This window comes from Centroberyx affinis, unplaced genomic scaffold (assembly GCF_046629955.1).
Source record: "Centroberyx affinis isolate AG114_WGS23_722 - 3 ecotype Tasmania unplaced genomic scaffold, CSIRO-AGI_Caff_v1 ptg005877l_1, whole genome shotgun sequence".
Lineage (NCBI taxonomy): Eukaryota > Metazoa > Chordata > Actinopteri > Beryciformes > Berycidae > Centroberyx > Centroberyx affinis.
In genome coordinates this window covers 1,002-130,000 of record NW_027282983.1, presented here as the reverse complement: position 1 = coordinate 130,000, position 128,999 = coordinate 1,002, and the positions used below count along the sequence as shown (strand labels likewise).

General features: G+C 40.9%; 1 protein-coding gene across 1 annotated transcript; it reads left to right on the top strand.

Annotated features, from left to right (window-relative positions):
* Positions 1–7,621: 7,621 nt before the first annotated feature.
* LOC139667904 (metabotropic glutamate receptor 7-like) lies at positions 7,622–120,467 on the top strand (the record flags this gene model as incomplete). Its single annotated transcript, XM_071547391.1, has 7 exons — positions 7,622–7,844; positions 53,110–53,245; positions 54,245–54,399; positions 77,399–77,536; positions 89,340–89,540; positions 98,496–98,635; positions 119,532–120,467. Coding segments are annotated over exons 1-7 (1,818 nt in total), but the record flags the coding sequence as incomplete, so codon positions are not given.
* Between the last annotated feature and the right edge of the window lie 8,532 nt (positions 120,468–128,999).

Here is a 128,999-nt window from a genome sequence, read left to right as displayed (position 1 = left end):
GGAAGTTATTTTGCCTTTCCAGCCTTGAAAGTACCTCTGAGAAAGGTCTACAGACCCAACAGTTAATGTTATATTCATATTTATGTTTTCCCTATGTTTTAGGTTCATATTTAACTTTTACCTCATATTCTGGAATATTAGGATGTGGGGTGGGTCAAAGTTAAAGCTCCGATGGCTCCAAACGGCAGTGAGAGGTAAATGTTTGAAAACCGTTTGAACTTCAGAATCTAGAAATCAGTCTGTAACATGACCTCAGTAAATTGCACATAGCACGCTCATGTTTCATGGTCTGTGATCACTTAATGCCAAAGGATACCAAAGGGATGAGAGAGGAAAAAGATCAAACTTGGGGCGTCCAGTTTTTTCTGGACAGAGCGCTCACTTGCTGCTGTTTCGATCCGTCACTCCCTGTTGGTGAAGACGATTTCTACCTGATGAAGGTCTGAGGACTGAGACATTGTAGTGTTTAAATTAAAAAAGACTGCAAGTGAGTGAACAGTGCGCCTGTTGTACCTGACATCAGGATTTCATTTGGGCAAACAGAACAAATCTCCGGTGTCTCAATTGGATGGCACGGTGCATTTTTATAGTTGTCCCGCACCAACCACACACCCACACACACACAAATACACATACGCACAAACACGCACACACACACACACACACACTCAGTCACCAAACCACATCATTCCGGGATAATGTGCTGCTTTCCTACGATACGATCTGTCTGTCACAGCTGGGGCGTTCAGATGCGCAGGGAGAAAAGTGACAAAAGGAGTGAGAATGTGAGAATGGAAAGGAAGAGAATAAGAGAAAGCCAAAGGTAGCATCACCTCATCTTCCCTGACAACAGAGATGGGACCATGTCGGGGTGAAGTCCTCTCGCTATGCGGTTCCTGTAATGGCTGGCAGTTTTTTATTTTCTTTCTTTCCTGTCGGTCTTGTCATTAGTCCGTGCCTTCACTTCTCCAAGGTTCATTTGGAGGATTTCATCGTACGTAGGTGGCAGATTTCCTTTCTGTCACTGTGTGGGACAGCGTAATGGACGGAGATAATGGGGATTCTTTCTTTTCTTCATTGATTCTTTCCTCCTTCCATCACTGCGTCTGTCTTTTCGTTTCTTTATCCCTGTGTAACACCCGCTGGTTGTCATCCTTCCTTCCTTCCTTTGTCCCTTCATACCTCTCTTCTTCCCCTCTTTCTTTTTCCTTTCTTCCTTCCTTCCTTTGTCCCTTCATACCTCTCTTCTTCCCCTCTTTCTTTTTTCCTTTCTTCCTTCCTTCCTTTGGTCCTTCATACCTCTCTTCTTCCCCTCTTTCTTTTTTCCTTTCTTCCTTTTTCCCCTGCCTTCTTTCTTTCTTTCTTTCTCGTGTTCGGTGTCGATGTTAGCTGTCCTCTCTCTGTCAGCGTGAGAGACAGGATAATGGACAGAGATTATGGCGATGCTTCCAGTAACTGTGATCAACCTGTACGCAATGTCCATCACTGCCCTACTGTGTGTGTGTGTGTGGAGGGGGGGGGGGGGGGGGGGGGGGGTGTTAAAATGTCACCACAATAATACAACACCCAGAAAACTGGTCATCGGTGTGGCAGTTGTGTGTGTGTGCTTGTCAGTGATTGGAGGAAAGACTGAGCTGGCTGGACGCTTCTCGTCTGCTGGCAGCCTCGGCTCTGACAAGCAGCTGTTTCTGCCGCAGCCTGAGGAGGTGGACATGACTGGCCGGACGCCATTTTATACATTGGTCTTGAAAGCATGGCAAGTCTTTAAAGCGCATGGCAAGTCTTTAAAGCAATATTCCACTTAGTTTTACTGTAACATGGGGGTTATGTGGCACTTGACGGCCATGAAAACCAGAACTAGTCGCAAAGATCAGACGCAGCTGGACGAGATTGTAGCGTTCTGATTTTTACTTCCCATTCCCATATTCAGCAACAGATCCCGCCTTTACGACAACAAAGCAGCCATTGGTCTATTGTCTAATCTGAATGCTACAAACTCGTCCAGCTGCATCTGATCTTGATGAATAGTTTATATTCCGGTTTTCATGGCAGTCAAGTGCTGAATAACCCCCATGTGTTAAAACTAAGTAGGATATTGCTTTAAGGCCACCCGGGTACTTGATGTTTCATTGGGGAAGCGGCTGTTTGAGAAGCCGCTGCTCTTCAATACCTTTATCAGGATGAGGACTCTGACACTTGCCAGCCTACGGTCCAGTCTGCGGGAGGCAGGCAACGTGAAGCCGGGCCACCTGATGAAGGCAGCATCAAGCTCTTTAGGAGCGCTTGGAGAAAAGATCAGGTCCTCGAGGTCTGTGCCTCCCTGCCAGCGCCTCTTTACTGAGAACTGTACTCTCTCTGACCAATGGGATGATGAATGTGATTTAGATTTTCCCGTCCCTGAATGTTGCTCCTGCTGTGGGGGAGTGGCTGGAGGGAATGGGGCAGATCCTGTCTTTTAGGACCCGACAGCTGGGGGAGTTGAGACTGTAGGGAAGGAAGCGGCATACATCTTTGTTAAGGTGTAACACTTACACTGGCTGGCAAGGATGAAGGTGTCGACGGGCACTGCAAAAAATTATGAGTCACTGTCAAGTGATTTTATCTTGTTTCCAGACCTATCAAGCTTATTCCATGATATCTTTAGTCAAATTATCTTACTGCACTGGCAGATAATCTTGCTGGTTTCAATTAATTTTACATTATAACATGCCAATATGAATTATTTCAAGAAAACAATGAAGACACTTCTCCACGACAATTTCACTTTTATCAAGCAAAAGTCCTGAAACAAGATGATTTCACAAAAAAAAAAAAAATCAACCCTAACCCTAAAATAAGCTTGATAAGTCTGGATACAAGATAAAATAACTTAACAAGTCTGTCAGTTTTTTCAGTGTGGACTGAATATCTTGGTGTTGGTGAAGTTTCCCCCAAAAGGCTGCTGGCGGTACAAGCCACTCACTGAGAAATGGATGGCTGACTTCAGGCTCGCCTGGATCCTCACACTGGGGAGGAATGCCCTTTCTGTTTAACGACGGAAACAGCGGCATATCTGTTCATTCAGTGTTCTCAGTTAGGGGGTGTATTTAGGCTTCTTGAGGGATGGTTTCAGGGACTTGGGTAAGGTTTTTCTTTTGAGTTGTTCACTTTCGGGTGGAGATACAGCCAGAGGAAGAAGTCAATGCAGCTCCTGGTAAACCTCCCGTCAGGAGTGGCCAAGCTGGCCATCTGGATGAGGATCAGGAAGAACCAGATCCAGGATGTGGGCTCTCAGTGTCTCCACTCCAGTGCGCTGAGGAATATGAGTTGTGCATAAAGCATGCTTACGCCTGCACTGCACCCTCCTCAAAAATTGCTGCCTGTTGCGAGTTCTACTGCTAAAAATGTAAAAAATAAAAAACAAGAACAAAAGAAGAGCTTGTTTTGCAAACAGCATCTTGATTATAAGCTAATACTGCACTGGAAAAACAAATCCAATCTCATATCTGACCACAGAGCTTGCATGCAAGTGTCATGTGTCGACATGCGACCTGATCTGAGATCTGATCTGACAGTTCTGATTGCTGAAGTCACATTGAGAAGACAGGTGTAACCATGGACTATGACCACTGGTCTGCTGGCAGCTTGCCTCAGGTGGAGCATGCCAACAATAGACCAGTGGGCAACTCAGATCACATCACAGGCACATCAGAGGCATTGGGGAGTCACTATGTATAGTAATGGGATGATTACTTTTTTAAATGTAGTCTTTTTTGTCTTGACTGTCTTTGTTTTTTCTATGTTTTGTTTGTTTTTTGTTTTCTGTTCATGGGTGGAGGACTTGCGTGCACTTGTTTTTGAATCAGTTTTTAAGTTGAAATGGTTAATAAAGATGTTTTTCAAATCTAATTCTTGCATACATAGACCAAGGTTGCCATGCTCCAACCTCATGCTATGTCACTGCTGTCAATATCTTGGTGTGTGTGTGTGTGTGTGTGTGTGTGTGTGTGCGAGATGTGAAGTTGTTTGCTTGTTTGCGCAAGTGTGTGTTCTTACCTGTGTATGTCATTTAACTGAAGGTTTGTGAGGCAGAGTGACCAGGAAATGGAGAACATTTCCAAAAGGCTGGGAGGAGATTAGGATTGAAAGTGTTTGTTTCGGTGTGTATGTGTGTGTGTGTGTGTGTGTGTGTGTGTGTGTGTGTGTGTGTGTGTGAGCGTGTGTGTGTGTGTGCGTCGGGAGGCCACAGCAAATGTGAGGAGAGGAGAATGGTGCGGAATAGAAGAGGAACAGCACTCTGAAGGTGTTTGCTGGTTCCCTGCGGTTTTACTGTGTTTTCAATGCCTTAGGCCTCTACCTCAGATTCAGCAGAAAACTACCTTACACTGCGGGTTTGTGTGTGTTTGTGTGTGTTTGTTTGTGTGCATGTGTTTGTGTGCTTTTCTCTGTGCTTTAGTTTGTGTATGTGTGGGACAGTGATTTTGTCCTTTGTGTGTGTGTGTGTGTGTATGTATGCTTTTCACTTTCACTTTTGTGTGTATATGTGGGACGGTGCTTTTATGTGTATTTGTTTGTGTGTGATGAGAGAGTGTGTGTCTGTCTATGGCTGTGTGTGTGTCTGTGTGTGTGTGTGTGTGTGTGTGTGTGTGTGTGTGTGGGCGTGCTGCAGCATCTATCCCTCCAGGCCAGATGAGGTGGCCTTTGTGACATCTTGAGTCAGAAGCCATAAAACTTTAAACACATTTCCGCTACATTTCAAGGACACGGCGATTAAACCACCACACTTTGGTAAAGACCTCCGGCTCTGGAACTGCACTCTCATTTCATGTGGGTAATACTACAGCTATCCTACAGCCATCGTGCACCAAACCCCGGCTCAAATGCCCCTGAGCAAGGCAGTGGACCGTGAGACGCTGCAGGGGTGCGGCAACGTATTCAGCCCAAGTTCGACCTCCCATTGTCAGTAGCGCCGGTGTTTTGCAGAAAAACTTTTTTTACTTTCGCTTTCGACTGTAACTGATAGCTGACATAGCTCTCTTTTCCCTTTTACAGCTCTGGGACTAAGCTGAACCACTGATTTATGCATTATAACATGTCAGATGTGCATGGGTGTCAGTTGGCACCTTACAATAAGTGTTTTGCTCAACTCAAATGTTTTTTTCTCCAAATTGAAGTTTCTGCAGAACATACAAGTTATGACTAAGGGAGACGTTTCCTTGCAAATGGACAGTTAAGTATCTCCCTGTCCACATTGTTCTTAATGAAGTCAGTTAAATAATTTACATCCCCCAGACATCTAAAAACAAAACAAGAAATTGATTTCCCCAATCCATCTTCATAGCAACATACAGTAACAGCGCTACAAGTTTTCTGGAGTTTGAAGGAGCATTCGGAGTGAAGGCATTTTGCCAAGTCAAGTATATTTATAGAGCCATTTTAACAAACAGTCTTATCATAAAATGTTTTATAGAAAACAGAGGACATAAAACAGATAATAAACAACGATAATAAAAGAAAGAAATAGAGAAACCTTATCACAAACTCAAAGAAATAGGGTCAGAGCGCGTGTGTGTGTGTGTGTGTGTGTGTGTGTGTGTGTGTGTGTGTGTGTGTGGACATGGCAGTACAAGGCAATACCAAGGCGGCCTGCAGGAGAAGTGAATGACAGACTGCAGCTGAGAGTTAAAAGGGGTTGTAGGCTGTGCTGAATAAATAAATTGGAGTCTGGATTTAAATACTGAGGCAGCGTCTGATTCCCTGACAAGGGCAGGACGCTCGCTGCAGCGGGACGGGGCGCTGAAAGAGAAGGCTCTGCCCCCAGCTTCTTTTGAACGCACGGACTGACAGGGAATCCTGGGAGTGGATGAGATTAAAGGAAGTAAGCAAGTCACTGATATTTTAAAGTTCAAGGCCGTTTTGCCGCCCAGACAGAGCGCACTCCTTTTCAGCACAGTCCATGCTTTCATCAAAATTTTGACCCAGATGTAAAAACCCACGTGTGCGTGAGTCTCTCGTCCCAAGAGATCAAAAGGCTAATTGGAAAAAAAATATCTTGTGGGGAGTTTACAACTTTGGGGATTTCTCTGAGTTCTTCCAGCGGGATAGAATTTAACTTTTACTCGCCATGAGAAAAGACCTTGATGGACAGAGATCAAATAATCCCTGACCTCGCACAGATTTTGTGTAATTACCGCCAGCACCTTTACTGTTTGCTGTGTCAAACTAATTTTCCAGCAAACAGACAGAATTTGCTAGCATCTCCGCAGAGATAACTCTCGTGTCTCTGAACTTCTTCAATTATGGTGAAAGTATGCTTAAAGATTAGCATCGGCTCTGAGGTAAAGTCACAATTTGCCTTAACCAAACTCATTTTCCAGTTAAATAATTTATGCCACAGTTCCGTATACTGAAGGAGCATCTGTTCATCAGCTATCTTGAAACAAAGTTCTTCTCCCCTGCAGTTTTCCCTTTCTTTACCTTTGTTTTTTCTTCTTAATTTGATCTAAACCTTGAATTGTATTTTTTGCCATCTGGAGACAATTAAAATTAACCAGGCTATTTGTATACAATACAAATGTTTTTTACAGCACATAACTTCAGAAGATCAGTAGATTTCACTTAGTTTTATTTGAACTCATTTTAAATTGATTATATTATATTGCAGTTCAGCTTATCATTTTTATATCTCCGTGAGATCTTTTTTTCAACCTTTATTCATCCAGGTCTGCTGAGCATCTCTGCTCTTTTTCACCAACACATCGCTTCACATTCATACAGTTACATACATCGACACCTTCTTCCGTTGGCCACTGAGCAGCTCTAGTGGAGATTAGGGTTTAGGGGGTTCACCTTGCTCAAGGGCTTGTTGTTGAGGGAGGAGAGAGTATTGAAGGTGGAAGTGGTTCTTCACTGTGATGCCATTGAATAACCTTTTTAAGTTCTTTACTCCCAGAAAAACGTGTTTTTGATATGGTTCTTTTCTTGCTGTTTAAGGTTGTTTGGGATACTGAATGCAGACAAATATTCTTAAAGTCAAGCAATGTGACTTTAAGAACTTTGATAAAAGCTTAACCAACAGTTTAAACACTGCAGGCTTACCTGGTGAACCTGAGCTAAAAGTAGGTATCCTTGGCTGCATACAGGTTTATTCTATGCCTAGCCTGCTGACTTGTAACTGTGTGTAACAGTGTGTCTTATAGTGTCTCTTGTATTTATAAAGGGTGATATTCTGCGTTGTGTCTGCTGCTTCTGGTTGGACTGTCCGAGAGGCCTAGCTGTAGGTTATGAACAGGTCTACTGAGGTCTACTTTTTATTTTATTTAGTTGTTTGAAGAAGCAATAGATAAATGGTTCCCTGTAGAACTTAAAAAGGTTATCCTATGGCATCACTGTGAATAACCCCTTTTGGTTCTAATCTTTATTTTTTTATACTCACTTTCCCCATGCAGACTTTCCTTTCTGGGAAAGGACCTTTCACCCCTATGGCAAGATAACTTCTATAACCTCTCTCTCTCCCTCTTACTCACTCACACACACACACACACACACACACACACTTTCCAAATCTCCCAGAAGAGCTGAGTGACCATCCTTCCCTCCATCCTAACTCATCCCTCTCTCTCTCTCTGCTCCCCCTCTCTCCCTCCAGATTCCCCAGATCAGCTATGCGTCCACGGCCCCGGAGCTGAGCGACGACCGGCGGTACGACTTCTTCTCCCGGGTCGTCCCGCCGGACAGCTTCCAGGCCCAGGCCATGGTGGACATCGTCAAGGCCATGGGCTGGAACTACGTCTCCACCGTGGCCTCGGAGGGCAGCTACGGAGAGAAGGGGGTGGATGCCTTCATGCAGCTCTCCAGAGAAGCAGGTGAGTCTTGGCGGTAGGGCTGAAAGATATCGACCAAAAAATCAAAATGCGATTATTTTACAGAATATTGCAATTGTGGTTTAAACTGTGATTCATATCATATTTTTCTTGTCATCATTTCTTGCCATAATGATGGCGATGATGATCATGGTGGTGTTGGTGATGATGGTACATGCAATGACCTGCAGTTGAACGTTCAGACCTTGACTTAAAAGACCACCTCTGCTGATTCTGTGCAGGGATAAGTGGCCTTTTGCAAAATGCGCACTTGAGATGTTCATATTATGATACGGAAATTCCCACTCTAATTTACATTCATTCATATGCACCTTTAAGCACCAAAAACCCTGCAAAATGTCTAGCAATCCCTTTTATTTCCTCATGTAAAACAAGACATCTGCATACTAATAAACACCAAATAGAACATGTGAATTACTGAATTATCACAAAAACCTGAAGTAAATTAACTAGGTTATGCAGTGCTGTTGATTGGTCTCTGAATAATTTAAATGGCATTTAAAGCAATCTGACTCTCCACAACTCAGGCAATCAGGATGTGTCCTGACATTTATGTGCTTGAGTTTTTTAAGGGATCATCAAAGGGCACGGCGCTACCAGGGTGCACAGAGGGTGCCGAGAAATTGTTTAAACGCGCTAATAACAGATGCCCGGTGTGTCCAATATTTGCTTATGAACAGGGGCCTTGATCAATGTGTTGCGGTGTCTTTTGAACAATGATTTGACAAACTAAATCGCACAGCAGACGTTCCTCTCGATGTTACTCGCAGCAGCATGAGCGCTTTCCATCCTCGCGACAGGTTCCTTTCAAAGGGTGTGTGGGGAATATTTCAGGCCTCTGTCTCCAGCTGTTTGCCCATGATGCAGTGCAAATGGAGATTGGCTTGTCGGTGAGTTGAGTGGAAAGCAATTAAGAAAATCATCTTTTGATATAGAAAATCTTTCTGCGATTTCTTAAGAGAGCAAAAATGCGGAATAGCCTAAATCATTTCATATTTTGTCAAGTGTATTATAGTATGCTTTTATCCAATTAAGATCCGAAGGTCAAGTTGCCAATTCAATCTTTGTGCATAGCTGTTCCATATTAAATTGATGTAAAGGCGGGCAATGTTTAAAGGCAATGCTTCAGCAGAAGGAGAAGGCGGCAAGGTGATAAGTTCATGGCCTGACTTTTCACCAGGCTGATGGGAAGGAGAAAGAAGCCAAGGTTTTCATCAAACCCATTCAAAGGCATGTGCAAAATCTTCAGGACATACATTCAGTAGGCCTGAACAGCAACAGCTCAAACTTGGGTATATAACTTGGGTAAAACCTGTATAACTTTACACAGTGATACAGTACATACTAACACATGGTACGACAATAACAGTACTGCACACACAGTGAAAAAGGACAGTGTAAGGCATGCTGTAGACCAATGGTTCTCAACGTGGGGTCCGGGGGCCACCAGGGGTCCTTGAGAGGGTTCTAGAGGGTCCCCAGCAAACTGATGAATTGTTAAACTTCACCATTATTTCAATTTATTTGCAAGAAGAAGAACACAATTAGAGAATGTGGAAGAATTACTATTTTGGCCATAGTTTCATGTGGTATCTCTATACCTATAATACACATAGTCATGTCATTTTGGACAAAATCATATCTAACAATAAAAATGTTCTCAGATGTGGGTCCGAGAGACAACATCTCATCAAAAAGGGGCCCATGGCTCTAATGTGGACTAAATTAGGGGTACTTGATATGAAAAAAGGTTGAGAATCACTGCTGTAGACAGTAGACGAGATTTCATTATATATACGCTGATATATACGCTAAACATTCAGTCACTGTATGCATTCAGGCAGTGTAGCATATACTATGGTACAGGAGGTGTAGGGAGTGTCCAATACTGCATTGAACACTATGCAAACACTATGCAACTATGCAATGTCCAATAGTGCAGGGAACCATGAGGCAGCAAAGAATAAATTGATAAAGTAAATTATGAACCCAGGGGGAGTGTATTACGATAAGAGAGTCTGTTCATTGTGCAGACGTTGTAATTTCCCCTAAATCCTCTTATTTCTGATGCTATCAATCAAAGGATATGTATTACACCTTGTTAGTTGGCTATTCAGCCGATAACTATCTGACAAAAGAGCCTTTCCTAATACATTAGCTGTGTGTGTCCGTGTGTGTGTGTGTGTGTGTGTGTGTGTGTGTGTGTGAGTGTAAGTGAATGTGAACGAGTGCATAGGTCTTTCTGGGTTATCTCCTGATTTGTGGGTAATCCACCCTGTATTGATTCTGGGAGGTTCTCCCTATCAGTTGATAGACACACATACACACTCTCTCACACACACACACACACCCACACACAGTGCCGGTAATATAATTAGACAGCGTTCGTTTCCAGCCTGGAACACACACACACACACACACATACACACACACACACACACACACACACAACAGGCAGTATTGCAGGGAGGAAACATCCAGAGTGATTAGTCAGGCGGTAGTGCTTTGATTAGCAGGGGAAGAGTTTCTCTCTTATCTAAAGTTTTTCCAGGCTTCTCTCACAACTTCTGTCTCTCTAGCCATTCGATGGAGAGTCTGTTTAACTGAGTGGAACATTAGCAGAGCAGGTCCTGCGCCTGCAACATTAGCCATGTCATGACTGTAGTAAAAACAAGTACAGATTCCCTGCAGTCCCACGGCACATTCATGGTGATGAGAAATAGGGCTCTAATTTCATGCCGGCGCCGATCAAGCGCAATGACCTTTCACCGGCAAACTGGCAATTCCTTTGGACGCAAGCAGATTTTTTTCACGCCTGCACCCATTAGGTAATTTTGTGGATCGGCGTGACATTGCTTGCCCCGAAATGGCCGGGGAGCGCACTAGAGCCAGAACAATTCAGGTGGCGCATTGCAGTTTTGGTATCGAAAATTGCGCTTGTGTTTCTGCCTACTCAGACTTTGTCTTATAGCACAAAGACACACGTGCACATAGACCTCTCCAAAATCACGTGAACCCTTTTTTTGTATGTCATTTTATGTTATGCCTATTTCACTGCCACATTTACATGCACATCAAAAATGCAATTATAATGCAATTAGGGGAATAATGCGAGTTAACACCATACTCATATTTATATTAATGCAATTATGCTCTTAAGTGAAGCATAATTGCAGTAACCTATGCGGGATACTACGATTGTAATCACACTAATAGACACCAGGTAGGACATGTATACAGCTTAGTCATATTTCATGAACTGTGGTTAAGTTGCACATTTGCCCAACTCATCGTTATATGTGAAGGGAACTGTAACCTGTACTGAGCTAGATTTAGGAGTGATTCTTAATCTCGCCCAGATATCAGTCATCCACTGTTTGTCAGATGTATGAGGGCTTTCCCTTTCGATTGACAAAATCCCTACAGCCATCTGAAGGCAGCAGGACCGGTACAGTATGTACATCCCATCTGCAGCCTGTGATTTGAGGGATGTGATGCATATTTTCAAAGCGCTGCGCGATTGTGCGCGCGCCTCATCCGATGCGGGTTTCTTGATAAAATCTTGCGGACGGAGGTGGCATATTATTTCAGTCATATTTATATGAACGGTGACATATTTGCGTTTTGTGATTCTGTATTGTCTGTATGTATGTGTTGTCTTTCCATCATAAAAACATTTTTTTTCCCAATATTGTACAATACAACTTTAACATTTTTAGATACTGCTCTAATAAAGAACAGGACTTGTTGAAATGTATTTTTACCACACCATGACCAAGTTTCATAATGCACAGATAGAGAGGAGTGAAGTGTCTCACTTCTGGTTTTGCTCTTGAAGCCCACGGTGCTGTGGTGACTGTACAATAGTAAAAACATACATTTTGATAGTGAAGGCAATGTTACAGTAATATTTGTCCTGTGTCTATTTATGTATCTATCTAGCTATGTATTACTGTTGTTTTTTTCATTCAATTTTGTTCATAATTCATTGATCCAACACATCTCTGTCTGTTGTAAACACTGACAGAATGAAATTTTCCAGTGGATGGATGGTGAGTCTCCTCTTATTTCCTACAATGTCTCTGTGTTGTCAGAGCCACTTCTTATTGGTAATACATTGCGTTCCCAATGGAATGTGTAGAAAGAAATGAGGTGTATAAAAGTGAAAAGGGCAACAGAGGGAAGTAATATGGATCCACTCTACTTTCAGTGGCAGTGACAGTTATCATAAGCTTTATAGTTCTATTGTTTTTTTGGTATATTTCTTATTTGATTTTTTACAATACCTACTTTTTTATCTCATTTGTTTTGAAGTTTTTGACATCCATAGCAGATTATATATTTTCTATCTCCCTGTTTTGTGAAGGCTCCTATTTTTTCCCGCAATATAATGATACAGTGATGAAAAATATTGACAGATTGACACAGAAATGCCATGTTCACCCTATCATTTTCTCTCCCTCATTCAGTCTATTGTTTTATGTGAAGGCTAAAGCACAGCAAATCTCATCTTCACATTGTGATGGATCTGGTTGGAGACAAAAACAAGCACATATGCTCCACACCCATTACTTTGCTGCCATCAATTCCTCTGTATTTCTCTCCCTCTTTCCCTGTCAGGTTAGAAAAGCTTACAAAGGCCCTAAATTTTAAGCCCATTCAAACATGAGCCAAATGAATACCTTTTTGAGGCCAAAGGGGAAAAAAATAATAATTACCACATTAGGAAAATTTCATAGAGCTGCGACCCATTTCATGCCCTTTAACTCAACCTGTTTGCACAATCAGATCTTGGCTAAATCCAGGTCTACTTGTGTTTGGAGATAGAATCAAACCTCAACTGCACATGTGAAGAGGAAATTTGGAGTCTCAAGGATGCTTTTTGATCAAGGTTTACTCTTCTTATTCCGTTGCTTCTTGAATCCAGAAAAAAAAACACAGAAACCCTCAGAAACCTGCCCTGATTGGCTCTGAATCAGCAGGATTGCTAAGAAAAATGCTGTGAGATATTTGCTCTCCGTTCCCTCAGAGGTTGAGAATGCTGAGTGGGTTGCTGGCTTCTCATACCATTTGAACTTAGTATTGGCAGCACTTAGCAAGTGGGAATAATGGCCCAGAGTTGTTTGCTATGAAGAACGTTATGAAGCCTTGTGTGCTGGTAAAGATCACACAAGGCTTAAGAACTACTTGACTGTCCTCAATGAAGTGCAGAAATTGTATGCCCATTGAAAATATGGGCTGTTTTTTCTAGTTTTCATGTTTCTTCCTTGCCTGAATGTCAGCATTATTCATAATGTCACACATCACCTGCGGTACTAATGTTCCTAACTCTCCAACTCTTACTCGTGTGGCAAAATGGCATCCGCTGCAGTTAGTTGCTATAATGGCCATAATCACATCTACTTTCTGTTAACCTGCCAACCAGAGCATCTACAAATTTTGTAAGCTCTGTTTTTTTTCTGAGGAGAGACAGAAAATGGAGAGGACAGACGATAGCATGTGCTGAGATTTAAAAAAAAGAGTGATAGATTGACTTGATAGATTGATTCTGACTTGTGATTCTATATATATATATATATATATTTTTTTTATAAGATCCCCATTTGCTGCTACGCAAATAGCCATTACTCTTCCTGGGGTCCACACATAAATATATCTAAATAAATAAATAAATAAATAAAATAATAATAATAACAATACTTTACTTCCAATGTTTAATTTCATTTCACGATACATTCCATATACCCATATTCCACTACAGATTTTCCCACAATAGCTTGACATCAAATAATTTTAAATTTAAAACAAGGTTATAGAGTGCAAGGAATTTTACCAAGATGTATTATGGAGGCGCTGTATGTAGCCAGCATATCTAGAGTAGGGTCAACATGGTGTGCATGGTTACTTTTTGCATCAACGGCTTCACAGTAAACACAGGCGTGCCACAATCTTTCCAGACCACACATCCGTTTATATGCTGTTTTCCTGGTGCCTGTATAGCTTGGCTCTGCGTCTTCCTTCTCCTCACCCTCCTTCTCCTTCATATACAGCCACCCCCCTTGTGTGTTTATTTATAAATTCATCAGGCTGGAGAGATATTAGAGGTGACACATCAGTTAACACAGCCCCTCATTTGCCTATTTGATTACCTGGGAATCCCGGATGGCATCCATCAGCTCTTTATTAGTGTCTTTTGCTCCCATAAGCAGAGATTAGTGACACCGTACTTATCACCGTGGTGGGAACTGGCAGCAGGGCGGGGGTGGGGGAGGTGATAGGACGGGGGTGCGGGGTTGTGAAAATGAAAAGAGAGGTGGTTCCACTTTACTTTATCAGGCCATGGTGTGTTACTCCGGGAATGATAGCCAGTCTGGAACGATTGAGGGATAGATCAGTCAACTAGAGGAAACATATAGCATACGCTTTCAGTTATACAGTTCAATGCTGCACAGGCTATACTAATGTTTTCTCAGCCCAGCTCAGCATAGCAATACTACCATTAATCAAAATAACTTGTCTACTCACCCCCAAACACTCTGTTTTGTAGTTCAAATCCATTGTTTCTTTTTTGTTCCACATAGCTCAATCATAATCATCAAATAGTTAAACTCCTCTCCTTCGGATTGGCACTGATCCCTTTTCATGCTTCTCTTCTCTCCTTTGTTACACTGCATGAGCAAATTCCAAATTCGACGTGCAGAAATTTGAAAACAAGCACTTTAAGAGAAAGTTAATGACATCCTGCGGGCTGCAATGTTGACTTAGGCCAGCATTAATATTTCAAGGTGGTGTCTTCATGTGAAGTGTAATCTTTCATTAAAATTTGAGAGGGCCCTGTTGTGGTCCAGAGCCTTTGATGGGCATCGGCTCAACATCACGCCAAGATCAAGGACTGCTGAGTTAAGTCAGTAAGTAAGTAAGTAGGAGTTATGATGATGTCCAGCGGTTAGGTTAGTATCTGACAAACAAAAATTACAAATATTATTCACAAATATTGGGTCTGTTTTGTATGATTTTGCCTCTTATTCTTGCTAAAAATGTGTCTTTTGTGCCATGGTTACTCTGTGTTGTGAGAGGGGTTTTGCTTTTGCTGAAGCCAGTTGCGGTCCTATGCCGAATAAAGCATGCTTATCTGCAATTTATTTATTTTTTTTCTATTTTAAGTTGTTGTAGAGTCTATTTATTAAAATGAGGCACACCACAAATAATACAGGTGTGAGACATTGTTTTAAGACTATGAGGGTTAGGGTTTTGATTCTCACCGTTGTGATTGTTAGTCACAGTATAATTTAGAATTTGTTAATTTACATGACACACACACACACACACACACACACACACACACACACGTCATCAGAAGGTTGCAGGAAGGAATTTAGTTTCTTTCTCGTGGGCAGTCTATAGGAACTAGCTATGCATTTGAGTTCTGGTTATGAAACAGTCTTGTCAATCATCAGACCAGCCTGCTACTCCCTCATTCGTTGACGTAGCATCACTGAAGGCTGCCTACAGATCAGTCATCCTAGTAACAGGTCATTAAGAGACAGGTGTAGCAGATGCGCAGTATGACTCACAGGATGACTCATCAACAGCTACTGCTATTCGTGACTCTTCTCCTGACCTTTCTCTGCAAACCAACAAGCTGACCAGAGAATGTTCCTCTGTGTCTCATTAGCACTTCACCATTGAGAGTTTTAAGAGTTTTAAAGAGTAACTCCACACAAAAACGTTTTTTTGACTTGTAAACTGGTTATGAAATTTAGTTATGAAATACGACAACGGCGGTCAAATCGTCGACATTTGAGCCTTTGAGAACTGTGCCGATGCCGTTTTTATCTCACTAAACCCGGCTCAGTTTGCCCTCCAGTGGTTAAAACTAGCAGCTGATGTTCAGTTAGACATGCAGCCGTGTTCGTTATTGTCCTACAATATGTCATTTGGTAAAATAATCTCACCACCCCAGCCTATCAGAACACTCCTCCCCGTTTCTCTTCTCACCAACACGGCCCAACCCCAAACCCCCCTCCTCTCCCCCTGCTCTTCACGGCCATTGTCTTATTTTTTTTTTTTTAAAACACGCAGTAGGCGGAGAGAAGTACAAACTGAGTGCAGATTTACTGTTTAATTCCAATCCTAAATTAATAAATAATTCTAATAAGAAGTCTTTTTTTTTTTGGTCTGGATGTGTCCCAAACCTCTTATGGTGATGAGTTCTAGTGCTTAAAGGTGCTGTGTGTAGCATTTAGTTTCTCAAAATTAAGACCATATATCCCATAAACCCGCTGCTTCCTGTCACAAAGAGGATGTTGCTACTCTTCCCTCTCCTCCTCTCTGGTGTTGCTGCACGAGCATTTGTTTTGAAGAGCAAGAAGGATAAGAGCCGATAACAGCCCTCGATAACAGCAGTGGAAGTGGTAGTGGAACTGGGATAAAGTCTTATACTTGCAAAGTAAAAACAGTTCCTGTTCTGTGCCGTAAAACAATCCAGAAGATTTACCAGTCCAGGTAAATCTACCAGAGATCTACCAGTCTTCTCAGCAATTGTCTCATTTGTTTACAGTAATTATACTAATGTCTCAAAATGAATATATTTAACCCCATCTGTGTGCATCACACCTAACTGAATCTAAAAAGACCCAGAGCTATCTACTAGCTGAATATAACCTCATTTATCAGTTCATATCCCTCACTGACAATGCATTCATAACATCATATATTAGCCTATCCATCATTCTGACAAATACAGTATACTGTTTTCTTTCTATACTGCATACTTAATACAAAATGCATCTCTGCTCTAATCTCGCAAATGTTTGAGCTGGTGCGATCTGAGTGAGCTTCATAAATAGTTACAAAGCAGCATACTGTGAATTAGAAAGCAACGGAAGACAGAATCATTCAACTGAAAAATGATGACTGTTATTAATAAAAATAAATACACTATAAAATAACTAATACATATGGGAAATTTGGCTAAAATTAACTAATGGTCAGGGGAACAGCAAAGGCCAAATTGCAAATTGTAAAGGCAACGAAATGAACAACTATCTGGAAGTGGAAGTTGTGTGGAAGTGCTGAAGTACAACCTGACCACTGATGTGAGTGCTATACTGCCAACTTATGCTCTTTTGAAAGGTACTTGCAGCAGCTCCAACATCACCTTCTGTTGCTCCACTCCAAGAGGAATCATGCTGTAGTAATGCAAGATACAGGCAACTCTATGGGAATAAAAATCATATTGTTCTGTATGCCGGTGATTATGGGTAATAGAGCAAAATAATGAAGAAGCTTATGCATAAATTCCCTTTTTGCCAGCTTACTTCCCGGAACAGCTGAAAGTCTAAAGGATGAAAAAGGTAACAGGCAATAATGATAAAGTGTTTTGTTTTGTTTTTTCAAACTTTTTTCAAACTTTCATGTGTTGTCCTGCAGGTACAGATATGCATGTGTACAGACATTTTAACTTTATTTTTCAAAGTAAATCAAAGAAAATATTTTCTCTGGCAGCAGTGTGCGAGCTCGACAACCTCGGGACCGTTGCTGGGAGCAGAATTATATTTGCTGGGACCAGCCGAACTGTTTTTAGTCCAACTTCAAAGCATTAGAACAGAAACAAAGAGTGGCATATGTAAATCGACCTACATTTCTACAGTGCTGGTCCCTTGTCAGACCATTAAGTTGTTTACTTTCACTAAACCTGACTTCACCCTCTGACAGTCGGCCTAGGGATTATTGCAACATGATAGTAAGTAATGAACCTTTTTAACATAGACTGGGTTTAGGACCATCTGCTCCTTCCATGAAATAGATTGAGCAGGTGAATCCAGGTAAAAACTATCATCCCTTATTATTTCAGGAATTAAAAGTTGCTTATAAGTTGCAGAGTTGTGGGAAGACGTAGATGGGGTTGGGAGACAAGTTACAGATGGAATTTTAAGCCTTGAGACATTTTGAGATTTTGCAGAAGACTAATGGTCGTACAACTGGTTTTGTGACTGGAAGGTTGCTAGTTTGAATCCTTGGATGGGCTGGGAAAATGGAGGTGGGAAAAGTCAGCAAACCTTTCCGGGATCCTTTTACACTCTGTGCAAGACACTGGGTTTATCTAGGACTGCCACTAAATAGCTTAAGATGTGTGCTATGATGGCAAGTGATAGCAATGGATAGTCTTCATCTATATTGTGGTTACATAAATGATTTTGTGTGACATCGCATATTGCAGATTAATGTGTTTGCTTGGTAATTTTTCACTATATGCACAGCTGTTATACACAATGGGCCTCATTCATCATGCCATTATTGAAACCACCACAAATTCAAATGTTCATGAGGAACTTGTCTCATCTGATTTATGAAACTTTCCCAGTTTGTACAGTCTGGTGATGAATGAGAGCCAGTATGTTATACAGCAATATTTCTAAGGTTGAAATCCTCATTGATTCAGTCATACTGCATCTGTTGCCATCCAATCATGACAGGAAAATCTAGCGTTCAGCTCAAATGTTTTTAGACAACCGTAGCTGGCAAATGATATGCTTTGAACACGTTCGGAGCACATCGTTCCATTATCAGATCATGGAATTACTGTCTTTGTAATGATTTGTATGGTTTACATCTCACGCATTACATAGGTACCTCCAGTCGTGACTGGGAATGTACACGGGTGATTTTGCCTTCCAGCCCGTAAGCTAATGCCTGCTGCAAGCATGCAATAATGTAAATCCAAATGAACAAACAAATCAACAGTGCTTTACGGGTGAATTGCATTTTCAATTTCTTCACCATTATCCTCAAGCAATAATGGAGCACATGCTCTTGAGATCATCACAACGAACCTGCAATTATTCATCCGGCTTAGTCGCTCTGAGAATTCCTTAACAGATCTAGTCAAACAGAAAATGCATTTTGTGACGTGGCTCAGCATATTTCTGGACTGGCTGCACTTTTCTCTATGGTGGTTCTTGAGGTACACGGACTCCCTATACACCTAACATTAATATGCATCCAGGGTAATCAGATTGTATTTTGGTAGAGCAAAACCGCATACAATCCAGGTGTAGATAAGACAAATTGAAGATCCGATCACCCAAACCACCAGAGGTGATCAGAGATGCATTTGTCCAATCCACATATAGCAACTACACTGCAAAAACTGACAGACTTGTTAAATAATTTTATCTTGTATCCAGACTTCTCAAGCTTATTTTATGTTTTTTTTTTTTTTTGTTAAATCATCTTACTGCACTGGCAGATCATGATGATTTCTTGAAAGAAGTCATATTGGCATGTATCAAGTGAAATTTGTTGACACCTGTCTGCCAGTGCAGTGAGATAATTTGAGTATAAAATATCAGGAAATACGCTTGATAGGTCTGGAAACAACTTAAAATTACACAACTTGTTATGAAAATTGACTGGCTAATATCAGTCCAATATTGGCCTTTTAATTAAATTCTCTAGTCAGTGTTGTCCACGGCTGATATGATGGAGGTGGTGATATGATTTTACTCAACAGTTTAAACCTGCCTCAAGGAACCACTAACCCACCTAAAATAATTGTATTAGTTTGGAGATTTTCAGTGTCACATGGTCTACATGCTGTTTCAGATGTTTTTCAACCCTGCCAAGAATACAATTCTGGGGGAAGCATTGAATGTGTGTATTTATTGGATGTTTTGGGATATTGGATGTTGAACCCTGGCACAAAATATTGGCTATCAGCAGCTTCAATCCAAAAAATATCAGTAGTATTGGCCTTCAAAAATCTGCACCGCTCCAACACTAGTCGGTACACATTTGTGCTTAATCAAAATGTCTGTGTATCATTGTCTTTCGTTCTGAGCAGCTTGCTTATATATCACTGCACACCCAGGGAGCTTTTGCATAGTGACTGCTTCTCCACAGCTCAGATGCATCCACAGCCTTTGGTCTGAGGCCTTTGGTCTGTAGGTGATGAATGTGAGATCCCCATTATCCCTTTTCCCTGCGGCAGAAGACCTTGTAATGGCCCCAGCTTTGCCATATGCTTTGCACTCAATCAAATGAAACCACTGCTCTCCATCTCTCTGTCTTTGTGTCTGACTTTCTCTTTTTCTGAATGGTGTTTCTGCTCCTGTCTGTCTCTCACCCACCTTGTCTAAAATCCCTGCATGGCTATCTCTCTTTGTGTATCTCTCTCATTTCATTACAACCTCTAATTTTCACTCTCTCTCTCTCTCTCCCTCTCTCTCTCTCTCTCTCTCTCTCTCTCTCTATCTATCTCTCTCAGCCTCTGCTTGGCTATCTGTTTACTCTTACTAAATGCCCCTGTCTCTCTCTTCCTGTCGCTCTTTCTCCATACCTCTCTTTCTCTGCCCTTGCTAGTGGAAAACACTGCTCTCTCTTTCTGCTTCTCTTCTACATTTATCCATGCTAAATGGAAAAATAACACTGTGATTTCTCTTCCCTCGCTATTCTCTGTTGGTACTTTTTCTCTCGTCCATTCTCTTTCGTTAACTGTTTGGCTAATGTGTTTGTAGAAATTACACATTTGACTTAATGATCACTCATTACTGCTGCATCGTCACTCAACCTGTTGCCAAATTCACATTTTTGCCATGTTCAACCATCAGAATCTGCAAAGAAGGGTCTGGCATAAAGAAGTCTGAAAGATTGCTGCTTTGTGTTACAATATGGCTATTCAGTTCTATCTCCATTCAAGAAAGAATAGGCTGCAGTGGCTGTTGCCGTACTAGCAGCAAGTGACTTATGATGGCTCCCATTGTTTGTTTGTCTTCACAAAATGGCCATCTCTCTCTATCCCTCTCTCTTCCCCTTCCCTGGAGAAAATGGAAAAGCACTGGTTGCTGTCTCCCTGGGCTATCCCACCTCATCAAATGTTCATTTCTCTGGTCAATAATTGACTCTGGCCCCTTTATTAGCCTTCTGTTAGCAGAAAGATTAGAGTGGGGATCTACTGCTGAGCATCTCCTCCTTCATTAGGAGAGATGAGGAACAGCACTGGATTGATTACAAAAAAAGGGGGGGTGAGGGGGGTTGTGTGTGTGTGAGGGCAGGGGCGATAATTGTGTGTGCCTGTGTGTGTGTGTGTGTGTGTGTGTGTGTGTGTGTGTGTGTGTGTGTGTGTGTGTGTGTGTGAGGGTGCACACGGATGTTTGTGCATGTGTTTGTCCTTATCTGTGTCTGTGTATTTGTGAAGCAGAAGTAATAACGCCTTTGAAATTACCATGATTGAATTTGTCATTTAATCATAATTCTCTGGATTTACTATAGGATTTTCCATAGGATAAATGTGAGTGGTAGTATGCACTATTGGAAAATCCCCATCCAATCTCCCATCCCCATCCAATCTCCCCTAAGGCTGAGTTCGCACATAGCGGCCGCCTTTTGTGCGCCTTGCGGCCGCTTCCCTTTGCTTTTAATGAGAAAAGGGCGGCGGCGGTTGGGGAAAAAACGCTACGTGTGAACGCAGCCTAAGAGGCCTTTTTTTAATCACTTGGTTAAAAAAGGTCAAAGAAACTATAAAGAGCCATCATATTTCAATAATGCATTCACTGCTGAACCACTGTATTGTGCATCTTATCTTGTGACATTGTGCGGAATATTTGGATAAACCAATTATAGCTTATGCCACCTGCACAACTTCCATCACGTCAACAATTTCTGCATTCAATTATTACTGACTGTGAGTGTCTCTGAGGCTACTAGTCAGAGTAAATTGTCCAGTCCATTCTTCCAAATTGAAAAAAAAGAGGTTGTATCTTGATAGGTAAAATACAGTTGTTGGACAGGCATAAGTACAGTGCTGCAATCAGTCCTTTTCTCCCATGATAGCTCCAGATAGGAGTTAGCAGAATACATAGGGTGCTGTCATTACGAAGTCAGTCACACTCATGTTCCCTTGATGTTGATGGCCAGGTAACAATCTGATACCCCCGGAGCCTAATAGCAGATCTAGCAGTCTGCTATTAAGTTGTCCTACAGTCGCTCTTTAGTTTGAAAAGGAGATTCGAGGGAAGTAGCTGACTGTGTTTTCGGCGTGGCAGACAGGGACTAGCTGCCTCTCTTCTATTATTTCGCCTTCTTCTCAGAAACTTTATTCCCCACCAGCTCTGCCTGTGGCAAGCGACAGACAGAAATGCTAGGTTGAAATACAATTTCTTGAGATGGTTTCGAAATTTGGTGGAAGATTTTTGTCTGATATTTCACTAGACATGAAGTGAATGCAATGAAAGAAACTGAAACACCCACTGCAAACAGCATCAACACACTTCTAGAAAAATATCTATGTTCCAATAATAAAAAAAAAAAAAAAAAGGCCTACAGTGCCTCTCACTCATTTTGATTGCTGATTTTTAAATCTCTCCTTCGCCAGCCTAGCGTGTAGCATCACTGAGGGACACCATTTCCCGGACAGCTTCATCACGATTGATTATTGATCAGTTAGATAGGTAGGCTCATTCTCTGTAAAGTCCTTTGAGACATGCTGTGATGAAGGGCTGTATAAATAAATGAACTTGAACTTATTAGAGGGTCTGTTTGATTTGCCTTTTACCTTCGCTTGTAATGCTCTACTGGTTTTATATCACCTGTTTTATACATGACCTAATATGATAAGGTTTTGAATTGATTGATTCACTAATTCATTCATATGCTGTCAGGATCATGCATTCATATGATCATTTTGAAAACATTACATATTAAGCATAGGAATGCATTTTATTTATAACATTTAATTTAAAGCAGATTTCAAAGTGCTATAGGAAAAAAAATAAAAGCAGGTAAAACACAGCAGGAAAGAAAAAGAAATGCAACATCATGGGGCAAAAAGAAGTGTTAGGGTGAGTATTATAATTTTGTCAACCAAGGACCCAAGGTATCCTCTATCATTTAAAAAGTCCATTAATTTGTTTTTTTTGTGCTGTCAATCATCTTGCATGAGTAGGAGTCACTTTATTCAAAGGGTGGACATCTCAATTCACCAAACTCCTCATACTGTCAAGTGAGTCTATTTCCAGAAATAGGACTGACAAGCTGACACTAATCTGATGCTGCTCAAGGTGAGAGTTAAGGTGTTTCACAGGATTCACAGCCATCACCAGAGTATGTTACACACTGCTGTTCTCACACAGTTTATTTAAAGGCTCCTTGGCCTGTGTGTCTCTATTTGATATCATTTTTCAGCCCAGCTCTCAAACTCAGTAAATGTTATGTCACCCTTGGGGCCCGGACCCACTAAAACATACATGCACTCCTGTCAGGGGACCATGTGGGGAAACAGGCGCATGACCCGAATTAAGTCCCGAGCCATAGGTTAGGAAACACACGTACACACCCCAAAGACAGGCGTTGAGAGACTGACAGGCTGTTACATTCAAAGTGGCTTCTAGTCTCATTGCTGTGGCTTCTGTCCTATGAAAAACCCCGCAGGCTTATTCAAAGGCTTCAATAATTTAGCAATTCTTGTGTAATCTAAGGCCCGGCAGTTTGCTCTTTATCTTCTAATGCTGCTTCCACCACACCTGCCCTTTCAGTGGTATTCAGCACTCTTCTGCATGGCCACCGGTATAATTGTAGTGTTATATGTGTGGTCTAATGTCTATTGTATACAGTCTCCCCTTGAGCTGTGTGTGAGGTTCTGTTGTTCCTGTACCATGTGTGTCAACTGTGTGTCGGTCGTTATTGTGTGTGTTGTCGCAGCCCCAGTGCCACCATGACGATTCATTGTGCATTTATTGTACTTGGTGAGTAAAGTGATTTTGACCAGCTATACATTGTACATTTATACCATACACTCATTAGCTCCCTGTAGCTATGACTACACAGCACAATCTGAAGCCTCCAGCTATACAGTTGCAGCCAGAGGGTAATTTGAGCGTGAATGGAAGAGCATGTGATTCTCTTTCTGAATAGGCTACACAATATTGAATTGATCCCTGAGAAAAATGTCAGAACAATTTATCTGCTTTCCTTCCCACTTGTTAAATTTGAGCCAAACACCCACTATTTTCAGCCAAGGAAATTTCACAACAAAGTGTTGTAGGTAGTGGCACAGTTCAGCATGAAGCAGAACTGGTGAGACAGGTTTCTCAGCTGTTCCTACTACTACACTACTCCACTCCTCTCCTACCAAGACGTTACTTGGAGGAGACAAAGGGAGGAATGGAGTGGAGGAGAGGAGGGAGTGAGGGAAAGCGGAGGCCATTTGGGACAGTTTATTTGCTACTCCCTATCATAACTGACGTAGCCAAGCGCCTCATACCCATTCAAAGTTTTTATGCACTGCTCATACTTTAACCTGAAGCTGCTGACGTTAACTAGTAACATTACAAGTAGGATCTGAGTATTCATTCGTTTTCAGCACTTCTGGAGTGTGGGGCTGCTGTATAGCCAACAGCAAACTCTCTGTAGCTATATGTGCAAGCCACAATGCCACAAGCTCTTAAATGTAAATGTAAATGGATATAACAGAAGCACACCAAGTAATGAAGTCCATTGACTGCCCAACAGAGGAGCTTGTAGTTGTATAGCCACCAGCTAGCTACCCCTAGCCTACCCTAAAGCCTTGAACTCAATTTAAATTCACAATCTATCATCTTACTTATCATACAAGCTCCACAGAAACATCCCCTGACACCAGAGCGACCAGCTAGCTACCCAAAGCTCACCCCAAAGCTCTGAATGAGTTAAAATCACCATTTAGCCTCTAGCTTATCATGCTAGCTTCACAGCACTCGCCCCATGCACCAGAGGAGCTGGCAGCTAAAGTGGAAGTTCAGGCAGGACATGTAAGCCACGTACATGGCTGTGAGCCGCTGTATGTTGCATGTTGCAAACCAGCGGCATGAGCTGATTCACTGGTGCTCACCAATCACTCTAACATGGCAGTCCGTTTAACATGACCTGCCTCTGCACTCATTCATGCTACTAAACATGCAAGTGTTAACCTAAACTCCAGCTGCTTTGGTTTTGCCTTTGTTGTGTATACCCATGGGGGTTACTTTTTTTTTTTTTTCTCGCTATAACTGCTAATCTTGAACATGCTTTATTCTAATAAGCGGCACTCCCTAAAGAGCAGGGTAATTAATGCCAAATAGCTTATAACTGTATTACCCTATAACTGCAATAAATGGTTAAATTAATGGTGAGAGTATACTGGGCTGGACTGGACTGGAAATCACTAACTGAAGTAGAAGTAGACGAGACAGGCTGAGGGAAAGTAGGTACACAAAGAAAAATAAAACAAATACAACACTTGATCACAAAATAGCTCTTGGAATGCTTAAAATTGCAAAGTGATGATATCTAACATTGTAAGGTGGATTTTTCCTGTAAGTAAATTTAGTTTCACCTTCGGACCCACACCTTGAAACATTCCAGTGCTCCTGTCATGAGGGAACCCGAAAAAAAACAGACCTGCTACCAAATAGGAAACCATGACTCTATACCATAGCACCGTAGCTCACCTAGCTTTTCCTTCCAGCCAGCTTGATATATCGTCTCCAAAAATGCTTTTGAAGTATCAAAAGCAAAATCGGTTATTTTGGCTCGAATGTGTGTATTCTATTAGCTGTAGTGGTTTAAGATTGAGTCACATTCTTTGTTTGGGATTGAAAAAAACAAAATGGAAGAGTTGGGAAAAGTATTGCATTTTATATCACCATGAAACCCTTGCTGTTTGTCACAAAATTTACCAATGATCCAAATCATATTTGCGACTGAGAAAGGGAAGCAAATATGACACCAAGAGCTATATAATATAACACCTACAGAGTGTTCCAAATGTTTTTCTGATGGCAGCAATTGGTTTACCATTGACTCATATTTTTATTTGGCCCCCTATGCTGTTCCCACAAGAGCAGCTGAAAGTGGAACTGATGTAATATTGTAGCACTTCTCCTCCACAATGCCTCTCGCAGCCTAAAGCCCAGTCTATACCAGAATAGACCAGAATTTACCAGAAGCGACTCAGCTGCGTTTTTTTATGCCTACCATACACTAGAAGACTTTGAAAAGACTTTTTAAACACTTTTAAAAGACTAAAGTCTGACACCCTCTCACATCCAGCTCACATCTAAAGACAGTTTTTAGTCACAGTTCACTCCACAACCCACCAGTTTCTCCTCCTTTTCCACAGTCCTAGAGAACCGAGACTTCATGTTCTTGCGCCTCCCCGGAGTCCCCGCCATGTTTACTATCTACCCGGTTTGCTGCTTCCTGTTTTGGTGCTGGAGAGAGCGCAACTATTGGTTGTTGACAATGTTCACGTCATTGAACTTCACTATTTGCATGAGCCAAGACTAAAGACTTCCGATAATATTAAACATGTTTTATTTTATCGGAACGTCAAGATGAGAAAAAGACTGACTTAAGACAGCTCGGACTGGGTTTTCTGACCACCTTACACCAAACGATCGAGGGGAGCGCGCCACAACTCTAGCAAAACTCTCATGATTTTATTCTGACATTGGAAATTTGTCTGCAACAGTGAAATCGCTTGAAAAGTCGTTTGGTGTAAGGTCGCCATTAGTCGTCCGTCTCTCTGAACAGAAACACTCTCATTTTAGTCAGTGCTGCTGTCTACAGACACACAGTTCAGCTCCGTCACACGTGTGTCACTGCAACCTGGTGCGTTTTGTTAAGCTTCAAGTCATATTTTTCTACCTGCATGCATACATGTGGTATTTAAAACCTATCACATGGCCTTTTGAACCTTTTTAATACCAGTATGTTCGGTGCATTTTTTTAATTAAAAACTATTAATACTAGAAATTATTGAAGAAATCTTTGTTGCTGTTTATTATTTAACTGCCCTTTTTGTCTTTTTGTGTGTCTTTGCCTTTGGGGAAGTGCCTGTAATATAATCAAATAATGGCTACACCTCCATTTTCCCCCTGTTTAGAAACAAAAACACAGACACTGATTTCGTTGTGTTGTTAGGTTATTAGATTTGCTGGGGACCTTTTGGTTTCAATTATAAATATTCATCATGGACTGATGAATGATGATATTTGTCTGTCCATTTTAACTTTTAATTAGGCTACAAGAGCTAACTATAAAAAAAAAAAAAGTACTTCTATGAACTGTAGGCTTTGCAACGCTGTGTGAGAGCGCTGCTGTTGTTGCAAGCTGGGGAAAGCTTGCCAAGTTTAATTCAGGTTTATTTAAAATATTCAATTACTGTAGATAATATATACATACATCAACATTTGATATGAAAAATGTATAAACTAGGTATAATTACCGATATAAATTATGCATTTCAATTTCCGCTTGTGCATTACAAGGCTTTGTGCTTGATTTAAGGTTTTTGCACGCACAGCTAAAATGTGACTAAAATGAAACCAACGTGGCGGACTCGCGTGCTGCTGACGTCTCCAGTGTAGACTTTGTGTGGGGAAAGGACTCTAAACTGGGAGATGCACCAAAGAGCTGAGACTGAACAAGTAGACATTCAAAGGAAGATGCCCCAGCAGTAGCACTAGATGTTAGAGGCTCTGCAGAAACACAAATCCAGCTTGGATGCTCACCTGAGAGCCGCCTGGCTGCCTGATCGGCTGCTGCCACGGTTCAAAAAGTTGATGTACAATAGATAAATCCTCAGGGGATTGTGAAGCGGCAGCACAGGCCTGCTGCCACGTTCTTTCCATCTTTCTTTTCCTCTCTTTTTATCCTTTTTTCTGTTCCCCACTCATCCATTGTTTCATTACTTGTCAAGTGATCCTATTATAAGCTGAAGTTGGGGTGAGAGCGAGAAAGAGAATTGAGATCTTCATTCTTTCTGATTTTTTCATCCAAGGCCATTTCCGTTACATGAGGCCTACTGAGAAACAGACTTTTATTTTTAATCTCTACTTCAAATATAATATAGGAAACGTTGCTGTATGTACTGTATATTGGAATCAATGAGAACTTTTATCCGTGAATATGACACTTGTTGAACTTGAACTCTCCCAGTGCTAGCAACAAGACTCTACAAAAGACAAAACTCCCTTAATGATATCCTCAGGAGACAGATCTTGAAGCTTCTCAATTCTTCAATTCTGCTTCTTCAATTTTCTCTTCTTGAAGCTACACTGTGCTACTCAGATGGATGAAACAGCTAAATCAAACTTTTTGAGTCCATGTCAGTCTGTATTTCATTACTCCCTTGATTCCTGTTTTTCTTTTTTAGCTCTACGATAACTTGAGAGTTGTTCATTCTAACCAACGTTGACTGAACTAGCAAAGCTCATAAGAATGACATATGGGAATTCTGCTAAAGGGTCAATGTCACTTCTGCTGTTAAAGAGAGATGCTTCATTATTTCTCACCCTTTAACTTTGGTCAGTCAAAGTAACTGACCCTCTGTGGGACTAATTGATCTTGGATTAAACAGAGTTTACACTGTATGATGGCGTCACTTGTCAGTGTCACATAAAGGTCAAAATCCACAGTAGCAGGCTCTATTCAGAGGAAGAATTCAGCATGCAAATGACTGCTGCTAAAGATGAAAGATACCCATGACTCAAGCAGGAGGAGAGATGGTTAAGAATATCCAAAGCTCTTTTGTTATCAGCAAATCATCGTTATTTCTCCTGGGTCACAGTCCTCGGTTCTCTGTTTACGTTTTATGTTTATGTCCTTGTTGTTGCCTGCTATGTTCTCTCGCTCCTCCCATTACAGGGTGACAGATGACCATGTACTTACTTACACACATGCAATCACACACAGACACACATGAACACAAGCACCATTAAAGGCAGACACACACACATAGCAGTCGTGTTTACAAGCATTACCACCCACAGATCTTCCTTAAAGACCCATACGTGCACACACACACACACACACACACACCCACACACGTGCATACACAAATACACACTGCGTGAACCTCTCAGAGTCTGTAAACTTTCACTTCATCAAACGTCTCCGGCTCATTACCAGGATCAGGAAGACAGCCAGGAGGCTCCTTTAAAGATGGATCTATAGGGCGGTAATGTCTTTGAACGTAATGGCAGTGTGTCATGACTGCTGTGTGAGTGTGTGTGTGTGTGGGTGTGTGTGTGTGTGTGTGCGCACACATGCTTTTATCTTTAAGACAGCTCTATGAGTGATCATTTTACTAAACGGCAACATGCGAGTCACGACTGTCGTATGTGTGTGCACGTCTATGTGGGTATGTGTGTGAAATGTATTTACCAACAAGGGTGGATGTCACAACTGCAGTGTGTGTTTACATGTGTGTGTTTGTGTGCATGCATGTCTGTGCACACCTTCATGTATACGTGTGTGTCTGTGTGTGTGTGTGTGTGTGTGTGTGTGTGTGTGTGTGTGCATCTTTAAGACAGATATGTCATAACTGCTGTGTCACAACTGCTGTTTGTGTGTGTGTGTGTGTGTGTCTGTCTGTGTGTTTGTGACTCTAAACCGTTGGACTCATTATTCTCTTTGGCAGTTATTGTAGCAATTCAGTGTCAATTGATGAGCTCCCTGGAGTGAATGGATCTACAAGGGGGGGGCCTGGCTGGGCTTGTGGCCCCCAGAGCTGTTTATTTCTCCCCACTCATCACCAGGAGCACTGAGAGAGAGAGTAATAAAGGAGGTGGAGGAGGATGGAGGAGGACGTAAGTGGAGATATAGGAGGAGGAGGAGGAGGAGGAGGAAGAAAGTAAGGAAAATAGTAAACAATATGAGGAGGAAGAGGAGGAGAAGGAAGTGGTGAGGAGAAGAGAAGAGATTTGAGGAGGAAAAAAGTGGAGATTTAGGCTCAGTTCACACTGCAGATCAGAATCAGAATCAGCTTTATTGGCCAAGTATGTACACATACAAGGAATTTGACTCCACCTTTTCCGTTGCTCACAATGTACTTACACAGAATAAATATACAGCTAAAAACAAGGACAACACAATGGACAGAGGTAAACCTAAACATCTAACTACTATGTACAAATATGCATATATATATATAAAAAAAAGTATGAATGTGTCCCAATTCTGATCTTTTTATCTCTCACGTGACACAGAGATCTGTCACATTTTTTTCAATTCTGATCTGATTTTGTGATACAAAATCAAATCCCAAGGCTTGCGACCTGCCTGTACTTGAACGCTCAAATCGGAATTTGTCAGCATTGCCATGATAATGAATAACTCTGACATTATTCACCTGAGACGAGTGTCATCATTTTAGTGCCCAGGGCAGATTTCGGCTGAGTTGCGGACTCGACTGGTATTTGGGGAGACACTTCGATTCAGTCGAAACTCAAAGGCACACACTGTGACCGAAATGTGTTCGAAACAAGCTGGAGAAGCTATAGGTACAAAAATGGATGTGGCATTTTTTGTTATTATTACTCTGCACACGTGTGTCTTTTCACCATTGCTGTCAGGTTGTATAGGTGTTGGATAGGGGTTACATCATGGAATTGATATGAATTGTCATCAAAAAAGTTAAATGTGAGTCACGATTTTGAATTGACCGTGAAGGCTTGCAGTGTGAACATCGCCGCAAATGGATAGGGATGTGGCAGAAAAGTCAGGAAAATAGTGGAAATATGAAGAATTTGGCAAGAAGAGTAAAGAGATGGGGAGAATGAGGAGGAGTGTGTGTGTGTGTGAGTGTGTGTGTGTGTGGGACTGGGGGGATATTAGGAGTGCTTTGACTGGGCCTCTACCTCCCAGCGCTCGGTGCTTCTCTCCATTCATCATCTCTAATGAGGCAAAGCCCTTCCTGAGACCTGGCAAGTAGAAATATCTCCCTCAGCTATAGGGAGAGGTTACGCTTAGACTGACCAGTCCTCCAACCACCATCTATCTGCTGCATCTATCCTCCATACTCTCTATATATCTTCAAATAAGCGGATTTCCTTCTTTCTCTTGTTTTTTCTCTTTTATACGGAATACTTTCTTAATAATAGTGTCGTCAGCAGTGTAATAAAAAGATAGAGCAGTAAAGAAATGGATGGTAACAGCAGATTTTGACAAAGAACGGCTCCTTTAATAACTACTCCATTGTCTCTTGTGACAGTACAAAAAAGAACAATATCTGAATTTTCATTTTGAACAATTCCTCTTGGGGAAGGAGTAACAGTGCAGCAGCGATAAGTGGGATTTGTAGGATGGCTACATCTGAACATGTTTGTGGTCCCATGTGGCAGAGCCAGGTTTGAATCTCTTTGATCACACTGAAAATAGTGTATTGAGTGCTCACTGGTAACATGAAACTCTCTGAAAGACTTCTGTAATAAATTAGGATGATATGGTGGATTGTAGATCATTAATCAAGCTTTATACACCAAAAAACAAATGCAACATAACACATACATACATTTTGTAAACCCATTAATCCAAAGAATTGTGATTGAGGTGATGATGATACAGATGAGAAAGAAAGGAGGAAAAAGGAGGTAGAGGTAAGTGGGGAAGGACAAGGCAGAGGGTTAGAAAGATGAGAAGAGGAGGTGAAAGAAGATGAGGGGGAGCAGCATTGTAAGAAAAGGGGGGAAGAAAAGGAAGAGAAGAAGGTGAAAGAAGACCAGGAGGAAAAGATAATGTCGTTGCAAAAGCTAAGCAAGTATGATAGGAAGGTTGGTGGAGGTGAAAGTAACTTCTGCCCCGCATGGCTGATGTCTCTTCAGGAAGAGAGGGAGAGGAAATCCACAGAGGGAGAGGAGGATAGTAATACCATGGAGGGAGAGGAGGAACAGAAGGAGAGGGAGAGCGATGCCGTGGAGAGAAAGAAGGAGCAGAAGGACCCAGTAGAGCAGAGGAGGAATAGTATTATCAAGGGGGAGGAGGAGGAGAAAGATGAAATCATTGGAGGGGGAACCAAAAAGTAATGAGGAGAGTAAATTTATTATGGAAGGGGAGGCAGATTGGACTTTTAGTTATACAAATATTTCCTGGAGGCAGAGCTGCTCTGGAGGCAGAAATTACCTCATCGGTTGAGTTCAACCTCAATGGGCGGAGCCAAAGTTGCCAATTTTGCCAATTTAATTTTTGTATACTTTATTTTGTTGTTCAAAAGTCAGTTACATTATTAGGTTTCACAATTCTTAATGTTCAGACAAATTTATATTATATTAATATATATTAATTTTTATGCTATTAATATATATAGAGAGAATAAAGAAAGAAAAGAGAAGTGAAGTTTCAAAAGAAAAGAAAAAAAAAGGAGAAAAAAGAAAAAATGTAGTGTAGTGTAATGTATGTAAAAGTTAATAAAAAGGTGGTAGAGATTTACTCTCCCTTTTAGAGCGCAAGTTCAAAGGAACTCTGGTCAAAATATAAATAAAGAATACAAATATTAAAATGGCTGCTTTTGCAATCGTCCCCGAATTAGCAGGCTAGCTAACTAGTTTACTTAGATATCTAAACTAGTATGGTTCGCACTTGGAAGGTCAGTAGGCTAACTAGCTAATCTAGATAGCTTAGTATGGCTAAATTGCATTTTTTTGAATTACTAGCAGAGCACTAGGCGTCATAATATAAGCTTCCTCCTCTCTTACCTCCTGCTATTTTCACTGGGCTTCAGTCTAACGTTACTTTAGTCTGAAAAGAAAAGGAAAACTATGGTTCATCCGTTGATGTTTGACTCCAGAGCAGCTCTGCCTCTGAGAAATGTGTGTAAAACTAAAACTCCAATCTGCAGAGGTGAGGGGGGATAGGAGGAGGGGAGGAGAGACTGCATCAGACAGCTTGAGGGAGAGGAGGATAAGGAGTCGTAGCCTAATGGCATGACGGACGTAGAGGAGGGCAGATGATGAAAGTCACATTGACCTGCTCCCTCCCAGCCTTCTCTCTGTGGGAGTGGAGGAGAGGTCTTGATCTTCACCGCCAGCTGTCTGATAGGTTTCCAGCTGACCAGGGATGATTGGACACTCGCTCGGACACACACACACACACACACACACACACACGCACACACACACACACGCACACACACAAAACAGGCACAAATATACACACACTCACAGACATAACCACTCAGGCACATATGAGCCAAACTTTGCTGTTCACACATACACGTATGAAACACTCACATATCCATGCATACCACTAAATCACACCTAAATATGTTATGTATATAAAATACTATAGATATGTAAAATACTGTGAATGTCTCAGATATGTATGTGTTTTTAATCAGTTTATGCCAGTTTAAGTCTATAAACTGAAGGTAGAAAAAGAAGAGGGCAGGGCGATGTGTGCGGCCATTATGGTGAATAGAGATCGCATCACGGCTAACAGCTGAGTCAAATTAGCCAGATTAGATTATTATGCACATTGCAACGCATGTTCATTGACAAGAGTTTTATTTCGTAAATTAGATCTTGAAATCCTATGTTTTATTCTGGCTGGTTTGACACTGGTGCAACTGACGCTGTGAGCCATTTACATAACTCTAACCCTTTTATGTAACCATCATATATATATGCAAGCGTTTCACCTATGTATGTGTGAGTATATGATCGTATGGATGTATGTACTGTATGTTAGTGTTTCATATGTGTATGTGTGAATGTTTCATATACTGTATATGTGAGTGAAGTCTGAAGTGCGGCACATTTTTGCTCTTTTGATCGATCAACGACTGTGAAGAGAGGTGTGTTTTTGTGGTGAGCAAAAGGAAACCACTGCTGCACACACACATGGGCACAGCCAAACACACACACACACACACACACACACACACACACACACACACATACACACACACACACACACATAACACTTTGACCTCCGTTTCAACTTTCGTGATTCTGTCACTTTTCATTAATGATCGTGGAGGTGTGTTTGGCTGCGGTGATGTGTCATGACTGCCACAAGCTACTATTTCAAATTAGATGTTTGATACAAGGCAGTCTGATTGACAGCTACTTTCACCGGTCATTAGAAGACTCAGGAAACTGGGTGGACTATAGGGAAAATGTGAGGTGAGAAGAGGAAAGAAGAGAGTAGATAAGATGAAAGAAGAGAAGAGAAGAGAAGAGAAGAGAAGAGAAGAGAAGAGAAGAGAAGAATAAAAAAAGAGAGGGAGAGGCAGGAACAGAAGCAGCAGAAAAAAAGATTTGCACAATAGGGAAATGGATGGAGGAACAAAGGCATAGAGAGAGAGAGAGAGAGAGAGAGCATGCATGTTTTTATAATTTCAGTGTCTAAACCCCAGAAAGTTTCACACCCATGGGAAATGTTCTAATTCCATTTTTGGCACCTTACCATTAATATTTCACCGTTCAATCTCATGGATGCTTGTTGTGACATAGTAGAAAGGCCCCACACTGGCAAAGATTATTTGATGTGTCTGAGAGCGAAGCTCAAGTCCTCATTTGACACTATGAGGCCCACATATAAGGAAGTTGCATTCATACATATAGTATCTCTTTGTATTGCTCAAGGTATTTTGTAGGTGTTTTGAATCATATGAGATTTATAGCAGAATCTATTATTGAAGTCCGCTCAACCGTCATACTGCATTACTGCTGGATTTTAAGTAGGCTTTGCATATCATAGCTATACATTGAAACATCCTACTGTTAATCTTTACTGACATTCAGTGTCTGCTGGGATACAAATCATTAGATCCTTAATAGTCCCATGTTCCTTGCAACATGCTAGCAAAGAATAATGACTGGCTCAGTATATTCAATGGAGCATTCGCAGATAAGGTGTAAAGATTTATAGCAATCAACTTTTACTTCATTTTATTGATTATACGTATACTGCGCAACAGTGTTAATTTGATGATATGATCACACCAAGGCAAATACAGAATTCATATACTGTCCCAAAATCTGGACGCTCGGTTCTGATTTGGTAACATCGACAAATCTTCACGAGAGCTAGAAAGAAGAAAACACGAAACAAGACTCAAACAAGACTATCTTACAAAATTAAAAGCCACCACGGCCATCTGATGGTGCGTTCATGTGCACATTGGATGAACTTTTTCTTGGTCAACCAACTTGCCTGCGTTCAAATGCTTTTTGGTTGGAAATCAAAACAAACATGGAGCTGATTGAAGCATCTGATTTATATTCGGTTGCTGATTTCCAACAAAAAACACATCGCTATTAGAGTTCTTGCATGAGAAAGAGGATGAAGGTGATTTAGACATTTTTAAGTAAGCAGTTGGTCAGTTTTTAGACGCAGGCAGCATCTGATTTTTTGTTTGCAAGCTAACAAAGCTAACTCATTGTTGCAGTGCAATGTTTTTGGCAGCCATGTTGAAGAAGGAAGCATCGTCATCAGCATGTAACTCGGCCAATTCACGTTGCATCTAGAGTTCTGATTTACCCGACTTGATCGTCTGACATGGAGGGATGTTGCTTCCTGGGTGGGAAGGTCTTATAAACCCGACAGTGCTTGAATGCAAAATGAGGGCAGTATTTTGGCTTATTGTATCCAGGACAAGGTGATTTGTCATGTGGGTGTAGCTGCTACATGCTGACCACATTGCTATGGGAGGGAGAACAAAGCTCTTCCCTCCGGTGTTTCTGCTGAAACAAATTCCTCTACCACTGTTTCATTCTTTGAATTCGTCTGCCTCTTTTTCTCTCTTTTCTGCCTTTCAGCCCCTCTCTCTTTTTCTGTCTGCCTGTCTTTCTTATGCTGTCTCACTTTTTCTTTCCATTTTTCTGACCGCTTCCCTGTCTCTCTTTGCCTCTTTCATCACTCTTCCCTCACGTCTTTCCCATCACTCACTTCATCTCTGTCACGCTGTCGGTTTCAAAGCCCCTCCCCGTATCTCTTTCTTCCTCCCTCTTACCGTCTTATGGAGTTTCTGTTTACCCTCAGTTGTATTTAGATACTTTGACCCACTTAGGCCCGTCTCTGTGATTTACTGGCTATCCGGCTTGTAATTTATTTTCCAATTGCCCTGAACAGGTTCTCTCTTTTACTTTATTGCCTGTTGTTTCGTCTCCACGCCCGCTGTTCCCTCCCGGCAGATTTCTATCCCAACCCCCTTCACTAAGCCGGCTCAGCTCACAGTGCTGAAGTGAAAATTGTAATCAATAAAAGTGCTTATTTTTCAGTTCATTCCTGTCTGTCTCGTAGACACTGAGTACCTTTTACCTATGTTAACATGGTCGAATGAAGGGATTTCTGTCAGTAGAGATCGAAATTACAGTAAAGGGGAGGGAAAATGAGAATCACAAACACCTTTATTGACCAAGTAAATAACAAATATAACTGTGGGTTCCATATTGCTGGTGACCGACTTGAGCTTGCTGATTGCTAGCTGTAACACCAATGGTGTTTCAATGATAGGCAACATATGGCAACAGTAGTACTTGATGAGTTTTTGGTGGGGGATGGTGACTTGATGAGTGATGGTGGTCGGCCAACATTTCTCCGGTTATCGAAAATAAATATTTGGACCCATGCCAGCTGGTTTCTTCAGATTAGCAGAGGTGAGGGTGCTGAGATGGCAAACGATCAGCTCTGTAGAGGTCTAACTGCTAAACACTGAATGCACAAAATGTTAGGGACATCTTTCGGATATTGAGCTAAACAATCCACATCTCAATTCTCTCAAAGCTTAAAAAATCCTTCTCTAACTCGTCTCCTTCTCTCTATCTACATCTCCTCCTTTGGGATTGATGTAGATTTAATAAGGGAAATCAATATGGGATAATGGCTTTTACCTGGATTTTCCTCATCAGTGTACTTCATGAAAAGAGTAAGTGTGCCAAGTATTTTGTACATTCAGTGTATATGCAGCTGTAAAGTCGCTCATCTAACTTGTTTTAAAAAATGGAAATTTTACTGATAGACGGTACAAGAACCTCACATACATCATGCACATGCAGTCAGATAAAGAGCATATGGTGTGCACATATTGTGGCACAGATTAGCAGGCTTATAGATTGGTTTGACTGATTTCTATGTTTTTTCTTGAGGTATGATGTCAAAGTCAAAAGGCCTTGAGTGGTTTTAATGAATGTAACTGTAGTGTGAGAATCACTGCAAGATAATATACTGTGGGAAGACAGTTGGCAATACTTTACACATGAACATACTGTTTCATCTGCTTCAAAAGTTTTGAGTTATTGCATGTTGACGTTTTCACATTCCATAGAGCAAAACTAACATTTGAAATAGCAGTTTTTCACCCACTGAAGATATATTTTAACTACTGTGTATTGGAGAGCTACATTAATGAGCAACTCTTTTTTGCCCAAAATGTCAGATGGAAACTTATATTTCCAATGTCTGTCTCCTGTCTTAGCACATTTCTACAGTGATATGCTGTATGATGTGAAGGAAGGAGTGAGGGAGGAGGGGAGATCAAATTACAGTAGAAGAAAAGCATAATTGTGTTAACAGTTGAGGATAGTCAATGCCTTGTTTGATGGTAAATTTAACATTTTAACGGAAATTGGCCACAGCTATCATGCTTTAGTACTTCAAGAATGCTTTGTTTTAGAAGTCTAAAAAGTTAATGTTTTGACATTTTGTAATTGGTTGAATACCAAATGCTGTGAAGTGCAGAATGCAAATAGCCTTGACCTGAAGTTGACCGTTGCTATCGCCTTTGTATCGCTAACAAGCACAGTCAGCCCGTTATGTATTCTCTCCAAGTGTGAATACAAATGCAGCGCTTTGATACTCTGCAGATGGCCTGAGTGTAATGGCTGTGATGATGAAAGTGTCTCTCCCTCTCTTTCTGATTCATCCACTCTTGAAGCAAACCATTTATAACTTATTTGATCAAACACTGTAAAATATGTATGATATTTCTACATTTTAAAGAGAGAACATGACAGACTGGTTTTGAACCACAGGGCTGGCGTCAGGGATAAAGCCCAGGCTGGACTAAGTCAAATCCACTTCCTCAAATGCTACTTAAAACACAACCTCAATGCAAAGTTTCATGTGTGGACAATGACTTTTTTTTTTAATCTAATCTAATCTAATCTAATCACCCAAGGCTGTCCTCAACTAAACTTAATCTGGATTAAAGGAATCCACTTTGTTAAAGGAGAATGTCAGCTACTTAACCCCTTGCACCATTACATCAAATGGAAAAAAAAAAAAACGAGCTGTTTTGTGCATCAATTTAATACACATTTCCCTGTAATTCAGCATGACATATTTGGTATCTTTGGAAACTTTGGGATCTTGGCTAGAAGTTAACATAAAGTTATGTGAGTTTTAACAAGGCTTGGCCATGTAAAATGCGTTTGTAATGATGGAGACGAGGTTCTGGACTAAATGAAACCCCCAAATCGGGCCACTGTGGAACAAAACATGGATATTATCACCTCAGTTTATGGCTTATGGGAAAAATATCATCTACTCAGAGCCTAGTACAGCTGAATTTGTTGTTGCTGTTTTCCCAGTTAGAAGTAAACGTGGTAGAAAAACAGTAGAGGACCATCAAGCAAATCAAATTTAAAAAAGAGAAAGTGGATCTGTCACTTCACTCCGCGCCTCTTTCATTCCTTGTCTCTTCCTCTATCTCTCTTTTCTGTCTCAGTGAGTCGCAGTCGACAAACTTGCCACTTCAAAGTCACAACCCACTAAACCTCATCTGTGCATGTGTGAGTGTCTATGTGGATGTATTTGAACAATTTCCCTCCTTTTACATCATAAGACATTCTCATACTGTACCCCCGAAAAAAATAAAGTCAAACTCAAAGTAAAAGCTCTTTTTCTCATAGGATTTTTTATTTTATTTTTTTTATTTTTTTCTTTGTATGATTTGAAATGCCTGCCAGAGGAAAACTTTGCCAGGTACATCCTTTGGAACACAGAAAGCACATCAGAGGAAAAGTTTTAAGTGCTTTCTGAGTCACAAACAAAGGGTGTGTCATAGATTAGTATCTGTCTGTACTCACTAAGCTGTGTGTGTGTGTGTGTGTGTGTGTGTGTGTGTGCGTGTGTGTGTGTGTGTGTGTGTGTGTTAAAGCGAGTTGTGGCACAGTTCCCAAGGTACAGGAGAGACGGAGATAGGCAGAGACACAGAGAGAGAGATAGAGGGAATGACAGAGACGCAGAGTGACAGATTCACTTTTGCTGCTTTGGATTTGCTTGATGTCTTCTGTTGTTTTCCATTGCACCAATCGGACCCGAAGAAAAAGACAAAAAAAGAGGAAGAGAAAGGGGATAAAAAGGTAGGACTTGGGGTCAAAGGATCATCCTCTGAAATGGATTCCCTCAGGCCTGGAAGAGCCATAAGTGTGAGAGCCACGTCACTTTAAGAAATAGATGTTTCTGTCTGCCACTGAAGTTCAGGTTGGCATTTAAAATACCCCCCCTGACCTGCACTATAAAGACTTAAATGGCCTGGCTGCATCCTACCGGAGTTTTTGAAGTCATTATGTCCTGTCCTGTAGCTAATTGATGCTGTAGGAAAAGCCAGGGCTTTGTTTGTTTGTTTGTTTTTTATTCCAGAAATTTAGAATAACAACATCATTTTCAGACTGACGATCATGCATTTTTGAAATTTTACTTGAATGGGTTTCACACATTTGTTGGTTTTGAATGATTGGTTTCAAAATTTTCTTTGGTCCTTGAAGGGACGATGTAAACTTTCAGTAAAAAAAATTGAAATGTAGCTACAGCCACGAGTTTGGAAAGTTTGGAAAAGTTCATATTTTCTTTCTTTTTTTCAGCCAAGTGAAGAGACAAGGAATGGTCTCTCAACCAGTCATTTGAGAGACACGGGTTTTGTGTTATTTCCGTGCCACAGTGAAACCCAGGCTCCATAAAGCATTCTTTTGTCTTATGGGGACCAAGCAGAAACAGTCCCACGGCCCATTTCAAGTCCCAATAACCTATAGTTTTAGAGACACCGCTGTACTGTACGGTATAATATATGTGAGCTCATGATAACCTCTTTTGGATCAGGACAGTGTGTTCGCTTCCAACAGTCATTCTGACCATTCAACCTTGACAGCACCCTGGCAGTGCCTCACACTTCGACCTTGCAAGTTTTGATGCTCACCGACCATAATTCCAACACTCGGTGGTTGGAGTGGAATGAGGCCATAATTCAGCCCATTGCGTGCGCTTACCACACACACACACACACAGACATACACGCACGCAGATATAGACATAGATTAAGCTAAGAATGATTACCGGGATCAATATTTAGTCATGGGTAATACAGATAAATTCTGAGGTTGGCTCCGGGCGAAGGTGTCGTTAGTGGGCAAGCTGCCGAGAAGGCAATAAGTCCTTGGTCTTTATAGGTGCTACTTGGCTGGCTATCCGGATTGCAGAGTAGAGTATCTTATGAAAGATGTGGATCTCCAAACTCTAAAAAGCATTGTTTTCAGATTTGCACCCATGCTTTTTTTTTTTTTTTTACAAAATATACACTTAATGTTGAAAGGATTTCTTTGGCTCAAGAGTCGTGGCAGTTGCTCAAATCCATAAAGGACTCTGTGAAACTCGAATTCTAGTAAAAATATGACAATCAAATCTAGGAGGTTGGAGGTTATTTCTCAACATCAGCTCTGCTGCTGCTTGTACAGGCTGCATTGTGTATCCTTCGGGCTTCCGGCAGGAAGGATGGTCTGTGATTTTACCGAGCTCCCTAGAGTTTTACCCTCTACATCACTGCTGCGGCGTAATGGAGGATGGAGTTTAGGAAACGCACACAGTAAAACCTGAGCTCTGCTTCTTTCAATAGTGGGAATTAGATTTAGGGTATATGGTGACATGGCTATATTTCGTAGTTGGCATAAGATTTTATACAACCTGTTGGATGTTGAATCTAATTCTATTGTTGTCGCTCTATTTTCTGGGAAGTGTAGTAGGCTATTATCCATTCTACCTCCTATAGCCGCCATTAAAAGTCTTGCTTTTTGCTCTGGCCTGGTCTAAAAGTACTGTGGTCTAGCCGTCTTCCCCAGTATATGTTTGACCTTTTCCCTGCAACCACACTGAGTATCTGTCTATGTTCTCCCATACATACAGAGGTGTAGCACACCTGACGTTTGAGGAAGCATGAATTCACACATCACATCCACAGTGCAAATTAATGGAGAACAGAGTTTTATAACAAGCAAGAAGATGGTTGTGTTTGAAAATGCAGTATTTGAAAGTGCCACAAACTAAAACATTCTCCTGCTTCTCCTGGACTGCAGCCTTGACGTGGTAGAGAGGCTTGCGTACTCCAGTGACCCTGAGAGCAATGCCGGATTACCCCTGACAGGTTCAACCAAACCGGACAGGTCAAGGGTGTGGAGGCAGACGAAGCAGTCCCCGGTCTTCCAGGTTGGGGGTTGGCCGTGGGGTTAACTACCCCACCCTGGAAAAAAGTGTGAGTTACAGAAACTTTGACGAATGAAAACCAAATCACACACCTGGTTGAAGAAGGTGCCCCAGCGATGGGGACTATGACGCTTCCCAGCCAAACTCGCAAGGGCGCTGGGAAGCCGACACACCTTCTGAGGCCAAAGAAATAGCCAACAACCGAGTGAAGTGGAGGACATTTGCCAATGGCCTATGCTCCCTAGAGGAGCAAAGGGCTTAAGTCAAGTAAGTCAAGACAAACTAAACCATGAGGACAGGGGAGGGTATTTTTATGAGGTGTGATCGATCACACAATTAGAATAATCAAGACTAAATCTTACAAATGCAATCGATTTAATTTTATATCTGAGAAATAGACGTACAATGTCTGAGGAGGCGCGTGACCCACACTCAGTTTGAATGGACATGACACCAAAGCATACATGTCTCCTATACCCTCTATCACTCTGATGGATTCCTCATGCTTGAGAGAGGAGATTACCGACTGATCGATAGCTCTGTGTGAGAGCCTCTCACTTTGATGGCCTGGCCTTGTCTTGTACCTTGTCCACTGGTGTTGAACGAGACGATGCCGGCACTCCTGTAGCCATTATGAAAGTAATCTATCTAGACAAGTCAATCTTACTGGTGCTCAGTGATACAGCAGGATGCTGTTGCCAAGCAGTAGAAACATGATTCTTGTCTATTTCCAATCAGACCAAGCTCGACTGGCATTATCAGATACATATGTTAGTATATCGTTGGCCCCCAGGCAAGTCACACATCCGCAAGGAACTTTTATCCAGCGAGCTTCATTCCAGAATGAGATATCCACTATCTGAAAGAGACTCTTCTTCTTACAAACTTATTTATATAAAAAACAAAAAAAAACAAACAGAAAAATAAATTCAGGTTCACAAAAATGATTAACACATTTATAGACTGGATCATCGATACTGAAGAATACATTTCAGGTACTGTTTTTTTCTCAAAATGACAAAATAATGTTTTGGAATAAAAGTTAACTTGCACTCACACACACTCGGGAAAGCTTGAAATGTAGCCATTGTAAAAGCGTCACGTTTTACAACATTGTAGCACAGAAGCGGCAGTGTTTGACGAAATTGGAAGTAAATTATCTTTCACCCCCGATTTTCATCAAGCCACATGTCTACAGGGACTCTATTCAATAATGAAGCAATTGAATAAGCAATGCTTTTATAAACAATTATGGGGTGTGTGTGTGTGTGTGTGTGTGTGTGTGTGTGTATGTTTAGCATAATTCTGTGGCAGTGAGCCCAGTTATTTATCCTATCCAGGAAGCAATTTATCTTTAGCTGCATGTCACAATTCTAGTATAAATCCCAAGTGTTTATATGCTTACTACTGCTGCTGTCTTACTCCACTCCAAAAAGGGATTGTTTGGAAAGTCTTTACGGCAAGATTTCCTGAAAAGTGAGAGAAGTACGGTTCCTCACTACGAAAGGATTATGTGGAGGAGACATGAAACAGTTTGACATTGAAATAGTGCAGTGAAGAATATGAGTGTTGAGTGGCGTATGGGTGTATATATCTGCCTTCAGCTCTGGAGACCTGGGTTCAATTCCCTACTCATGCAAGAAGTCTCTACTGTTAAATGTTATCCTGACCGTAACCAAATTGTTTGTTGCCTATTCATAACCAAAGTTTTTGTTGCTTAAACCTAACCCTGACCTTATCCTTACCTAACCTTAAAAGAAGTGGTTTTACATGGCACGTCCTGATTTTGCCGAGTTAGAGCTGTCCCAGGGTCAACTGGGGCGGTGCTTGCCTTTGGGGCGGTGCTTGCCTTAAATCTGCTCAGCCAATCCTAAACTTCATCCTATGACATCACTACTTGTGCACAGTCTTGTTATGTTTTATTTGTGCCCTCTTTAGCATTTTTTCACATCTTTGACTTGTTCAACTCTGTGCCGGAGGTAAGGACCTTTCTTTTAGATATTACATAATGCATTGGTGGTTTTAATGACACATTAAAATAGCTACTTTTTAATTTAGCTTGGCTATAGCTATTGCTATGTTACTTCCTAATGTGTTTTCATACTGTTAGAATACTTGGAACCGGCTGGGAACAGTTGCCTCACAATATTTTTTAATGTTGCACAGTTGCAAAGTTATGGAACTGTTTAACTGGTTAACAGTTAACAGTTAGCGAACCTTTTCACATGTCAAACTTGTGAAAGTGTTTTGTCCAATTTGTGCTATTGCCACACAATCCTTCCATGGTGGAGGAGCATAATAATTATTTGTCCATAACACATAATCTGCATTTCAGAGATCATGCTCATTTCAAGAAATTTCATGACACAGTGTTGGCGCTACAATAATTTTTAATTCAGTAGCGTTTTTGTGATTTCATGTACCATAAAACCCTTTCATATTCCATGGAGATGCAATGGAAATTGAGCCTTGATGCAGAGAGATGTAAATTTATATAGATACAGTATAAATATGAGCTGTAGAGGGGTTGCCATGGTGTTGACCACCGCATACCCAATGCCGAATGTTTTATTAATTCGTTGAATAAAATGTGGGGCCCACAACAAATACCTTTTCTCAGTACATATATTTTATCTAGCATACTGCGGTTTTCCAATTGAATTTGAGATGAGGAGGCATGGCAATTTGTTGTGAAGGCTTGCATGGAGTTTTAACAGGTGGAATAAATATCCTATCTCCTTCGTCCTTAGCCGTCATGAGCCCAAATGAATGATTTAGAGCCACATATGCATAGCAGTATTAGCGGTGAGAATTGATGATTGGTTCAAGGTTGCCTCATACTGTGCTGTGTCTACATAAATGTCCAGATTTGACCTCCAATCTTATACCCCAGAACCCATTCATCTACCAGACAACAAAAGGGAGGATTAAAGTCGTACAGAAATTCAGGGGTGGCTGACATACTTACCTCCTTTTGATCTCCCCCCATGGAGAAACCTGTGCTGATTTTGCTGCCGCTGTAACAGATTGGATGCATACCTGGGACTCCCAAAGAGGAAACTAAAGCATCTACCAGTCAGCCAACAAATAGTCTTGCATTGACCTTTTTCTGTTCTCAGTTCTCTGTGCTAATACAAGAGAAATATTTGGTTGAAGGCGTTGCAGAGTTGGAATGGGGCGTTTATTTAACCAATCACAATCCATAACAGCGTTCAAAACTTTGGGGTTGATAGGAGTCATCTCTGTTGCACATGACATGAGACACAGCAACCGACTGACCAAGATGCAACGAGCAGGTTTTTGGGGGATGGTGAAGGGATGTGGAAACCTAATTGGCTGTTGTCCAGCAGCTGTGGAACAAAGTCACTATTCCCCTGTGAACATGCATCGATTTGGACTAGGGAAGGAGGAATCGTTCTTTTAGGCTTGCGAGGATTCAGACAGGGATGCTGTGCTGCACCTGAGAATCATAGCCAAGTACTTGGTGTCTTGCCTTTTCTTATTAATGCAGAGCAACAGATTCAACAGGAATACATAAAGAAAGATGTCACATAGAAGTGCAGTGGTTTACATGCCTGCGTCACTGCAGCAGCATAGTTGTGCAAATTCCAAGATTAGTTAGTTCTGAAAATACTGCAGTACTAATACAGGATACATGTATGTGCAGGGTGAGGGTTTTGACTTCAACTTGATGATTGTTGACTTGATTTTTACTTCTAAAGTTATTGTCTAAACAAGATTAACTATGGTAAATAAATTCAACTATATTCAGCGGTGATGCTCCTCTTCTTACTCGACCCGCTGTGTTTAGCGGCAGGTTTGTTTTGCTTGCTGCCGGCTGTTTATACACTCGATTACAGCAGTACAAGCTGCCCTTGCTGGTGTTCACCCATCACGTGACCTGTCTGTTTAAAGAGGTGATATATGCAAAATCCAGACGAAAAGTGCCACAGCTGCTTAGCTGAAATGGCAAAGTAATTCTTATTCCACTCAACTGGTGCCATGTGCAACAGCGATCTCCTGGCAGAGCTGACCAACTTCACCTTGAAGTCTACTGAAGCTTTAATTTAGATGCTCACTATATGATGCAGTGGTGGAGCTTCCTTGATGTTGCTCTGAATCCATGGACCATGGCTTTAAACATGTTTGCAGCTTCCAAGTTCCCACTACATTTGGGAGGGAAGCATAAATTGCAGTCGGTAATGATGAGAAGTGTCTTGAGTCCCTAACGTTTATTTTCACTGAACGCTCTGATCGCTCTTGAAGCACCATGATAAAAAAGTAATACATCAACAGGCACTGAAGAACCCAATTAAGGGAGGCTGTCTATCAACATAATGTTCGTCTCTCACTCCACTGCTAGCTACACGAGGGATATAAATTTCTCTCTCTCTGCCCCGTATTAACAGATGAGCTCTCTTCAGCACTGCAGCAGAAGGGGAAAAAGGGTGAGGGGTGGATCAATTTGGGAAATAAGACCCAAGATAGGTCCAAGGATCTCAGAGTGTAAACAGGCCCTCACCAGTGATTGTCATTCTCTAAATGTCACCAATCTCTCCTTGACATACGCTATTCACAATAAGATGGTGTCAAATATCACTACAGATTATCATCAGTTATTCAGTCTTGAAGCCACGATGATGAATTCAGTCAAAGAAATGCAGCCTCTCTTGCTCCTATCAACATACAGGTGGGGATTGGAGGGTTTTATTTCTGGTGTTCGTTCCATCGCTAGGGGCATCTAATTATAAAACTTGTCTACTGGCCCGTGTTTCTTTTAATGCATTCCTGCTTCCTCCACCCCCTGGCTGTGACGGGCTTCAGGATGCCTCTAATTGGCTAGCTAATTGTGGTTGACGGATCAAATGAATCACATTGGTTTCTACGTGAAGGGGAATGATTCTCACTGTGACTCCCAACACGTCCTGGGTTCACATCTCAGGCATTTTCTTGCATTTGACCGCTCCCTTATTTTTGATGGTGTCGTGGCCTACTTAGATAGTTAGAGTTCATCACATACTGTGACAAAAAGGTCACAGGTTTGATTCAACAGCCATGTGTCCTTCAGCAAAACACTGAAGCCCTACCTACTCACTAACTGTAAATTGCTCTGGAGAGAGTGTCGGCTAAATGACTAAAAAGTAAATGTAAATTAGATGAGATTAGACTAAATGAAGTTTTAATGATCCCCATGGGGAAACTGCCATTGCAGCAGCATGTAGTAACAGGATACATCAAAGCAGAATATATATAAATAAGAATAGAGCAAATGCGGTTATGTAAATGTACGAAGCCAACAATTACAACACTTATACAGATATTTAGAAGAAATGTGTGAATGCAAATGTGCAAAAATAAAAGGTGTTGGTGGATTAATTTTTGCTGCTCATTAATAGGATGTGGAAAATGTTAGCAGTAGCAATGTGAGACAAAGACAATGTGAGATTTGTGCATTATGAAAAAGGTGGATAATTCTGAAAATGATTAAAAAATATATATGCAAAATACATACCAGTGATGGGAATATGAGAGCACAAGAAAAGGCGATATGTGAAAGATTACAGAATATACAGGATGTGCAAAAATGTGCTTGTATTCACATTACTGGGTCTCCAGGGGGCCAGACGGATGTACAAAGGTATAGCTCAGGTTGGTGCCTTGGCTCTATGGTGTCTGCTTTCACTAGATGCCCTCTGAAAGTCCTGATTTTCTGTGATGGGTGCAACTCATCCATCAAACCATGACTTGGATCCAGCTGGGAGGAGTGCAGCCCGACACATTAGGGAGAGGAAATAGCCCATCCAAAGTCTGTTGTTGGAGAGAATTCTTTATTATGCAGTATTTCATGCACACAACTCCTGCATCTCTGTCAAACTACCAGAAATGTTTTCCGCCTGTGAGAAATGTGACTTGAATGATGTCTTTCTGTTATCCTCGACTAACAGATTTATCGATGCTGTATTTATTTATTTTTTTACATTCTTTGCATGCTTTCAAACAGATAGGAATATTTTGTTTTCTGAGTCTTTAATAGGCCATGCAGCTGAATCTAATGCCGTGTTTAATACTTTCAGTGCCTCTCTTTAAAACTGCTGGAAGTGTTCTGAGTGAGTCTGTCTGCCACTGTGCGTCTCCTTATGAGTGATATGGTAGCAGATGTTGTTAGTGTTGTTTACAACCCCAAGCAAGAGCTTCTGCCTTTATTTTGACTGATGGCTAGACAAACAATCAAACAAACAAACTGTATGCTCTAGGGCTCTTCAGCCACATTTTTTGAAGTCGCACATGCTCATAAGTGTAGAATAAGTACAGGGAAAACATACAATATCCACCTCTACATTTAGGTAGTAATGGTTCATTTATATTTCCTAGGTAGCATGAATTTAATTTTATTGAGCACATCACTGTTGTCATGTGAAAACCTCATAGCTTCAATTTTGGTGATTTTCATGTTTTCATTTCAATTAAAGGATTGCATTGTCCTGTATGGGTAGATGGAAATTCTGCCACCTCTAGGGCTTATGAAACCCTTTTAAAACCCATTGGATGACATCACAAATGCATTGTCATCAAGCTAAAAAAAAAAAGTTTTTCACCTAACCTGCAACAATATGCTACTAAAATAGTAGATTGTATAATATTAGAACGTTGTGCTTAGTATGAGCGTCCATAATCCAACTGATAAATTTAGTCTCTGGTCTGTGTATTTGAAAACATATCGCTGTACTTCACTTGTACTGTGTATTAATTATTTAATATTATTATATTATTTGATACGCAGTAATTTCCTGTGTTTTGATTTTTTTTGTCAAAGTATCCCTTTTTCTTCAAATTCCCTGATAATTCTTTATTTGCTTGCTTGCTTTCTTGGCTGGCAGGCTGGCAGGCTGGCTGTCTGGCGAGTTTGCTGGCCTATAAATGCACTTCATTTGATCTGTGCTGAGGTACTCTAGTCTGTCTCCAAGTGCCCATGTCCTCCATGCTGTTCAGCTTGTCCATGTCAGTCAGCAGTGATATAACTGGACATGGCTTTCAGCGTCGGCTCTCTATCCAATCAATCACAATGGCAATCGTATACTGTCATCACCAAGAAGGGAGATTATTGCACTGTGAAAGGAAAATGATATGTCAACTTTACACCATAAGTAATACAGCTATATTCACTATTTCCAACATGTATATTTAACTTAATAATGTATGTCATGTTTTATTTATGTCTCCTCTGTGGATCAGCAGACCATGTTCTTTACCTGTTTGGATAGAGTCTGACTCATGACCCATGTTGCATGTTATTTCAATTCTCTCATCTTTTCCCTGGGATCCCGGCGCGGTACAACCACAGTCAGTCTGGGGACATAGCCTGCTATCGGGTGCATCGGGCTGATTTACATCAGATTTGCCCATCTGGACGATCAGAGGGAAAATCCTGATCTGAGGCTTGGTCGGGACTGATGGTCAGCAAAGATTATTTGGTAGTGATGTGGTTTACAGATTCTATCTCAACCATTCCCATCATCTCACAGACTGATCTGAGCTGCCCGATCATATCAGACATGTTTGATATTTATGACCCGACATCTGAACCGCTCCTGACCTGTTTACAAGTTTAAAGTGAGAGATGGAGATGGAGATGGAGATGGAGTTCTATTAAAAAGTTATAGCCCATCTAACATTGTTGTTATTATGCCTTCTAACAACTTGCATAATAATGCATGTTGAATTGCGCCCATTCCTGTCAGATTAGAGGTCCTGACTTCACTGATGTACCAGTAGTCAGCAAGATAATTAAATTAGTTCTATCATATTATGTATCTCAAAAAATCTGTGAAATCCTTCATTATGTATATGATATTTTATTCCTTTTTTGCAAGGGATTTTCGCCATTTGTCAGTTGTCTATAAAAACAAAACAACCATTTTGTTTTTTCTCTGTTTTTCCCTGTATATTCCCAAAAGCTCCAATGCCCATTAAATTGCTGATCTCACATTATCTACAGTATATGATGCAATGCATTTTCAAAATTGGTTAGGATATTAAAAGTCTAGTAATCTAGAGTGCCTTACTCTGTTGGCCACTGAGCTGTTGGCCACTGAGCTCCAAAAATCTCCATTTTAATAAGCCATTTAATCTATTAATGAGTCCTAAAATCATAATCTTCTTAAGATAAGTGAAAAATCTGCAAATGGGGTTAGATAATTCCACTTGCTTCCAGTGCAAATCCAATGTGTTTCAATAATTTTGTAGAATCAAGACTGTCATTTTCTTGATAGTAGATCTGCCTTATTCTGACTTTTTTCAAGATATTGACACTCATTTCGAGAAACCTCCTGAAACAAGTGAAACTGCATTGGAAACAAGTGGAGTGATCTCACCACATTGGCAGAATTTTTCTCTTGTTTTAAGAAAAATAAGATTTGAAGGCTGAATATGAGACTAAATTACTTAAGATGGACATTTTTTGTAGTGCACAGGAGGAATTGGAGGTTAAGTGCATTGCTCTGCGACAATTTGACGATAGTTGTTGAGCAAGGGGAGAGGATTAGTTTCTTCACTTTCACTATTCCCAGATTTTCCAAACTGGTCTAGATACTAACTGGGGACCTTCTGATCATAAACCCACTTCTCAAACCTTTAAGTTACTGCTGTCTCCAGCAATGACTTTGCCCAACCCATGACATTGCCCAACACAACTAGACCACATTTGGTCTTTCGCGAAAAGTGTGTGGAAAAACGAGCATCGATTAGTTTATTTATTTAGGTTAGGCATTTAGGTGGACGGCTTGTTGTAATCCATGCCCTCCCTTTATCGATGGCCTGTCAGGTCCCTCACTCTGGGGACCATCAGCAACACTCTCTCCCGACAGGGCAGTAAAAATAACTCATTCAGGTTTTCCTGTACTGGAGCGGTATCTGTCTGGTTAGTTGGAGTGCAGCGTTTATTAAAGCATGGCCCTGGACCTACATTTTGATACTCCAGGAAACAACAGTAGCCCTAAACTCCCTGTCTTAGTCTGGCTCCCATGATGAGAGACAGTTTCCATTTGAATCCAATGTTGAAAAGGTCTATAGACGGCTGCTGTTGTGCACTACAAGACAAAGATACAACCTGCAAAGCTGCTAATCAAAGGATGGCTATAGCATTTAACTCAACACAGATAGAGGAGTAATGCCTGTGCCTGTGTGTGTGGGGAAAAATAAATAAATAAATAAATAAAAAATAACTCCAGAGGTGTTATTGTTTCATGCTGCTGGGTTGATTAAGTGTGATAGAAATTTCAGATCCCCATGAAGATTATATTGACCTTTGAACACTGAAATTGAGTTCTCAATGGGTGGTTCATTGGAATGTACTGAAGCATATTGATAGTATACTAGGGGTGTATGGAGATGCTACGATTTGTATTTGTGTCAGTATTTGTTCAACCAACCAAATTATTTGTACTCAGATAAATCCGGGAATGGGTGGAGCTTAAACTGGAAGTGGGTGTAGTTTAGACTGAAACATTGTTGAGATATTAAAGCATTAAACTTGTGGTTTTGCAATGATCCATCAACAATAATGAAGTATAAAAACAGACTGCAGATATTAGATATGATGTAACTGTGAACACAGGCTTTTATAAACACAACCAAGAACAACCATCGCCAGAAACAATTATAAACAGGAAAGAAATCCTCAACTCAGTGTATACTTGTATGAGCTGCGGAAAGACTGGAGGACACTAAACAGTCAATTAGGAACTGAAAAATGTCTTTATGATGAATGAATCAAAATATATTTCCTCATTCTCACTCTAAACTACTGGATGAACCCCACCATTTAACCCAACACTGCTAGAAGGGAGACAATAAACAGTGAATTATCTTCATTATGTACTACCTTGTTCTATGAACTGCACAACCTGCTTCCCTGGGAGGAATATCAGGGACTTTGGTGACTGTGCCCCTACTCAAATTTATCTTTAAAGCTCAAATAATTTTTCTGAAGAACAGTAGTGTGGAGCGATGGGGAGACACAACATCTCTGCTGTACTGAACAGACTCAAAGGACTGGGAGTCTTAATCCACTTCCAGTCAAACCGACTCCCCCTCATACAGTCTATCAGAGCAGAACAAGAAAAAGAGAAAAATTAGCCTCCCTAATGCTAAATTAGTAATAAAAATAATTATGACTATGAACTTTTCTGAGTTGATTGGTAATGTGGTCATCTATCAGGCTGAGGAATGCAGGCCTCAGACCAGGATAAGGCTCACCCTGAGTGGAAGCAATAGACCTTGCAAGAGTGAATGACGTCAGTTAAAAAAACCCAAAAAAACATTTTTGTCCAGATTCATTAAGATTGTGTTGCGAGGGCAAATTGCGCCTCAGTTGCTGGAGCTAAGAGCGAGTTTTCATCGTATTCACTGAGAAATGTATGCAAATCAAGTTGTGGCGCAAACAAGTCCTTGAAAAGAGCCCTGTGTAAGCAAATAGGCCCCTTCATCCCCAATTGCTAGCACAAATTGCATGCTTCAGCTTTAAGACTAATCCACCAAGGCTGGCAACGTTGCACACTAAAGTGCCCATTATAATTGGATTGTTCTCTGATCTGATCTGAGATTCTAGGATGGAAAGTTTCTCCCTTGCTCGTCTGGCTTGTTGGTGTGATGCCTTGCAGCAGTGATAGCAGCCACTCCAAATGGCCAAAGTCTTTGTACAAAGTCTTTACTCCACTTTGTTGCCAAGTGCTAGTCAATTGGCCACAATCATGATTTGCATGGCATTGCCTGCAAATCACTATTAAGTTGGCAAAATAATGAAATTTCCATATGATGATTTACACATGCATGACCATGACAAGTGTAAAGAGGCTTTATTTTTGACTGTTAGGCATGCTTTCCACTCATTGCACAAAGTTAGTGAATAGCGTGGCTTTCTGATTTGGGCATTTTGGTGATACAGCGCATGCTCTTCCCTGCACAAACCTGGGCCGTAGTTTGTTTTAATCTCTGTGGCAGTTGGCTCCCAATTCTATGTATAGATATTGCCATTGTAGAAGTCTCACTATTAACTACATGCCTGCTGAACTACTGCTCTCTCTTCAGCTAATGGTGTGGTAACCAGTTGGTTGTGAGATATTAGTGTTGCAATACACCAATTTTGTATGACATTCAATAATCGTCTAAAACACTATTAAAGGATAGATGCAGGGTAAATACAAGAAGGGGAATTTATTCCACTCCAATATCCTATCCTAGGACATGGAGGCATCCAAGTATCTCCTTACAGGCCACAATAATGTGTCTATGTAATCAAAGTTCCACCTACATTGTGTCTGCTTCATTGTAATATGATTATATTTTCACTTTTGTAGTCTACATCATATCGCTCTCATATTGGACTTGCATATTAAAATCTGCATAGTAATTAAAGTGCCTGTCAGTTCAAGCTCAGATGAAAAGAGATATCCAAAGCTAAAAAGAGCGAATCTTTTTGAGAGCTTTTGCATATGTGATACTCATCACTACTGCATGTGATGTCAGGAACAATCGCTTTTTGATCAAAAGGTTTTTTGATTCACTGCTTTATTAAGAGTTTGTCATTGTGCATCAATAGAATAGAAGTAAAAGAGTGTGCACCCAACCAAGTGCTGGCTGATGGGGCTTATTGAGTATAGAAAAGTGAAAAAAAGTCACACTTTTCGTTCAGTTGAGTGACATTTATTGAAACTAGCAGCGTCTCAGCCTAGAGCTTTCATGGCCTTTCTCCTCATACCCTGAAGAAAGCTGTGCACAGAAATGTGGGTGGTTTCAAGAAATGTCAAGCAGTTGAGAGAGAAGAGCACAGCTCTTTTTCTACTTTTTTCTGTTGCTGTGCACCATAAAGTGTGCTGCTTTTTTCCTTCTTTTTTAGTTCTTCAAATGTAGCAAGTTTTACTGCACAACCTTTCAGACAGAGTCTTGGGGAATCTTTAAGGATGTTCTCAAAGTTTAAAAGTCTCTTTCCACTGACATATAATTACTGTTGCCCTTTGCTTTTTTTCTCTCTCTCCAGGTGGAATCTGTATAGCCCAGTCGCTGAAGATCCCCCATGACCACAAACCCTCCGACTTTGACAAAATCATCCGTCTGCTTCTGGACACGCGCTACGCCAGGGCGGTCATCCTCTTCGCCTCTGATGAGGATATCAGGTAAGTAATTACTCTTTGTTTAAACACTGAACTACCGTGTGCCAATAATGACAAAAGGCTGTATGCAACTGTGGTGAGCAGCGGGGCCCAACAACTTCCCAAGAAACATTTGAATACAACTGTGACCATGTGTGTCACTTTGCTGTGTTTGCTGGGGGCTTTGTCCATCTTCATTGCCCCCAAAAGTGATTAATATATCAGCTCCATTACAGTCATTTCAGTCTGTGAAGATGACTGCCATGATGAGAACTGTAAACATGATTGAGAGTGACATTAGGCATGAAGTTCAGGCACTGTACAGTTTATAGTGTTTTGTGGTGTACTGGGCGATTCACTGGGGCAACAACCATATGTGTTTCAAATAACAAGTTATATCAGTCATTTAGGTTAAGTTTTAGAGGCTGCCAAGTCTGGAGGCTCAGTCTAATAATACATATCATATACAACTGCTATCATTCACAGAGGCAAATTCAGGCACAGAAGGACAGACACACACTCAAGCTTTGCATGCGAGCGTGTGCTTGCGTGTGTGTATGTATTAACATGCTATACATTACCAGTCAAAAGTTTTGACACACCACATTTTTCTTCATTTTTGCTATTTTCCACATTTTAGAATAATAGTAAAGGCATCAAAACTGTGAAATAACACAAATGGAATTATGCAGTGACCAAAAAAGTGTTAAACAAATCAAAACTATCTTATATATAGATTATTTAAAGTAGCCGCCCTTTGCCTTGATGGAAAGGCAAAGGCTTTGGAAAGAAATTCATACATAGGCATCAACTTCACTATTTATATTTGTCTAAGAAACAAATTTCAATTATTTTCATAAGCCTTTAGATCAAAATGGCTTTAAGATAATGAAAAACATAGAACATTAAATCAGGTGTGTCCAAACTTTTGACTGGTAGTGTATGTTTAATTCTTGGACTATCCTTAATTTTGTGTGTTTACATGAACATTTTGACTCACTGACGGTGCATGTTTGATTCCAGGGGGATCCTGAATGCCAGCAAGCGAGCGGACCAGGTGGGCCACTTTATGTGGATCGGCTCAGACAGCTGGGGAGCCAAGAACAGTCCCATCCACCAGCTAGAGGATGCTGCCATAGGGGCCGTCACTATACTGCCAAAGAGAGCCACCATCAGTGGTAGGTTCATTCACAAATATTTTTTCTTTTTTTTTTTTATTATTTCTGCAATGTCTTTGGTTTTCGGCGGAAACCTTGTATGAATATTGCCAATTTTGATTCTTTCTTTGCTTGGTTGCTCACTTACATATGTATGTCTTTGGAAGTGACAGCTGATGAAGCGAAACTATTGAAAATACATTGAAAATACATCACAAATGCAGGGGAGTCAACGGGAAAACCAATCCTGTTTAAAACACCAGGTTGCACAGGACTCTGATGATATATCAGGGTAACACCATCATTCTTCCAGAGAGCCGCCATCAGCAATATGTTCAATAATTCAATATCCTAGTTAATGTGGGGGGTTTTAAACTTTCACTCCACGACCGAGGAAACAGTAATTTAAAAAAAACATTGTACCCTTGCACTTCTTATAGCTCTTATTTATCTCATTTCTTCCCTAGCACTTCTCTCTTACATAATCGTTCTGGGGTCACAGGAATACTCTTGGCACTGTTGGCTCACCTCTCTATTGGTGGCTTGAATGTTGCAGATTTAAGAAGCTTTTTCTGCTGTTGCACTCATTTTAAGTTGCTCTGGAAGGAAAATAAGGTCAGCTAAATGCCTAAAATCTAAATGTAAAGTGTAAAACATACTAGTACTCTCGTCATAAGGCGATGCAATCATTCAGAAATGGGCCTGACCCATTTAGGGTCCAAGAGAATAGTCATGTTAGTGGAAAAATAACTTACACTGCCAAAGCAAGCCACCTGCAGTGGTACATGAGAAGAGTTTTATATAGAATACAGTCTTTCTTTTAGAAAAACTTGTGTAAGACAGGCCTCAGAGAGATGAAGGTGGTATTGTGTAAGCATAAACATCTGCACAATAATGAAATCCCAGGACAAAAAAAATAACCTATCACTTATGTTTGCTGATCGCAGCAAACGTAAGTGATGGTTAGGCTGACATGTGGGAAAAGAACAAGATGGTATTGACTGCTTTATTCATGATGCTGACAGCACAGTGAAAGAATTGGATGCATTGGTATCACAGCATTGCTTTGTAACTACGGGGAATTTGAGTGTGGCTGTTGTATCAAACAAAGTTGTTGACAAGGACATAGAACTGTTTTTGTTGAGTTTGACTCCTAATGAAATATGAATCATTTTTTTTCTTTATACACAAACAGTACACAGCAGTGCTTAAAGCGATTGTAGATAGGCAAAAAAAAAGGTGGGAGACAGGACTTTGACATAGCGCATTCTGCCAATGAGTCTCACTTTTTTCGCCTATTTACATTTATTGGTAAATGTATTTTTTCTTCGTTCCATCAGCATAAGTTTCTTCTGACTTGATTTCGGTGTTACACTTGTTCAAAATTAAAGGTTTAATAAACATAAAGAAAGCGATTCACTTAAAAACAATTCATCAGAATGACTACTTTTTTAATATATTGTCTGAATCTGCTTTGTTCACATTCGTTCATGTGCTAGAAGTGTGATTTTCAGACCTGTTCCGCCATACAATGGCAGTGAATGGCAACACAATTCACCAATCGTCTCTACCGGAGCAACAGATATGGAATTGCTGATTTTGGGGTTATATCATGTCCAGGAAGCTGCACAACCCAAGGTGCTACTAATGTTCATCATTGTAATGGGAACCAGACAAATTTGATGTTTTCTTATAAAGGTTTTTATCAAAATCCGCTATGAAAGCATTCCTAATAGCACTATCAATATTTTGTTGTAACATCAATGTCTGACCTTTCCTTCTCCTCAAAAACATATTTCACATTCCTGCTGTGTACATGCTAATATACAAGCATCGCCGTCAGCTACTGTAGATCCCCAAACTGGAGGAGGAGCTCAGTGTGTGTAACCTTGGACTTGCTCTAAAGTGGCCCTGGAGAGCCCATGGGTAGTGCACTTATAAACAGCCTCCCCTTTGATGTGCTCTGTGATAACTTTTGTCCCGCTTTTTGGGTAATGATTTATGGAAATGGATGCTTCCTGGGCATAAAGGTGGTGGGGGAGAATACTGGGCCGTGACGGGCAGTCTGACCGCCTGAGGTGAGGGCAAGAGATGCATCCAAGCAGACAGACTGAAAAAAAGAGAGAGGGAGAGAGGATGTATTTGGAGTTAAAGTTATTGAGAGAGAGAGAGAGAGAGAGAGAGAGAGAGAGAGAGAGAGAGAGAGAGAGAGAGAAATGGTACTTATACTATGTTCAGACAGCAGACAAATTTGTCTTTCAAATCTGATCTTAAACAATGACTGTCTGCACACTGACTAAAAGCACGTTTTCGGTCCAATAACTCTGGATGCCTGCAACAAGCTAGTAGCATGGAAGTTTTCCTGTTGCTTTGTTTGTTTGTATGTTTATTTGATAATCAAAAATAACACACATCCATCAGTCATGCATTAATTAAAATCATTGAGGATAACACATAAAGTTTCCAAAGCCTATTTCCAATGTGGTCCTCTTTTAAAAGACAAGAAGCTAAGACAAGAAGTAAACACAGATAACTCTTTTCTGTTTTTATGATGACGTTTTCTTTTGTCTTTCTTTATTTATTTGGGAATGTCAAGAATTTACATAATTTGACTTTCAGTCCTTGTTCTGAAATGAGGATTATAACATCGTAATCACAGCTGTATCCTGAATGCTTCCTCCCCCCTTTTGTTCAATATAGAAACATAGAGATACTCAGACACATTGAAGGGGTTTGCCCTCCCTACATCTTCCCCTTCCAATTCCTTTAATATAATTCTCCCTTTTCACCTTTTCCATGCACTCATCTTGTCCCTTTAAGTAACTTGGACCAAAATATTGCTGTTGATGCGGATAATGAGTGGATAAGAACAAAATTAAATAAACATAAATATGTACTATATTGAAATCAGCCAGTTAACTTAGTCTCATACAAAATCTGGTGCAGTTTGCCCAAAATTTTTATGATGACATTTTCACGCACCAGTATTCTGTCGCAGGCTCTTCTCCATGTTTGTCGTCCTTGGCTTTTCTTTCTCTTTCTGGAGTTTCAGAAAAAAAACACTTGACTCAATCTGAGTCGTCAGACTGAGTTGTATTTTCAGAGATATCATTTGAATTGCAGTTCAAATCAGCTGCAAATGGGGTATAAAATCTGATCTGAAAAGGTCAGATTCCATGTTTTTTTGTTGTTGTTCAGACTTCAGAAAACATATCCGACTCATGTTAGATATGTGAAAAAATGGGATTTGAGCTGCCCGTCTGAAGATAGTCTTACTACAGCAGTTGTTAATTGCTGAGACTGAAGCCTGGAGAGGGACAGAAAGAAAGTCAGGGACAGAGAGAAGGAACAAGAGAAACACAGAATGAGAGAGACAGATGGCGAGGCAACACAGGGAGAACAAAAGGGAGAGAAAGTCGGCGACAGAGAGAAAGAGAAAAGGGGAGAGAGAGGTAGAGACCGAACGGAGAATAAGCCAGAGTGATGGTTTCAGGCTGTAAGAAGTTTCCCCCAGTGGCAGAGGACGCCTGCTGTGTCTGTGGCCTCCAGCTGAGATAGATCCACTTCCCAGAGTCAATTACGCCCTCTAATCCACAAATCTCAGGCAATTATTGCCAGGCTGCCGAAAAAACTACTCAACCAATGGACTGTATACAGCCGAAAAATGGAGTCAACCCAACACATTACTATTATTAACTATACGACAGTTTAGGCTACATAAATGGACCAACTGGTTCCTGCCATGACTAAACTGTAATGACTTATATTGCTACTGGATAAACTGGTTAGAACTTCAAGAAATCATTCTGTTACATTCTCTAAGGGTAAAAAGAAAAGGAAAGAAAACCCGGATCCCATGGCAGCTGTTATCTGACAGAAAGCTTGTATTGATGGATAATAATAATAATCATAATAAACTTTATTTGTATAGCACCTTTCATACAAGAAATGCAGCTCAAAGTGCTTTACAACAAAGAAATTACCTGCATGAAAATAGACATAGAATGAGCATAACATGAGATGGAAAATAAAACCCACTGAATAATAATAAAAATAAAGTTAAGAAATAGAGTTCATAGAATAATTAAAATCAAGTAAAATACAACATTTTAAAAGAAGTGCAGCAGTGCATAAGTGCGAAGCAAGTGAATTCCTGTATCAGGAAAGTCATAGCTAGTTAAAGGCTAAAGTGAAGAGATAAGTTTTTAGATTTCTTTTAAAAATATTTAGCGAGCTGGCTTCCCTGATATCTATAGGCACTGTGTTCCATAGCTTTGGGGCATAATTGACAAAGGCTGCGTCCCCGATTTTCTTTGGGCTGTTTCTGGTAACCTCCAATAAACCAGCAGCAGACGATCGCAGTGTTCTTGAAGGCAAGTAGTGAACAAGGAAGTTAGCAATGTAGCTTGGTCCTAGCCCATTAAGGGCTTTGTATATAAGGAGGAGGACCTTAAAATCAACTATAAATGTTACAGGAAGCCAGTGTAGAGCAGCTAAAACTGGACTAATGTGCTCTCTCCTCTTGGTTCTGGTTAATAGCCGAGCTGCAGAGTTTTGAATAAGCTGAAGTCTCTCAGTGTTTTTTTTCGGGAGACCAGTAAAGAGTACGTTACAGTAATCGAGTCGGCTTGAAATAAAGGCATGAATCAGTTTTTCAGCATCTTTTTGATTTATAAATGGTCGTACTTTAGCTGTGTTTCTAAGGTGGAAAAATTATGTTTTCGTCACCTTGTTAATGTGGGACTTGAAGTTTAGATCTGAATCTAGGATAACACCAAGACTTGTAACCTCAGATTTAATCCAGGGAGTCAATGTTCCCAGATTATTAAACAGCATTTCCCTTTTTGTTTTAGGGCCGACTAGTAGGATTTCAGTTTTGTCCTCGTTTATTTTTACAAAATCTTTGCTCATCCGTTTATTTATTATGGATATGGAAAACACTTTTTTTTTCCTTTTAGATGAGAATGAAGATCATGGGCCATAAAGCAAGTATTGTACAAGTCTCACAACTCTAATTTTCTGAGTTTTAATGATCATTATTTTTCCACATATAACGGTTTTACCAAAGTCCCTTAGTCTAGAGGTAGTCAGCGAATCATACACAAAGACTTCACTTTTTGTTTTATTCCACAACAAAAGGATAAAAAAAAATATATAATAATCTGAAACATGGGATGATTTTTAAAGAGTTGAACTTGAATTTTTCAATAAATGAGAACAGTGAAAACAACAGTGGCAATTACCACAACAGCAACAACAACATAGAATAAATACATAAATCAATTAATAGAAATAAAAGAAACAATTAAACACACACCTAAACACACATGCATACATACATACACACATAGGCACATAGGCAGCGTTAGCACCAGACAAAATAATTAATGGAAGCCAAGGGAGAAAAAAAGAAGAAAAACACAAACAAATAGATAGGCAGAGCAAAAACAAAGAGAAACATAAAGCTGATCTTGCAATGCAGATATTCATAAACATCCAACCAATCTCTAATGAGGCAGCCACAGAAGGGTCAGTGTAGTTAGATATTGGTCTCGTGTTTGGTAGAAAATCTCCATAGAGGAGAGAACAACACATGCTAGATATTCACTGGGTATAAAGAGTTGAATTGTCACACATAGATATCAAGACACCCAATCCATACAGCTACAAAATCCCTCCCCGATTTGTCTTTGTTTGTTTGTTATTAGCATTAGCATTAGCACTTAGTTGGGTTTTCACTTAAAGTTTAATGTTAGGAGCTATATCAAAGAGAGAGACAGAGAGAGTGTCCACAACAAGCATGTTTGGAGCAGTTTATTACCTCCACCAAGGAGGTTATGTTTTCGGTGCCGTTTGTTTGTTTGTTTGTCTGATTGTTAGCAGGATTACGGAAAAACTAGTGGCCCGATTTTCATGAAACTTCGTGGAAGGGTGTAGCATGGGCCAAGGAAGAACCCATTAAATTTTGGAGCGGATCCGGATCCGACTCACGAACAAGCAATAATAGCACAAACCTTGGCGGAGGTCTGCGCTCTCCGAGTGCCCTTCTACTTTGAACTCTGCAATGTAGTTCAGTTTGTTTGGGCAGGTGAGACCGATGGCATTTGAACTCGGGTTCATCAAATAACGGCACCGAAACACCTGAAAATGTGACTCTTGGTCCTCTTCCAAGCGAACTGCAGTGCGGTTTGTTAGGAGTGAGAATCTAATCCAAAGCAACTACAGGAAACAACCCCAAAACATCTGATAGCCAGCAGTTCTTCATTCTTGGAAAGGTTAGTGTAACAAAAAAGAACCGAGGGTAAACCATATGAACGCCATCCCACTGACAAAATCTCTAACCTCATGGGATGATTTTTGTTTTCAAGCCCTGGTTTTGCTTGTGTGTGAGCCTGAAAACTAACTTTTCCACAATGGTTGACAAAAAAACACATGAACTGTAGGTGTGATTGCATCCAGAGACAGAAAGGAAATGAACAAGAGAGTTTTGTGAGGATAGATGCCTGCCTACGCATCAGCTCCCCCCCCCCCCCCCCCCCCCCCCCTCCCTTCCACCCACTCCTCTCCATCCTCTTTGTTTGAAACACAGAGCTTGTGGGTTCAGTGTACCCATGTGTATGAGGGAGATAGGAGGCTGTGGATTTTAATCTGGCTGTATGTTTAAAACATGATCTATATCCGCCAAGATGGATGTCCTCCTGCACACATTTGCCTGAGAAAACAGGAAATGAGAGGGAGCTCGCTGGAAAAAAAGTGTCCCCTTTAATCTCACAGTTAGCGCAGAGAAAAGACAAATTGAAAACACTTTAACTGTATTATGTATGAAAGGTAGGCAACGTTTCGTGGCTGAACACATGAGATGCACTTGTGAAAAGAAAGAAAAATGCATTTGACTCAGAATGGAGGGTTGTTATTATTCAGTTTATGACACTGTGTATTCCTCCCTTTAAGATTTAGACTTTGTATATTGTGTACTCACCAAGGTGTCTTGCTGACTCAATTTGCTTGGATTGCAAAGTATTTTTTGTTTGTTCAGGGAAGACAATAGATAGGTACAGAAGACTAAAAAAGACAAAGCCATAATCCACAAACCCATGATTTCCTCAGTGTGACAGGGCTATGCATGATAAAAACTGCCTTATAAAAAGCTATTGTTTATCAAGCACCAACGCACTGTGCAGCCAAATTCCCTTGTGTTTATTATTTCTCTGTTTAAACTGAATGTGGCCTAACACTGTCGCAACCATCTAGCAACAGAGCATTAGCAAGTATGATACCCAGGACAGTCATGGTCGAATTCACACTTGTTACTGCAACACTGACCTACTGCTGTATGACTGCACCACAAAATAGCCCCAAAAAACTAGACTAGACCCACTTCAAGGTTTTACCCCAATACACACAGGAAAATTAAGGTTTGAACTGGAACCGAAAATGGTTCTTCGGAGTGATGCCATAGAAGAACCATTTTTGGTTCCACAAAGACTCTTTCAAGAAGCTTTTAACATCCCAAATAATATTTTTCTGTGGGATATTAAAAGGTTCTTAGTTTTTGGATGGTGGGTGATGGCATATTATATATAGCAAAGGAGTGCAGACATGGTTCTTTAAAGAACCTTGGTCAAAGAAACAAGGTTCTTTGTGGAACCAGAAATGATTCTTCTATGGCATCACTCCGAACAGTTCGCACCTTTATTTTTCACATACTGTAAATTTCTATGTAACTACTTTACCAACCATCCACACATTTGCAAAGTCCCATCTCGTTCTTCCTCTCTCTCAATTGGTAGTTTTTCTGATCAAGAGAGAAACACTTGAGCTCTTCCCTGTCATGTAGTCCTGCGTGGCTCTGGTTCCGGGGATGCGGTGGGATGCCTCGCAGTGCCACGAATAGGCTATTTCCTGGAGTAGTTAGCTAATTCGGTGGGAAGGCTCACTGGCAGCCTGTCACAATGGATTCCTCCGGCGGTGGTGTGAGAGGGAGCACTAAGCTGACAAACGACGAAGAGATGGGAGGAGAAGACGCTTTGCCGCTGACACTGATCACGCTAAGCATCCCTACTCCCACTTCACACCAAAGTTTGTTTGTCTGTCTTTGTTTCTTTTTGTCTTTCTTTCTTTCTTTCTTATTCCTTCTTTACCTCCATTTCCCTTAAAACATGGTTAGTTTTTTTGTTTTTCTAATATACTGTACGTCTTCTATTTATTTTCTGGCATGGTCCTATAATTTGATTTAGCTTAATATTTTTGTCCAGGAAATGTTTTATTAGATGTCTTTGTGTTTCAACATGTCTGTGTCTTCTGTGCCATCCCTGTGTGAACCACTTTAACCTCACAAGACTCTGTTTTCTTTTCAAATTAAGGATTAGTCTTATCTTAAATAAGGGCACTAAACGACTTTTTCCAATTGTTTTCCCCACTCAAGGCCCAGCTAAATAAGGGGCAGTAATCGACTTTTTTTCAGTTGTTTACTGGCTCTGGCCCCTGCAGCTTATCTGGCTGTTATTTGAGCCCTTGGCAGTTAGTTTAATTTTGTCCATTAGAGCCACAGCTTGGCTCCAGTTTTAGCTGTGACCCCTGATGGCTTCTGTTTGTTTGGCTACTTGTTGTTTTGTAGTTGTTAGACTCTTCTGTCTGGCAGGGAAGGACAGTGTCCCACCAGGAAACATTTGAGCCTGCATCAGTTTGCAAAAGAAGGTCTATCACTACACAGGAATTCAAGTATGGGCACAAAAATGTATTTTGGAAAAGCAATCCATATAAACACGCTACAGGCGCCTTTTGCACATCAATCCCCCAAGTCTTAACAGCATGACAGATAATAATGAAGGCAGGGTGACCAGCTAGAGAGACCATCCTGTAACCAGAGGGTCACTCCGACCCGTAGTCTGTTTTCAAACAAAAACTCCCTCCCTCCATTTTAAAAGCTCAAATATGGAGGGTGGTGATACGAGTGAGCAACCAGCATTGCAACACATTTTGTTCTCAAGCCAAAAAAGCAAATGACAAAGCAGTATTATTTTGTTTCGAGATATAATGTATTACCTCTTCGCTAGTTCCAGAGACCTGTACATAGAGGTAATGCCGCTTTAAGTAATCTATGATGATGATTGCATGTTCTCCCCGTGTTTGTGTGGGTTTCCGCCGGGTGCTCCGGTTTCCTCCCACCATCAAAGACATGTATGTTAGGGTTAATACTCCTGTCAGTGCCTTGGCACTGGCAAAAGAACTGGAGTTGGTCCCCAGGCGCTGTACTGCGGCTGCCCACTGCAGTGTGTGTATAGGATGGGTCAAATGCAGAGGACAAATTTCCCCACGGGGATAATAAAGTATACAAATACAAGTAAGTAGATAATAAAGTATACAAATACAAGTAAGTAGGAAGGAAGTAAAACATATTGTTTATTGCCCCTTTAACAGATTTTGTCAACTCTTTAACACCTATCCCCTAAAGTCATTGCATGCATCATAACAGTGCTAGAGAGCTTGGCTCACCACATGGTTCATGGCACCATGGATGCTAGTAAGGAGTGGTGTGGTGCGCTGTCGGAGCCAGACAGAACGAGGCAGGAGTGATGAAAAAAAAAAGGCCTCTCCACAGCGGTGTTTATTTTAACAACCAAAAGCAGTTGAGCAAAAGGCTAGGAGACAACCATATGCAGCCAAAAAAAGAAAACACACAACTGTACAATAGGTTAGGCCGTAAGTCGGTGTCTGTTTGGGCAGGCTGGGGCTTCCTCCAGCTTGTAGGCAGGCCAAGGGCGAGAGAGAGAGAGAGAGAGAGAGAGAGAGAGAGAGAGAGAGAGAGAGAGAGAGAGAGACAGCCACGGCAGGGATGTCTTGCCTGGATGCTGCTCACCCACCACTGGCTCCTGTTCTTCTTTATATTGGGGTCTGCTGATGACCGGATTACTGCCAGGCAAAGTCGGCCATCAGCGGCCATTGATTGCAGCTGCAGGGGAGTGAGCAGCGGGCAGGTCAGTGCTGTCAGACAGTTCATGGTCCTGGTATCTCCAGTGTCTCTGGTCTTCCACCTTCCGTGCCCTGCAGGAATCGGAGGCGAGAGATTGGGTGTGACCCGGTCGTCACACCTGTTACATACCTGGAGTGTGACGTGATGCTCTCTCCCATACAAAGAGAAAAAGAGACAACATCAGAAATAGTCTTCTCCAAGTCCTGCAACCACAAGAGCTGATGCATAGACAGGCATCTATCCTCACAAAACTCTCTCTTGTTCATTTACTTTCTGTCTCTGGATGCAATCACACCTACAGTTCATGTTTTTTTTGTCAATCATTGTGGAGAAGTTAGTTTTCAGGCTCACACACAAGCAACCAGGGCTTGAAAACAAAAATCATCCCATGAGGTTAGAGATTTTGTCAGTGGGATGGCGTTCATACAGTTTACCCTTGGTTCTTTTTTGTTACACTATGCTTTCCAAGAATGAAGAACTGTTGGCTATCAGATGTTTTGGGGTTGTTTCCTGTAGTTGCTTTGGATTAGATTCTCACTCCTAACAAACCGCACTGCAGTTCGCTTGGAAGAGGACCAAGAGTCACATTTTCAGGTGTCTCGGTGCCGTTATTTGATGAACCCGAGTTCAAATGCCATCGGTCTCACCTGCCCAAACAAACTGAACTACATTGCAGAGTTCAAACTAGAAGGGCACTCGGAGAGCGCAGACCTCCGCCAAGGTTTGTGCTATTATTGCTTGTTCGTGAGTCGGATCCAGATCCGCTCCAAAATTTTATGGGTTCTTCCTTGGCCCATGCTACACCCTTCCACGAAGTTTCATGAAAATCGGGCCAGTATTTTTTTTTTGTTTTATTCATGGTTAAATAAGAAAAAAACTTTTACTGCAAATTTAAATTTAGCTCACAGTAGAATTGAACCCAAATGAATTGAACCCAGGTTGCCAGAGTTGAAGTTAAATGTGTACACCACCAGGCTGTGTCGATGTCAAACTGCAGCCTGTTTCTTGTCGTGTCTGCTTCACGTAATCCTTTCACTTTTCCTGCACTTCTCCCAAAGTCACGAACACACACAGAACAGCACATGCAAGACAACATGCACATGCTTGCAGCACACATCTTTTCCTGTGCAGTTGAAGTGAACTTTGTGACCTGACCTGAAGCCTGTCCTGCTCATATAGGTGGTATAGCTGGTATAATATTTTCTGTTAGCTGAGCCTGAGGAAAATGGCTTCCCACAGGAGTAGAAAGAAGCACTTCTACCACCTACAACTCAAGCATTGTTTTCAATTCAATTGGCCATGGGGGGAAATGGTTCAACTGTATGTTTCATTAGCACCCCACTGAGAAAAGAAATCTCTAAGGTGTAACAGATCGTACTGTTCACTTCAAGCTTTCGCATACGAAGACAGTGTTTGTTTCAAAACAATGAAATAAGAGGGAAGATTCACATGGTGATATGCTCCCAAATGTGGTATATTGTCAATTCAAAGACACTAGTACAACCTCTTAAAACATTTGCCTAACACTTTGCAGACTGGAACAACATCAGCAGCTAGATACCTTGTGGTCGCAAGTGCTCCGATACCGACACTTTGTGCAGCTTTGTGTATATTCCCCTACCACTTCATAAATTCTCTGTATCCTGTAAAACATCCACCACATACCCTAAGAGATAAATCACATACCTTGCCGCCCAAATGCTCTGCGAACAAGAATATGCACCCTTTTGTGCATTCCACAACCACCTCACAAAACCTCTGTACACCATTTATATCTTTGCACAACTCTGCCTTACCACTTTTTTTTTATACTGAACTGCTAACCTCAGTAAAGTGAGCGATTGCTTTATGAAATGTATCAGTTCTTAAGGATCAGGGTTCATCTGATAAGGTGCAATAAATGCAACCAACAAAATGTACTTTTTTTGAAGACAGTATGGACTTTACTCTTTTTAAACCAAGTATTTAAAGTGATGTTGAACTTTGGTAGTACCTTTGGCTGTGCAGCTTTCTGGACATGATATAACCCAAAACTCGGCGATTCTCTGTTATCTGTTGCTCCAGTACAGGACACTGGATAATTGCATATTTTTTCTCTCTCCATTCACTGCCATTACATGGCGAAACAAGTCTGAAAATCACACTTCTAGCACATAAACAAAAGCGAACAAATCAGATTCCGACAATGTATAAAAAAAGTGAATCGCAATCTTAATGTTTATTAAACCTTTCAATTTGAACAAGCGTAACATCAAAATTCAGTCAGAGGAAACGTATGCCGATGGAACGAAGAAAATAATATGTTTACCAGTAATTGTAAATTGGTAAAAAAAAAGGTAGGAGACAGGACTATATAAATATATAAAAAACTAGTCTCTTACTTTTCGTGTTTGCCTATTTACCAATGCCTTCACGTAAAGCATGATTTTCAAACACAATCATTACTTGGACTACAACCATCCAGCAGATTGCATTATCTTTGGAGTAACAGACAGCCCCTGACAAAAATAAAGAAAAATAGTAAATGAGAGACATAAAACATATTGACAGTTGGTATGGCACTTTTCCTGACCTAGTGTAAGTCCAGTCCATCCCTTGGAGGGCTGGGGCTAAATTCCAATAAATACAAAGCTAAACACAAAGCTAAACACAAAGCTAAACACAAAGCGGCCAGTCCACTATAGTAGGCTGGCCGCTTCCACTTTTTGTTTGTGGTTCTTTTGTTTTTGTAGTTATCTTTGCCTAACCACCCAGTCGCCAAAAGGCTTTGTTTGTACTAGGTAATGTGAATGCCGTCCCTAAAAAGCCCAATACAATGCAATCACCTGGTGCCTGTTTCTATTGTGTGTCCCTGTGAGGAACTGTCTGTCTGTGAACAGCACTACTGAGTCAAATACACACACACACACACACACACGCACACACACACACACACACACACACAATCTCACTTTCTCACCTACACAGGTGCATGGACACCTATTCACACCACAGACTGCAGCATCCCATGTTAGCAGAGCCGCCTCCTCTGCCTGACACTCACTGTCCCCTCAGTGTAATCTTTAGCTTTTGTCCTCTAGGATTTGATAATATACACACACACAGTCACACACACCAAAAGAAACCCTAATGGTACACACACGTCTACAGTCATGCTCAAGCCAAGAGTAGCGGGGCATGCTGCTGCTTACCGATTATTACAGCCTCTGCCTCTGGTAGGGTTTGAAAAAAAAGTGCTAGCTCTACACTTCATTGAGCAAAATGGGCCTTTGGCAAAGATTTTCTCGGATTCATAATGGTGTTCACATACTTCATTTACAAAAATGGCACAATGTGTGCAACTGCTAATAGATCGGTTTACAGAATGTTGGTCTGAGCAGTGTTGCCAGGGTTACAGTCCTGAAACGCTGTTAGCTGAGTGGTAGTGATACTGTATAATGGTCACTTGGTATTGATGGCTGATAATAGGTTCAATGGCTCAGTCAGCCACTTGCCAACTACAGCAGCATTTGAGATGCAGAGTAGACAGTGATGAGACTCAGCAAATCGTGTCAGCGAAGTGGGCAGAGGTGTTTGGTATGGAATCAGAGCTGGAGCCACCAACATGAAGAGAACTATCGTACTTCCTCGGATCAAAGAGTGGGAGAGGCATGGTGTATGTTGTTAGATGTTTCTTAGTTTGATGATAATACTGTGATACTTCATTGATCTTTGGATACTTAATTGATTTCCCACCCGCTCCCTTGCTGATCAGCTGCTTGATCACCTATTATTTGATGTGTTTTTTTATGGTATGAACTGCGACTCTCAGACAGCCAATGACATGTTTTCTTAGCCTTTTTATCTTATTAAAGAGGACCACATTGGAAATAAGTTTTAGAAACTTTGTGTAATCCTCGATGATTTTAATCAATGCATGACGGATGACTGTGCATTATTTACATTATTTACATTATAAACAAACAAACCTCCTCTGGCTAAAGGGCAGTATCCCCACTCACTAAGCCACCATGCATTAGAGTATACCATTAGATGTTTAAGTTGCACAGTGTGAAGTTGAATGGTGGGAATGCAAACAGGCTTGCAAGCAGGTTTCTTCACGTGGCTTCAAAGACGGGCTTCTGAGCAGCAGATGGTTAGCCACGGCAAGCAGCTATCGTATTCTAGGAGGGTCTGATGGGACACACACACACACACACACTAACACACACACACACACACACATAGGCATACTCACGCGGTTTGTGATGACCATCGCAATGGTTTAACACTGCCCTGTGCCCTGGGGTGAGAGGGCTAACAGAACAGGTCGCTACACGGCAGTGATCACTGCACACACGTCACAACCTATTCTAGGATCGCCGCCTCACACTCAGCTAACAACGCTGCTGTCCAGGAGTGACCTCGACACACAAGGTCTTTTCATCTGCGTGCAACCGCTCTTTGCAGTTCCACGTCTGAAGCTTATTTTTAAGGCATTTCTGCTTTATTAGGTAATACAGTGAAAAATGACAGGAAAGGTGAGAGCGGGAAAGGGATAATAAGTGATAAAAGGTCACCAGTCAGAGATCCATGGCATCATAAATAGGCTCCTTACTCAAATAAGCCATCAAGACTCTCCTACAGCGTGACATTTTAAAGGTATTCTGAGGTTTTCATACTGTGTGACTAAAAAGCAATATGTTGATTGATGATGCATCACACCCTGATGCCTCTCATGGAAACAGCAGAGAAACCTGTTTCTATCAAGTCCTTCTATGCCCAGTCACCTACTCTGCTTTACTGTGCAGTATAATTGGTTGAATATACCTCCCATGACTACATCTCTGTATCTGTGAGTCATTATATTCTTTAGATATGAAAGGTTTGATTAATAAAATGTAAGGATATAGGAGGAAATATAGCATTCAGCCTTTAAAAGTGTTTGCATTTTATCAACAATGGACTAAAATTACCAAGTATCCTTTTGTCACATTTTTTCAAGTAGTGGATACATGCAAGTTTTTTATTCCAAATACTTTCTATCCATAATTACAAAACAAAGGTTACTCAAAATTCAATTCACATTCATTCAATAGTTCAAAGACTCCATCCTCAACAATGTTAGTATTTTGTAGACAAAGGTCTTAAAATACTTAAGAATGTAACAGCTTTTTCAAAATGACTTTCATGTTAGCAAACACTTTGTAAGCATAGACATCCCTTTGTTTTTTTTTGTTGTTGTTGATGTTTTTTTTTTTTTTGAATGGTTGATGTCTCATTTAGGAATGAAAGTCTTCAAATGTCGGCACTTATCATTTCAAAGCCATCGGACTATCACAGCAAACCTCAGTGAAGAAAAAATCAATACTTTATATTAAAGTTATTTTGAAGATTCATTTTCTGTTTCTTGAGTTTCCCAATTAGGCTGCTGTGCTCTACTTGACACTTGTTTTCCACGTCAGTATTTCCTATATGAACTTTAGTGCCACTTTGTGCTGATGCCTCACTCTTCAGAGTGGAAAAACATCAATGCCTCATAGAAAAGTTAAGTTTTCGGTGTCACGGTTCATTTGTTAGGCGGAGTGTTCTTCTTCGGTGGTCTGTTTTGTTTTGTTTCTCGCGGCTTGAATCCATATTTATCTTAGATTAATTGTCAACAAAAGGGGCACATTATACTGATAGTCTATCACTTTGTTGACATGCAGTTCAGAGCGCAGAGTCTCGTCAAAACATCAATACTTTATCACAAAGTAAAGCTTGAGACTCGTTATTTGTTGTGTATGTCCCAATTAAGTGCATGAAAAGCTCTCTTGACAGAAGAGAGAAGGATGAGATTGGAGATGGCACTTAAAAATGAAAGAGACAGAGGTGTGAAAGACAAGCTGAGAGAGAAAGAGGCGAAGAGAGAGATGTCGATTAATGGCGCCATTAAGAAGCAGAAGATGTGTTGTACAGGGAGAGATGGGTGTGTGTATGTGTGAGTTGGGGGGGGGTGTAAAAGGAGCAAGACATGGCTATTTACATAGGCAGTTTTACCATAAGGCATAGGTAGGCAACTGCTTGGGGCCTTTTTTTTTTTTTGATGAATTCCACCTGCGTGTTGAGAATTGTGAATTGTGAGAACTGTGAGAATTGTGAATTTGCATAATTGACGTCCCAATAATGCCATGTAGCCTAAGGTTAGGGGTCCGGCCCATATGTCGGGAAGCTTCATTCATAAAAATGACACGGAACACTAAGGAGAAGTCTACCAGCTCTGAGACTGAAGTCCTACTATCAGAAATAAGTCAACCAAAGCATATAATAATTAATATAATTCAATAGTGGAATCAAAGGCCCTGCTAAAGCCAAGGAATGGGGAAAAATAACTTGCGATGTTAATGCAGTGTCGTCTGTTGTGCGTTCCCTTACGAAAATCAATAAGGCCTAGTACATTTTAGATGAATACTAAATAAATATCCCAGCAAATCTATAATTCCCTATAGGAATATAATAGTGATACTACAGAAGACGAAAATACTATGATATGGTCACTATAAACTCACTAGTGAGTATCACAGACACTCTAAGTCCCTATCAGAGTATTATAGGAATATTATAGGACTATAGCGATTTGTCGTTAGGGCACCGTCACAGAAATAAATAAAAAAATGGCTTGACATGAAATTAGATGCAAAAAGCAAGATGATCCATGACTGCAAGAGGAGGGGGCCAGGAGGAATTCTCCCTTACACAGACAGATGAAAGAATAGGCCTATACCTGCCATAATTGGCGAAGTGGCTGTGTCAGGTGTTCAGCAGAGGATGTTGCCCTGCAGCGACTTGAAGGCTGCTGCAGCATGTGATGATATAGGCTTATGCATGACTCTAATGGTAAGACCTAAAGCCATTTCTCTTTTTAAAATTTAGATTCACTTGCACTTACCCACATTAACGTTATCAACTGGAGTAACCATGCCTTTGTCTGACCTGTGTCAGTGTTTGTCAAATAACCTGGCAATAAAATAAAATAACCTGTACTATTGATTAAATAGCCTATTTAATCAATAGTACACCTCAGCAAGAGAGAGGGGAGAAAAAACTCCTTCTGGGTTCTGTACAAAGGGTTCTGCATTATGCATGTACTGCAATTATCTGAAGCCTAGGAAATGTAGGCCTACTGGGCCAAATTACATTCTGATTAATCATTCCAATCATTGGATTGGAGTGGCAGGTTCAGTGAACAGTTCCTGTCTGGAGAGACACATTCGAGTTAATAACCCATGGTAATCCTGAGTTGTCCTTGTCTTCTTGTTTTTTTTTTTTTTTTTTTTTTTGTTCTTCTTCACGCCAGAACTTAACTTTGCGGATTCAAATTTTATCCACTTTGGTAAAGGAATTTCAAAATACAAAACTGACAATATTACAATAGCATAAACAGATTATTTCTATATTTCTATTCAAAATGCAGCCCTCTACCCAGTGACTCAAAGCTGCAGCAAGACATTAGCAATATCAGAACATAAATCATAACATCTTTTTTTTTACATGACAAAAACAATTTACGTCAAAGACTGTAAACGTTTGCTCTTGAATCCGGCCTGGATCATTTCAACTGATGTTTGTGCACAATTTAGCTGAAGGTTAGATGCAGTGCTTAGAGAAACCCTAAGGCTTTGAAGTTTTGAAACGTTCTTGCATTATAGTGAGGTCCCTACTGTACCTCTGCTCCTACCAATGAAGCACTAAAAGCATGGTAACTGGCAGCTAGGGAAGTAAACAAACATTTTGTTTTTGGTTTGTTTCTTCTCTCAGCGTAAGCACCACTTACTCAGATGTAATTTATGCAATTTGTGATGGCAGCCATGATGAAGACGCTTCAGGTTATTCTGAGGACAGCCAGTTCAGATCAAGTACTTCAGAAGTGTTTTGGATGTTAATACGTTGCTTTCAGTTGTCACTCAATAGCTTGTTATTTAATAATTTAAGAAGTTGTTTGCCAGTGTTATTGTTCTCTCATGTTGTTTCATATTTTGGGTGTTTTGATGTGTTGCAGTGGCCTCTGTTAGAATCAAGGACTAGTTGAGTTATTGTTTTCTAGCATTGTGTCAGCTGGAAATAGATTGAAATTTGCTCTCAAACTGACATTTGCTTTCAAAGTGAAATGAAAAAAGCACAGCATTGCGGTCATGTTGGCACCAACAGCGTCAGACCCTGCTTCACAAAAGCGCAGCAGACTCAGACAAAGGATCTGACCCAGAAAATCTCAGACTTTGGGTTGTGCAGTATTTGGCACAGTGGCACTGGTAATTCACTGGGATAGCATGTCACAATAGCCCGGCACTCTTTTCGTGGCACTGTCATTGAAATCACTGACCCGGAAAACTTAAGATATTTTTCAGAACAAGAACTGCGAAACCAAGCTCCAAAAAGGTGAAGTCGCTAACCTTCGTTTTCCACTGCATGGTCGAACACGGGTATCTCGGCCTTGCTCATTATTCGTGTCACTCAGTTTCTCTCAAAACAACCTTGCTGTGATTTTCTTTTGATCTGTACTGCCAGCTGTGATAAAAAGCCTGCAGGGCTACAGTTTCACATAGGCAAGTAGCACATTGGATCCTGTGTTACAAATGAAGAGTTTTTCTCCAAATTGCTGTATTTCTGTTTTGGAAAACAAATCATAATCCGGTCTTCATCACTGAAAATCTCTAAAATATAAAAACTGCAATTTTGTTTGTATCATTTTCTGAATCGTTTTCAAACAAAACTCTTATATTAATATTTTGAGCAAACCCTGGTAAGCCCTGCTGTCAAAACATGGCTATTTTGTAGTGTAGCAACTTAAGTGTGTGTATTTTGCAGTATTTTGACATCACAGTGACAGTAGGCCTATTTGAGATTGCAGTGTGAACAATCATGGAATATTACATGGCATTCCACATGAGGAAGTTCCCTCCAGCTCCAAGTCACAGACACATGGAGGAATTTATTTCTCTAATTTCTCTAATTTTCTCTACTTAATTGATTTTTTAACATAACAAAACACTTTACCAGGGTGACCCAAGGTGGGGGAGGTGGGCTAAATTTGCCCTGCCACAAAATTATTTTTCGCCCTGCAAGACCTAAGAAGCTAATGCCCGCTAGTCATATTTCATAATGTTCAATCATATTTTTGGCCAACAGCCCACTACCCTTGTTATGTTTTAACCCTTGGCAGTCCATGACAAAGAGTTTGGGCAGTATATAGTAGGGAGTGTTACAAAAGACAGGTGTGTGTGTGTGTGCGTGTGTGTGTGTGTGTGTGTGTGTCTAAAACACATAGTACCGCGTGGGGCTAAAACACATAGTACCGTGAGTACCAGGCGTTCCTGCATACTGACATGGACATGAGGACGTTCTGACACAGACATTGGGAAACATGAACAACCAAACAAGAGATGGGAAACTTAGCTGTGCATCACATTAATAAAACATCATTCTGCACTTTATGTTTATAAAAACAATAGTGGGCGTGATTGTTATTCTATTCGGAAGGCAATGCTACTGTCCTCAGGTCCTGAAGTTAGTCAGAGACTCAGAGATCTGACAATATAAGCTCCATAAAGTAGGCTAAGTCCCATCAGGGATTTATATATATTAAGATCAAACACTGCTTTCACCCTTGAGGTTACATACAGATGCAGCCATTGTTGAAACCCTACTTTTTCAACTGCAAGCGTCACATACTGTTGCACACTATTGCTCTGTTCTAAAGAGTACTAATAAGGAAATAGCTAATTTAGCTGTCTTTTCAGATGTCAGGAGATGCCAGGAATAACTTGGCCACCGGGTTTCAGTGTCAGGTTTTATGCTTAATTTAGTTGTACTTCTTAGCTCTGGAAAATAATAAGCTGTAGGTCCAGTTCTAATTAAGAATTGCTGGAGGATAGATGCATGATGGCAGGCTTCTACAATGGTGACCAATGTATGCTAATGTCAAATGAGGGAAAGCCAATGTTCCTCACTTCCCTAAAGTACGTCTAGTTAAATTTATCTCGACGGCAGAATGGATCAATATGAGAAATAACAGCAACAGCAGCTTTTGTCCTGTTCGGAGGCTTTATTCTTCCTCTCGAAAAAATCTTTGTTCCTTGAGTAGAGAACACCAGGACAGTTGTTCCTCTCCAGCCCTTCGAGACTGGGGTTTGAAATCAGGCCGTATGCACGTCAGTCAAAATATCTACAAAGGCAGACATCATGGATGCCCCACTTTTTACATGCTCCATGCTCAGAGGGAATATGCTGGGAAAATCCTGCAGTACACAGACAGATATACAGACAGATACTTTGTTTATCCAGGAGAGGAATTCAGTAGCTTGATTGATGAATGCAGTGTTGGTGGGCTTCCATAAGCGGTATTATTCTATGCAACACACTTAAGATACTGTGGGTGGTTTGATATGCAAAGCAAGGCGAGTGGGCTGTGAGAGTTGCCCTGTGTGAGACCTCATAAGACAAGATATCCACCCCTGGCTCGAGGAGGCCAACCTCCACCAGCTCTAGCACGCATCTTTCCTCCCACAGTCATTGTGTGAGAAAGGCTATGAGCCCGTCTTCGAGGCAGATCACATAGCTGAGTGAATTATGAATTAGATCTCTCACTGTAATGGAGTCTTTTCAAGTTTTATACGCTCCTTTTTTATTCTATTATTCTCCTGCTCTTTTATGTCTGACTTTAACCCACCACCACCCTTACAGACAGACACATACATTTTCCTCCACTCCCTCCCTCCTTTTTTCCCTCTGCTGAGTGGGGGCTCCATTCTGCGAAAACTTATAGAGGTCAAGATCCTAATTTTAGCCTGTCAGAAATTATTAAAATTTATGCGCCGGTGACATCATCACAGGGTGTCAAGGACATCTCAACAGTATTGGTGACAGAGATAGAAGGCACCAACTGCCTATCAATTTGAGGACAATACTTATAGGGAGAATACGAAGATGATTAAGTGCAGTTCTTAAGATAAAGGACTCTTCTCCTTATAACTCAATATCCTTCACTGGCTGTTGTGGGGAACTGAATGACAGAGTGGAGCAGACAAAGCTGTCAAAAAGATAAAAATGTGTTCTTACTCTATCGTTAATGCTTTTTTGAAGTATTATCCATTTCTCAGGCTAAAAAGCCCAGATAAGCATTGGGTTTTAAAATGTATATCATAGACTAGACGTTCTTACAGTGTTTTTTTTTGCCTGAGTGAGTATAAGAATTTTCCCTAGGACCCAGGGTTTTTACACTGTCCTATACCAATCCTGTCATATAGGTAGTCATTATATATGCTCATTTAGATGTATTTCCACATTTATGATACTCTATTTAAGTGCTAATTTTGATATTATTGTGCTTTTTGAAGTTCTTTTTTGTGTGTTTATCTATGTAGTTAATTATAATCTCTTGATTTTCTTATGTGACTTTAACCTACATACCACCTTCTACATTGCTAAGCCTATTCTAAGCTTGTGCATATTGTATGTTTGTAGCTATTTCTGTTGTTCCAGCGCTGTATCTATTTATTCCTTTCGAGTTTCCCTTTTCTTGCCAAGTGTTTTCTTCCTATACTCAAGGGTTTGCTGCCAGTCTTGGCATATATTTGCTCAATGATACACACGGCAACAGTTTAAGCAACTTTAATTGGCAATAGTGCCCAAGGAGTTGCCTCAACATCTTGTTGGCACAAGACATTTGAATACATTTTTGGCTCTGTGTTTTACCTGATTGCCTGTTGCTGGGAATGCTGCCCATCAACATTGCCACAAAAATGACCTGTTTCACCGCCCTTTACGAGTGTCGCTGTGCATTGCTTAATCTGATGCTGTTTCCCCTCTTGATTGTTTTATTCACATTTGATGCCAATATCGTTTTAATGGAAGCACTCTTTAAGAGGCAAACTACAGTTCTCACAGCACTTCTAACATATAAACTACAAGCAAATAGTAAACATGTTGTCCCCCACCAGTGATGTAGTTCCACCCTTGGGTCAGTCAGTGATTGCTGAGTGTACTTGAAATATGAGTGAAATTGTATAAGCATTTTCGTATGGGACAATGAAAGGACAGATTGACCACATATTTCTGTTGCCTACTCTCCTCAGAATTAGGCTTACAAGTCATATCTTGAAATGTAGTAACTGTGATTGTCCTGTTTTTACTCAATACAGTACAAAATATAAGAACTACAATATGCAATAAATACAATCCGTACATTACACAATGTACAATACAATTTATTATACAATATACAATATAACATACAACACCAGGCGTGTGAGTGTTATAAATATAATATAAATGCTAAATGGTAAGTGATATATGGTACTGCACAGTAGGTAAGTGGTAATATGATATAAGTAGTCAACACTGAGGCACAGTGGTAGTGCAGTGATGATGCAATAACAGTACAACAGTCCAACAACTGGACAATAACTACAGTGTCTTGTGGTTAGAGGTTTGCCCAAAAAATCTCCATTGACTCTCACTTCACATCAACCCAGTCTGATGTCTCTAAGTGTGTAGCGTGTGTAGACTATTATGTTACCTATGATAACTTTAACTGTATTGCTTTACCACTGAGTCCCCATTCATTGTCCCCCACACTGTATGATAACTATAACTGTATGACCTGCTTTACCACTGAGTCCCCATTCATCGTCCCCCACATTGTATGATAACTTTAACTGTATGACCTGCTTTACCACTGAGTCCCCATTCATTGTCAATGCCGCCCCTAGCGGCACAAAGTCAACGTTACAGTGTGACTAACGAACTAACTAACTAACTAACTAACTAATGGACAGAGACCGATCCATAGTCCCCCCTTTGGTGGGGGACAACAATGCATAAAACCTGTGATTTAAGAGGCAAACATCTCTCAGATCAGCGGGTCTGACGTACAGTAGGAAAATGCACCCTGTTTCTTATTGCTGTTCAAGCTTCAGTGCTTCTATCACATTCTGTGCAGGGTCTGATGCCTGTGTGATTGTCTGTGTGATTGTTAAAGGCTAATGAATAAGCTTCCCTTATTTTGTTGACCTGTTATTCATTGTCTTTCAGGGTTCGACGCGTACTTCACGTCACGGACTCTGGAGAACAACAGGCGGAACGTGTGGTTTGCCGAGTACTGGGAGGAGAACTTCAACTGCAAACTGATGAGCTCCTCCAAGAAAGACGAGAGCAGTAGAAAGTGCACAGGTAAGTGTGTGTGTGTGTGTGTGTGTGTGTGTGTGTGTGTGTTTGTGTGTAATCCGTGAGTGTAGGATGTGAGTGTGTTTAAGAGCATTTGTGTGCCTATGAGGTTTGTGTATATGAAAAAGGATGGAGAGAGGGATTCTTCCAGACACACTTCAGGCAAAGACAGTGCTAATATCACACTTCTAATAAACACTATCATTGCATATTGACTTTTTGCATACGCTTGTTCGTCCCCTTGTAGACTTAGTTGGTAAAGTATCGCCACATTTGCAATTGTAAACAGAAACACATAAGTCTCTCCTGGCTACAATCGATAATGCACAGCAATTAGTGGTCCAATATGATGGTCTGAACAGACCTTGAACACTAATGAACCAGGTCTATTGAGAGTATTGATTGAAGCCACAAAAGAACATATTGTCTTGTCTTCCTTATTTTTCTTTCCTTTTGTTTTCTTTTGTTTCCTTGCTGTTCCTATTACGTTCCACCCTGTCCTCCTTTAGTCTCTTGTCTTATTTCCAGATTTCTCTCTGATTAATACGATCCTTAAACGTTATCTAAATGATATTTAAATGTATTTAAATTTTACAAACATTTACATAATATCCCAAATTAATTTGCAATGCATAATTTATTGTCACATTTTCCATTTCCCTGTAACTCTTTTTTTTCCTGCTCTCTTCACCATGGCTTCCCTCACTTCGCACATTATAATTCTTCACCACAGAGACGTCTGGGCTCATCTGCCCCCTAGAACTAAGCCTTCAATTACATAATGAACACGCCTTCTGTGCCATTTCAGGATGATTGACTCCCTCTGTACCCTCGATGCAGCAGGCGTGGGGACAAGACATACCAGCAGGCTGGCAACTTAGAGACTTGAAACTAACCTAATGACCCGAACGAAGGGAAATCCATCCGAACTGTCTATCCTGTAACTTTTGCAGGAGTATCGAAGATACTGTGTGGAGATCAAGTTGTCTTAGTCAAAGGAACAAAAAGAATAAACCTAATTTGTTCTCAATTTGGACAGAAATCTGATAAGATAAGGATTTTATTCGTGACATAGTATATGCCATTTCCTGCTTCTCGTCAAAGCTTTTAACAGTAACATTAGTACATAAGCATGGGTGTTTTCTTAAGTATGGGTGCTTATTGAGCTGCACAGATCCACACTCTTACAGATTGGTCGGGTTAAGAAGTCTCCCAGATCTCGTGCCGCTGGGGTTTCAGTGTCTTGCTCAGGGGAACATGGCAGTACTGTACAGTGTAGATGATGAACTAGCTGCCATCTTAAAGGTGCATTAAATACGATTTTTACTGTCCCATAGCATAGCATTAATGACCATAATATATCTGCGGGGGTTTGATAGGGTTGTTGATCAATACCAATGACTCAACGATTACTTCGCCAGGTGCTGAGATTTCTGGCTTTGAGAAACTCTGGCTTTCTGGCCCGTACATGCTGTTTTGGACCGTAAGCTGTGCCAGAGACCTGTCAAAGTTATTGCAATTTCCACTGGTCGCTGATAGAGATCTACTAAGTCATAAACTACTTAATGCCCCTTTAAATTCAGTTTCATTTATATTCAGTTGCATGCTGCTGTCAGTAATAGGGATCAAAGCAGTGCTAGCTGGCATCTTTAGCCTCCAGGCCTAACTGTCAGAAATTGATTGGTTGCCAAGTCAACTAGTGGTAGCCAAGGATCTAGTTAACCATCTTTATAGCTTCCTTCCATCATTTTGTTTTTTTATGTATCCTGCCTTGAAAACTTCTTCCACAGTCTGCAGGCATTTACAAGCATTGCAGAAAATCCATGACTCCCTCAAGGATGCTATTTTCTGTGTCCTGGTGATGCCGACAGTCTCTGGCAAGCAACTTGTGCCTATCCAAATCACCGTCATGCCTATAATCTCAGTAAAGAACAGCCTATCAAGTATTATTGCTATAATCAAGCTGCCACATGCTACAGAAATAGGCCTAGGAAGCTGGCTTGTGGTTTGGTTAGAGCTGGTTTGCTCAATGGCTAATTTACATTGAACAATTAGTCACATTCAGTTGTTTTATTGCACTGGTGCAATTAATTTAGCAAAATGAAACAAATTATTCTGTGGTGTATCATTGTGTTCATATCAGAGTAGTAGATACAGTAGATTACTACGTCTGTACCTCAATATATCATTCTCAGATTAATTTTGATAGCATAGTATAATAGCTTCAAACAAATTAGACCATAGCAGTGAAAATTGGTATATTCTATGTGTTGCTCTCTATGTGTTTATTCTATGTGTCCCCGGGTCGGGTAGATTTGGCTTAAATGTGCAGGATTGACTTTGACGGCTTTGAATTATGGCACTGTTGCTGTAGTTGAAATTACTCCATTCCTGGAATAATCAAGATAACCACATCATTCACCGATGTATTGTCAAGAACTGATCCACTCTACTATACAGCTACACTCTGGTAGGTTAGCTCTATTTAAGTATAGTACCCTGCTAGCCAAAATGTTACATTAGCATTGTCCAGACTTAATAAATTCAACATTCTAGCGCTAAGGGACTCAATGGATCACCAAAGTCATCAAGTCTCAAATTCTACTGGTAATAGCCGCAGTGAGCCATGAATTTGTGATCCCAATAAGCCGGGATACAGTCAGGACTGCTTGTTTGAAGCAACTGTTACTCTTGCATGTGTAAGATATATGGTAATGCTGTGTGTGCTCGGTTATTACTACCATCTATAAAAAGGTGAAGATGATTACAGTGTGTATATCATTTCAGTATGTCTGGAAACCAATGATATACCTCTTAGGCTCTCTGTGTGTGATGAACGCATGTTATAAGCAGAGAGGGGATGGTGTGCAGCAGGGTGACGGCCCTGCTGGCACTGACATCTGGCAAGGCGCTACCCCAGGGTGGCCATGTTTTCACTGCTGCCCCAAAAAATTATTTCACTGCCACAGTTGGGGCAATTATTTGTGTTATTAACCCATTCAGCACCAGAAATAGCCGGGAGGATGATGGGGAGCTGAAGTTAATGTGAAATGTGGTAAAATTATCTTTCCATGTCGTTTTGCAGCCAAGGACTCCCACTCTGAAGTAGGATGCAACTATGGGGATTTGTGCTTTCGTGGCAAATGGTTTAAAACCAGCTGGAAGCAATATTACCTGTCCGTCGCTTAAGTACATTTTCTACTTTGTTAGATTTGTTCACTGTATAGTTATTATCTGACACCTCAACAAAGACACTCTAAAACAGCTGTATTCAACTTTGCTGATAATACAAAGTATTTTCCCCAATGCTAATCTGTCTGAAATTAGCTGCAAACCAGTAAGAAGCGGGTCAGTGAAAACACAGCCTGCATCTAGATATGGAGCCCCCTTGGCACCGAGGTGCTGGTGCCATCGCCTGCAGTCAGAAGCTGAGGACAATTTATACACTTCAGTGGCTGGGGGCGGTGACAGGCAGCAGCTCTGCTGTTAGGATAACATTATGCTTACGGTGCCTTTGAAGGCGCTGGAGTTCGGATAACATTATGCCGATGGGGTCCAATGGGGGTCCTGTTTTGTGTGTGTGAGTCGGTATGTGTGTGTGTGTGTTAAAAAGAGAGAGCCAGAGAGGGGAAGAGGGAGACAGCGAGATATGAGGGGGTCATGGAGAGGAGAGACACAGAGGGGTTCCTGTTTTTGAGATAACATTCAGCTTTGGGTCCCATCGCCACTGGCAAGGAAATAGAGAGGGGCTGGAGACTGCAGTCAGGATCTCTTGGGGGACCCTAAAAAGAGATAGGAAGTCTTGGATCAACGTCTGCTTAAAGGTGCAGCCGCATGGCAGATACCCAGGGTAATAATTGGTGCTGACAATGGAGGGAGTGCAGGGAGCCAGTTGATAGCTGAGCAGAGAACAGTGTGCTTTCCTCACAGTTTAACTAAACCAGCATCTAACAATGTCAAGGCACAAAGCAGCCACAGGTCAGGAAAAGTAATTTTTTTAGGCAGATGGCATGGCTGTTATTACTACTAAGTGCTGAGAGCAGAGGGAGCCAGTTGTTAACTGGGTAGAGAACATCTGCTTCCTATTCTTGTGTTAAAGCAGATTTTGTTTCCGAGTCTGACAATTGTAGAAGTCAAGGTTATTATTTCTTCTTCTTGTGATAGTTTCCCTTTATTACATTTGTTCCTTCCTGTGGCCTATCAGTATGCAATACGAGAATCTTTTATCATAGTGGTAAGAATGTTTCCACCGTACTTCAGGAAGATAGCAGTAATAGAATAGCATTGAGGAGAAACAGGATAATATTCAATTTACTTCTCTGCACCAAGGCTGGAAAGTCGTCTTTAGCGTCACATCTGGCACAGAAACAATGAATGGAGATCATTCAATGCAAGTAATAGAGATTATTATAGAACATTTGCCTGCACTGATATGAATTCATGGTTTCCCATATGGAAACCCAAATCACTACCAATCAAGGCGAAGGCTAACATTCCACTTGCCACCCCGGCCCCAAGGGAGCCATCTGTGCCCTTCTACTTTAAGCACTGCAAAAAAATGTCCATCTTAACAAGTCATTTAATATCCAGTCTTACAATATTATTTGTCGTAAAACAAGTGGAAAAATCTGCATTTCTGCCAATCATTGCAAATGGTAATTTCCTCGTCCCCCAGGGAGATACAAGACACGGCTGTATTGCACGCCTCTGCTACATCTGGATGCCGTTCTTTAGAACTAGTCCATACCAGTAGTTTAATTGAGGGTATGCATGGGTATATAGGCTACCCACCTCTTTTCCACGTTAAGTATACCCACCTAACATCCTAATTAACATTTACTTGCATTGGGTGGTTGAGTAACAGTTCACTCACCTGTTAGTTGGAAAGTAGACAAAGGTTGGGGCAGGTTAGAATGAGTAATACATAAATAAATATGGTAAAACATGACCCAAAACAAAACATGAAATACAGCTCAGTAATATTCAGCACTGGAATGAGTGCTTGACGGTTTTAGGTCCCTGTTGGAGCTGTGATTTGTAGTGCTAACAGACTCCTGATGTCGTGCTATTAGTTGCTTGGCTAGCTCGCCTGCTCCTCTTCCTATAATGAGATTATTTGGGAGCAGTATTGATAGCATGTCTCCTTCTGTGTTTCACTCATCCTCAGCCAAATTGCCTCTTCCGTTTTATTTCCTCTCCTTATTTATTTATGAGACTGTGCACCAAAGACAAATAAAGAAAACAGCAAACCCAGTACAGTGATTCAACGCTGCATTTTTATTCTTCACTTTTGTTTGTTGCTCATCCTGTACACCTCCTGAGGCCATTTTCATTCAACCTGTTTGATGGAGGGTAAAACGTTTGAGTGAAGTTGAATTGAATTTAAACACAGGTTGTTTCTCAGCCACAACAACCATTCCAGCCTTCTTTGACCATTCCACCCTCCTTCAATATTTATCATTTTTGAGTGCACAACACACTATCACAACAGTGATATTTTCTTATTCACCGAAAAAATAAATAAAAATACAAGTCTCAACTTGGTTTCAGGTTGATGTTTTTTTTTATTTTATTCTTTCACATTTCTTCTTTCCACTATTCTGTGTCTTCTGCCTTTTGGCGGCTGAAAAAGAGAACGCAAATTTACAAATAGATATCTTTGTTGTGGAGCAGGGGCGCTCTAGTACAGGGCTTTTACAGTGTTGGTGTATTTAATGTAGTTAGGAGGTTGTGTACAGGAATAATTCTCATGAACCATCTAGATACAGTGCAGCCTTATATGTTGGATGTAAAGACCATGCTGACACCACTTCATTCCCACCATGCATATGAAGTATTGTTTATTCTTGTGTAGGAGGGAATTTACACACATGCATAGATAGGCATACGTCCACACACACACACACACACACACACACACCTACAGGTTTGTGCAAATGCATAGACATACACATATAGACACAAGCATGCACACACACACACACACATACACAGCACAAGTCACTTCTGCTCTGTATTCACACTGTATTTGACCTCATTTCATTTCTATCAATCTTCGCACGCCTATCTAGACATTGTGCTTCCATGCATATCTCTTTTGCCCAGGCATGCAGATCCCACACTTTCACACAACGCTCCCATCAGTACATACATTAACCAGGGTATGTGCTATGTGATGCTATGTCCTCATTTGTTTATTTTTGTAAGATAATTTTTAAGACATGTATGCTTTATTTCATAGTGAACAGTAGAGGGTGACTGGAAAGATGAGTGGGAGGAGATGGCATGCGATGCAAGTCAAGAGCCTGACTTGAAATTGTGATGTTCAATTACACGGTATGCACCTTATGCAGTATGCAGTATGCACCTGCTGAGATACCAAGGAGCCCCATATGGACAATTCTGTTGATACATGATGAAGCAGAACATCTCTCTCAACAAGATATAGTAAAGCACACAGGTCGTAAGGTTCAGTTTAGCCTGTTTTTTCACTGCTCCTGCTGCTTTTAGTGCCACACCTGAACACACCGCACAATTTACTGCTGCACCCACCCGCACCCACAAGCGTTTGTACCATGCGGTGCCTTTGAAGGCACATGTAGGGCCTCACTAATACTTTTCTGCTACTGGTTCGGTCGTTTTTTTTTAGACACCAAAGTTTGCCGGCTGGTTGGTGTTTGAAAAATATGCATCATGATCACGCTTTCAAACATGCCCACCGCTGCCCACCTGCAGCTTAGGGGGAAAAAAAGCCTGCACCACCAAGATCTGTTGCGGGATTCGTGGGACCCGTTCAGTTACTGGTCGACTAAATGTTACAATGAGCAAGACACATGATCTAAGCCACTTTAAACGTGGTATGATAATTGGTGCCAGGTGCCTTGGATCCAGATTTCCGTGCACTGCAGCATCTAGAGTGATGATATAGCGTATGCTCCATCCTGCACAAACTTCTAATGACTCCGGGCCTTAGTCAGCTGCAGTCCTGAGGGTAGAAACTTCTCAAAGAGCGTGTCAAGACTTGCTCAAGCTTACAGCTGGGCCACAAGTATGCAAATAACAGCTTAGTATATAACAGTAATGTGCAGAAGGAACACATCTCAGAACACACTGACTGATGAGCGGAAAGAAGAATGGTTTCTCTTGCAACATGCTGATGGCAGGGTGAGAATTTGGCTTAAACGTGAACTCATGCTGGATCCATCCTGCCTGTTGTCACCAGTATAGCCCGGTGGTGGTGCTGTAACAGTGTTTGGAGTAGATGGACCCTCAGTACCAACTGAACTGTTTAAACACCAGACCATATCTAAACGTTGCTGACCAGGTGCGTCCCCTCATGGCAACAGTGTACCCTTTTTTCAAATGGATGCTTGCAGGAGGATAACGCACCATGTCTGGAAGCATGGTTTGTCTCTAGATGGTTTCAGGAACTTGACAAATTTAGTTTACTCAACCCTACAGAGCACCTTTGGGAGGGGAGGAACAGATGTGATTGAATATACCACCAAAAAAACACACAGTACCGAGCCAGCATGGACTGAGATCCCCGCATAATTCCATCACCTTGTTGAATCCATGCCTCGAAGAATTCAGGTAGTAGTTCTGGTAGTAGCTAGGTGACCCTTATGAAGTGGATACTGAGTGTAAGCCTCACAATACATTTCTCTGTGTGTTTGTGAAAGAGAAAGTGTGTGTGTGTGTGTGTGTGTGGGAGAGAGAGAAAATGTTGAAGAGAAAGACAGGGGGGAGGGACAGAGAATAGAAAGAGAATGCATGAGAGAGAAGGGGAGAGAGAGAAAGAGGCAGAGGAAACGAGAGAGAGAAAGAGATGAGGAGATAGAGTAGAATGAAAGCAAATGAAAAATGGAGAGGAGAGACACACAAGAGAGTTAATGGGGTGAATCAAAGATCCCAATAGCCCCCTCTCTCTCTCTCTTGTTGTAAGATGAGTTTGTTTGAGGAGGTGGATAGGATCATAATGAACACATGTGTGTTTGGCTCGATGCTGCATGTTCTGTCCCTGTGTAATATGAACTACGGTTACTAATTAACTTTGAAAGGCCTGTTGGGTATTCAGAAGATCAAAAGGAAAGCTGGAGCGGGGAGACATTGCCATGGAGACATGGATGGGGTTTGTACATTCCTTGGCTGCGCACATGGCTGCATAGGTTTGTGTCAAAACAAAGTAGCGCTAAGCTCTATCCTCAGGCCCTCGCTTCAGCTCCTCCAAGTCATGAATTATTTCAAGGTCTGCTTTATTCTACTGTTTTTCCTGCACTTTACATTCTTTTCATATGGAATTATACATCATTATAACTTTAAGCTGGTGACCTTTGGTCCATTGTATGACTTACGCCGTCTTTACACAGCTGACCGGGTAAAAGTGTCAAAGCAGAGTGGAGGTAGAATTTATCCTGATCTATTTCCACAAGTTTCTTTATCCACCTTTTACCAGGTATGATCACCTTTACGCTGTGGGAGGGGGATCTGCAGGAACCGCTGTATCTCATGTAACAATAAACTTTATGTGGATGATTATTGTGTGATACTGTTTCCACTAGGCCACTTATACGTCCGGTAGATTCAAAATGTTTTTGTTTATATTTGTAGTTTTGCCGGCTTGAATTGACACAAAGTCTCCATTAAACTAGATTTGATTTTTTTCTCCCTCACCTCAGCTTCCACATGCACCTTACGCACAGGTGATGGAACGCTTGTTGTGGGGTGAAATGGTTACCTTGGTTACCATGGTGTTTGCTCCTGCTATTCTCCAGCTTTCATTTACACAGAACACATACCGATTCAGGAGGGTCAAGGAAAAAAAAAACAAAAAAAACAATAACCTGTGATTTACACCTTTTGAATGAAATTTTCTGAATTTGACTGATACAGCTTGGGAGATGTCTTGAGATGATTCTTCAACAAATACGCTATCCCAATAAAGATTTTTCAATGTCAAACAGGATGCTATGAAAAATCCTATGAGAAAGACAGTAACATTGTTTTTGTATCCCAATCGGCTAATTTCAACCCCAAACGTATAGGTTTATATGGCACAGACCAATCAGTGCTAAAGGTGGTCATAGTTTTGTACTGTATAATGTGTTGATTAAGCCATTGATGTGTTCATTAAGTAATTTCCTTTCAACATTTAACACTTAATTCTACTAAAATATTAAGACTTCAAAAATGTAGTAACTTTGGTTATTTTAAACAGTGACATTTTTTTCACTGGTGTCTCATCTTTCTGTAACTTCAAAAGCCATCATTCATGTGTAATGTATAGCCTAGGCAACACCTAGCTGGAGTTAACCTTACTGCCAAAGGACCATAGTTATTGATGAAGGCATTTCAAAACGAGTGAGGATGTTAATGTGAAGCATAAAAACATAGCTCACATCAGCATTGTTTCTGAATCCACTCTGTCTGCTTTGTGAACCATGCTTTTGACCTTCAGTATAATTCTCTGAGAGTAGCCAGTATGACACAAAGAGAGAGAGAGAGAGAGAGAGAGCGAGATAGAGAGAGAGAGAGAGAGAGAGAGAGAGAGAGAGAGGCAGCCAAGGTAAGGGAGATAATATTGCTGTTAAACTGTCCGGATAAACCTGATGGTAATACTTCTGGCACCATCTATTAAATGACAAACTAAAATAAATTTAAACAGTGTAACCTTTTACAGAACTCATGAAAATCCGCATAAATGATGCCAAAATGTAATAAATTAATCTTTGAAGTAGAGTCTAAAGCACAGGGAGCCCATAGAAAAACTGTTGGCCACTTTTAAAGACATGTGAATTATCAAAGTCTTTGTAGTCGTTTTTTTTTTAAGAACCCACTCTGCTCTGCATTTTATGAAAGTTGGGCCCCACAGCTGTCGGCATTTAAACTGCTTAAGTTATTTTGCATTTTGCTGCATAATGCTTCCGCTGGCCCCATGCAACACCATAAGAACAAGTCTAACTAACTCTCCATCATGCTGATATTTGCTACAATCTACCCCACTAAGCCGGGTATTTATTCATCTATCCCTTTCATTGTCATCACAGCTTTTTAGACATCTGAATCATCACAGCATATCATTATAGTCCTGTTTTATTATTATTTGAACTCAACCACCTTGACTTGCATTGTAATTCTGTACAACTTCTCAAGGTTCAGAGACACAGGGGTTTAGATGAGGTGGGTTAACAACTGGAGATAATGTGTCTATTAAAATGCCTAGATAAGACTCGCCATAACATCTCTGCTCTGTTCCATCATGCTACTACTAGCAGGACCGCACAAATGGGATTACAATTTAATATCATAATGTTGCAGGATGTTGTCACAACTGTATTAGTATTGGAATAATATTGTGTGACAGCAGGGATGAACGCACACAGGAAAAGGGTTGACAGGGAGAGTTCAACCAGAGCGGCCTTCATTGATTTTCTGATACACAATCCAGTTTTATGGGTTTTTGAAGTTCAGTGCAGATAGTAGTATTAGAGAAGTCCAGTATTTTGTGCCAATATTCAATATCTTGAAATGGTTCTATTTCATGCCAAAAAATGTGTTTTTCCACTGTTTCCCTACAGAATCCTATCCTTGTAAACACCAGCATTTAGACCACGGGACACTAAAACTCTCCATGGAAACCATGGAATGTTGAAATTATTTCAGGGTTTCAGGGTTTAAGGCAATGGCAGGGAAACTGGAACAGATTACTGCCTTTAAACGACAAATTAATTCACAAAAAAACATTACTGAACATTTAAATGAATAAATAATGTGCAAAGAAAATAAAATTTAATTGCCGCTTTTCGAGACTGGTTTTATGTTGCTGTGTTTAGGGAGGAACCTGCATTGAGCCGATATTGGCCTTTTGTTAAATACCAGATATCGGTCATGTGGTCCATCACCGATATCTGGTATTTAACAAAAGGCCAATATCGGCTCGATATATCAGCAAACTGATTCAGTGGTCTGTATACTCGATACACTGTATACTGACCCTCCTTTGGGAATACATAACTTCAGACATTCTCGTCTTCTCTGCTGAGACGGGCTCCAGTCTTGTTCCACCAGGATTCAGTACCCACTGGGAGAACAGTGAACTCATATGAGGGAGTGGGAAATGGTGCCACTCGTTGTCTCATCAGGCTGCTCCTCACCTCTCTCCATGCTCAATTTCACACCTGCTTACCACATACTGTATGTTCAAAGTGGTGTGATGTTTCAGTTTCACTATAGAGTGCGAGGGTTACTGCTGAGAAATTGTGAAGCTCTCTGTACAGGTGTTATAGCTACTGGACATGTTGGACCATAAGACGCTAAGAAAGCCAATAGTCTTTGTGGCTCCTTTCAGCTGGGAGAACCGCAAATCACTGTCATTATTCTGAAGGCGGAAAGCAGGGCGGTGAAATATATTACGGTATTTAAGTGATCCTTTAAATTACAGTTCTGTCATTTTCATAATTACAATGACATTAATAAGTATCCAAATATTACATAGGGCCTATTATGGGATGAATTATGACAGAGACTACAAATGATCTAAGAAGGCGTGAGACTGGACTCTGGTTATTTGCAACAATTTGTTGAATCTCAAGGCTTTATTGTCACAAATGGGGAGTCTGGCTTGCTGCAAGGCACACCTCAAACCAATATGCATGACAAAGTACAGAAACATACAAAAAAAAAACAGACAGACAAAAAACAGACAAAATAAAAACGGTGGAAAAAGCAGTGGATTTGTAACCAAAACCAACATTTTAACCTGTAAATACTGAGTCAATCAGTCACCGACTTGTCCCTCTGCCTCCTTCAGGTCAGGAGCGTATTGGACTCGATTCCAAGTACGAGCAGGAGGGGAAGGTCCAGTTTGTGATCGATGCGGTGTACGCCATGGCCCACGCTCTCCACAACATGCAGAGAGACCTGTGTCCGGAGTATTCTGGGATCTGCCCCGACATGGACCTGGCTGGAGGGAAGAAACTCCTCAAGTACATCCGCAGCGTCAGCTTCAACGGTGAGTGGACTGATGGTGTTGTGTTTATGGAGGTGATAAAACATGCTGTCTGTGCACTGTGACATGTTATGTTATGTGACATGGGGCGGCTGTGGCTCAGGAGGTAGCGCGGATCGTCCACTAATCAGAAGGTCGGTGGTTCGATCCCCGGCTCCTCCAGTCCGCATGTCGAAGTGTCCTTGGGCAAATTACTGAACCCCAAATTGCTCTCGAAGTGTGTGTGAATGGGTGAATGTAGGCACGTGTTGTAGGGCGCTTTGGATAAAAGCGCTATATAAGTGCAGTCCATCCATCCATCCATTATGCTTTGCATTGTGCTCCAAGGTTGAGATACGTGGGTGAATTTCTGAGTAGGTTCACTAGGGATGAAATCTAAATCTTGTGGAAGAAAACTCAGGACAAGAGAGTGGCAGTTTGACAGGTTTATTCAATCTGCGCGTTGGAAGCCAAGGAACTCAAAATCTGGATGGTTACACAGAGTTGTATAGTGCTGAATATTCATGATTATGTTAATACAAATAGAATATAATAAAGTTATAAGGTCATATGAGCAAGACTGAACAACCAATGATAATTATAGTTCTAGCACTTTAAGGAGATGAGTAATAAGAGGTGACCACCTTCTTGTAGAAGGCAAGTTATTATAATGTCAAGGCCACTTGTGAAAAACACACAAGATGCTACTTTAGTGTAATCTTATAATTATGAAGCAGATTCAGTATTCCTGAGTTGTAGGCACTCCAGGTGTAAATATGGGTCGAATGTTACATATTAAGTGAGCATATAGGAATGCTGCTTAGTATAGGTACTTTTCCATTTCTTCCTCATCAATCTATAGCAATAAGGAACCAGAGCAGAACTTAAAAAACACTGCTAGCTGACAAAACTGGCTCATAATATTGCCTCTGGATAATGGTCTTAATGTTATGTATCTTTTACACTAATCTTGCCCTCCATCATGTCACATATGGAGCTGTCCTATATCAAAGCCTCGGTTCTCGCCTTGAGACCCAGGCTCTTTAAAGCAGACTAATCCTCTTGCCATGTGTGGACCCCACAGATCAAGGCTCATGATCTATTTTGGGATTTTTGGGTCCCAGCACAGAGTGAAGGAAGAACACTGCCATATATGGTTGTGTTTCTGTCTCTTTGGAGCACATACTGCTGCTTGCTGTTGCTGTTGTGTTATGATGCTGAGAATCGGTTTTAGTTTCAGAGGAATAGATTAAGCTACACTAGGCAAAGTTTTTATGCAAACTACACTGAATTATAACAGAACAGAGAACAGAGAAAAGCATCCCATCCCACCGTAATTGAGACCCCATAGATTCACTCTGTTTGCCTAAATAAAATTCTAGTGTTGGGCATGTATCTCCAACCACAGCAAGTGACAAATCGAAACATAACAGTGAAATACAAAACTGTCTCCTAAACAGCAGAGCGAGCTTGACTCACCAAAGTTAGATCTTTTCTTCTCTCGTCCCTTTGGTATCTTTTGGTAACACGACCACAGACTGACCACCTTACTGTCCTGTGTGCAGTTTACTGATGTCACGTTAAATGATTTCTGGGTATTGAAGTTCAAATTTATCAAATAGTTACCTCTCATTGCCATTTGGAGCCACCTACATGCAAAGCTGCTTTGTGCAGCTTTATTACATTTCATATTTGAATGGAACTCTTGAATGGAAATACTGACAAAAAAAAAATAATTCTGGGATTTCTGGCTCTTCATGGACTTTTACTAATTTAAATCGCTCAAGGTGCTGTGTGATGCAATACACTGGACTTAAATGTATACTGTATGATGTAATGTACTGCAAAATACATGTCCGTGTTACAGCTGTGATGGCAACTTGACTCAAAAATCACCATCCAGTCTTTTAAAAAACTAAAAATGTGTCTAGAAACCACTCAATAATGTTATGGTTGTTCACACTAGAAAGGACAGTAGATTATCTTCTGTGTGAGTATTTTTAGTCCACACCATAAGAACTGTGCCTGCCAGCGCAATAGATGACAACACTACTCATTAAGCCATTTCAGTCTTGTGTTGGGCAAAGGACAGTATATCTGCTAGAGCTCAAACAGCTCCTGTGATTTTTCTAGATATGCTGGCTAAATCCGGCGTCGGAGCGGCTGTGAAACTCCATTAGGCCAACATGCAACATCTCAGCCGACATCGCCATGTGTACCAGTGTTTTGACTACACAGCTTGTTTCACAGTGTTATTACAGTGAAGGGGGATGAGGCTGCAGGGGATGTTTACTCTGTAGTTAACAGAGGATGTATTTGACAAATTGACAGACAACAAGGCTTTGCCTCTGTTGGTGGTTGTTCATGCAGTAAACGGGCGGTTGTGTGAGCCGTGATAACGCCTTTCAGAATGTCACACCTTTTTTTTACACGGGGCACCTTATTTACATGGCAGACAGGTGACGACGTAGATATCACCCAGTCTTTTAAGGGAAAAAGGGAAAGGGAAAGGTTGATGGATGCCTCTCACATGAGACGGAGCAAACCTAGTGTTTACTGGCATCACGGAATATACTGCCCAGTTCACCATGAGGAACTTGAGCTGAAAAGAATAAAATTGAAAACAGAAATTGAAGAATTTACATTTCTGAGGAAGTGCCTTAGTGTACAGGTATTGTAACAGGTGGGGTGATGGATGGTCTCCGTCTCGGTCTCCATGGTTACGTTGCCAGGTGGTGAGATTTATGGCTTTCAAAACTCACTTTCCGGACTGTACTCTCTGTTTTGGAACAAAACCTCTGCGAGGACTTTCATTTCCTCCCGCCACCTATTTGCATTTTCAACCGCTGAAAGGACGGTTCTGCGACCGAGCCAAAAAAGCAAATGGCAAAGCAGAATTTTTTTCCATATTTTGCATCCTGATATATTACTTCTTCACGTTTCTGTTGTATCTCTGCTCTAATTAGCTTGCTTACTCGTCTCTATTGTGAAAATGCGACTTTATTGTTTATGTGTCAATCACAGGGGAGGGGGACAGGAGGGGTGGGGGTTGTGGGGGGTGTACTTGAGACCTGTCTGTTGTTGTTGCAGTTCCTAACTGGTCGCTGATAGAAGTCAATAAAGGTCATAGATTGCTTGATGTCTTTTAATTGACTGGTCGCATCTCCCCAAGGAAAGTTTGAATGGGTGTCCAGGTGCGCAGGGTTCCGGGTAAACCTTCCTGTCCTTTTCTGTGCCTTAACATCATGAACAAATTCAGACATGAATATGTATGCCAAGAATTTATGAGAGTGAGTCCATTTGCGATGCACTCTCAGGATCTGTGGATAGTGGACTGTTGAGTAGCAGGATTCGAATGATGTCAAGGTGTAACATGTCATGTTACACCTTGACAGGCTGTTGGTAGGCAGACATGCCACACCTGCTGCACCATGTGAGAGAGACAGTGCAGGGGTGTTATCTCATAGATGACTTGAGCATAAAACATGACATTTGTTGAACATTAACCATAACTATTAACTGCTTTTGTAAAGATTACATTTTTCCATTTTCCTAATGAGCTATTATCAATATTACCTATGCTATTCATAATATACTTTGCATATTTTATAGTTTTAATGCATGAAGCAAAACCTCGGAAATCTGCCCCCCTAGAGAGATTATTTTATCAAGTAATTAGCAAACTAATTTAAAATGAAAGTGGCAGTTAAACTGCTCACTCACTTATTTTGCAGTCTTATTAATTACAAATAAAAAAGATCTGCCTGCAGCATTTCAGCACTCCTAATAGAACGTTACCTCTGCATGTTGTATGCAAAAAAAAACACTCATGAATTCAAAGATAAGTTTGTATTATTCATGATACATAATGGAAATGTTTTTATTCATGTCAGTGATTATGTTTCAACTGTGACAACACAAAGTTATGTTTTACTCACAATGAAACAAGCATTCACTTGACTGACCAGGTGAATCCAGGTGAAGGCTGTGATCCCTTATTGATTTTATCTTTTAAACCCATTTCCATCATGATGGAATTAAAGGGGAGAAAGAAAGAAAGATTTAGGTTAATTAAGACATGGATTATCCAAAAGGGGGGTGCAACTCAATATTAGGAATTTGCTTCTGGATGCATCCTGTAATGAACTTCATTTGCATAGAAAGGGGTCATTTTACGCTGAAATGCATATGGAAAACTTAATTTAAATATGCATGAACAGTCACGGCGCACTTTGTTGCTATTTCCTTGGCAGCGCAATTAAGTGTGCTTTCCGCCCACTGCAGGTGGTTTGCGAATCACACATTGTTTTCAGATTTTTTGTGATGGTTCAAGGGCTGCAAAAGCATTGCAGTCCTTTTGTGAATTCACCCCTCAGTGTACACTAGATTCACATAACAAATACTCAGCACTCTCCATTTTCTACCAGAGAGAGAAGACTTCTTTCCATTTGTTGTTCCCACATCCCCATTTTAACAAACACGACCCAAATATCGATTCAGAAACAAAATCCATTTTATATCAAGAGGTTGGTCTATGTTGCCTGTGGTAGCTATTAACCCTAGTATTGATCTAAGACAGTTGTCTGGTCATGGGAAGAATGACTAATTGAGCGAAGGGAAGTGTTACCCAACAACACCAGTTAGACACCAGTCAGACTGTCATACTACAAGGCTTTTAGCACTTTGAAACTGCCATTAACTGCCAGTTATATTTCAAATTGAGAATCCATTTCTCTGTGATCCCAGTTGTCGGTCTAGCTTGCTGTATTGGATGCAGCAGCTATGAGTATTGATTAAAATCAGTTGCCTGTTCATTGAAAGAGTGAGTAATTGGATTTAGACCAGCTCCAGATTGTGCTCTAGATGCAGGTCAAGTAATATAGAATAAGAAATGGAAGAAGTTCACACCTATCAGGAATTTCTGTGGGATTTTTGATTCATTTCATTAATCACACAAGTTTGATTCTCATGTCACTGTTCACTGTCATTTTGCTAGTAATTAAACAAAACATTACAGTGTACACATTAAACAGTGTTTAATCACAATACAAAGTGTTTGTTCTCCTGGTTCATTTGTTTATTCTTGAAAGCGTTTATGATTTAACTCACGGACATAAAATGAGAAGTAGCAACATCACTTGAAGTTTTTCCAACCGACGTCAAAGCCACTTTTTCAAAGGGTTCTTGAAACTATCTGTACAGCCCAGAGGGGAGATAAAAAAAAAGGATTAAAAGCTTTATGCATACTAATGTTTTACCCTTTTTCTCTAAACTTCACATTTTAAGGTGCATGTTACCATTACCTACTTACTGTATGTATCCAGGCGTGTCATCAACACCACAGCAATGACTCTGTTTATGATTAAATATCTCTGAAATCTAAAAAACAATAGCATAAAATTTAATTAAATTCTATGTGGTTGACAAAATTATTATCATCATTAAAATTATAGCATTTTACACAATCTACTGCATAACATGATACATTGTTTAAGTAATCTAATAAACCATATGGTTCATATTCATAAGAATCAAATGGTTTTCTTCCATTTGTTTCAATCCTTGAATTTTTACAGTTCAGTAGACCATGGATTAGGCTTTTATGTTCTCCAGGAGAGAGCGCAGCATGTATTTATCACGCACCATCATTCCATTTCCTTTCATCTTTGTTTTTCTCTCTTTTTTGTCAATATAGCTTGACACTGCACGTACTTTTCACTTTGCATGCCTTCGTCTGAATGATTTGATCTGATAACTTTTGATCACTGTGGCAAAAAATATATTTATGCTGTCTGGGTGTGTGTGTGTGTGTGTGTGTGTGTGTGTGTGTGTGTCCATGTATATGTGTGGTATATGTGCAATGTGATTATTTCATGGTAGACTATATATACGTTTTGATTGCAGTATATCAAAGAATATTTTTACTGGAATGTGAGAGTATGTTTGAATATCAAGTCTACCATAAGTCCTACCTTGCTTTAATCTTTCCTCAACCTGCCACTTTAAAAAGCTCTTTATAAGTCCAAAACATCACCATCATCTTCATCATCATCCTCAGCAGCAGCAGCAGCAGCAGCAGCTAGACTATATTACTTTGATTGTGCAGTCTGAATGAAACCTTAATGTTTGGAATTTCAGTGTGGCTGAGGTGCTTTAGAAAATACAGCTTTTTTTTCTTTTGTAATTACAATTGAAGTGTACTGGAGCTGGATGTGTAAAGCACTTAGAATAGGAGTGCTGACATAGCCCAGTTTGCTTTTTAAATTTCTATAGAACTGTGATCCTAGATGAGTGCTCCCCTTCTTGGAAGATTACTGCTTCCAATCTCTGGTCTAGGATAAGTGAGATCAGATTTGAGGATTTGAGATGTGAATCGAACCAGAGAGCTACACATGAAGCCATTTTTGAAGTTTCACATCTTACTGCATGCTTACTGCACTACTGCACTGTTGCTCCACCTCTGAGATTAATTGTGCATAATGGTAAAATGTTGCTCCTTTTAAAGCCATCAGTAGGAACTAACAGTAGTCTTCAAGTACTAGTTTCAAAGTGAGCTGTTGCATGACAGCATGCCTATGCAGCTGTATCTACAACCTTTAAGAAGTGGGGAGATTTTTTGATGGCTATCACTGTAGTTAATATAGGCTAGTTGGCAATTGTGCATGCTATACTGCCTTTACATTACCTGTCACAGCCTGCGTGTAGAAGTTTAACCAGGTTCAACCTCTAACAGTGTGTGTTGCACACCACTCCCAGCACTTGGAAGGCATGCTTTTCAACACTTGGCTACCATAGGATACAATGAAAGAATGTGCACCGAATATTGAACTCCAGCCTTTGAGTTTAATTGCTGACTTAGATCAACACAGCTATTTCTGTACACTTTGTGTGAATATAGTTATCTCTTGGTCATAGGCTCAATATCAAACTCATTATACATTTTAGTTGCTGGATAGAGAGCACACTGGGGTTAGGGTTAGTCTCTTTATGTCTAACTCATGGAGAGAAGTCATTCTTGTATTATCTCTGTTGGCAGTTTGCCTCTACCCTTGCATGGTTGGTGGAATGATTGTGTTGAGCTAATGCGCTTAGTATGCCCAAGTGAATGAGTAGAGCCAGCACGAATGTCGCCTTAGACACGCTCACACTAATAGATGCACGCATGCACTCACATACACACACACACACACACACGTATATGCTCACATACTGTACATGGATAATACTTCATGCGCACGCACACAAACTTTAAGCGTTCACCTCTATACCTCTGTCACACTTCTTTGCACATATCACTGTACAGGCATATACACGCAGGCATACACACAGACATGCATTCAACCCTGCTGCCCAACATGAACACATGAAAAATGAAGATGTAATAAATACAAAACAAAAGGCTAGAGGACTCAGATGAGAGCCTCTGAATACACAAGTGTTGGCAATTAATCATCAAGGTAGTGCACAACAGCAAACTTTGGAGAAAAACATTTGCGAAAAAGAAGTTAGTGATCCAGTCTTTAGCTGGTGCTGGTTGTCAGGCATTATTGGATAACAGCTACCAATGGGAAGAAAGGAAGAACCTGCAATAATAAGTACACTTCCCTGCCAAAATAGCTATTCTGACCTAAGGATATCTCTGCATTCTCCTTCCTCTGCATTTGATATTGAGCAGAAGAAGCTAAACACTCTCTGCCCCCTCCCCTATGTCTCTCTCTTTTTCTTTCCCCCTCCTGCTCTTTCTCTGTCAGTCTCCCTTTCTACTCTTTCTACTACATCTCTCTCATCCCCCCCCCCCCCCCCCCCCATCTCTCTCTCTCTCTCCCCCTCTCCTTCTAAATTCAATACAGACTTGAAAGAGACTCCTGGCCCACACCAAAGAGAGATGAGCCAAAGTAAATAAACAGAGTGTCTTTGAGGGGGCCTCCTAGCATCGCAGAATGAAAAGAACAGAGGAATAATAAAAGAAGAAAAAGCTCAGGGTGCAGAAACAACATACAGGCAGAGAGGACTGGGAGGTCAGAGAGCCAACCCATCCAGAGAGAGGATGCTGTTGAGTTGTGACATGCAGAACAGCTAGAGAATCTCAGAGAAAGATATGAGTGTCAAAACACCGGGATAAATTGTCAGGTCTGTCTGCTGTTTGCCATGCCTTGTCCGTAACACTGGATATTCAAACAAAAACAAACAAGCTCAGAAAATATCTACATAATTGACTGCTTGTTCATTCATTCATTCATTCTATCCACCTGCTTAATCCTCTTAAGGGTCAGATGAGACTATCCCAGCATGCATTAGGCAGAAGGCAGGGAGACAACTTGGACAGGTAGCTGGTCCATTGCAGGGCGAACACAGATAGACATTCACATTCACATTCAAACTATGGGCAATCAATTGCTGCACAAACTATGCCTAACCAGTGTTTATACCTAACCAGGGGTAGAGTCCTTTCTGAGCCATGCTGCTTTCATAGATTTTCTTCTTGTGGATACATATAAAGGGCATTTTATACTTTAATGAAAATAGTGTCTCTGCACGTAAACTGTTGATATTTACAGATATTTTGGGTCTCCGCTTAGGTGTTGGAGCCTGCCCAAGAGTCTCAACTCTACGCAGAGTCGCACACTCTGATTGGTTGATCATAGTGGCGATCATGATTCTTTTTGTCATTCCTTTTGTCGATTGTTATCACGTCTGCTTCCTGTTCCTCTCTTCTATGTGTTGTTTTGGGGCAATATGATTTTTTTTAAACACTGCCAGCCTGTGTACCTGATTTCAACAACATGCTAGGCACACATCAACGCAGAAGTCAAAAAATTTAAATGTGAGCGCCACTGCATTTTGCGCTTACATTACGTTCTATAAAAAGAGCTTAAGGCTCTCGCTATTAAGGAAACTTGATTTTTTTCTATGACTAGAGATATGAAATGTAGTTTGATTGATTGATTGATCTAGTAACTGACTATTCTTCCCCCACAGGAAGTGCTGGTACGTCAGTGACGTTCAACCGTAATGGCGACGCTCCTGGGCGCTACGATCTGTTCCAGTACCAGTGGAACAACGTGACCGGGCCGGGCTACCGGGTCATCGGACAGTGGATGGAGACCCTGCAGCTTAACGTGAGTGCAGAATGCATGAAAAACATAGCACTGTTATTCTAGTAAAAATCATGTACGGTATTTGGAAAAAGTAAGTGTTTTCAACAATGACGCATATTTTGATGGTCATTGATGGTCATGTGTGAAGTTGGCCGATACTGGCGATTCAGTGAGGAGGCAGGAGGCCGATCAACTTCTTTTTAAGCCCATGGTGAGGCACATTTATTCAAGCAGAGCTTCTTCACAGGTGCTACCACCAGCCCAAGCAGCATTACCCAAAACAGCCTTGTATCCCCACACAGTCACTCCTTATATACCATCCTACCCAGGTGCTTAATTAGTGGATCAAACCAACAACAGGGGAGCTCCCACAAAGACATTCTTACACATAACACATATAGAGTTATATTTAGTAGTTATACAATTTGTAGTCTCCTATATATATACATATAACAATAATGTAGGAAGTACTACTACTACTAACAATACATCATGTATTTCTAAATTTATACAGTAATGTTAGAAACAGGCCCACGGGTCATGAAACTCACACAGCACATGAAGAACCATGTAAACTTTCAGTTGAAGTAAGAAAAATAAAAATACCAAAATTGTCATGTGGCAGTTGTGTGATAGGCATAATCAGTACATAAAACAATAAAACAGGCATAGACACGGTACTTACAAGGCAACATTAAACATGTCATCCCCCACTAATGGTGCAGTCCCCTTCATGGTCAATCAGTGACAAATATATAGCCTTTTTTTGTAATTGTAGCCTTTTTTGTCAATATCAGATCAGTGATGTCTGAGATATCGCACGTGACACATAGACCGACAAACGAACAAACAATGTAGCACTCCATTTGGACTAATCTGTGTAACTTTGAATATCGAATAGCAATGGTGAGATGCATCATTCCTCCAAGATTTGTCAAAATCTGATGAGTGGTATCTGATATATTATGCGTGATACATGGAGGAACAAAAAACAGTGTAGCGTGAATTGATAAGTGCAGCTTTACACTGTAAACGTCACATAACCTGAGCAGGATGGATTTAGGGATTTAGGGCATTAGTCTGGTGGGGTTATTTAGCCGCCATTTGCATGCCAACTTCATTAATGAAACCCCATTCAAATGTTGGCCAGGGTGGCTAATTTTGCACTTGGCTGCAAAGTACTTCTCTCAGACTTAGGGGGACACACTAGAGGATTATCGGGCCAATTTACACCAGATTTGTCTATCCTGACAATTGGAGGAGAATTTCTGATTGGATGCAAAGATTATCAGGTAGTGTGAGGGGTTTGCAGATTCAATCCTAACCACACTGATCGACTCGCAGACTGAGCTGAGCCGCCCCAATAAAATCAACCATGTTTGACCACCCAAAGTGTCTGGAACAAGTCCTGAAGTGTGTGGGGGGTCACACATTCATTCATTTCAAGAGTGGAAACAGCCAATAGCCAATGAGAACCAACAGCGACGTGAGAGGAAGCAAGCTGAGTCTGGCTGTTCACCAGTTTTGATTTGATAGATCGCTTGAGTTCCTGTGAGATAAAAAGTCTTCCAGTGTGCTTAGTGAGCTAATAAAATTGAATTCCTGAATATGGGTAAAGTTATGACCTCCCATTCAATTTCATTTAATTCATTGTGTGTGTGTGTGTGTGTGTGTGTGTGTGTGTGTGGGATGATACATTTTATCATTTTAGTTATTTAGCTGACAGAACTGCAAATGAACATTTGAATCCTTATAAGTTGTCTCATGATAAAACTTTTGTGCTTCAAAAGTCTCATTTAGGAGATAGCAAAATGGTTTCAAACTATTAATTAATAAGTACAAACTGTTAAGAGACAGGAAATCTCTCTGCTGCCTGGAAGCTCGAGTCTGGCATGGGAAGAAGTGGAATAGTATTTTTCTCATGTGCAGAGTAATTCCTGTCCCCAGTTTAAGCTTCTATATGCTCACTGCTGTGAGTGTTGCATTATTCTACAAGGAAACTGGTGTACTGCAATACTTTTTGGTTTCTGGAGATACTGTATGCTGGACAGCAAAGTGATGTTGAATTATTAACCAAACGCTATCCCTCAGTTACAGGCACTGCCTTCCGGAAAGTTGGGCTAAGTCACAGTGTTGCCAAAACTATTGCTCTGGAGAATTAAATTTTTCAAACATCGCTCATAACGATATGTGAGCACACTGGAATATCTATCAGTGTTCACTGTGGGTATGAGTGTCTCTCTGATCCTAGCAAGGCTTGACACTGTGTTGAATCAGTGGAGATTACCAGTCAATATCTGTTCTGCTGCACTTACAAGAGAGCTCCAATCATCTCTAGGGAAATATGCTGATGTATACTGAAAATGTGGAAATGTGTGCAGTGTGGAAATTCAGCGCATACAGGTACATAGAGTTAAATCATATAATGGATCTCTAAAAGTATTAAGCACTTTGCTCCATTATGCCTCAACATGCCTCAAGAAACCACAAAATGTAACATATTTTCCACAGTCCAGCCTGCTGTGTTGATCGCTTGATGTTACTGCATCTGTCCAAACATGCATAAAGTTATACAGCAGCAGCCATAATAGAAATCCTCCCACCCTGCATTACCATTACAGAATTGTCCAAAAAGTTCCTCTTGGGGAACAAATTTTAAGGGCCATTTTGGTCCTTTATTGATCTATGAAACAATACATTTGCATTCTATATTGTCAGACAAATACTCCATCTGTGCCGATAAGGTTTGTTTCATTTAAATCCTAACATGGCATCACATAAAGAGTAGCCTAATAATCAGAGACATTTTCTACTGCTTCAGGCTGCATGCTCAGTTGTTTGCTGGTCAAAGGCGACTCAATTTTTCTCACCCAGAATGCACCGGAAAGATCCGACTGGTCAAAGGGTCCTAATCTACTGTGGTCCACGGGGGACAGTAGTTGCATTCACATGTGAAAATTTGACTTGACTTTGACTCAAAAGATAAAGTAAAATAAAAAAGAACAGGATGAAATGGTACTTTCATTATCGGGGGACATTTTTTGCCCCCTTATTTTTGATTCCAAGAGCATTTTATGAACTTTGAAAGGTATTTTTGCCCGAAGTCCTGTTAATTTCTCCCCCTAATGCATACAGAACTGTGACTTCTACAACTGTAGATACTTGGATCCACATGCAAATGTGAATTTCAATTCCTCCTTTGCTGTCCTCCCGCTGTTCTCCAAGGGTTGGAGAGTATGTGGTGTCCTGGTGTTTGAAACTGGAAAAGGAAAAGTTACATGTGTGGTTTCACGTGTTCATATGCTGTACAGTCTACATGCAGAAACATGCCTTTATTTCTATTTTTGTTGTTCCTAGCAGGTAACAAACAGCCTTATGTGCTATAACACTATACCTGTGACTTGATCCACACTCCTTTGCTTCTGCATTCATGGCCATGTCTCTGCTTCTTCACAGCACTAAATTATTCACCTCAATAGCTCCTGGTAAGCCAGATGTGGCAGAGCCGTTGCTATTAGGCCTCCCATTATTGCTTCTTTCCCTCTGTCCTCACAATTCCTCTGTGTGTATTTTGTGGGGGGGGGCTGCTTTCCAGATTACAAAGGGGAACTATTACTGAAACTATATGTTCAAGCGTGACAGTCAAACCTAATACGATTTGGCCCAGGTACACGTTCACTGATTGTCTTATGCAATTTGAGATCAAGGCTTAGAGGAATAATAATCAGCATCTTTTTGAAGATCGCTAACCTTTGTTTGAACTTGGTGCAGTCGAACCAGTGTAGGAGAAGAAGAAAACCCCCGGCCCTTAGGGGCTGTCTGGCACGTTATGTATGGATCAATTATCCTAATGTGCCGCAGTGACATACATGATCTGGCCTACATGTTCTATTATGCTACGTGTCTGGTATCGCAATGTGGGGAGGAGAGGAGAAAAATTATGCTGAGATTAGTCTGAAATGTAAGACTGACGGAGCAATGAAACACTCAATACACTGCGATACTTTACGTCTCTCAGGCTGATTTTCTGCTCTGTGGTTTCCCCATACTCTCGTTTGTTTTTGTTTTATATATATTTATATGTTTGTTTGTGTGTGTGTGTACGTCTCTTTTCCCTGTCTGTCTTTATGTATTTTTTCATACATTGCATGCCTGGAATCTTAATATCAGAAGAACAGAGGCAGAATCTCGGGTTAAAGAAGTCTGAATTGTAAGACATGCAGAAAAGAAAAGCACAAGTCAAATGCAAATTTTTTTTTCTATTTCTGTCCTTTTTTTCTTTCTTTCTCTCTGTCTGTCTTTGGCTCCCTGCTGGCATAGGGCTTTGCGATGGCTTAATGGGTCAATCAGACTAGCGTTTCGGTCTAATGGGTCTCCGTCAGGGTTTATGTGGCTGTAATCTGCCTAGGACAACTCTTTCACTTACTGGCTGAAATCCGCCCTGGACAGCTCTTTTAACTGAGCAGCTGAAATCTCATTGGGATGAATTTTATTTAGTGGAATACAAACAAACAAACGTGATTTCTCTGAGTGAATACACAGCTAGTGTGAGTTATGTATTGGGAAATTGTGCTGTTATAGAATAATGATAATGTATTCCTGCACATACTGCTTTAGCATTTATACTCTTGAGCAAGAAGAGGAGGAGGTATTATATTCACACACAATTTTCTGTTACTTTTCCATATAAAAGTCACTAGCACAAACTGATATAACACATGCTGTTATTGACATTTGGTGTGTTTACAAGTAACACAAATGTGTGTTGATGTAATGTAAAAAGTGTAAGTGTGTAGATTCATGACTTTATTGTTACTAACATGCATACTGTAGATTTCAAATAATCATATACATTTAGGTTAGAATTAATTGGGCAGTGATAAAGTCTACCTTTTTGCAGAAAGATGAGTGTTGAGAATAAAATGCCAAGAGGTAGACAGAGGTGGACAAATGTATATAACCAGGTAAGTCAATTAAGAACAAATTCGTATTTACAGCCTGGCAAAAGTAAAGTAAAACAGTAACAAACAGGAAAATCTGTTTGAATGTCCGTGATATAGGCTACACTACAATGTAATCTCACTCATAGTAGAATCCATACAGGTGGATTAAATTGTTCACATCCATGTATATGGGATTACCAACTTAATTTAGAAAATGGTGCTCTTTAAGAATGACTAGTAAAATCGCTATACGACACACCAAAATCCCTGCAAGACATTGTTTAATAATGTACCCACATACCTCAGCTTTGGACTGCACATATCGTATCACAGTATTACAGTGTTATGGCATTTGACAGCTACTCTTTGTCCGAACAGAAAGTACAGCAGCACTATGTGTGCTTGAATTTTTAGATAAACTGCCCTCTGCGGGGGGAGTAGCTGGTCCCATGGTTACAGAACCTCAGCATTGCTACCAAGGACACTTGATTATTTCATCATTGTTGGCTGTATATAGATCTTGGATCAATCTGATTCAGGTATGCATCCATCCTGATACAATCCATTGTCGATAGCCTGATGATAGCCTGGTCTCAGAGTCGTGAAACTATCCTACACACAGGAGCAAATGTCAACTGTATTGCAGAAAATAAATAAATATATATACATTGTCTATTGACACAGACGATATTTTTCCCTCATTCGTTTCCTCCCTCTCCCCTCCTCTCTCTTGACATCTGCCGCTAATCCTCTCTGGGCCGGAGACCCTGTTTCATCCCATTCCCAGCCTCAATTGAGATTAATTCAATTTATCACTTGTAATTTCTTTTCCCCTTTAGTAAACCCCTTGTATATTAGCTTGGCAGTCGGTCTCTTCAGAGGGCCAAATTGATTCTGCATGCTACGTGATACTTTCTGCATGCGGTGTATATACACATTGTGTTATCGTCTGCACCAGAAAGGACCGTGGGGTAGGAGAAGGCTTCCACATGGCTGCGGTGCCTACGTGTCTCTCTGGACTCAGATGAGTCACAAATGACTCTCCCACTGGATTCCAAGTGCTGGCCCTTGTCCCAAATGTCATGTGTGTGTTTGTCTGCATGTGTGTGTGTTTGTGTGCTGAGACTGAAGCCCCACAGTGCTCAATGAATGCTCGCTCCTTCTTTCTTTCTTTCTTTCTTTCTTTCTTTCTTTCTTTCTTTCTTCACCCTCTCTCCCTCTCTGTTTCTGTCTTCAGGGAAGGTTTCTGACTTGAGATTTTCAGCATTTAAAAGGCAAAAAGTCAAATGGGTGATCTACTTCTTGTGCTGTACTTCTTGGTGAGCTTCTCTCTGCCTCTCTGCCTCCTTCTCTCTGTGATAATGTGGGATGTTAGGTTTGGAGATCAATCTCAAAGAGTGCATTTCCTGGAATAGTCTTTTAGGCTTTCTGAATAAATGCATATTTATGTGAGAAGCTGCAGGTATTTATACTAAAAGAAAGGGAAACGGAAAGGGGAGAAGAGGAACAGGATGAGGCAACCTCTCTAAAATGCTCACTTTGAGAAAAAGGAGAGAAACAGTCAACGAGAAAAAAGGCAGAGTTTAAGTGGATTGATACACCAGAAGTGGGTTGTCTGAGGGAAAGTAATGTTTGCCACTTCTTTTCTGATTAGTTTTACATGTCATTTTGCAGTGTGTTGCACACAAACATTTCTGTAACCTGCTCACCATTCCTGTCCATTGTTTCCAGTAATTGGCCATGTAAATTCCCATCCACTCAACTCTGCAAAGGAGGAGTCATTGTGATTTTAAACTTCACTCATTTTTCCAAGTGACTGAACCACTGTGTGATCACCAGATTCACACAGTCTACTCGCAGATTCACCCACAAAGAGAAAAAAACAGTATGAACAGTTGAAGAAAGTGAACCAGTTTTTCTTTTTTTTGTAATTATCATTTTAAATAAAATGACTTTGCAGTAAAGTTTGAATTTAGCCTCGTAATTCCAATGCAGCCCAAGAGGGAAGATTAAAGAGTGAAACACATGATGAGGAAAGGACAGTGAAGGAAAGATGAAGGCGCACAGGCACAAGCGACACAGTGACATCTCATCTCCCTATGATCTTTTTAGCGTGGCCTCTGTGTGCCTCTCTCTATAAGGGATGGTATATCAGATGCAGCATAAGAGAGGAGGGATTAGAGGAAGAGAGCAAAAGCCGTACAACAGAGACTAAAAGAATGAAAGGAGACAAGAAAGTGAGCAACAGACTGCAAAAAAAAAGCGATTTTGCAGAAGTGACTGGTGTGGCAGTTGTAAAGGGAATGGTACATGATGAACTATAAGGTGACTTGTACATCAGATAGAATGATAGAAAGATGATGGTGCTGGTGGGGGGTAATGTTCAGTAAAGTTCAGTAAACGTGTGTGAGAGTCCTGGCAAAAGAGACAATATAGGATCAAGATAGTCCATCAGATGTAGAGGATGAAAGACAGGACCGATCAGAGGAACTGAGTAAAAGCCGTGAAAAAAAGAACCTGAATATGAAAGGGGACATGAAAGCGAGAAACGGATACACAGGGACAGACATTTCGGGGTCTTCTCACTCTGACGCGCGGCCATGTTTCTCTTTAATGTAGGATATAAAGCAGGGACCTGAAATCCGACAAGTGAGCGAGAAAACAGACAGACAGGCAGAAGAAGACATATTGGGATTTCAATGACCCTTTGACTGTGTGCCTCTCTCTATAATGAAGTCAAAAGAGACAAAAGGATCAAAATGGTACAACATGCAGTTTTAGAGACGAGGATTATAGGAATAGAGCGAGACACAGATGTATTATTATCTCATCTTTCTATGACCCTATGCCCGTGTCCGTCTCCCTTGTGTAAGAGGATATAAAACGATGGCCGAGATTGGAACGAGCGGCAAAGAGACACAGAAAGAGGGAGACGTATCTGGATCTCGTCTTTCTGTCCCTACGCCTGTGTGCCTCTCGCTGTAATGGAGCATGAGGAGACAGACGCGGCAAGATGGTACATCAGATGCAGTTTGAGAGAGGTAGATCACACGAAGCAAATGCTATAGCGCAGACACTGAGAGAAAGGGGCGAGGAAAAGGGAGAAACCGACAGAGAGGGAGAGAAATATGATGATGTCATCTTCCTGTGACTCTACGCCTGTCTGCGTCTTCATAGTGTGCGAGGTAGAGAGCGAAAGGGATAAAACGGTGACTGAAATGGTACAAGAAAGTGACACCCAGACGTGGGGGAGAGATATTGGAATCTCGTCTTTCTGTGACCCTTTGGCTGCATGCCTCCCTCTATAATTTAGTCAAAAGAGAAAAAAAAGAAAGGATAGAGATGGCATATCAGATGCGGTTTAAGATAGTTGGATCTTGGGAAGAGTGGATGCTGTAATACAGGCGATGAGAGGGGGCAAGGAAGGGAGAGACATATTACGATCTCATCTTCCTGTGACCCTACGCCTGTATGCATCTCTATATTGGAAGGGGAAGAGTGTGAAAGCTATAAAACAGGAAGGAGGAAGGAGGAAGCGAGAAACAGACAGAAGGAGATATATATTAGGACCTTATCTTCCTCTATATGCCTGCATGCCTCTCTCTCTATAATCTATAATATAATGTAAGCAAATAGAGGAAAGGGTCAAGACGGTCCATCAGACGCATTTAAAGTAATAATCTGTGATATTTTCATATGAATAAATTTCTGTTCAGTGCTACTCTTTATCGCTGATTGATATAATACAATAGTGATTCACGAAAGCTTTTACATTTGCTGTTCTATAATAAAATCAGCTTTTCATGGGTGCTGGGAGAAAAAAAGAGTAATATAAATATATGAGACTCCCGCATTTGCTGTTCTAAACACAGTGTCGGTCTTCTGCCGCACCAGAAGTGATGTGTTTCACGTTTCCAGCAGCAGCAACAGCAGTTTGTTTGGAATAAATAGAAGAACTGGGTAGTTAGCATGAGCAGTGATAGCCACCATGGCTCAACAGACAAAAGATAAGAGCGCCGCCTACAGAAACTCAAACGTCATCAACAGAAAATCCAAGTAAAAAGACATCACAGTACTGCCCACACTGCTTGACTGACAGGTGATCTCGGGGAAGCGCACACAGACCTCGCTGATTAACACTTTGAGAGAAGAGGAAACCGTGAAACAGACTGAGACACAGAGAGAGTGAATCATGTTTGAATCTCATCTTCTCACGGCCCTCTGATGGCATGTTCCTGTCTGAAATGTAACATGAAGAGACAGGGATTAAATATCACATGCAGAGAAAGTGAAGGGTGCATCAGAGAAAGCCACATGTGAGTACGGAAGGGTCTAAAAAAAGCAAGAAAAAAACAATGAGAATAGCATGACAGAGAGACAGATACATTAGGACCTCATTGTTCTATAACCCCAGACTGTGCATTTCCATAAGACGGTGAGAGAAATCAGAGTGAGAGATAGACATATTTTGATGTCAAAGCGCTATGACCCTTCAGCTGCCTGTATCTCCATAATGGAGCTTGTTATAGTCGGGGATGGAAATGCACGCTCCGCACTCTTCAAAAATACATGAAACGGCTCAGTGATCTGACAGGGTGATTACAGCATCTATCAGAGACGACCAGTCGAACCCAACAATCACCGAGGAGGAGAGAGAGGAGAGGTTTGAGCGATGAAATGCACATTCATACACACAAATACACATAGATACACACACACAGAGCATATCACAAATTTACACAGACAGGCACATGAATGTACACCAGCACATGCATGCTACCCATATAGTATAAAGATGCATGATTGCAGACGCATGCACACGCACACACACACACACACACACACACACACACACACAAAAGCCTGCACATGCCTATATACACAAACTTGCAAAGCTTCACAAACAGATGCAGAGTTGTAGCATCAAAACACACACTCACAAAAACAAGCAAAAATGTACATAAACATATGCATTTGTGTACATACTCATACACAAAACACACACACACACACACACAAAAAAAACCCTATGCTTATAAAAATACACATACAATAACATGTACATTCACAGATACACAGATTTACAAAGACCACTGCATCTAGACAAATATACACAGTGAAGACACTGCAATGCTTTTCATGTATCGACTGAGGAGGAAGCAGTATCTTAAGCCACTGACAGTAATACTGTACATTTCATCTCCCTGTAGACCAGAAAACAGGTTACATTATTCATGAAGTTAAACAACCCTCATATGCTTGAAATTACCATTTTCTTAAAAAGCTTTTGGGGCTTTTTACAAGCGACGATATCCGCCTAATGCTGCTGCAGAGCTCTACCTCTTCACTCCTCTATCTCCAGAAGCTATGCTCAGGTTTAGTAAGCCATATTGTCTCATTCTCTTAGTGCTCAGAGAGAACAAAAATATCAGAAACAATTTTCAAAGAAAAAATCCCAGGTGGAATGTACTTGACAATTAAAGGTGATTCTGACCCAGCAGCGACGGAGAAGATACCGTCTTCTCCTGCAACGTTATCTATAATGGCTCTGAAATCTCTCTCCCCGATGCAGAAATCTGCTGCTACTTCGTCTTTCATGTCTGAAAGCTAGAGAGGGAGAGAAAGGGAGACAGAGAGAGAGAAAGAGAGAGAGAGAGAGAGAAAGAAAGAGAGAGAAGGAAGGAGATTCTGATGGGTGCTAAGCCTCATTAGGAGTAATGAAATTTGACCTTGATCTTTGTGAGAGCAATCCTTCACAGCCCTTTTAGCTGTTTTATGAGTCAGATGGAGAGATTTCGAGAGGACAGAGACGGCCCTTAGGAGACACAAGCAGCTCATGAGGACTGTCCGTCCCTCCTGAATGGGGCCAGGAGTAGCTAGGAGGTTAGAGAAGCCATCTTGAGAGCAGGAGGTTGCCAGTTCAAATCCTCACACTGACTGGCTCATGAAGAAAATCTGGTTCTGACTGGTTGAAGTCAGCAAATATGCTTCCCCCTTCCTTCCTTCCTGCTGCTGTCAATGTGGTCCGTAAAGCGATGTTGGAGTTCTCAAGAGGATTTGCCCTATTTAGCAGTCTTGCATTTGTATAAGTTCAGTGAACAGTGAACCACTGAGAATAGCTGCCCAAGGGAACCACATTCAGCACCGATCTTCCTTTTTATCCCACTTTTCATTGACTTTCATTGACTTTTCATCCACTGTTTGAGAAAAAAGTCTAACAAACATCAAAGGTGTGACAAAGTCAACTTTGCTCGATGCCCAAGTCAGTCTCAAGTCTTGAGGCACAAGAACAGCAAGTCAAGTCAGAACAAATCAAGAGTCCAGTATCAATTTAATATCTTAAACAAAACTAAATATCTAGGACTTTTCAGTGCAATATGGTATAGGATACAAATGTTAGCCATGTTAGTCAAAGTACATCATGAGTTTGATTTCTATAATCAGTTTCAACTTCAATAAATTCAATCATTCCACACAAATTTAGAAAACAGAATTTAAATTCAGTCGTCTGGTGGAACTGTCACGTCAGGTGGAAGACTTTAGAAACCTGTTCAAGTCATCAAAGTACAAGTCAAAGTCAAGCCCCAAGTCACCAGAACCCAAGTCAAGTCTCAAGTATTCTCTTCATGCATCAAGTCAAGTCTCAAGCAATTGGAATTGTCACTTGAGTATGACTTGAGTCATGTGACTCGAGCTCCGACCTCTGACAAATATACACTCACCAAGCACTTTATTAGGAAAACCTTACTACTACTGGGTAGGTATCAGCTTTCAGCTCAGTGTCAACCGGCTAGCAAAGTGACATCCGCCTCCAGTGTTGCGTTCTGAGATGCTTTTCTGCTCACCACAGTTGTAAAGAGGTTATCTGAGTTACTGTCGCCTTTCTGTCAGCTCCAACCAGTCTGGCCATTCTCCTCTTACCTCTTTCCTCAACAAGGCGTTTCCGTCCGCAGAACTGCCGCTCCCTGGATGTTTTTTTGTTTTTCGCACCATTCTGTAAACTCTATAGAGACTGTTGTGTGTGAAAATCCCAGGAGATCAGCAGTTTCAGAAATACTCAAACCAGCCCGTCTGGCACCAACAACCATGCCACAGTCAAAGTCACTGAGATCACATTTTTTCCCCATTCTGATGCTTGATGTGAACATTAACTGAAGCCGCTGACCTGTATCTGCATGATCTTATGCATTGCACTGCTGCCACATGGTTGCCTGAATGGATAATTGCATGAATAAGCAGGTGTACAGGTGTTCCTAATAAAGTGCTCGGTGAGTGTATGTGTACCTCTTATACCACTATAGGAACGAAAAGCCCAAAGGATTTTTTTTTTTTTTTTTTTCACATCTTGGAATTTACTGCTTCATAGAAAGTTAGGTTTCCTCTGGTGAGGATTTGTGAGGTGTGGTGTTGTGTGATTCAATTTGGTTTTAATTTACACTGGTTTACTTTAGAGAGTGTCAAGATTATTTCCAGGAGGAAACAGAAGAATTACCTTGTCTTTGTTGTTTGTCTCTGGCTTTTCCCCATTTGGCTAATAGAGCAGCAACAGTGCCTGTAGATGTGGATTCCCACTCTTTCATCATGCATACTGCTCTGCACAACAGCGACTGAACCATTTGTTTCAAAGATATATTGTGTGGGAATTTATTTAGTCATACCGATGTCTGCTTTCAGTGATGTACTATACTGTCTCAATTTTCAGTTATATAATAGTGTGCTGCTTTTGCCGGGGTTTGGCTTGGCTTTCTTGGGAATGCAGTTGAAAGGAATATAATTATTCAAATTTTGTTGTTTTTCTCCTGACTGTAACTTTTCTTTGAAGAAGGGTTAGGAGTGTGTTTTTATTCAGATTTATTCAACACCTGAACAAGAGAACAAAGGCATTTAATTTCTCACCTGTGGGGAAACACACTTCTCTCCCTCTTAGCCGTTAATATACGCACGGTTTTCATTATTTGCTTTTGAATAATCAAAGGTCGCAGCAGGTCACCCATGAGCGCAACATTTAAGACTCCAAATAAAGTTGAACAGAAAAAGTTGCTCGTAAAAGCTTCAGCAAATATGTTGCCCTCTGGGATTATGATGAAGGCTTAACTGAACTGAAGATGTTTTTTTTTTTTTTTTCATTTTCCTCTCGGCTTTGAAATCTGTTTTAATCCTTGCTTCCGTTCAGAAAGTTCTCTAAGTATTCTTGAAGAGTCTCTTTTGTCATCTGTTGATTTAAACATTACATAAAGTGGTAGCAAATGTAAAACTCACTCTGCATCCATCCTGCATTAGTACCGCATGGTTTCTCAAACAATTCCTCTTGGCGGTGGCGTAACGGAGCAGCATCAGGCGTATTAAAATAAGTTATATATGTACACTATTTCTTAACGCACAGGATCAGATGTGTCTATCCTTTGCGACATTAAACTGTGCCTACGAAGATGATTCACTGAAGTTTGCCCATGACACCTCCAGAAGATTAAAATCTGTAAACCCAGAACCACCTCACTCCATAACAAGAACCGTGTCCTTCTATACTAATATATCTAAACTAGAAATCCACCCTAAAACACTTCTAACACTGTTTAAAAAACTGCCATTTGCGATGTACCTTGCATTTCTGGGTCCATGTTGTTGTTCGGCAGTGTGTTTTTCTTAGATGTAGACGATGTGACATCACGCTGAGATATTTCCAGTGCAGTGAATGGAGTTTGATAGCAGGTTTTGGTGTCACTCCCTCAGAATCAAGCAGAGCAAGGGCTTCTTTATGGACTCACCACTTTGCATGAAACTTTCAGCAATCATACAGGGAGAAACCCATTGTAGAAGAGGCAGAGAGACCAATTTCTCCACCAACAGTATCCTCAATAGACTATAATGCACGTTTTGAGTAAAGGGTGTGACTCTCTAACTACTCCTAAAGTAGTTGAGGCAGGTTGAGGGAAAGTGGGTTCACCAAAAAAGTAAATTGCGACACTTCATGACAAAATATCCCCTGAAATGCATTGAACAACTCAGATCGATCATATATAACTGCGAATCCCGGGGGTGGATTTTTCATTTTAAATGCACCAATGCATCATATACAATGTATTTAAATAATTCTTAAATGATTGTACTCATGGCCTAAACCATTCTGGGCTTATCTCCAAATATGCCATCATTAATTCAGCCAGGCAGGATGTCTCCTTGGTCACCTAATAGTCTCACATGCCCCCCCCCCCCCACTTCGCTTTTTAATGAGCGTATTGAATGCTTTCGCAGTTAATCAAAATGTGACGTGGAAGGAAATTAGTTCCGCACTGTGTATTTGTCATATGAATGCAATCTTATTTTGTTCAAATGCATTGTTGAGGTATGAAATGACTCAGTCGCCACAGTGAACCTGTTGGGGCAGCGATTCTTGTCTGTTCGCTCTGTTTTCCTTTCTATTTCTCATTTTGTTCCTGTCACTCGGGCTTGCCACTAATCTGCTAACTGTGTACATTCAACGGCACACAGCCTCACAGGGATCTGGGGGAGTTATTTCCCTTTCCATTCAATTAATCAATTTAATCATGATCCACAGTCGCCAAGTTAATGACTGTGCCACACATTAATAGGAAGGAAACTAGAGTCTGCGTGCGTGTGTGCGTGTGTGTGTGTATTTTTGTGTGTTTGTGGGTGCATTTGTGCCTGCATGGTGGTGAGATGTTAGTTGACTCAGTTGAGGGATGCTTGAGTTTTGACGACTTTTATAATTAACAGAGGCAGTTAGTCACAACTGACAGGAGCCATTACGCACAGCCGATGACTGTACTACGCTGTATGGGAACGAATAGGAAGGTGGAGAGTCCCATTGACTTGCATATTAGCATTAGCATAAAAAATCTGTTCCACTGTGAGGGCATGAGCGATTTGGAACAGCTGAAACACTGAAATGAGTCTCAGTCGGGGTGATGGAAGAAAGAAAGGTGACGGAAAAAGAGGGGGGAGGGAATGAAGGAGAAAGAAAGGTTGGAGGCGAGGAAAGAGCTACGATCAAAAGAGGGAAGAGTGCAAATGAGGAAGGAAAGAAGGAAGAAACAAACAATCAAAGGACACACAGAGGGAAATAAGGAGCCAATTACTATATGTCTGAACAAAGAACAAGAAAAAAAAATTAGAAACAGCAAAAAGCCATATTTTAAAAGTGTTTTATTGCAGTTGCATGGATAGAGTAATGAACCAACAGTAGCAGGATGGAATGAGAAAGTAAGAAAGCAGTAGGAGGGGCGGTGCGGGGCAGTAAAGACTCAAGGCCAAGCAGGAGATGGATCTTGTATCGTATCCATAGCAACAGCGCCGTTAATCCCATTACTATTTCCTTAGCGTATTTAATGATGAGCTCAGGGATTGGGGCCCCCTAAAGGCTGGATAATGAACTGCGGTGTGCGCTGGTGGCTGCCGTTAAATTGCTGTGGGAAGGGCCGAGGAGGAGGGAGCTAATGAGCACATGGATTAACCGCTCCCAGCGAACACCAGTGTAGGGAAAGCGCCCACCCACACACACACACACACACACACACATACACATACACCATGACTCATAAACACAGCAGTATTCAACGTGACCCCAATTTGATTTAATCCCATGGACCCATACAGGAAGATTTGTTGTTGTTGATTTAGTACTAAATTGTCTATGCTGTACATAAAGATATAATAGTGGTATAACAGTGAAACCTATGACTATAATAGTGATTATTACATTCTTCAAAATTATTGCTTTCTCCAAGTGGGGTAATTTCTGGTGAATTAAATCATAGTGCAATAAATTAAACTATTCCTCATTTGGCTGGGGATCCTCTGAAACCCCCTCAAGGACCCCTGGAGGCCCCAGGACCCCACTTTTAGAACCATTGCCCTGGATAGATACGTGAATTTGAAAAATGGAACAAGATTTAAGGGAAAGAGAGAGAGAGAGAAGAGCATGAAGCAGAGGGGAGGACAACAGCAGGCAGACGAACAAAGTGAAAGAGAGAGATGCTAAAAGGAAGAACGAAGCAGTTTCACCTCCAGTATCTGCAGAGACGGAGCAGGTTTTCTTCTTCTTCTTTTTTTCTTACTGACGGTTCGTTTGTTTGGACAGTGTATACAGTGTATTTATGCAGACCGATGCTAATGTCAGGCCATTTGAAGTGCTCACCTGACCTGCAGCCTACAACGACATCAAGCCGGTGGGCAGACAATTTATTGGCAGCGGAGTCTGACTGCAGAGCAGAGGCAGGCGGAAGAGCAAAGGTCTGCCTGGGACTGATAAGGGAGAAAGAGAACCAAAGAGAAAGAGGTATAGAGAAAGGTAGAGAGAGGTAGACCGAAATAGAAGAGATGGATGGCGAGAGAGAGAGAGAGAGAGAGAGAGAGAGAGAGAGAGATGGCGAGGTTGTGCACAAAGAGAACTCTCGCCCCCCTCTGCTCTCTTTTCTCTGTTCTTCTCTCTTGTCTCTGCAGAAAACTGCTAAAAGAAATAATCTGCTCCTCTTGTCTCCCTCCTTCTTGTTTCTAGTTCTGCAGCTTGTACTTCCCTGCTTTCTTATAATCTTTCACTCCCCTGCACTTTTTTCTCTCTCTTTTCTCTCTTCAACCGCACGGCGCTGAGGTTTAATGGCGCCAACCATCCTAACAGTATAATCTGTCAACTCTCTGTCTCTGGTTTCTCTTGCTCTCTCGCCATCTCGCTCCCCCTCTCTCTCTCTGTCTCTTTTTTTAATAATTAGATTTTAATGAAACTTTGATTTCTTTGAAGAGGAATTTTAAATTGTGTTAAATTCACTGGCAGGGACCTTTTTAATTGCCTTGAGTTCTTTTTGAACTGTAGGAATCGGCAGGTGTTTCAGAGAGTAGGTGATGTGTTTCTTTTGTGCGTTATTTGAATTCCCCTTCGCCAGAGAGTCCACGCTCATACTCCTATAGACTTGTTTTTTTTTAAACCTGTGAGATAAAGTCTGTGCCACGGCAGACACTGGTCTCCATTTCATTTCATCTTTTTCACGAAGTCATGTCGGGTTGTAGGAGCAGCAGGAGTTCAGGACCCTGTGACTGACTCACTGGGTAAAGGCTGCTCTTCGGCTGGAGGTGCCCGGAAAATGGGAACATGTGGACTTTTGTATGGGCGCATAGTCACAGATTTAAGACCAGAGAGACCTCTTGTCCAGATCTCTCTACCAGCTGTGACACCTCTTCAAAGACCTGAGTGAATTATTGAACACGCCGCAGTAGCTGGCAGCCCTCCCGACCGCTGCGAAGGGTAGACGGATGGTGTTTCCATTTAAATGATTGACCCACCGTCGCTCCTGGCGCTTTGAATCCCATTTGAATCCCCGGTCTGAATCCCTTTTGGATTTGTGAAGCCGCGAATCATTTCATAACCAGGCGCAACTCTGCCGCTCATCAATTCTGTATAGTAAAGCTTGTTTCTTACATGACGAGTCGCATTTGAATACATTTCATGTGCTAAATGGGGCGACATATTCACCTGCGTATGAGATATTACTGAGGAGGAGCAGTAGGGATTTGTGTCAGCTGGTCATGTAATTTTGATGGCCCATGTGTCACAGCGCTTGGCATATAGTTAAAAAGCTTAGCTGGAGTGTTGGAAGTGGACAAAGTGTGGGAGCGAAGGATGGATGGGTGGAAGAAAGGGCTGATGAATGTGAGCGGAACCTCATAATAGAAAAGAAATGCAGAAAGAGAAAGAGTGGTGGCAGAGAGGGTGAGATATGCAGAAGATGTGTGGGAGGAAGAAAAAGAAGAGGAGGGAAGAAATTGTTTTATTTCTTTTCCTTTTCTTCAGTGTTGGCCTGGCGCCTTTGGGGGGGAGGGAGATTAGAGGGTTGTTTAGAGTTTGCCGGTTTGTTGTGGTTCTGAACCGTGCTCACCGTGGCCAAATACAAGACTCAGGCTGACTCAGTCTGTCGGTTTGATGCAGCGTTTTATCCCCAACTTTCCCAGGTTATCAACTTGGCTTTTTGGAGCTACACAGGGAGGCTGGAGAGTCTGGATGATAGTGGGAGGTGATAACATCCCGTATCAATATTTGACTGGTTAGTATTGCCACTGGCCTCTGAGACCAAGGACTGATTTGACAGATCTGTCTTTCGTAGATAATCTATTTGAGGATGCCCTTAACTCTGTGTAATTGATCAGTTCTGGGTCACAGTAGCCCTTGAAATCCCTCCAAGTCTTTTCAAAACCTTCAAACAGAAGCCAGCTAACTGCCAAAATAAAGAAACATCAACACACAATAATCGGGTATTTGGCCCCCATCAGTCACCAGAACTGCTTCCAAGCCTGGGCATAGAGTCAAGAAGGGCCTGGAACACTATTGGTAAGATGTGAACTAGGAGATTTACATATTTTCTTTCACAGTGCAGCTCTTTTCCCCTGCCCCTTTTCATACAATAGCATATTGAAAATTAAATATTGAGGACTTCTGACTAATCCTATTGCTCTCTTTTCCCAGTGTAATATAACAATAATATGATACTTCCTAGGGGAAATTCTCTCATGGGTCAGGTACAGACCAGCGCTCCTCAAGCTCGTAGATTTCAGTGCCTTGCTTAAGGACACTTCGGATGCTTGTCGCCATGGGGGCTTCAACCCCGGTCCTCCAGTTGCAAGGCATTCCTCCTACTCACTATGCCGCCCGGCTATAATATTGAGTAGTAATTGTAGATAACTGACATATCTACTCAGATAACTGTTATGATCCAGGTGGAATTTATCCATATTGATATTTCCCTAATAGGGTATTCATTACTCATTAGTGGCGGTCAAGCTGTCAAATCAATGAGACCTTTGCTTCAGTAACAACACACACACACACACACACACACACACACACACCAGAGCCAAAGCAAATGCTTGTTTAACAGCGGTGCTACACACTTAAAGATAAGATCCTAGCTATAAATCCAGGACCAAGCAACCATAACCTCAGAGTCGATGTCTTACAATGCCATTACTTACAATGGGTTTCTACCACATGGTGAACTTCTAGGTTTTAGAGTGTATGGAATAGACTGAGACTGGGTCACTGAGGTTTTATATTTATTTTTTTCTCCTGCACTTAGGGTTCAAGGTAAAGCCATGTGTGGGTTTTTTACCAAGAACCTCTGAAAGAGAGTTCCGCATTTCCCTTTTATAGATACACACAGGCCATCCAGGTGTTTGTTGGATAGCTAAATCCCAAACACTGCTACCATTCTCTCTGGCAGCATAAAGTTGTTCATTCTCACCCTTTTATTCTGTTAGCAATCGAGACATCCATGTGTAAGAGTAAATGTAACTTACTTCATGACAGGCTGACAAAAATACTAATAGCTACATATTTACATTTGGTTAACTGACATGGTAGAAATACATTGTTTGGATGGGAATCTATGAGAGGGGACAAGTGTTTGCCCCACTCATTTGTTTTTACTGTTTAGTCCAAACTCAAAATCTACAAAGGAAAATGAAAATGAAAAATCTAGGAATCGAGGAAAAATTGATGTGACATCATATTGAGATATTTCCAATGCAGTAGAGCTTGACTGCAATATATTCAACAATCACTTGGTATCTCTGCCTCTTCTACGATGGGAAATCCATCGTAGAAGAGGCAGAGACACCAATTTCTCCAACGACAGCAGCCTCAATAGACCAGAATGCAATGCAGCCACAGGCATAGGCATAGATATGGGGGGAGACATTAGTATTCTGAAGTAAGGGGTTCTAATATTATTATTATTTTTGTATTTTTCCATCTAATGTAACCATTCACTGTCATAATATCTCTCTTCATTGAGGATATGTAATTTTAGTTATTTTTACCAATATAACATGCACAGTAACTTATTCTTTCCACCTTCACCTATACTCTAACCTCTAACTGCTTTCCATCTTTCAAATGGAGAAAATTGTGATTTTAAACATATTCCAAATTAACAAGCAGGAGGTCTGTAATTTATTATTTTTTACTTTCACCTTGGAGAAGTATAGTGAAGATCTGTAATATATTCCAAAATACCAAGTAGAGGCCCTGTAATGCAGCCTAATTTTTAAGCCCTTGACAGCTTTTACATTTTCACATAATGCAATCATGGATGTAGTGGAAGGGAAAGTCACCTAAACTCAGCTTTTAAACAAGGGAACCGCTTTTTTGAGCTAATGTTTTTGATATAAAGTCACAGCATACCTTATGAAGTACTGTCAGACAAAACTATATAAGAATTTTTCTTGAAAGGGTCTGGAAATAATACTATTTTGAAAATATAATGGATTTTTGTTTGGTAGTGGTAGTGGTAGTTGTTAAAGGACAATAATTCTAGCTTGTTTTTCAAAGTAAATATTTTGAAACAAACACAAGATGTAATTGTGTAAAATCTAGTTTTAAATTCCGTTTCCTTTTACGGACTGGCGGAAGCGTCTTGTTATGGTTCGCACACTGGCTTGACTGGGATGTCATTGACAGCTAATATAACCACAGAGAATGTTAGCCGTTGGTTGACAGACTCATTTTGGAGAGGAAAACTCAGAACTTGGACATGTAATGACCCAGAAGCAATATGTTTGTTTACAAGCAGAAAGCAGAAGTAAGGCGGTGCCTCCTGTCTCGTCTCGGCTCTTGCAGTGTTCCCAAATGCGCGCATTAATATGAAATGGTTACTGGAACTTCTTTTAAAATGTAAACGTTTATAGCCTGATATTGCCGTTCCGATGCAACTCTGTAAAACGTGGTTGTTGGCTTCTGATTCACAGTGATGGATTACCTTTACCAGCCTAAGTTGTTTTTATGCTGTTTGGAATTGAATGGGTGTGAATGAGGCCGCAAGGTTTGCAAAACTGATTTAAGAAATATCTTTAATCGCATGTAAAAACAGCCAGAATTAACATGTGAGCCAAAAACTAAGTGTGCCTACCTTTGCATTTACCATTAAGCCACTGAATCTAACTATTCGTTGTCTCCCATGCTGTCTCTGCAGATCGAGGACATGCAGTGGCCTCGAGGGGAGCAGGACATCCCCAGCTCCGTATGCAGCCTGCCCTGTAAAACCGGCGAGAGGAAGAAGGTGGTGAAAGGAATGCCCTGCTGCTGGCACTGCGAGCCCTGCGACGGCTACCAGTACCAGTTTGACGAGTTCTCCTGCAAGCTCTGCTCCTACAACATGAGGCCCAACATCAACCGCACAGCATGCCAGCCTATACCCATAATAAAACTGGAATGGCACTCGCCCTGGGCTGTGATCCCGGTTTTCCTGGCCATGCTCGGGATCATCGCTACCATTTTCGTCATGGCGACGTTCATACGGTACAACGATACACCGATTGTTAGAGCGTCCGGGAGGGAGCTGAGCTACGTTCTTCTGACGGGGATCTTTCTGTGTTACATCATCACGTTCCTGATGATCGCCAAGCCGGACATCGGCGTGTGCTCCTTCAGGAGGATTTTCCTGGGTCTGGGGATGTGCATCAGCTACGCCGCTCTGCTCACCAAAACCAACCGCATCTACCGCATCTTCGAGCAGGGTAAGAAGTCGGTGACGGCGCCCAGGCTGATCAGCCCCACCTCACAGCTGGCGATCACCTCGAGCCTCATCTCGGTGCAGCTCCTCGGTGTGTTTGTTTGGTTCGGGGTGGACCCGCCCAACACCATCATAGACTACGATGAGCAGAAGACCATCAACCCAAATCTGGCCCGGGGGGTGTTAAAATGCGACATCACAGATCTTCAGATCATCTGCTCGTTGGGTTATAGTATCTTGTTGATGGTGACATGTACTGTTTACGCGATAAAGACCCGCGGGGTTCCAGAGAATTTTAACGAGGCCAAGCCCATTGGGTTCACCATGTACACCACCTGCATCGTGTGGCTGGCTTTCATACCCATCTTCTTTGGCACGGCGCAGTCGGCAGAAAAGGTAAGGGCCAATGGATGGATATGGGAGATGAGTGCAAGGCTGGATGTAGATGAAGGATAGATGGGTAGAGGGAGGAATGATGGATGGATGATAGATGGATGGATGGATAAAAATCTTGTGTCCTGTATTTGTATGAAACTGTATGTTCTCTGTACTCTATGTCCATCATCCTTTGTCTTCTTGTCTTCTAATCAGATTTAAGGAGCAGAATTCAAAGTGTCTTGTTACACATCTTTTCATTGTTAGCAACAGAAATATTTTTCCCCCATACAAAATACAAACTTATCCCAGTTTTCCCGTGTTTATAAACCAGAAAACAGCACGGCCCCTGTTACACTGTAATTACAAATCACCAACAAATCACAATCCAACAAAAATCTGTGTCAAGTGGGGCATTACTGCATCATTCATAATGGGTGACTGTCAGTGTTGTTTCCTGTTCTATTAGCCTAAAGGATTCCAGACAAGCCTGATCTGCTAGTGGAAAATAATCTCATTCCGATCCGTGCAAAGAAGAGAAATGCTTTGATATGAAACTCAATGAGCCAGATTCTGCATTTCTCTTTTAAATAAAAAAAAAAGAAGATAAAGTGAAAAAAAAGGCTGTTATGATGTTCTTGTTTTATAAGTGTAGGAATCCAGATGAAATTTAATGCGGCAATACCCTGTGTTGTTAAAATATTGCATTAAAATAGTGACATATTTCTTATTATGTGTTTGTTACGACCCCAGGCATTGTTTGTTCTCATCAACTACTCGGTCCTGATGAAGCAATTACAGTGCGGAAATTGAAGCAAAAAAAAAAAAAAAAAAAAAAAAGGAAAGGACAGCTGCAATCCCCAGGTGTTAAGCTGTCTTTCCATAGGTGGTTAGGCTCCTCAGAGACTCAGTGTGATTGTGTTTTGTTATTGTTCTTTTCTGGTTGTAACAGGTCTTAAAAACCCTCAGAAGTTGACATGATTAGCTCTTTTTCAGCAACCGCCTAAGGCTGAAGCTCTGAATTTTGCTGCACTGTGAAGAAACTTAGGATAGAGAAATTTGAGAAAAGTTTTAAGGTTCTTACAGTAATTGCATGACCTTTACTTCTTATCACAATGTTGTGACAACTGTTCCTTAATGAAATTAGTTCCCACATTTAGGCCTCTGTGAAATATGAAATGCGGTCTGCCAAGCATTGTTAATAAGTTTTAGCAAAAACTCCATCAAGCACTGCGAGGATAAATAATTATTCTGTAAGCTCTGTTAAACTGGTTTATGTCCCCATAGGTCTATTTAACTTCTGTTTCTTGTTTTCACATCCTGTCACAGAGTAATCCATGGTTTTGATTAATCATTTGTCTGGAGGGAAACCACAAATGTGTCTGTTATTTGCTAGGATATATTAATGACACTTTGCTTAATCCACACAGCTATAATGGATACTAGGTGTTATGTGAGGGTATTAGAAGCTGTTATAGCAGGGGAGGCTTGTGTCACAGCTCTTCTTGATGCAAATTCTGACCTTTCTCATCATGGACGTAGGTTAGTGTATTAGTTAGTGACAAGTGTAGGCATTATCAGTTAGTACCTGAGTTAATAAGCATTTTGATTAATTATGAATATCCTCATCATACTTAAATAAAGTTAACCAATTTTTGAACTTTTGGAATAGAGCTCTTTATATAGGCAGAGATTAAGGGGTTTGGTCAGTTCCCTAAGGAGGATATATGGCTGCTGTCTTCACACCAGATCAGCGGCCGAGGTAAGAGTCCACCCAGGCGCTGTGAGGTTTGGGGTTTGATCCCTGGCAGAGTCGCTCTACACTCTAAGCCTCTCTGCTTGGCACTCAGCATTAAAGAGGTGGATTGGGGTAAACCCCTGTGATAGACCGGTGTCCTGTCCAGAGGGATGCACTTGTACACCTAAACTGCTTTAGGCCACAGAAACAGCTGATAAGCTCTTGGCCTGTGAGCGGCCTACCAGCCCTGTCAGTGCACCGTAAGGGAAATTTTGCACCCTGCGGCAAAATTACTAGGCACAGGCTAGTGGCAGCGCTGCACAATTAATCAAAAAAAATATTGAAATTGCGATATTGACTTCTGTGATTTCCCAATCGCAAGAGGCAACAAGTCCTTCTTAAAGGGAAAGGTGCTTTTGGACAGGATTTCAAACAAGGTAGTCTTGGGCTGCACCGAATCCCTTGTCTGCATATATCAAGATTCCTGTCAAAGAAGCATTAGCAACTTTCCACATGCACCATCCTCTGTATGCACACGTTTTTTTTTTGTTTTGTTTTTGAAGCAGTGAAGAATAAATGTATGACGGTATTATTTCTATCAGGCAAAACACCTGCTAGAATTGGCATGTCGGAATTTACACACAGAAATATTCACGCAATCGTGTTCTAAATGTGAATTCACAGAAAAGATTTACAAATGTGCAAGCAGCGGCAAAAAGCTAATACAGTAATTGCTCACATTTGTTTTTTTCTTGAATATATTTCTCTACAACTTCTCGAATCTGCTGTTGCAACCTATCAGATGCTGTCTTACGCGTCACAAATGGCGACTCACTTTTGCTACAGTTGTGGAGCATTTGTTGTAAAAGTGATTTGTAGATCTGAGCCTTCAAGACGCTGCAAGGAGAGAGCTGGTGGTGGTGATGATGACCAATCAGAAGAGCCTTTCAAGGCAGCTTTTCTGCCAATCTGAAAATATACAGTTTTCATATTATGTGTCTTATGGCTGCCAGTGAGGCATGTTTCACCTTTAAGTATTTATCAAAAGATATTTTGTTGATATTTTGTATTTTGTTTTGCCTTATTTATCTTATCAGCAAATGATACACACATAATAGAACATCACTCACTTACCAAGCCTCACTTAATTTTAATAACATTTTAAACTTTTTTTTACCAACATTCACCATGGTGGGCAGTAGCGAGCAGTGTGGACCGATTGTAAAAATTGAGATTTTATTGGAATAAAGTGTCGCTTGGTGGATCTTATGTATGCCGAATTTACCAAAAGTCAATAATCATTCATGAAAGTTCTTAAAACACATTCTATCAGGTATGTAGTAGTATGTACATTTGGCAACATTACTGCCAGAATTTTGAATGGAGCTTGGCATAGTGTAAAAGAACATAACTGCCAGACTTTTGGATGGAGCTTGGCATAGCATAGAAGACAGAACGGCATGCATCAGGGCTAGAAAGTTATGAAGTTTTTATTAAAATACTGTTTGCTGAATCATTTATGCTGAGTTTGGCGAGAGAACAGGAAAGTATTGGGGCCGCCTGCCAACTTTTAACTAACCAAATTCAATATGAATATGATAACCCTTATGATAAATACTTAGAGGTGATAAAACATAACTAACTAGGAACCATAAGGAGGAAGACATCTTTACAACATTAAAGTTTGCATGATGAAATCTGTATGGTTTTAGATAGCCTGGAAAAAAGGAGGAAAAACCTGCTTTAAATGGTTCTTCATCCAGGTCACACACTCACTGCTTTAAAATAAATTTGAGCAAATATCACATTAAGAGTTTGCAGCTTCTATTCCATTCATTCAAATATTGATTTGCACATTTGTAAATCATTTCAATGAATTCAAATTTAATGTCAGGACACATGTTGGACACATTTTCTATGGGTGTAAATTCCAATATGTGAGTTTTCTGCTACAATAATGCCTTGATAGAAATGACAGAAAAAGCTGTGTCCACATGTATTAGAATTCATATCACAATCCCAACATTCAGCAATGAAAATGCTATCATGCAGCTCTAACTAGTGGGCATTCATTCAAAGGAGTCTCTGGAGGAGGAACACATTTTTACCATAGGAGAAAAAAAAAACAACAGATTTTATTAATGATGTTCCCCTGAAATGGGTACATGTCGGTTGTTTAGGTCTGGTTATTCATAGGTCACATGAATAAGATAGGCAAGGTTTATTGAAGAAGAACTGGATGTGCAGCGAAATGGATCATGAGAGACCTTGGGAGACAGAGATGGAAAAAAAACCTGAGAAGGAGATAGATGAGTGTGGGGAAGAGAGAGGGAAGAAGAAGAAGAAGAAAAAGAAGAAGAAGAAGCAAGAGAGTACAGAGTGATCTGCAGTGTTGTAAATTGGGAGACTGGGGAGAAAACGAGGGAAAGAACGGTGTGATCTGCGGATAAAGGGGAGAGGGTAGAGAGAGAGAAAGCCAAATTGAATGAGAGAGAGAAAGAGAGAGGGCAACGGAATAAAGAGACAGAAACAAAAGAGAGAGAGAGAGAGAGAGAGAGAGACAGAGAGATTGAGAGAGGAGAGAGATATGCGGATATGCCAGACATGTATTTAGATGGCTGCGGGGCTTTTGCCTTCAGCCCTTTGGAGCTGGAGCCGGAGAATGATGTAGAATCGAAGGTGGGAAGAGGCTACATCATTAGGATGAAAGTCTCATCTGGGGAGGGAGAGAGAGAGACACACAGAGAGAGAGAGAGAGAGAGAGAGAGAGGGATAGAGGAAAAGAGGGAGGATGAAAGTCAAAATAGCGTAGGTGATTGTGTACATGCATGTGTCAGTGTATGTGTGTATACCTGCACACACCGGCATGTTTTTGAGCGTGCAAAGATGTGTGTGTATATGTGTGTCGGTTTGTTCATTTGTTTGTGTGTGTGCAGTCGTGCGTGTGGATGTGTGTGAGTGTGTGTTTGTGTTTGTGTGTGTGTGTGTGTGTGTGTGAACGCTTGACGTCAGCAAGCAGCCAGCAGCTGAGTGGAGCGGTGACATCCTGGCCTTTGCTGCTTGTCATTACCTACCTGGCCCGATGACGAGCAGAATACAAATGAGCACAGAGGAAGGAGCTGCTCGCCCCGCACAGATGCACACACACACACACACACACACACACACACACACAGACACACACATACACACACACAGAAAGAAATACAGACATGGGAGAGCACATGCATGTACACACTGGAACAGGCACACACAGATGTATGTACATGCATGCACAGGAGCATGAACACACACACACACACACACACACACACACTCACACACATCGCAGGCATGGGTGCACACATTGCCACACGCACATACAGACACACACCAAAGTGCATAAACACTTACACATGCAAACAAACTCACTGGCAGACAGCGAGGCACGGAGGAGAGGGAGAGAGCAAAGGAAGCATGAAGGAGGGAAAGAAGGAGCGAGGGAACGAACGAGACAGACAGACGGCGGAAGAAGGGGTGGAGTGATGCAATGAAGGCGCGGGGGAGAGAGAGAGAGAGAGAGAGAGAGAGAGAGAGAGAGAGAGAGAGGAGGGAGGGAGGGAGGGCGAGCGAGGATAGGAGGGTGTAAAGGAGGCTGTGGACCGGGCTGTTGCTGTGTTGAAGAGGCTAGTTTGCGGAACAAACACAAATACAAACAGAAGGAAGGGCAGAGAGGCACAGATTCTCTCCTACGCAATGCAAGTGCAACACTTAGGTAACTGACGCTAATGAATAAGCACATGCAGACACAGTCCACACAAACATGCTCTTATACACACACACACACACACACACACGTACAATCGTATGTGCACTCACACACGCCTTCGTTTATGCACACATTCACAGACATCTTGCATAGACACATAAAGAAGCAAAAGAAAGGCACGCAGCCCATTAAAAGATAAAGTAAAAACAGCAATATGAGTCATAATAAAGGTGATTCAAGGACCGAGCACGAAGTTTACATATTGAATAAGGTAAAGACAGCAGCGATGGGTTTTGGGACCACTGGACCAACAGCGGACTGCGATTCTTCCTGCTGGAACCAACTGAACTCTTTAAACATCAAAGCAATAGAACAGAAAGAAAGCACAAAGAGCATGAATTAGACTGGAATTGGATTGCTAGTCTTTTGATTTTGTTTGTTTACATCTCAAAACTTCACTAATCTTTGTATAGCGCTAGACATACAATAGTATTAATAGTAATAGTTTGTTGATCCTCAAACATTAACTGATCCTTGTTTAGTGATTGGTATTTGTATGAGTAGTAACAGATAGCTGTGAAAAAGAACTTGATGTAAGTCTTGATGCTTTGAATAATTTGTCAAATTAAACTTGGATATGGGTTCTGTATATGTAAATGAAAGAAGAAGGTGATTTTCTGTCTTCATGATTGGCTAAGTAACCTGTTGGATGGCTGGTGATCGAGCAATTAAGGCTTATTCTACTCTTACACTCGCCCTGGAAAAGAGCTTCAGGTAAATGCCTTTTATGTAAAATGTGAATGTGGATTTTCTCTCATTATTAACATCAGTTGAGAAGGTATTTCATGAGAATTTTTAGATTTACTTGGCTGAGTAAATAAACCTCTGGCCTGTTCCTCTAAACCAGTATTTCTGCTCTCAGGAGCTTTGTAAGCTGATGATCCATTTTATTTACAATGCACAGGATCTGATGTGCCAACCCCTTGTGCTGTTAAAGAAAGTGAGAGGGTAAAGCAACCTGACACTGACTGTAATAGGAGGTGTATTATTGAATATTTGAGTCACACACACACAGTAATATCTGTTAAATTTTAATCAGACTACATAAAGCCTGTGTGCCTACATACATTTCATCTGAGATAAATTGCTCATATATTTTTCATGTTTTATTTCACTACTTTCCTAAGCCTCAAACAAACTTCTAAGCCTTGAATAAACTTCTATTCTCTACAAAAAAAAAACAACTTTTTGATTTTGAGTCTACTGAAACACACACATGCTCTCACACACTCTCACACACACGCATGCACACACACACATCCACATCTCTGCACCACTGTGCAGGGATTGTAATATCAAATAATGCTTAGGGATTAGCCCCTGTGTGCTTAACAGAGTCCTATTCTCATATTGATAAAAGCTGTTTACTGTACCCTGAGAAGGGATTTGTTGTATCTAAATGTAACAGAGGTATATTGTGTGTATTCTCTGATATGAATGCAATGGCAGACTCATTCAGGATTTAGCAGTGAGAGAGTTAGCTTTAGCTTCAGGGTCCTGGGTGAGGTGCTGTATAGTATGTACAATGGAAGACCGGTTGTGTGTGTGATTGTGCGTTTGTGCATATATGTGTGCATGTATATGTGTGACAGAGTGCTGCATATGTGTGTGTGTGTGTGTGTGTGTGTGTGTGTGTGTGTTGGGGGAGGGAGGTTATCAGTATATCAGTATCGATATATCAGTTTGCTAATATATTGGGCCAATTTTGACCTTTCAATAACAACAGACAGTCAGCGATATGATATAATGGAGGTGAGGAAATTATTTTACTCAAAATCCACTCTTGGATACTGATGCAATCGATGTCATCAGTTTGTGATGTTCATTCCTGGAGTTATTTTGTGATAAAGTGTTGTAATTTACTTTTTCGGTGAAGCTGCTTTCCCTCAACTTGTCTCATCTACTTCTGCTTCAGTTAGTGATTTCAGAAGTTTCCGAGAATTACTTTTGACAACCTCCAGAGAACAGACGTGAACTTATTCCTTTCAATCAAAGGTGGGAATATGGGCATATAAATATAGCTAGATAGCCAGCTAGTTGATGAACACTGGGGTGTGTCTATGATCGCGGCAGTGCATGCAACATACAACATGTCTTGTGGCTGAATTGCATGTGCTATTGAGGCAACTGTCGGTGGAGAATTTGGTCTCTCTGCCTCTTCTACAGTGGATTTCTCCCTGTATGATTGTTGAACGGTGCAAAGAAAGACGTTTAAAAAGAAGCTCTCACTCTTTGATTCTGAGGGACTGACACTAAAACCTGACATTTCCCATTTAAGTTTTAGATAGTTGAAAGATTTTCTGCTATCAAATATGGAATATAGACATCACATCATCTACATTTGTCCAGTTATCTGCAGGAGTAAAACAAATACACCACCGAAAAACAAAATGGGCCCACAAATGCAAATTACATCACCATTAGCGTTTTTTTTTTTCCTTTAAGAAGCTGCTAACCAATGCAAGAATATTATTAGCATGGGTTTTAATGGAGAGTTTTTGCATCCCATGAGGGTCTAAATGCTGTTTCAGAGGCATTTCCACCCTGCAAATACATTTATGGGGGAAATACTGAATTCCTGTAGTTTTTTTTATCATAAAAATGATTAAATATTGACACAAAATGTCAGCTATCAGCAGCTTTAATACAAAAATATCGGTATCAGCATTGGCATCATGGTACATTATGTATAAAGATGTAAAGAAAGGACTCTACTGTTACATGTTAGCACTTCATGAATGAATCATTTGAGGAAAGTGTTTTCCTCCACCGACAGATTCCCCAGGAGATTCATAGGTATCCTTATGCAAAATGTCAAGGTCAGACTGCGGAGCCTTGTTCTTGTCATTAAGGCTTAAACTGCAACTGTCCGCCATGATTTAACTATATATATATATATATAGAAAGGGAGAGAGGGGAAATGGAGAGGCATGTTTGCTGGGTTGAGGGAGATTGGGAGAAAAAGACAGAAGAGAAGGAGGGAGGCAGGGAGAGAGAGGGGGGAGAG